This window comes from Labeo rohita, chromosome 21, assembly GCF_022985175.1.
Source record: "Labeo rohita strain BAU-BD-2019 chromosome 21, IGBB_LRoh.1.0, whole genome shotgun sequence".
Lineage (NCBI taxonomy): Eukaryota > Metazoa > Chordata > Actinopteri > Cypriniformes > Cyprinidae > Labeo > Labeo rohita.
The window spans coordinates 511,484-655,662 of record NC_066889.1 but is presented as its reverse complement, the minus strand read 5'-3'; the positions used below and the strand labels follow the sequence as shown (position 1 = coordinate 655,662).

The 144,179-nt window shown below is 37.1% G+C and overlaps 4 protein-coding genes across 9 annotated transcripts in view; all 4 read left to right on the top strand.

The window, feature by feature from the left end:
- The first annotated feature begins 5,357 nt into the window (after positions 1-5,357).
- On the top strand, positions 5,358-34,234 carry gabra1 (gamma-aminobutyric acid type A receptor subunit alpha1). Its single transcript, XM_051093124.1, is given in 11 exon segments — positions 5,358-5,790; positions 6,535-6,635; positions 9,156-9,262; positions 11,281-11,348; positions 12,869-13,089; positions 14,930-15,012; positions 15,450-15,593; positions 17,363-17,515; positions 28,312-28,514; positions 30,938-30,964; positions 30,966-34,234. Coding segments are annotated over 11 exon segments (1,428 nt in total). The 5' UTR covers positions 5,358-5,760; the 3' UTR covers positions 31,257-34,234.
- Positions 34,235-62,103: 27,869 nt separating this feature from the next.
- gabrg2 (gamma-aminobutyric acid type A receptor subunit gamma2) lies at positions 62,104-114,463 on the top strand. 4 transcript variants are annotated; one of them, XM_051092993.1, is made up of 10 exons: positions 62,106-62,881; positions 70,723-70,865; positions 74,625-74,692; positions 76,117-76,337; positions 80,325-80,407; positions 91,027-91,164; positions 103,837-103,989; positions 106,944-107,149; positions 109,300-109,323; positions 113,881-114,463. In XM_051092993.1, exons 1-10 carry the CDS (start codon positions 62,766-62,768, stop codon positions 114,157-114,159), a joined length of 1,431 nt encoding a protein of 476 aa, XP_050948950.1. In that variant the 5' UTR covers positions 62,106-62,765; the 3' UTR covers positions 114,160-114,463. The 4 variants fall into 4 exon arrangements, with proteins under 4 accessions (XP_050948951.1, XP_050948950.1, XP_050948952.1 ...); XM_051092992.1 differs by having other exon boundaries at positions 62,118-62,881; positions 113,878-114,463; XM_051092994.1 differs by lacking the exon at positions 109,300-109,323 and having other exon boundaries at positions 62,104-62,881; positions 113,878-114,463.
- A 14,064-nt stretch (positions 114,464-128,527) lies between these two features.
- Positions 128,528-134,190, top strand: endou2 (endonuclease, polyU-specific 2). The gene is made up of 7 exons (XM_051093761.1): positions 128,528-128,593; positions 128,922-129,053; positions 129,628-129,733; positions 130,174-130,295; positions 130,517-130,629; positions 131,766-131,919; positions 133,769-134,190. The coding sequence occupies exons 2-7, from the start codon at positions 128,952-128,954 to the stop codon at positions 134,018-134,020; spliced, it is 849 nt and encodes a 282-aa protein (XP_050949718.1). The 5' UTR covers positions 128,528-128,593; positions 128,922-128,951; the 3' UTR covers positions 134,021-134,190.
- A 4,058-nt stretch (positions 134,191-138,248) lies between these two features.
- rnf14 (ring finger protein 14) overlaps positions 138,249-144,179 on the top strand; it is a 15,104-nt gene continuing 9,173 nt past the window's right edge. Inside the window, exons 1-2 of one of the 3 annotated variants that reach the window (XM_051093769.1) lie at positions 138,324-138,388; positions 138,935-139,018. The gene's annotated coding sequence lies outside the window, so the exon portion shown is untranslated. Of the gene's footprint in view, positions 138,389-138,934; positions 139,019-139,470; positions 139,663-144,179 lie in introns of those variants that run through there. The other 2 variants (XM_051093768.1, XM_051093770.1) reach the window with 2 other exon arrangements.

The window sequence follows — 144,179 nt, the reverse complement described above, 5'->3', positions numbered from 1 at the left end:
TCATCATATGTGGGGGTCTGTGGCATCGAGAAGACCTCCGCTGTTCGTAACCCTCCAGTGCACGTGTTTGCTGTAGGAAAGCGCAGCTCGTGAGCTTTCTTAAAAGCCGTCTGCAGTCTCGTGGCTGTCCGTGGTGCTGAAGCGAAACGGGCAAAGTCATACGAATGATGCGTTGGAATTAATGTCACTCTATAAATGTGAATCATTTACGAGTTACTGATTAGATGAAGGGTACGTCGTGCAAATAAAAACTTTCCTGATGCACATGACGCCGTCTGCACAGTCACGTGCGAAACGTGCAGTGCTACGCGAGATCCGACTTCTTTGCTCAGGTAGTTCCAGGATGGGAACACGGTGAATTTAAGATACGAGACATCGCCGTTTAAAACTTAAGAACTGAAAGTATTTGTGTTGCAGCTGTTGCTCGCATTGCATCAGGTTAAAGTGGAAGTGTACTAATAACGGCTGCTAGGCTACTCGTCGTCATCTCTTGTTAAACATGCACACGGACACATAAACGTCAAGACGCCGTGGAGTTTGTATGAAAGCGGTCCTAATGTTTCAGCTCGTCCCAGCATCGCTCTCTAACACCCAGCAGGCTGAGATCGATGTTCGCGACGTGGCCTCTAATAAGCTGCGCTATTTTCCTCGTTAATGTCACGTTTAAAACACCCTCCGGCTTTTAGTTTGTGTCCTCACTACGCAAATGATCAGAAAAGCTCCTCTGCAGATGCGCTGTAAGGACTGCGGATCTTCCTTAAGCATTTGGTTTTAAAAAAGGAAAAAAGAAAACATATCTGTGCGATATTCCAGGCGGTGGGTGAGTCGGTGAGACGAGGGTTTGTAGAGACTGCTTCAAGGTGATTTTGGGAAAGATTCGAGCCATCGGGATTTTTCGGTGAGACATGCATGCATTCCACTTTATTTGGGTTGTACGCGTGTGCATGCACTGCGGATTGGCATGCATATTGTTGCATGCATGCCTGGCATGCCTTTAACGTGGCAGCGCTCAACAATGTTGCTGTAATAATTAATAGCATGTTAATTGCGATGGAGACGATGCGCTGTGTAGCCTATTATTGTTCCAACGCAATGCAACAGAGCACGAAAGAGGCGAGATCCGGGTAAAAAAAAAATGTAAGAGGATTTGATTTCCCAGCCACTGAAAGAGATTAAGTCGACAGCAGCGCAAGTGAAATTGTGCTGCATATAAAAATGGGACGGATTGGTCTTTCGATGACCGCAGTAAAGATAGTTTGCGGTTTGATATTCGGATTTCTTTTGGCTATAAATACACAACGCGCTGTCATAAACATGCAAATAATCCCGAATGTGGTTCTCCATGATTTGTGAATTCTGGTGATGATGTGCCTTTTGGCCGAAATTTTATTTTATTTTTTCGACTCTTAATTTTATAATGCTTATAGCCCCGAAAGTTGGAAACTTAGCAGACTGAAACCAGTGTCATGTGAACCAGCTTGATCTGTGAATTTTTTCACAGCAAAGCTCTTGTCCGTAACCCCCTTGGTAAGTCCGCTATAGTAAGGAATGTGAAAAATATGCGCTCTTCATGTTTAACGTATTTTGCCATTAAACACGCAGACTGCTCAAATACAAAAACATTGTTTTTAAGTCAAACTCGATTTGTGAAAACTTTCACAATCGCTATTTATTGCGTAACAGTGTTCCTAATGCTCTGCTCTCTTTTTCTTCTATCAGTACTGGTCAGCTGACCCTTCCCTGAGTCATATTATTCACTATTCTGATCTGTGAAAACTTTCACAGTTCAGTATTGGTCAGCTGACCCTTCCCTGAGTCATATTATTCACTATTCTGATCTGTGAAAACTTTCACAGTTCAGTACTGGTCAGCTGACCCTTCCCTGAGTCATATTATTCACTATTCTGATCTGTGAAAACTTTCACAGTTCAGTATTGGTCAGCTGACCCTTCCCTGAGTCATATAAATCACTATTCTGATCTGTGAAAACTTTCACAGTTCAGTACTGGTCAGCTGACCCTTCCCTGAGTCATATTATTCACTATTCTGATCTGTGAAAACTTTCACAGTTCAGTACTGGTCAGCTGACCCTTCCCTGAGTCATATTAATCACTATTCATTATTCTGATTGTGAAAACTTTCACAGTTCAGTACTGGTCAGCTGACCATTTCCTGATTCATGTACATCACTATTCTGACCCAAATTGAACTGTGAATTTTTTCACAGATTAAAATAGTGATGTTACTGACTCAGGGAATGTTCAGCTGACCAGTACTGACCTGTGAAAATGTTCACAGATCAGAACAGTGATGTTAGTGACCCAGGAAAGAGTCAGCTGACCAATACTGACCTGTGAAAGTTTTCACAGATCAGAATAGTGATTTATATGACTCAAGGAAGGGTCAGCTGACCAGTACTGAACTGTGAAAGTTTTCACAGATCAGAATAGTGATGTTAGTGACTCAGGGAAGGGTCAGCTGACCAGTACTGAACTGTGAAAGTTTTCACAGATCAGAATAGTGAATAATATGACTCAGGGAAGGGTCAGCTGACCAATACTGAACTGTGAAAGTTTTCACAGATCAGAATAGTGATTAATATGACTCAGGAAAGGGCCAGCTGACCAGACTGACTGACCTGTGAATATTTTCACAGATCAGAATAGTGATGTTAGTGACTCAGGGAAGGGTCAGCTGACCAGTACTGAACTGTGAAAGTTTTCACAGATCAGAATAGTGAATAATATGACTCAGGGAAGGGTCAGCTGACCAGTACTGAACTGTGAAAGTTTTCACAGATCAGAATAGTGATGTTAGTGACTCAGGAAGGGTCAGCTGACCAGTACTGAACTGTGAAAGTTTTCACAGATCAGAATAGTGATTAATATGACTACAGGAAGGGTCAGCTGACCAGTACTAACCTGTGAAAGTTTTCACAGATCAAAATAGTGATTTACATGACCCACAGAAGGGTCAGCTGACCAGTACTAACCTGTGAAAGTTTTCACAGATCAAAATAGTGATTTACATGACCCACAGAAGGGTCAGCTGACCAGTACTGATCTGTGAAAGTTTTCACAGATCAGAATAGTGAATAATATGACTCAGGGAAGGGTCAGCTGACCAATACTGAACTGTGAAAGTTTTCACAGATCAGAATAGTGATTTATATGACTCGGGGAAGGGTCAGCTGACCAGTACTGAACTGTGAAAGTTTTCACAGATCAGAATAGTGATTTATATGACTCTGGGAAGGGTCAGCTGACCAGTACTGAACTGTGAAAGTTTTCACAGATCAGAATAGTGAATAATATGACTCGGGGAAGGGTCAGCTGACCAGTACTGAACTGTGAAAGTTTTCACAGATCAGAATAGTGAATAATATGACTCAGGGAAGGGTCAGCTGACCAGTACTGAACTGTGAAAGTTTTCACAGATCAGAATAGTGAATAATATGACTCAGGGAAGGGTCAGCTGACCAGTACTGAACTGTGAAAGTTTTCACAGATCAGAATAGTGATGTTAGTGACTCACAGAAGGGTCAGCTGACCAGTACTGAATAGTGAAAGTTTTCACAGATCAGAATAGTGATTAATATGACTACGGGAAGGGTCAGCTGACCAGTACTAACCTGTGAAAGTTTTCACAGATCAAAATAGTGATTTACATGACCCACAGAAGGGTCAGCTGACCAGTACTAACCTGTGAAAGTTTTCACAGATCAGAACAGTGATGTTAGTGACCCAGGAAAGAGTCAGCTGACCAATACTGACCTGTGAAAGTTTTCACAGATCAGAATAGTGATTTATATGACTCAGGGAAGGGTCAGCTGACCAGTACTGAACTGTGAAAGTTTTCACAGATCAGAATAGTGAATAATATGACTCGGGGAAGGGTCAGCTGACCAATACTGAACTGTGAAAGTTTTCACAGATCAGAATAGTGAATAATATGACTCAGGGAAGGGTCAGCTGACCAGTACTGAACTGTGAAAGTTTTCACAGATCAGAATAGTGAATAATATGACTCAAGGAAGGGTCAGCTGGCCAGTACTGATCTGTGAAAGTTTTCACAGATCAGAATAGTGATTTATATGACTCGGGGAAGGGTCAGCTGACCAGTACTGAACTGTGAAAGTTTTCACAGATCAGAATAGTGAATAATATGACTCAGGGAAGGGTCAGCTGACCAGTACTGAACTGTGAAAGTTTTCACAGATCAGAATAGTGATTTATATGACTCAGGGAAGGGTCAGCTGACCAGTACTGAACTGTGAAAGTTTTCACAGATCAGAATAGTGAATAATATGACTCAGGGAAGGGTCAGCTGACCAGTACTGAACTGTGAAAGTTTTCACAGATCAGAATAGTGAATAATATGACTCAGGGAAGGGTCAGCTGACCAGTACTGATAGAAGAAAAAGAGAGCAGAGCATTAGGAACACTGTTACGCAATAAATAGCGATTGTGAAAGTTTTCACAAATCGAGTTTGACTTAAAAACAATGTTTTTGTATTTGAGCAGTCTGCGTGTTTAATGGCAAAATACGTTAAACATGAAGAGCGCATATTTTTCACATTCCTTACTATAGCGGACTTACCAAGGGGGTTACGGACAAGAGCTTTGCTGTGAAAAAATTCACAGATCAAGCTGGTTCACATGACACTGGTTTCAGTCTGCTAAGTTTCCAACTTTCGGGGCTATAAGCATTATAAAATTAAGAGTCGAAAAAATAAAATAAAATTTCGGCCAAAAGGCACATCATCACCAGAATTCACAAATCATGGAGAACCACATTCGGGATTATTTGCATGTTTATGACAGCGCGTTGTGTATTTATAGCCAAAAGAAATCCGAATATCAAACCGCAAACTATCTTTACTGCGGTCTTTCGATGTGAGATTGGTACCACCTTCCATTCTGTAACACAATCGCCATGTACTCAAGCGATCTCATTTCGGGGACGTAGCAGCGTTGTTTCGCTGTAGTAACGCTTTATTCTAGTGGATTTGGGGCTGCTAGATGACTAATTTGCTGTAAACTGGGAAGAGTTTCGATGAAGAGTGCGCGAGAGCTGCGCGCGCTCGGCAGCATCATCATCAGCAGCAGCAGCAGCCTCGAGCTCAAATTCAGCACAGCTCACATCTCAGAGCATCATCTCCTCGCATCCAGACAGAAAAGACGTGTGCAAAAGTTTGGCGATAAGGTGCAATCGATTTAACGTAAGTGCATGGAAGACTTGATGCTTGTGTCTTGGATGTTGTAAAACCGGGGGTTGAGGGATCACAACTGCATAAAGGTACTGCCATATTCCTGGAAATCTAACATGGATTATGAGCTACTTTTATCTCTGCATGGTGTTTGTGGCGTGCACGATGGCTGTGAACTTGACGACGATGTGCACTGTTTGCTTAATTACTCCAATTGAATTACTACACATGTTTAGGAGCAACCCCGAGGCGCACGCCCAATACTAATTCAGAGATACCTTAAGACGTGCTTTTGATGATGCACTCTCGCGACACAACTCAAAAAGTGTGGACGTTAGGGATTGTGTAAGCATTATAATCCCCGGGAAGTCAGGGAGATTTGCCCAAATATATCTCGTGCGATCTGAATGTGGGCATCACGGAGAGTGCCTTCGCGAGTGATCAAGGTTTTTACATAGAGCTGTAAATCATCTCGTATGATGTTAATGGAGGATTAACGCGCCGATTGTGTGTGTAATGATTTGCGTTAATGCGTAGTGCCAACCGGCGGAATGAAAGCACACCGAAAGCTGTGTATTTCTGTACGTATAGAACTCTGATGCACATTCCTGTATGCATATGAGAGCACATATTAATATTCTAAAATGGCTAAGTGCGCTTTAACGTTGAGTATTTGCATAGTGGGTCTTGTGGCATACGTAATGATTGTCGTATCGTGTCACGCAAAACTGTGATGTTTGTTTACTCTTGATTCTGGTCGTGTATATAATCGCTGTAGCGTTAATATACCCTATATGTAAGCTCCGAAGGGGTCAGGAGCTCATCAGCGCACAGTGTTCATGATTGCTCCTCTAGTAAATATGCTCAGGCTTTGAATTATATCTCAAAGGTTAAAAAGGGGAGCTATGAACATTTTGTTCAGCACTTGTTAAACTGGCATAGGGTGCTGTGCTTTCATAGATAGCATTTGTATTTAGATGATTAAATGCATCTGTGCAGTATCTCACATTACTCTATTGCGACTCAACAAATCACATAGCAAATATAAAATTACAGGGATCCCATAGACAGACATTGATTGGGAAGTGTGGGAGTAGTTGCATGTGAGCTGACTCTGAAGACCTACTTCTTTTGAGCCTGTCTGCCTAAAAACAGTTTTAATTATATTACAAATAAAAGTTGAGGTATATTACTATGTATAATCTCAGTGCTCTGGTATGGGTTTTGACAACCGCATACCGGAATTCTTCCTGCAATTCCTCCACCCCAGGTAGAGGAATACTCAGAGTTTCTTTGAGTGAATGTCTTGAATTTTTCTTTTGTAGTGGGGATTCATCCTTCGGAGAATGATGTGGGGTGGAAGAGGAGCAGCCCGGCTTTGGATTTGGGCCTGTTTACTGGTGACCAGTGTTCTGGCTGGAAAAAGGTACGTAACTACATGTTTCACTCCTATCTTGGAATGATTAACACATTCGCCACACTCTATGCTGTAGTTACAGTAAAGTTCGGTTTAATATGTAAGGACTTTGATCTAAATGTAGGTCTTTGATCTAAACCTACAATGTTAACTTAGACCAAGATCAGAAACTCAGACTTCAAAGAGGATGTCATGCTAATGAAGCTTTCATTAAGTTTTTCATTCTGCTGTAACTTTCCCTTAGTGTTATACTGCATGCTTCGTGGAGTGTTATTCCTTTACAGGTGAATTGTGCTGACATGCTTTGTGAAATAAGGGGGAAAAAACTGCGTATGTCTGTCATCCATAAGCTGAATTAGTTTCCTTACACAACAACATGTAGTAAGATATTTCTAAAAAAAATACAGCCAAGCGCTGTTTTAAATGTAAGGATAAAAGCGAAGATTTGTAACCAAACATAAATATTTATTTGGGAGGATTTGGCTTGAAAGAGGTCTCAAGTTTTCATTTTAATATTAACTAATGAGTTTTTCATGAATGCAGCTTGGATTTATGTGTGGTGTTATGCTGCAGATTTACTTTTAAATGATTAGTTATTGCATATTATTTTACAAAAACCATGGTTGTAAAATAATGCAACGTTTTGCTCGCTCTAGAAGCATTTTATACGTTTAGACAGGTGACCGTCACAGTGATGTTGACTTTCCCATGAATATTTTATAAGAATACTTTAAAAATGCCATAGGCATACAGGGTCTCATTTGTAAGCTGTGCTGTGAGAGCTCACATCCCACAGCACCGGGCTCTGGACAGCATGCATTCGACACTGTTGCTGTTCAGATGACCTGTAGATGGGGTTGCTGTACAATGTTTAATGGGGATCTGTATGCTGCACATAAGCACATGGATTTTGCAGTGTGTTATTCATGTTCGTACAGTTCCTCATTCACCTCTAAATCTGCCAAAATATATATTTGAGTTAATTATTGCTATATAAAAATGCCCTGAGCTCTGACTTTTAGTGCATTTTTCTCAGAGGCGATGTAATTTTGGGTCAGGCTGACATTACCGGCATGCTGTGAGTGTTGTACTGGCATGCATGCGTAATATATGAGACTACATTTTCCTCTCATGACCCCTTTTCCGTGACGCTCATGGGGTCTGCGTGCATGTGCATGTACGTCTCTCTGCGCAGATGGGGGAGGGTGGAAGTATTCTCGTTTTATTTTTATTCTCATCATATTTGAGCCAGTCTGTTGTTGAATCCAGTGAGGTCCAAAGCTGTGCGAGACCACTTGTGAAAATGACTCTATTTTGCATTATTGTAATAGAACAAAAATCTGAATTTGATAGATAAAAAAAATGAGTTTGCAAGTTCGTAAAATGTGTGTTTTAACTAAAGCAAGGAAAGAAAGGAGTTAAAATGGTCAATGTTGAAATTTGCTTACATTTGATTATGACCAAGAAATAGTACAGAGATTTCTTTGAAAACACAGTGAAAAGTGGTCTCAGACTTTCGGGCTCCATTGTATGTTCTCGCTAGAGGAAATTCTGCTGGGAGACATTAAGACTGATTGAAACGAGCGCATGAAATGAGAGAAAAAAACCTGCACTGTTCAGCGACGGCGAGCATATATCATCGGACAATTGCGCTTAAATTTTATTTAACTGCTTTGAATCAATAGTTGTCCATGTTGGTTTAGTGGAAGATTTATAGTGGAATTACGCGCAATAATACATGCCAGATATGAAACCACGGGATACAGGGCTAACTTGCATTTGTGTGCGTGTGATGTCTCTCTCTCTCTCGTTTGGGGGCTGTCGCGACTCTCCCTTTCTTTTTTCCCTGTTTGAAAACAGCCCCATCCGCGGTCCGTGCTAACTAATCGCGATGACCTCATCCTCTCCTTGAAATCTGCTTCCATGCCAAGCTTATTTTTGAAACGCCAAACAGTGTTTATTGAGTCTGCCGTCGCACTTGCAGTCCGGTACCTGCCAGCGGGAAAAGAATGCCAATGATTACCAAAAAAGCAAGCAATTATGTATGAACGGCCAGCCGGTGATTGTTTTTAGAGGAGCACAAATTGGCCACCGTCCTCACAGACTCGTATTCATAAAGTAGCATTTTGCACTATATGATTAAACTGCATTTTGCTCCTAATCATCAGTCTGAAATATTTATGAGCGACAGAGTTCGTTGTGTTTGCAGCCTTGGGTTTGTCTTTTAGGATTTGGCTTCATGTTGCCAGAACTCAGAAGATCCACATGCTTATTTGCATCTAAAAGAGTGTTTTAGCTAATTAATAATGCATTGTTCCTGTGTATATCCCCCTTTGCTCCTAAGACGGAAGGAGATTTGTTGTTTATCTTCAGGCTATTACATTGCAAATTCTCTTTAAACAGGCTGGATGTTTCAGAGTTACCCCGAGGAGGGTGTTGCATTGATTTTACACATCGGGGTGTGTTATAGCCACCCTTTGCTGTCCATTATAAGCTTAGAATGAAACATCTGCTGTTTTGCGTTGTCAGCTCCAATCAGAACGCAGATGAGCAGAAAGACAACACCACAGTCTTCACCAGGATTCTGGACAGCCTCCTCGATGGCTACGACAACCGTCTCAGGCCCGGCCTCGGAGGTAGGCAGAGGTTTCTCTAATGATTCGCCTCATACATTTGTGTCCCATTTTTCAGCTTTGTGGGAGATTTCTAAACTTACATCTTCAAACAGATGTAATGGCACTTTTTCATGTCAGGAAAATAAATCAGCAACCAATAATGTTTCAGTCGCTCTTTCCTTTGAAGTAGGTGTTTAAATTTGTATGTAATTGTATTGCTAATATTTTAATTTTGGGGGTAGGATGCAACATAGACTTCTGTGGTTATAATAATAAAAATAATGAAAAATGCATTCAAGAAATGCATGCAGAGGAAAGAGTTTCCGTTCACCTTTTATATATGGAAAAGTTGTATCAAGATATGAATTGCAACACCAAAGAATTACACTAGCGCCATTTATTTACTTACCAAAAGCACTTTTTCCTCACAGTTAAATCATGGTGATAAGAGACTTTTAAGGTTCCTTTGGATGATCACTTTCTAATTGCTTTGCGGTTTTCACAAATAAATGGTACATTTCACAACTCCAGCACTAACCTTACATCATCAAAAATGTCCTTTTTTTCAAGCATTTCAACATATTTTCAGTTATATTAGTATGATACACAAAATCACACTGTATCTTTTTTGCTACACGTAATAAGTGTTTACTCTATGCAAACTTTTCATTCACAGTAATTGCACTTCATACTGCTATATTACTAACGTTACATTTGCATCTTTCTGGTACATTTGAACACATTTGGGTATCATTTAATTCAACAGTTTTTTGGTTAATCTAATATTTGGTATATCATTACATTTCTAAAAAAAATATTGATTCTGTAAAACTGGTTTGAGGTTTTTGAACCAGAAAACCAAAATATAAGGAGTTTTTGTTACAGTATAACCAGTTTATGACATGATAACCACAGTGTTCAAAGTGTGTGTGTGTGTGTGTGTGTGTGTGTGTGTGTGTGATACTATTACACACTATTACAATATGGATGTCAGTTACATAAGTTTGATGATGTATTTTCTAATGTGACAGTGTAACATGTTTAATTTACAAGCAGGGTGATTTAAAACATGCATATTGCATTGCATCTGATTGTAAAGGAACTAAATAGAAAGAAGATCATACTGCTGCATTAAACCAAATGTTCTAATTACACATAATAATCTTGTGTTTTGAAACAATGATTATGTGGACTGATCATATGCATAACTGTAATGAACAGATGTGATCAGGTTTGGAAAGAATGACTAGTTGTGTTACAAGTGTGATCAGTTTAGTATCAGTACAGGATCAGTACATCTTAGAAACAGTCATGCAGTGTAGAAAGACAAGATGTATAACTGTAATGAAAGCAAGAGATCAGTTGTTGAAAGAACTTTTGAAAATACGTTCATCGAAAGACATTAAATGCAAAAGTGTGCCTCATCAAATAATGTCACAAAGGCGACGGTGGAGAGCAGTTTTGTTCTGAACAAGCCTGTCAGGCAAAAGCACATCAAGTGAACATTGTTTTCCACATAAATGCAGATCATTTAGCACCTGACATAAATTAGCTTTGAATGGAACTGAATGATTCATTAAGTTGGCGAGGAACTCCTCACACATGCGGCATATCATTTTTAATTTTCAGTGCGTCTGTTTGACCTTAGTCGCATTACCTTAGCACCCACAAAGTGACAACATGTCATAAATAGCAAGTGATGGTCACTAACAACTTCTGACACTTGACACTTTGACACTTTTACGTTGAGGCAAGAAAGTAAGGTGCGTTTCCGCATAAACGACACAGAAGTATTTATATGTTGTAGTGAGGTTTGCTTGACGTGATTTGAAATTGTAATGCTTTGTGAAAAGAAAAAACGTGTCCCAGGAATTATTGCAAACGAGTTGCAGGAGAGAGACAGAACCCATGTGAGTGGAGAGTTTGCTGAACCTCGATTAGATCAAAGTCAGGCAGGTTGAACCTCTGGATTAAAGCGTTGTTAAAACTAATGACCAACACTGATTGACACTCAAACTCCTAATTTCTTGCTTCAACAGAGCGTGTAACCGAAGTCAAGACTGACATTTTCGTGACGAGTATTGGGCCGGTCTCGGACCATGACATGGTAAAACTTTTTTACTTTCTATAAATGTCACACGTTTTCTGTGTAGCCAGTCTTCAGAAGAGTCATTTACATGGGTAAATGTTATTTACCACACTGAAAAGCTTGAAATTTGATCATTTAATCAATGTGAAAGCCTGATTCAGTATTCAATAATAGTGGAAGTAAACTTGTAAATGTGATCGATTGATTATACATCATTAAATGCACTTTACTATATATTTAAGCACTGAGTAATATTAATTAACTACATGCACTTACTATATGATTAGGGTAGGATGAGGGTTTGATTTAGGGTCAGCTGCATGTAGTTATGCATCATTTTTTGTTATTACAATAGTAAGTACAGGTAACGTCTAACAAGGACACCGTAAAATAAAGTGTTGCCAAAAAAAAGTTTAGGACACTCTAATCACATGTAAAAAATAGATGAATGTCTTGGCATACATAAAATATCAAACCAAATTATATTTAAAAAAAAAAAAAAAAAAAAAAAAAAAAAAAACACTACATGCTTGTCAAGCAGAACATTTGACAAAATATTTGAAATCATAAATGAGAAAAACATAATATGACACTTGTTTGTTCAGGTTTATAGTGATAAACGTGATTACTGTACGTCAGAAACATCAACTAAAAATTACCTTGACAATGTAGAATGACAGAAAAAGTAAAGTGAGTTCTGAGTAGATGCCATTTAGTGTGATATACTGTATAGTGTTGTCATCAGTGAAATGACAGACATTTTGAAGTATATCTAGTGATTTTTCAGAGCCACTGTATATACTTGATTATGGAAATGTGCTCTGCTTTGTTTATTGCTTTATTCTACATAATATTTTTTTCATAACATATTCTGCAAAATATCAGATACTGATTGGATTGCATTACATTTCTCCGTCAAAGTGTGCTTTATAAATATCCTTTATGAAGCAAATCTACATGTTATCCATGCGTGTCTGTAAATCAGGTCTTCTAATTTCATAAAACAGTAAAACGCTGCCGTTGTGTTAGATTTCTTTTCTGTTTTACATTTCATTCACCCAGTTATGCGACTCTACCTAGAACATCCGGCAGTATCTGTGTCATAATGGATGATCATGCGAAAATGAAAAAAATGCTCGCAGCTATGACGATCAGTAGTTGTTAGAATGATTCATGCCGCTAATTATGGCCACCAATGCTTCAGAAAGCTCATGGCTCCTCTTGACGACTGCAGTTTTACTGAAACTACTGCACAAAAGCTACTCTATAATTACAAGTCTCAATTAAAATCCTCAAAGCATTTGAAGATAAATGAAAAAGGAGCTTGTTTTGTCCTATTTGGAGCTTGACAGCACCTGGTCACTATAAACTATAATTGTATCACACAAGTATACTGTTACTAACACATTTTTTAATAAAACAAACTAAAACTACACCTCAATTTAAACTAAATTTGAAAATATATTTTTTAAATGAAACTAAAAATGCAAAACTCCATACATGGATGAGAAAACAATGTGTTATTGGTGCTCTTGCAGGAGTACACCATAGATGTGTTCTTCAGGCAGAGCTGGAAGGACGAGAGGCTGAAGTTCAAAGGTCCCATGGCGGTGCTCCGTCTCAACAATCTCATGGCTAGCAAAATCTGGACGCCCGATACATTTTTCCACAACGGAAAGAAGTCAGTCGCCCATAACATGACAATGCCTAACAAACTTCTGCGGATCACGGAGGAAGGAACTCTGCTTTACACCATGAGGTGAAGCTGCTGCTTATTTTCATCTGCTTAGCCAGAACAGATGGTTCATCTGATCACCTTTTCATGTCGTTTCCTTTTAATGTTGGTGTTTGATCTGAAGTGATCTGGGTCTTCATCTCGCTCAGTACAGAAATATATTCAAATATATTAAAAAACAAAAAAAATGAGTATAGGTGGATAAGAGTCTTGAAATATATATTATACATTTCTAGTTTTTATTGGCTGTATCTTAAATAACATGGACCATGGATCTCATAAAGCATCCTTTTGTCTGCTTAATCAGTAGATTAGGGTGAAGATGGAAGATCATATTTGTGTTAACAAAATGAAAAATGGGAGGAATAGACTGCAGGGGGTGACATTTACTGTTCCTTCGTGCTGTCAAGCTGGAGTGAGATTGCTTATGTGTGTGACTATGTACCGTAAATGTGGGAAGAAATGAGCAGTAGTAATTGCTGTCTAAAATGGGTGGTCTGACCAGTGCCTGGTTGCATAGGGCCCCGTGGCCACCAGGGGGCCCGATTCCAGGGGTTCAGACAGCAATACATGGTAATAGTAGCTTTGATTAAATTTGCTTGTGTCAGTCGTGTGCATCAGTGTTTAAAAATGCAGAGTAAGTGATGAATTTCGAAAAGATGTGGAAATGGCAGTTGCTGCATCGTGTCTTATCGGTTTAATTCAGCATTCGCACTGTTGCCGCAGGCATTTTTGGAACGTGCATTAGCTGCATTTCCATTGACCAGTTAAATTTTACAGCTCTGCATGTTTGCTGCATGAAAATTCGACCTGATTTTCACATTGATCTGAACAAAATCAGCAGAATTGGAATAAAAAGAATAAAAATGCAAAACCACTCTCTGACAGTAGGTGGCACTTATGGGACAGCAGAAATACTGCTTTCTATTGTTATATAATGTATATAATATATAAAAAAATAAAAATATTTTGTACATAACATGTACATGTTAAATATATACATTAGTTTGTGTGTATTTATAAATACATAATAATAATACACAGTACGCACACATGTATTAGGCAAACTCAAACTTTTATTTAGTATGCGAATAATCGCGATTAATCGTTTGACAGCCCTAATACATACATGTTTGCATTTTAATCTGGACTAAAACATACCAGCTCATAATATATTATTTTTTGTTGTAATTTTTATAACGAATTGGCAGGTGTTTTTTGCTTATTTAGAGCATTAATCTCTGAAAGTAATGGTTAAACGTTTCAATTTGTTCAAGTTTGTTTAAAAAGGAAAAAATTTCCATGATTTTAGTTTGAAGGATGATTAAACTGTGTAAGACCACCTGGTAAAACTTTACGATAAGGTGTCAGTGTTGGATGTATGGTATGCATTGGGGACGAGGCACCCGAATCCATCTGTAATTAGCACAGATTTGCAGAAGATAACCATTGTTTGGCAAATAAATAATTTACAGACCGTTACATATGCATCATCTGAAGCCTTATGTTACACCTCAAATTACAAGGGAATGTTAATATGTAGCCAGTCTCCAAACTCAGCAAAGCAGAGCATTCACAGCTTATATGTACTTCGCACTGCTGACATTGTAATGTCTATATTTAAATAATCTAGTAAATGAAATACTATATTAAACACAATTGGTAAAATATATGGTCACATCTTAAAATTCAGAATGGGTGAACAGTGAATGCACATCTGTTCCACATTAATACATTGCTTTATACCGCTTAATAACAATTATACATAAATAATGCATAAATGTATTTCTATCAGGGAGGGAAAAATTTTAATTAACTGTCAAGATTCTATAATTGTATCCCGCTTTCTCTCTCTGTGTCTCAGGCTTACAGTCAGAGCTGAATGTCCGATGCATTTGGAGGACTTCCCAATGGACGCCCATGCTTGCCCCCTCAAATTCGGCAGTTGTAAGTACTGTGTCGTTTTACGCATTTACACAGAAAGTTCTCATATCACTTAGAGTCTCCGAACTGAGTAGTGTGAGCAGATGGGGACTCTCCTAGGTCCGCAGAGCGTAGAGATCATCTCTGACATAACACGTCACAAACCCGAGTTCACACAGCCAGCCGAACGGATTTAGTTAGCTCTACCCCTACCCAACTAATCCTCGCAAAGAAAGAACAGATGCGTCCGCGCTGGAGGAAGAATGAGGGGGGGGGAAGACGCATGAATAAAAAACAAGCTTGTGACTCAAAGCCATGAGGCTCTAAATATTTCAGTATCTGCTGCGTCTCCGCTGTGCTTGAGAATCCACTGCAGTATATGGCTCCGGGAAGCTCTGACAGCTGACAAGCGACTTCTTGACTTCAGACAGTTGATTCTGTGTTTTGTTTGTTTGCATCAGATGCCTACACGAGGGCTGAAGTGGTGTACGTTTGGACGCGAGGGGCGGCGCAGTCTGTGGTCGTGGCTGACGACGGCTCCCGTCTCAACCAGTATGACTTGATGGGACAGACCGTGGACTCGGGTGTGGTGCAGTCCAGCACTGGTGCGTGTTTCAGCCCTGAGATGTTTAGAAATGAAGCCTATCCAGACGATATTATGTTTTAGCGAGTTTAGCCAAAGTAGCATGCTCCAGATTTTATAATTTCCCTTGTGGATATGCAAATTATTATTCTGTTCCCTCCTTTATTGGCCAACTGATACAGGTAGTGTAACAAATAGCTCCAAAGTGGGTGACTTTGTTCAGTAGACTTATATGATGGGGGTTCATTTGTCAGACAGTGAGTACCTTGTCAATATTAATCAACCAGTCAGGAAACTCTTTTAATTACAGTATTTTGACTGATTGATGGTTTACCCTTCATTGTGTCAAGAAATGCATTTTGGCACTGTACTGTTAGGATGTTAATATAATTTGTGATCAGTGTTAGGGAGTAACTAGTTACCCATGTAATAGTGTTACGTAATTTAATTACAAAATGAATGTAACTGTAATCCATTACAGTTAATGAGAAAAACGTGTAATTAAATTACAGTTGCTTTTCATTTAACCTTTATTTATTTTGCTTTTATTTAACCAGGCAAGTCAATTAAGAACAAGTTCTTATTTTCAATAACAGCCTGGCACTTTGTGAACTTGTGAACATGTTAACAATTACAAAGGGGATTAAATCTAAATACTGTCTGCAAAAAGCTAGCATATATTGAATGATTTAAATTTGTTGCTTTGCCTGTTGTTGGCTTTTTTGTTGTTGTTAAAAATTTAGAAAAGTAATTAAAAAGTAATCGGTTACTTTACTACTTATTACATTTTGAATAGGGTAACTTGTAATCTGTGATCTATTACATTTACAAAGTAACCTTCCCAACACTGTTTGTGATGAAATCTTTTTTTAATCTCAATTTCACTTGTGGTCTCACTGTGCATCTGTTAGATTCTTCAGTCGTTTTAGAAAAAACGGCAGTTTACCGAAAGCTAATTTAGGCTACAATGCAAATTCTACTTTGCTTGTCAATAAGCACAACAGCAAAATGTGAAAACGAGCATCATCTAGAAAGAGGGTGTTCTATTTTAAGCACCATATTTGCATATAAACCATGTGATTCATATACATTCTGAATCATGAACATCTCCTGAATTGTTCCAATATCAACTAGGAGTGATTTTGTAGCATTTTGCATGTGCTCTAAATATCACATCTTCCAGATGAAAACACAATTTCACTGCAACATATGAGCACTATATGGTTATTTGTTTCCACGTGGGAAATTAAGTTGCAAAATAGCAGCATTAAACATAAAGTGCATTAGCTAAATTGTTTTCTATACATGTGGATATGGACAATCCATAAGCAAATGTGCAGTGCAGTGATTAATGAATAATGCATGATTTGGCATCATAAGTGCATACTGTATAAGCATTATTATATGCGTTAGGGTAAAGAAATAGTAAATAAAATATCTACATGATATCCATACAGATTCATTATAATTAATCTTGCATATCAGTATTTTTCTGAGAAAAAAACTCAAAATGAAGATACTTCAAAGATATTTTGTAGACGATGAGTCAATCATTGAACTGACAGAAAGTAGCTTTAGAAGTCAGGTCTGTCAGTCTGAAGTAGACATACTCATTCTGTGCTGCCGTTGTCATACGTACGGGTTAGGGGTGTGATTAATTTCATTAATTTTGTGTTAATTTCTTTTTAATCGACCATGGTGAATTAACATGTTTAATTGACTGTCCTAATACACACATTAATTAGTGTGTATACGGCTTCCTTCAAAAATCTCTTTCTCTTTCGCTTCCAGGAGAGTATGTTGTCATGACAACACATTTCCACCTCAAAAGGAAGATCGGTTACTTCGTCATCCAGACGTATTTGCCGTGTATCATGACCGTGATCCTGTCCCAGGTGTCCTTTTGGCTAAACAGGGAATCTGTCCCTGCCAGAACTGTGTTTGGTGAGTGTCCTAATTGATCTTTAAGTTAAGCAATCAATGAGCTGTTAGCATCTCCAGCTCTACAACATCTTCAGGTCTAGTGAGCTGTTGTACTATCTAGGTATCTGCTTTCTAAAGCAGCATCCGAACTGAAATGCAGTCTCATAAATGATTGATCTGGAATAATCTACCTAGGCAGCAACTGCTAGCACCACACAAACAGGGTTCCTCATGAGACAAACAGTACAGCACACAAAAGACTCGACTCACAAAGACACAGTACTCTAGTAAGCACAAAAATATATGTAAATATACATAAAATTGAAAAATATGGTAAATAGTCCAGCATTTCTCTGAGCTAATCCATTATTATTATTATTGTTGCTCATTATTATGTACACCTTACTGAATGAGCTTCTCTTACATATCTCTATGCTTCTAACCCACCTTTTCAGCACAGCTCTTGTATTAAATCAGTGTGAAATGCATCTGGTTGCCATGACAAATTCACACACTTGCTGCTGCTGCTGCACATCAAAAACTGCATCATGTTTTTTTGCCCATTTTCACTCATAGAGTTTACACTCGTTCGCTTCGCACGTTCATTATTGTAGTTTTAAAATTTCTAAAATATTGTGCTGTCTCTTGGTTCAAGCGCAAGAAGGGACTTCATATACTGCATATTTTTCATATTATTTGTTAGAATTTGTTATTTGTTTAGAAGTCATTATCCATGCTTTTCCGATTAGAGGATTCATCTTCAGGCACATCCTGAAAATCCTTTATACGCTATCTGGGTCGGCAGCTCACTAGGTAGGCAGGTTTTGGAACGGAACAGGATTTGGGGATCTTGCTTAAATTTAGCAAAAATCAACATTTTCCTGTTTCTTATTTGGTCTTAGAAACGTATCTATTTTCAGTTACAGCTTAGTTAAATCCTTACGTTTTCTTCAATACTTTATTAGAAGGCTGCATGCATTGATTGTTAGTGCTTTTAGGAGAAGCATGCAAACTGCAAAATCATAAATCCTTAATTTGACAGTGAGCACAACAGTATTCAAAGTTTTAAACTGTGCCGGGAGGATTCTGTGTGTCTGTGTGATGTATTATGTAACACATATCAGAGAAAAAAGATTTTGTTTTCTGTCAGCTTGTCAGGTTACCCTTGAATTAAGTCTCCTGACTGGGCACTTTGGATTCCCAGGCGTTTACATCCCAGACAAACATTAAAAGTTGCATCTGAGAGCTGCCTGTGCCTTAGTTCTTGCTGGGTAGCTTGAAAAACTATATTTACATTCTCTATTTTGTGAATTTGTATTCTACAAATGCACTTTGATTGAAACATGACTAAGGGGCCAAGGATATGACACACTGTAAAAAATGACCGTGAATTTAATGGTACAAGACTGTAAAAAAATTGTGCAGTAAAATCCCCTACTATATACGGTGAAAAACTGTATTGGACATTGGATGTCATTTTACAGTAGTATACCGTTTTTCGAAGTGAAAAAGTGAATAACCGTAAATTGACATTCCCAGAATTCCCTGCGTTACATTTCTTTTTAAATAACTGTTTCTTTTTAGTTTTTTCTTATCAGTTTTGCACATTAGAGTTGTATGTTACAGCTAATGTTGTTAAATTAATGTTTATTGCATTATTTCAGTTCCATGTGTGTTTAGTGTTTGTGTGAAAGACATCTTCTATATATATGTTAGTATTTAAAAGCTGCTTGTGATGGGCTTTGGTTCATCATGTGATTTTCTCATCACCACCTGCTTTTGGTGGCTATTGGTGTATTACAAAGGTACAAAACAGATTTCAGTACTTCAATATGTTGGTTAACATTACATTAGCTAATAAAATTATGGTGTTTAAATGTAAATTTAAGTTAAAACCGTAAAGCCGTGCTTTTTTTTACTATAAATTTCACACATTTTTTTACAGTGCACTTTTTGTAAAAAAAAAAAAAAAAAAGAGTGCCTTGTTGGCAAAGGCTATTTACAATAAGTTTGCCCATCATTGTCTCATTGGCTGAGTTTGTATCTGCCCTTTTTCAATCTTTTTTTTTTTCTCTTTCGCCAGCTTGGAGAGGCATTTTTGGAAAGAAAGAAAGAAATGTTTAAAAATAAAAGTGGAAAATTGCCTAATGTGTGTTTAATAGTGGGAACTAAGTTTTTAATCTGTATTTAGTAACTGTAATTGAAATAGGATGTGGTACCGTCTTGTTGATCAGTTTAGTGTCTGTTATTTTCATTATTCCATTTAGAATATAAATAACTTCCAACTGATTCTGCACTACTGATAGAAATTAAGAAATGATTGTCATTGTCACCAGGTTTTATCACCATCGATCTATTTATGGGATTCAAATATTCTCAAGATCAAACAAGATAATTAACCCACAAATCAGACCCTGGATATAGCAATTGTCATTTTGAAATGTGCTGTATATCATATTTTCTGCTACTCCTCCTTCAAATTTTGTCTAAATGGTTAGATAATCACTGGACCAAGCCACACAGCAATGAGTGAACATAACTTTCATATTCATCTCTCATGTTGTGCCAGAATTGGATGAGAGACTCTATCTCAGCAACTCTTCAATCTATCAAAGCACAATGTCTCCATTACATGCAACCCTGGTTCCCTAAGTAAAGAACAAGACGCTGTTTCAGTAGCTGACACCATTGAAACCCTCTAGATTAAGGTCAATGCCAAGAACCAAACCTACTTGAAAGTCAAAATTCTTTCCAAACCTGACTCCAACAGTTCAAATGGAGGCCTTGTTAAACCTTCCAGTCCTGGGATGGAAAACAAGCATATTGGAAATGTCTCAGTCATATCCTCCATTCTCCAGGCCTCAACTTGTTCCCCGACTTGGGAAATCCATATTGCCTTTGTGACAGAAACTTATTCTGCACCCAGAGAAGAACAGGCCACAGTAACCTCCACATTGGGCGTGAATGCATTTTCCCTTGACGGTTTATGTGCGAGACTACTGACATGGTGTCCTTCCTGACGACAACATGCCAGTCTTGCGTGTCTGGTAGTAAATACCTCCAAGCTTGAAAGTCTAACATCTTGAAGCAGTTTTTGTGACACGTGAGATCATTGCTCTTCCAGAGTCCGTAAGCTAGACGACCTTTGTAAACATCCTCCCAACCTACTGACTAGGCATCTGTTGTAATCATCTTGCTGTGACGGATAATGCTCAAAGGAACACCCAGAGTCAAAAACTGGAGTTGTTTCTGAGGTAGCAGTGTCCGATATCGTGTTTGTGCATTGAGAATGCCAACAGAGACCAACAACTCAACTTTCGACCCACCACTGAAACAGTCTCACATTAAAGAAGTCCACTTCCAGAACAACAATTTACAGATAATGTACTCACCCCCTTGTCATCCAAGATGTTCATGTGTTTCTGTCTTCAGTCGTAAAGAAATTATGTTTTTTGAGGAAAACATTTCAGCATTTTTCTCCATATAATGGACTGATATGGTGCCCCGAGTTTGAACTTCCAAAATGCAGTTTAAATGCAGCTTCAAACGATCCCAGCCAAGGAAGAAGGGTCTTATCTAGCGAAACGATTGGTTATTTTAACAAAAATAATACAATTTAAATAGTTTTTAATCTCTAACGCTCATCTTGTTTCGCTCAAACACTCTTCCCGACCTCTGTTTTTGTTCCAGTTCATGACAGTTAGTGTATGTTGAAAAACTCCCATCTCATGTCCTCAACTTCAAAATCGTCCTGCATCGCTGTTTTACCTTTTTTGTTAAGGGTGTTTGATCTTTTTTGCATGTTCACTTTGCAAAGACTGTGTCTGTACTTCTGCAGTGATGTAGGATGATTTTGAAATGATTTTTGAAGTTGAGGGAGAAAGTACGATTGGAGTTTTTCAACATACCCTAACTGTCTTGAGCCAGAATACACAGAGTTCAGGGAGAGAAAGACAAGACGAGCGTTTGAGATTAAAAAGTATTTAAATTGTATTTTTTTAATGAAAATAAGTGATTGTTTCGCTAGATAAGACCCTTCTTTCTCGGCTGGGATCATTTACAACCGCATTTGGGATCGTTTGAAGCCGCATTTAAACTACATTTTGGAAGTTCAAACTCAGGGCACCATATCAGAACATTATATGGAGAAAAATCCTGAAATGTTTTCCTAAAAAACACAATTTCTTTACGACTGAAGAAAGAAAGACATGAACATCTTGGATGACAAGGGGGTGAGTACATTATCTGTAAATTGTTGTTCTGGAAGTGGACTTCTTCTTTAAGCAGACCCAACAGTATCACCAGTGAAGCCGCTGCTATGAGATCCATAAGCCTGCATACAGACCTACAGGAATGTCTCACTTTGCTCTGAATCAATTCAAGCTGGACTCAGGCAGTAGACAATCACTCCTGCATCGTTAATGAGTTCAGTTCCACCCCCAGGAACACAAAACACTCTCTCTAGCCTCTGTAGGTGATCGAGAACAATATGTCAATGCTGAGATTCCAAATTCTCAGACTGTGCTAAAATCAGCCAGTCCTCGAGGTAATTAAAAACACATATGCCCTTGAGCCTGAGCAGAGCCAGAGCAGTGTGCATGCACAAGGTGATGAGGCCAAGCCTAAGGGAAAAACTGGAACCGGTGAACTTTGTCCCCAAATACAAATCCCAGTATCACGTACAAACCACCACAGAGCAGACAAAGCAGAATCAGCGGTGGAGCAATTGACTGCACAAGCCAGTTTTTGATAGCCTGAAGCGACAAATCGGTCCGCGCCTCCTGAACACTCAATGGGGAAGAGCGTTGCCTGCCCACTGCCAAACTCCTCAGATTCCAAATCGGAAGTAGACAGAACTAGGATGACAGGGCCAACCTTTCTCCTTTTCTCGAAAAGAAAAGGCATTGTGTTCCACTTTAAAGGAGAAGTCCACTTCCAAAACAAAGATACACATATAATGTAGTCACCCCCTTGTGATCCAAGCTGTTCATGTCTTTCTTTCTTCAGTCGTAAAGAAATTATGTTTTTGGAGGAAGACATTTCTGCATTTTTCTCCATATAATGGACTGATATGGTGATACAATGCAGCTTCAAACAATCCCAAATGTGGTTGTAAACAATCCCAGCCAAGGAAGAAGGGTCTTATCTAGCGTAACGATCAGTTATTTTTATAAACATAATATGATTTATATACTTTTTAATGTCAAACGCTCGTCTTGTCTTACTCTGCCTGAACTGTTTTTCTTCCGGTTCATGACAGTTAGTGTATGTCGAAAAACTCCCATCTCATGTTCTCAACTTCAAAATCGTCCTATATCGCTGTTTTACCTTTTTTGTTAAGGGTGTTTGAACTTCTTTGCATGTTCACTTTGCAAAGATTGTGTCGGTACTTCTGCAGCGATGTAGGATGAGTTGAGGGAGAAAATACGATTGGAAATACAAGTTTTTGGAATACCCTAACTGTCATGAGCTAGAATACAAAGAGTTCAGGGAGAGCCGGACAAGATGAGCATCTGAGATTTAAAAAGTATTTAAATTGTATTATTTTTATTAAAATAACTGATAATAACTGATAACCTTTCTTCCTCGGCTGGGATCATCTACAACTGAATTTGTGATCGTTTGAAGCTGCATTTAAACTACATTTTGGAAGGTTAAAATCGGGGGACCATATCAGTCCATTATATGGAGAAAAATCCTAAAAATGTTTTCCTCAAAAAAAATTTTTTCTTTACGACTGAAGAAAGAAAGACAGGGAACATGCAGTGAGTTGAAACAGTGAGCTGAAACACAATAAAACTCTGAAGACAGCATGGGCAGATAAACCGTTTTCCTGAAGAAAAGAAATCTTAGTGGCCTAATGAATTGGAATAAGAATCTCACTGAGCTTCAGACAATCGTCACACCTGAAGGGTATTCCCAACTATATGTCAGCTTTATAGTTCATCATCTTGAGGAATGTTATCCGTCATTTGTCTCTTTTTGCCACTTTTTGTGAAGAGGCAACATCTTGATTCGTGACACTGAACTACATTATACACCTATCTTGTATGAGCATCCTTAACAAGTGTCAAAACACAAGCACTTAAGACCTAAATAAATACAGGGAGTATAAATAGTATGTTTCTGCAGTTATGGAATTTAAATTAAATTATACCTTTAAATGAAATGTATATGTAGCAGAATGTGCAAGCTCTTTTCCTTATAATAAGAGTAAATGATGACCATGGCTGTCCTATCAGTGTTGCCAAGTCTGAGGAATTGGGCTACTTTAACACTTTTGCACCGGGTTGTTTTTCATGCCCGCGGGTGAATCGACCCCAATAACAATATATTTAGCCCCTGGAGTGCTAACTTTACCAAGGGAACCCTTGGGGGACACTCCTCAAAACGCAACTGGGCTACTTTTAGGCTTTTGAGTAGCAGTTGGGTGGGTTTTGTTGTGAAAACCTGGCAACCCTGTGTCCTGTCCACTTCCAGTACTCTGGAACATTCTGCTAAATTATTATTGTTGTGTTCTATGGAAAGTCATACGGTTTTGGAACTGCATAAGGATGATGAGCATGAATAGATAACGATTAACCATAAGTACATAAGCATGAGTAGATAATGAGTACATATGACTTTTTATGGTGAGATTTCCTTTTAAGTGTCAATGGTGTAAATCTCCAAGATAGCATAACACACTGACGAACAGCCCTGCAGTTCCAGAACTTGATATATAACAAGGCATAATGCCGATAGTGTGGTTTATGTTGGTGAGAGGAAGTCAGTAATGTCAGAAGAATATGATGTTAAAGAGAAATGATGACTAGTATTATGGGTCCATAGGAGGAACTACCTGTATATCATAGAAGCAGCAGCACAAAGCTGAACATATTGTGCTGAAGATATTACTCCAGAGACCTGGGTTTTTTGAAGCAAATTAAACCAGAGAGAAGGTTTATATTGCTGCTGGAAAGGTCTCAAGACCAGGATAACATTGTTGAGACATAGAACTGTGAGCTTAATATTATCAGTGCAGAGAGAAAGAGAAATAGCTAAATAACTCAAGACAGCTGGAACTCAAATTACACCAAACACAACTGCTGAAAAGGCCCTTTTAAGAAGTAGTCTCCAACACCACAGATAAACTAAATTTCAACATGCAGTTCTGAGAGTAATATGGAAATTAAGCCATGCCTAGAATGTGAAAGTGTTGAATAGTATATAAGAAAGTCATTAATTGAATTATTTTGTTGAAATTCCATTAAAAGAAAGTTTTGGGGGGGGTTCTCTCCATTAGCATAACCAAACAGAAATGCAAAAATAATTATTTCAAACATGTTTCTCGAACACTCCCCCTGTCTGCCACTGGTTAGTTAGACAGATAGACTGTCATCAAAGACTCACACCATTGTTTGAGCTTTGTTGTGTCCATTTGGTTGGGATGCCGAAACAAAACTGAGAAATGTTTTGATTGCACCATATAGCTTATAACACTGTAATGCACATAACGGAAAAAAAATATGTATATATTTTTTATACTGTTTCATACTGGGCAGCTACTAAGCAAACAAACACACTTAAGAAATGCCTCATAACATGCATCCATTTCAGGCAAGACATAGTGTGAAAAAAATAATAATAATAATTTTATAGACATTTTATTGCTTTGTTACATGCTTGCCAAAAAGAAAATTAGCTCTTCTTTTTTCTCCATCATAGTCTCCACAGGCTTTCTTTCCCTAACAACATTACTAAACACCTTCGAGAGTTCATTTCATTTTTGTTGCAATATCATTAGTCATTGTTCCTTAATTTGTCTCCTGTCCTGTTGTGTGCGTCAAGGAAAATATTAAAAGATATGTTCAATGTTTGGACAAGATGAGTGGAAATTTTTAATAGCCATGCTAACTAACCATAATTAGAGCTTTACGGGTGTATGTTTATTGAATGTGAAATACCTGTGACTATCAGCCTGTCGTTTCACATAGACACTTTAGGCAAAAGCTGCTCTAAATATTTAGTTATTTTATTGTAAAAAGTACTCAAGTACCAAAGATACCTTATTGGCATGTTTGTCACGTGAAAGCAAACAGCAATTTGGTGTTACTTTTCACCGGTGTTACTTTTGTAGCTTAAGAACAGATGACAAACATTTTTAATGATGCTGTGAGAATCAGTGTTTGCCGAGAGGATCAGTCTGACTTCAGGATGAAGGTTCGGGCATGTGTTGGACAGAAAAGATAGTGGTAATAAAATATGCAGTTTAATTTCATTCAACAGGACACATAATTCATACTAACGAATGTTTGCCAGCTGTCACTGTTCACATTGAAAATGTGTTCTAAAATTTATAGAAATACTGTCTAGAGCACTGAATGCATTGTCTGCCGCAGATCTTGCCTCATTACAGAAGCTCTCTGTGAGGAAACATGGTCACAAAACAGAAAAAGCTCTCAGAAGTTCTTTGTACTTCAAGTAGGTCGGTATAAATTATCTCTAATTTGAACTGGTGACAGAGTATGCTAATGAATGATTAGAACATCGATGGAGCAGCTGAAATGAGCACTGAGGGTAGAAATCATGTGGCTATGGAGGCCATTGATCTGATAGAACAAGTGACTATTTCATTTCAGTTATTCTTTTGGAAGGCTCATATTAATGATTAACTAAAATCAACATTTTAATATAGGCTAGCATTCATCTGAAAGAAGTCCTGTGCAAAGAAGTCATTGTTCAGTTAATGTAGCATTCTAATATAACTTGTAATTTTAGCTCTGCATTAGTCTAAAATGCAGATATGATCTGTGAGCTACATAAATTATAACATTATTTGGGTGATTCTATAATTGTGGGTACATCTCATGTCCGTGAAGTACATTTTTAATATATTTTCATTAATATTAAGCCCGATGCTTAATTTTCTAGTACATAATTATATTTTTCCTAAACACACTACTGTATGTTGAAAAAGCCATATCTTTTGTTAAAAAATGATGTTCCTATCACATACAACCCTGGTATTCAGCTGACAGATTTTGTAAAGTTGCTCATTCTACTCTGCATTTAAGCATGAAAATTATCTTAAATATCAGTTAATTTCATAGTTTTGCCTTCAGTTAGATTAGGTTATCAAGACATTTGGGTGTGCTCTTCAAAAATAATAAGTGTTTATTGTGATATAACTTGTTTTATTTGTTTCTGAAAAAAATATTGTCAACTGAGTTACCCGCTAGAAACCCCCCTTAAAAAGGAATGGTGTGTCCTATTCTTGCATATCTTGCACGGTATGATGATATTTCCTCTAGAAGCCCATGGATAAAACATTGGAAGTTGTTAGAAGTTCTTTCTCTTTCCCCTTATATTGGTTAAACTAGCAAAGCTGTGTCAGGACTGGATTAATTGACTGTCAACAGTGTTACCCAAGTATTATTGCTGCAAATTTGAACAAGACGGTTTAACTAAAACTTATGTTTTGTTTATGAAAATATTTTTCTAAACACACCATATGCTCAGTAGTTCTAGGCTTCCGTGTTGAATATAGACCCAAAACATTAAAATGTCAACTAAATTACCTGTCAGCTGTGTTGCAACATCGCTCTTTACTAATATCTGTTTCAGATGCACACCTTAAATATTCTTAATTATTAGATGATGTTTTTATTTTTCATAATGTATACTATCGCATACTCTCATCAGCCACTTTATTTGGTCCACCTGTTCAACTGTTTGTTAATGCAAAAATATCTAATTAGCCAATCACATGGCAGCAGTGCATTTAGGCATGTAGACATGGTCAAGATGTTCTGGGGGAGAAAGTTGATTTAACAGACTGTGAATGTGGCATGATTGTTGATTTCAGTCGGGCTGGTCTGAGTATTTCACTCACAACCATCTCTAACATTCACAGAGAATGGTCAGAAAATAAGAAAACATCCAGCAAATGGCAGTTCTGTGGGCGAAAATGCCTTGTTGATGCCAGAGGTCAGAGGAGAATGGCCTGACTGGTTTGTGCTGATAGAGAGACAACAGTATCTCAAATAAACACTTGATACAACTGAGGTTTGCAGTAGAGCATCTCTGAACCTTAAAGCTGATGAGCTCCAGCAGCAGAAGACACACCGAGTGTCACTCCTGTCAGCTAAGAACAGGAAACTGAGGCTACGATTCACACGGGCTCACCAAAATCAGACAAGAGAAGATTGGAAAAAGGTTGCTTGGTCTAATGAGTCTTGATTTCTGCTGCATCGTTTGGATGGTTGGGTCAGAATTTGGAATTAACAACATGAAAGCATGGATCCATCCTCGGTACAATGGTTCAGGCTGCTGATGGTGGTGTAATGGAGATTTTCTTGGCACACTTCGGGTCCCTCAGCACCAGTTAATCACCACAGCCTACCTGAGTATTATTGCTGACCACATCCGTCCCGTTATGGCCACAGTGTACTCATCTTGAGATTGCCCTTCCAGCAGGATAACATACCATGTCACAAAGCTCAAATCATCTCAAACTGGTTTCTTGAACGTGACAGTGAGTTCACTTTACTCAGATGGACTTCACAGTCAGCAGACCTCAGTCCATTAGAGCAACTTCGGGATGTGGCGATTCACATCATGGATGTGCAAATCTGTAGCATCTGCATGATGCTGTCATATAAATATGAACCAAAATCTCTGATAAATGTTTCCAGCACATCGTTGAATCAGTCATGAAGAATTAAGGCAGTTTTGAAGGCAAAAGCAGCGTAACACCATTAGACTAAAACACTATTTTGTTTTCTGGCATATAGTTGTTTAATGTAGACACTTTTCATATGTTTTGTGCATTGCAGGAGTGACCACTGTCCTTACCATGACCACCCTGAGTATCAGCGCCAGAAACTCTCTCCCTAAGGTGGCCTATGCCACAGCCATGGACTGGTTCATTGCCGTTTGTTACGCCTTTGTCTTCTCGGCTCTCATTGAGTTTGCCACTGTAAACTACTTCACCAAGAGGGGTTACGCCTGGGACGGGAAAAGTGTGGTGCCCGAAAAGGTAAAGCCATTTCAGTGTTCAATTTAAAGAAAATGATCTTATAATTCTAAAAATCTCAAAACATTAATTTAAAATGAAAAATGATTTTTGTATTATTATCATGACTTTAAATTGTAATGACTTACTAATAATGAGAAAATTTCCTATAAGTTTGATTTAGTATCTCATAGAAGTTTTTCGTAATAATTTGAAATGTTATTTTAATAATTACTTAATGTAATCATGTGCAAAGCAACAAACTGGGTGACCTTAGGTTACGCTATCAACATCCACTGGTCAGAGCTATATAAATGCGAGAACACGGCATGTACAGTAGTTGTTCATAAAAATCTAATCTGTCATATTATTGTTGCATTAAAGATAGTTAATCTGTATATAGTCGTTTAGTAATTTCTACTACTTATTTCTTGTACCAACAAGTCTGTAGCACAGGGAGTGATGATCCGTGAATAAAACAGTACACGTATGTCTCTAAGATGTCTGACGCTTCATCCGTAAATCATCTGTTATGTACAAAGATCTGTTACTCATCTCTTCAAGGCAGTTTTAGGTACATTCTAAATTCATAAACCTCTTAAAGACATTTTCTATGTCTATTTGACAGGAGTCATTTTAGAGATATATTGCAGATCAGCAGTACAGCAGATCAGATGTCTCCACGAGGTACCTGTGTTATCAGGGAGACGAATATACCTAAACATAAGCCCACACGTACAGCTAACTGTATTTTCTTATTTCTGATAAACTGTACAGTATGTTACAGTAACCTTGAAAGTTTACACTTGTAAAACTACTTCTTACTTTCTGGTCAGCCTTTCTCAAGCAATGTTTGTTTTAAACGTTTTTATGTAGTTATGAGCAGTGTTGAATTAGTTACTCTAAAAAGGGCAAATAATAAATAGTTACTAATTACATCTTCAACAGTGTAATTATATTACTGTACTAATTATTCTCTTTAATAAGTATTGCATTACTTATTACTAATTACTTTCTAGATGCCATATCAACCTCGACCAGTTGAGCAATACAAGGATAGACATGAAACTGCCCTTTTAATTCTTTGATTAATAATATGTGACCTTTGACCACAAAACCAGTCATAAGGGTCAATTTTCTGAATTAATAAGCTTTCCATTGATTTCCTATGGTTTGTTAGGATAGAACAATATTTGGCCGAGATACATCTATTTCAATATGTAGAATCTGAGGGTGCAAAAACATCAAAATAGTGAGAAAATCGCCTTTACAAGTTGTCCAATTAAATTTCTTAAAAATGCATTTTACTAATCAAAAATTAAGTTTTGATACATTTAATAATGATATTTGGCATAAAAGAAAAATCAATCATTTTGACCCATACAGTGTATTTTTGGCTATTGCTACAAATATACCCCAGTGACTTAAGACTGGTTTTGTGGTCCTGGGTCACATATAAAACTACATAAATAATTCTTGAACTGACCAAAGTATTTTAAGGGAGAATGTAACATTAAAAGCATATATAAAAAAACACAAAAAAACATTAGATGATAAATTTTGCTGTCAAATCCACTATTGTTTTATAAAAAATTGTCCTATAGTCTAATGCAATTACAGCAGTAATTTTAAAAAACTGTAATTAAATTACAGAAAAATTAAGAAGTAATCCCTTCCTTTACCTATTCAAGGGAAACTTAATTACGTAGTAAATGCATTACACCCAATACCGGTTACAAGATGTTAAGTCATTATACCAAGAAAGATTCTCATTTTTTTTTTATGTGAAAGTTGTTCATTACATGAAAGTTTCTTATGCATCTCAGGACTAAGTGCAACATAACATGTTTAAACATTATAAATCCTTATTGAAAAGCATATAAATGCAAAGAATGGACAGTTTCCAGCAAATACTGACAGAAATGTCGCCTGTTCTTCACATAAAATCACTGTTTGACTTCAGAATACCTGGAATATAGTGTACAGTAATAGAGAGCTTCGACTGTGACGTCAAAACCTGGAAAACTAATTTGCCATGGGTTCCCTTGAGATTTTCCTATAGGTTTTTATAATGGGCTTTTTCAATTTATGAGTAAAACAAGGTCCGTGGTAAACATCAATTGACGATACTTGGACATTTTGCTCTACACTGTAAATTACACACACCTATACTGAAAGTGCAAATTGTGAACCAGTTTATTTTTGAAAACATATGTTTGTAATAAGTAACTAGATAGGACCAAAACATCCAATTATTGTCAGGTTATGTTTACCACAGACCTTATTTTACACCTAAATTGAAAAACCTCGTAAGAGGATCTTGAGGGAACCCATGGCCAATTGGCGGAAAAAAAATAAATGAAGCAGAATCTCAATGATTCTATAGTTAGGTATCAACAATAGTAACTAACAACTGATGATATGTTTCCTGTTGACCTCCTTTGCAGCAAAAGAAGAAGAAGGAGTCATTACTAAAAAAAGAACAACACCTACACGGCTGCGACGGCAACAGCGTTTGCTCCGAACATTGCCAGAGACCCTGGTTTGGCAACTATTGCTAAAAGTGCCCCCCCTCCACCAACCGAGCCCAAGGAAGAGCCAAAACCCAAACCTCCCGAGGCCAAGAAGACCTTCAACAGCGTGAGCAAGATCGACAGGATTGCCAGAATAGCCTTCCCGCTGCTCTTCGGAACCTTTAACTTGGTGTATTGGGCCACTTACTTGAATAAAAAACCCAAAATACAGGGCGCCCTGCAGCCACACTAATTCTATCTCCTCGGTTTTTCATGTTTCTTTTGTTTTTTTTCTTATGTTTCTAAACGATAACAAAAAAAAGTGAAACGAAACTATTTGTTTCAATGATAGTCAAGCTCCCACTTTCAAGTTTGTGTCAACATATGTAACATACTGTATCTTCCTATATGATGAAGAGAGGAACTGTATTATGTACAAACCACTGAACCGGAAGGGAATTCATACCTACTATATATACAAACCGACAGAGTATATCAGACCTGAGAAAACGCTATTCTGCAAATGCACTTAGAATTATAGTTTAAAACTCCCTTCCTTAAGGAATAGTTAACCCAAAAAAAAAGATTCAGTCATTAAATACTTTTCCTCATGTTGTTTCAATCCTGTATGCTCTTGTAGAACACAAAAGAGGACACTTTTTGTCATTAAAATGGTAGTTTGTCCCGAAAAGGACAAATAGTCCAACAACAAGCACCGTAAAAGTAAAAGTAGTCCATGCAAATCACGCACTTTATTCCGAGTCTTCTGAAATCCTGTTTCTCACATGAAGCTACCACATAGAATTACAGATGTGTATGCAGTATTTTTATGGCGCTTGTCCTTTTTGGACATATGTGCTTACTATGTTGTTGTATGTGTAAACATTTTAAAGTATCTTCAACTTTTGTGTCGCAGACAAAAAAACAGACGACAGGGTTAAAACAACATGAGGGTGACATAAAAAAAACAAAAACAAAAAAAAAAAGCAGGGTGAACTATTCTTTCAAGATTCTTTTAACATAAAATCTGTTTTTGCATTACATTAGCAATGTACATGGAATAAGTTTGCATGGGTGAAGCTTTCTATACCCAGTTAAAACAGCTTGATTTAAACAGTCACGTGTTCCTCTGTTTTCTTTAGCCTGTGTTCTGGATCTTACGTTATTTGACCTTATATTCTACTAGGGTTCCATTAACAGCAATAAAACATGTCTCAGTGGGGAAAAAAAAAACAATCATTTACTCATGGATATAAAAAGTGTAGAGAAAAGATTAATGTGTATATCATAAAGCATACTATTTATTTTGTTTTCATGTAAATATTATGAAATCTTAGAGATGTCAATATTAATTTTGAGCTTTGCTAAATGTAACTACAAGGTACAAACTCAGTGCTTGACGGAGAGAGCGAGTGCGTTGTGTTTCGATTTGCGCAGATCATTGAGGACATTCGGGTATATGAGTATTTCGTTTATTTTTATGTTTTTTTTCCTAGATCCACTAGTTTCGATTTACCTTTTGATGATTAAGCGTGTGCCGACGCATTTAAATGAAAACTAGTGTAAAGAGTTTTTGAAAAGGGACTTAAGTAGATACTTAGAAAGAATGTAAACGTCTGTCTTGGTGTCGGAATGCGATTTTTGTATTTAGCAGTAAAATACTCTTTGTTTATTTTGGTAGATGTTTTTTGAAAGAGAAATTGCGGGATATAAAAACGATGGCACTGGGGTTTATCACTTCAGCGCTGCTACTCACTAGCGTCGCTTTAAAGTGAACGAGTCGGAGCGGATCAAGAGTAGTGCCTTGTATATATTTGCAAGTTAAGGAAGTACTTTCTTAGAAGGTGCTCTCTTTGTTTCTTTGAATTAGATATGGGCAACCTTTCAAAAACATCACTGAAGAAGAAAGTATCAGCCACACTGCCTTTTGTCTCACATGCCATATATTCCATTACAGACATGTTTATCACTGCTTGTTAATGAAAACTAAAAGAAGACATGTCTAGCTATTAGCCATGTATGTGAATACACTGTTCTACATATGAATATGTCTTGTAGTGCTATAACAATGCCAAATTTTTTATGTTCGTGGCATGTCAGTTGCTCCTCAAGCACCTATTGAAAAGAAACCAAACTTATAAAGAGTATCCTCTCTATTTTTGGACTGAGAGAAAAAAAGAAGTTCTCTTAAATGAGGAACTTTGACATTATCATACTTTACTTTGATGTAGCAATATAGATTAGTAAGGGCTTTTTTGTGATGGAAGTGATAAAAGGCACACCGTTCTGATCAGTCTGAGTTGCTATTCTCGATATGTTGATGTATGCCTGAAATACAAGAAGCTCTTATAAGTTGGCAGTACTCCTCTGTTTTTTGTCAATTTGTTACTTTCTGTGTTTAAATTGCACTTCTTTCTTTTTCAAAATGATGAATACATGCACACACATTTTTAAATAATGGATGTTTTTGGGGTATGCCACTGGATCAGGATATTTCTGTCGCATTATCTGGACTCCGTGATGCAGATAAATGTCATGTTACCCCTCTTTCTTTTATCCTTTGATCTTCACAAAGACCCTTTTGACAGTATCTAGGAGTTTGCTGAGTTTGTGCCAGATCGAGCAAAGACCGAAAGTTTACTCTGGGATATGTGTGAAAACAGTATGCAAATGCACGGTCCTGGGTTCCTTTGGAGCCAGACTTTTGTGAATGCGGTAAAATTATGAGTTCATTGATACTGATGTTTAATATCATGTTGAAATATATATATATATATATATATATATATATATATATATATGCAGACACACATTTTCCATGATGATACTTGTTCTAAGGATGCAACATTTCATTTGTACCAACCTCTTGTTATGCATTTTGCACATTATAGGCATATTTGATATTTATGTAGTTAGCTTTGTGCTATGCAAGGATAGCTTTGAACCATATTATTTAGCTTCTCACCCCTCCTCACTGTCGTTTCCAGTATATATTGTAAAAAGTCAGTTATGAACTGTTCACCCTATTTAGCTGTGGGACTGTTTGTCATTCTGAAAGCATGTAAAGACGGGTGGTTCAGATCCGGAATAATCTATTTTAAAGACAGGGTAATGTGGCAATAAAAAAAGATGGATTGAAAAGAATATTTCAGTTAGTGTATTATACTATTTACACAACAGATAGTAGATATATTTAGATTGTTTTGTTGCATCTAATAATATATTTTTGATGACCTGTGTTATGGATTAAGAGTTTGTAATTTTATTTTAATTGTTTTATGGGAGATTATAGCATTTCATATGCATACCAGATTGTGAAAGTGGTTTAATTTTTGATTTTGCAATGTACTGAAGAAATCCAACACACACTGTAATTAAGAAAAAAAAAACTACATTTGTGCTTGGCAAAAGTTGAAGTAACTACTAACTCAAAGGATGAACATGTGCATAAATGGTCATCGACACAAACAGCAGTGTGCACAAGTCCAGAGGCAAAGTATGATTTATTCTGTACTGTACACTGGGAAATCGTCTTTGTAAAGGTTTGCTTTCTTAAATGTTATGGCCCTGTAGAATTTGATTATCTTCATTAGTCATACAATAAAAGAAAAAAAATCTGTCCATTTTTGTTGTTTTAATTGCATGATGCATATTTTTTGCCTTGTTTTCCTTGAGTAGGGAACGAGATGCTGCATTCTGCCACTGCCTTTCATTAGACGTTCCCTTTAGTGGGTTTACGCAACGCTGTGTCAGTAGCTAATGTAATGGGAACACTACACCACAGCACCATACTGCAGGTACATAGAGGAATATGTACTGACATCAGTTCAAACAGATAACCGGGAGGGAACAAATCCATGTCCATATTATAAAATCTGACAAAAGTGAATAAAATAAGATGAATGTCCTTCAGAGACGCACCGTTAAATAAGAAGCAACACCCTGAGTAGTGAGCTGAAATACTAGGAGTGGATGTGACTCCACACGGCTGCTAAGCGATAGAAATTATATTCTCTCCCCCACTGCAACAGCCTTTGCTTCATAGAAGCAACACGAGTGAATGAAAACTGATGGATGGAAAATTGACTGGTCTTTGCTGCAGTATCGTGGATATTTTGCCCTCCAGGTCTCCGTTCCAGTCACGTGACTGACAACTACAGCTGCATCCACCACGAGACGCACGCTGGTTAGAAATGTGTCTGAATGTGGGCAAACTTTTCAAGATGTCTCACAAATCATTAAATCATCTCACAACCTGGGAACTGTAAGTCGTTCCCCTGACCTTTTGTCCCTATTTTATTTCTTTTGAAACTGTTCCAACAATGTTCTTTTTAGTTTTTAAATATTTAGTTGTACATTTTATTTAGCTGTGTATAATCCATAATAGGGTGAGGTTAAAGGAAAAGTAACATGTCTAAAAGGAAACTACTGTCTTGTTTTATTCTTAACATGGTCATAAAATGCCTTTTTCAGAAGCTTGCACCTCAAATGGGCTCTTTGCGGAGACTTATTTATGAATATTATATGCCCATTACAGATTGGCTACAGATTGAGATTGTGACTACTATACTCTTACCAAAAAGTAGTTTATTTCAAACTTAAACACAGAATAATAATAATAATGATAATAATTAATTTAAATGTATAATAACTATGAAGAGATGCTGATAAGCCCATGACTGGATTAGTTGACTATTATGAGCTGTATTCAGTGTCAGTTCAATATGCATCTGACTCCAAAACACCCAGATAGTGACAGTATCCTGGGAAAGACTTGTCTTTAGGATATGAATATAAACAATGATGGTCTCTTGTCAAAAACAGTTTGCATCCTTAATACAGTTTGCATACTTAATACGGCCTCAGAAATGTATGGCTGTACAGTATATGTCAGACATAAAATATATTAAATTATTTAATAAATTACATGTGAAATCAATGTCAACCCCTCACAAATTACTAAAGCATTACCTTGTCAGCCCACAGGAACCACTAGTGATCTGGACTATTATTTTAAAGTGAAAAACACATTAACAAGTTAAACAACTTAACATGCCACCAATACTCAAGTGGACTGACAAGTTAACACTCGAGTAGTTAGTGAGGGGTTAATGTGTTTTTCACTTTAAAATAATGGTCCAGATCACTAGTAGTTCCTGGGGGCTGAAAAGGTAACACTTGAGCATTAATGAGCAGTTAAGTTGTTTAACTTGTTCATTTAAAAAAAAAAAAAAAAAAATGATCCAGACCACTAGTAGTTCTTGAGGGCTGACAAGGTAACGTCTGAGTAATTACTGAAGGGTTAACTTGTTTTTCACTTTACAATAATGGTCCAGATAGGTAACTCTTGAGTAATTAGTGAGGGATCAACATCAATTTCTCAAGTAATTTATTATGTTTTAGATGTTACTGTTGCGATTGCTATAATTAGTTGGTTATTCTGTATTAATTGATCATAGTTAGCAAGAAGTTCTTAATCAGGATATATTTATTTGGTAATTACTGAATACCTAATAAGGAACTACCTTTGTCCTGAATGTTCTATTAATGTTGTGTACTGCTTAGTTAATATTTCTTCCATATTAGTTAACAATATTAAGCTCAGTGTTAATGTAGTACTACCTATTACTTCAGAATAATGGACCATTATTCTTAAGTCTAGACTTTAAATGTGCGGTCTATTTGAACATTTGCTTCGATGTTTTTGAAGATGTGAGCTCCAGGGCATCAGCAGCCATTTAGCACTCATGAACCCGCCAAGAGCAGCCTATCCTCAGCCAGGTCTTCTGGAATTTGCCATTGGCTCCGATGTCTCTATATAGTGGCTAAACATGAGATATAATTTGTTTTAGGTAAATCTAATGGCCAGTCTTTGGTCTCATTTATCTATTATTAGTTCCAGAGCAAATAGTTTTTAGTCTCATAACATTATATTTTATAAAACATTAATGCTGTATATCAGAGCGCTGCCGAATTACCTAGCAGCTTTTATGGTGGTGGTTGTTGTTGTTTACTAAATATTATTATTATTCAATAAATAATATTTTAAATAAATAATAGTAGCAGTGGCATAGCAAGTCAGCCCCGGGCCAATATGAAAAAAACATTTGTAACCCCTTCCCACAAGCCTTCAAGTCTTATTATTTGTAGCGCACCAGCCATCCAGCAATTTGGAGGAAAAATTTTTAAATAGCTGTGGCTTAAGGACATTTTAAAAGATTTTTGGTAAATCACATTCAAATAATAAATACAGAAATTGTTTATTTTGTCAATTGCTTAGATCATAATTTTAAAAATTCTATAATTAATTGAAAGTTTGAAGAGTAAAGAGTAGAAGAATAAAAACTACAGTTTGCACAAATTGCAATTAAAAAACAAAACAAATGTGGTAAAAGATTATTAATTAAAAGATTATTTTTAAAAGATTATATTTAAAAATGCGGGAAAACTATTATTATCTATTTTAATGTGACTTTCACAAAAAAAAGGGAATTTATTACTTTATTAATAAAAATAAACCACTGAGAACCGACTATATATAGTATATCCTTATAGCTAAATATGATTCCCCATAACACCATGTGTGCAAGTGTTCTTGGTATTTATGTTTGTATTTATGGCCTAATATGTCAGCTGTGATGGTGAGTCCTTTAAACTTGAGACATTATGTATTTATTTTTATATTTCAAAAAACTGGCATTCCGAGATGATATAATATGACGTCATAAAGAGTCTTTAAAGTGATTTGGAATGAAGCGTTCTAAATGACTCTTGGTGAGTTCAGAGTTGAGGTTCAGCAGCTGATACCTGGTACCTGTTCTCCTCACAGGATTGCTGACACGTTTCTCTGTAGTAATTCTGTGGTACTTTGCTGACCGGCACAAATTTGCATCCAATTGCAGACAACCTGTAGTATGTAAAGGCAGGTGTCGGTATATCCGTATAGTTGCGACGTGGCATGAAGGTAGCATTATTTTTACTTTTAACAACAGCTTGTAGGACACAGCCAATTAATGCACTGAGCAGCACTGTCATCGTAAATCACCCTTAACACAAAGGATAGTAAGACAAAGATGTCCTCAGCAGACATTCAAACTAACGTTCTATTGTGGATATGAGACTGAGCTGAAGAATGAATGCTGTATCAGATGCGGCTCAGTCCATCTCTCTCTTATAATACTCTACATAATACAGTGAGCTTTTAATACAGTAATTCAATGTTCCTTCATACTAGTTTTAAAGTAACATTTTTGAATTAGTAACGGAGGCTTAACGGTGTGATTAATGCATTAACTACCACACATATACTAAAGTATTTATGACTGATGTTATTCATGCACAAATCCATATGATTCCAGAAGAATAGCTTTTCATTGATTCATGATTAGTTCCTGCCTTCGCTAATAAATATTTCTTGTTAAAGTATGTTAATTCAGGTATTAGTGCAGGATTATTCCTGTTGTTTTTTATGGAAAAACAAGACAAAATTAAAGATTAAAAGAAAATAATTTTTGCAGTTCACCTAGTAATAAGCAGAGTTGTCAATCCCACCAAACACTGACTGTGTGAAGATCCTTTATTTTCAGTACTTACAGTTCTCTTGCTCTTTCAGGGCACAGGCAATTGTAATGCACTCTCTGACTAAGTTCATTTCAGCAAACCTTTTTATGGCGATGAAGTGTTAATTGGTTGAGACCCACAGACGAGGCCTGTGGATGTGCTGTGCTCTCTCTGCAAACCCCCACCTCAGGTAAGGCACAGCTTGTACTTCCTCCAAAGCAGCTGAGGCATGCTTGACGATGGTTATGTAACCATGGTGCTCCTTCAGTCATGCATTCCTGTGCTCACCTCATCTTCTCTAACCCTCCCAGACTTCCTTGCTCATGATGCAAGAGGAAGCGGAGGAGGACTGGGAGTCTAAGGGACCGTTATTACCCAGACTTCACTATTACACAAATTACAAACGGTGTAATAATTTCAATATGCTAGTTAGTTAATGATAAGAACCTAATAAGAAGAAAACGGTGGTATTTAGGGTGCTTATCAGAGGAGGTAATGTTCTTTTTAAATGCTGATCTGAGGTCAGGTGTGTGGTTTCTCATAAAATGATTGTGTCTAATGGTGTTATACATTTTTTAATCATTTTAATTTTCCCTGAGGTCTGCTTATAATGCTTTTTTTTCTGCACTACAAGCAGCAATAATTTAGTTTTTCAATCAAGAACATTTTCCAATGTGGGCCTGTGACTGAATCAAACAGGATATTTTAAGAAATGTCCCCTTCATGTGGAATGAGTGCACATTGTAGCATGGGATCGTTTGCAGACACGTAAAATACAGATACAGAGCAATATGTCATATACTAAATTTTATGACTGCTGGAGCTGGACCGAAGCCTTTTCCTGGTCTGTATACCCTTCATAACATATCAAAACATATTTGTCTTATCTTAGGACTGAAATTGTTTATTTGAAATTCAGTGCCTTATTTGTTTGTTGTTGCTGAATCTGTCTCAGAATATAGGCTAGTGATTTATGTTTGTTTTTTGTCATGTTCTAAAGAGATATCGTTTACTGCAGAAGTAAACCTTTCCTTCACAGCAGAGGCTGTTGTCGCATGTGTCTCCCCTCGGGACGATATGACAGGAGGAGGTGTGTCAAGACAGCGGAAATAATCTCACCATCATTGTGTCTGTTTTTTTCCCCCTCTCGACGTGTCATTCCTTTATTAACACGATCCAATATAAATTTCTCGTGTTTAGTTTGTCAATACCTATGTTTGTGAGGCAGGCTTACATAACTCAACTTATGTAATGCAATTAAAAAAAGGCTCTCTGTTTTTTCCAAACCTTCTATTCACACTGTTGTGTGCAAGCTCTTTTTCCCAAAGGAAGTGCCAAAAAATTCAAGGTAGGATACTGATTCTGCTGGTTTGCCCAGCAACTACATTCTTGTTACAGAATTTCATAGCATATAAATAGGCATACAGTCCTGACATTTATTCTTTCTTATGAGCTTTGTATTATGACGATATATATCATGTGGTGGTAGAAATGTGTCAACCTAAATTCTGCCTATTCTGTGCTGCGCTGGACTACTAGTTTGCCATGTTTCCCTATGTTTCTCCCTAAGTGTTTGCACGTGTGTCTTGTTATTCAGTGTTCTACCCTATGTATATAGTTCTAGCGTTTCCTGTATTGTTGTCTGTCGTCCTTTCATGGATGTTGCGTTGGTGTGCTCAGTTTGGTCTCTGTTTTTGATATTGCTTTACCAAAATTCTGCATTTGTTTTCCCCTGTCTCTGAGTTCACTAAATGTTAGAGTAGAGATGTGCTCAGACTCTAATGACATATTTCTGTGCTCCATGGTTCTTCACACCAGACTTTACAATAATAATTCACAACAGGGGTTGTTGGACTGAGGCATAGTTGGAGGCCAAACGACATTCAAAAAACAAAGATACTTATAAGAGCTGCCATCCTGCATAAATATCTGCTTCATGCTGGCGAGATGACGTGTGAGAAGAGCCAAAGCAAACAAGCCATTTAAAGAGAAACAAACACAATGGGAGCTGACCCACTCCAGACTGATTATGCATTCCTCTCATCGTTATTTCTGAAAAAATAAAGTTACATACTGTTCAGTATCTTACACTACGTTAATGAAATCACCATCAACAAAATCCATTTACACTGCAATTATAATTGCATAAGTAATATTATGAGATTAATGTTAAAACAGGAAACTAAAACTGCTAGTAAGTGGTGGCAAGTACAGTTGTGCTGATATTTGGGAAAATAGCCCTCTCATTTGTGTACTGTTGCTCAACTATATGTTTCAAACACAAAAACTCATGCACAGGCAATTAATCTATTGAATTTTAAGGGGATTTTAGTCATCTTGGCTGCATTTTCAACCTAGCACAACACTATTTTGCATCAACGCCAGATTAGCTTGCTTGTTGTTAAGCTTAATAGGGGCTTTTGTCTAAGTTATTGGGGTGTTTTATTAACAGTGGTTTAATTTCACAGCAGTGGTATCACAGAATTAGAGCTTAAATGCAAAAAAAAACAAAAAAAACAAAAAACTCTTGCAAAAAGGCCAAAATAGCAGGTGCTTGGGCATCAATTTTGATCTATATGTGCATGTTCCTGGTTTGCGTTAACACTTTTAATTAATCAAGATTATGTATTATCTTGATATCTTGTTTTATCTATTTGAAGGCGTGATGTGGTGACAATGTTAATATAGTAAAGTGATATAGGTAGGTGAATATATCTGAGAAAACAATATTGTTAGAGATAAACTGTGTCTCACAGGACATATGTGTGAATGGTTTGAAGTCCATCAAACATATAGGTTACTTATGTTTAGGTGTAATACTTGAAAAGTATTTCATATAGTTCAGTTAAAATGTTACACAAGTGCACGCAATAAGAATATTAATGCGGAAAAAAATAGATTTATTGATGGTAAGGATAGTTAAGTAATGGGTTTTTGTAATGTCATACCTTGTTATTATACATGTTTTTTAATTGTTTATTTCATTATATTTTATTATTTATATATGACATTTATTGTTATTATTATTTACAGTACATAATTAGTAGGGAAACAGGACAGTGTGCATATGTGTATAATTTCCCTTTCTGGATAAACAGCATTTACTGCAGTGATTCAACAACTAGACCAACAAAGTTTATGCTGGTTTCTGTGTCGATCTAAGCAGGTCTTTTTAGGGCTGTTGGGCACATCTCCTTTCCTAACCTTGAGGTCAAAACCTTAGTAAGTCAGTGTGTGTCTCTTCGCAGGCTTTTATTTCAGTCACTTCACATCTTCTGCAACTAGACACTGAACAAACAGTGAATGAGTATAGGCAGCGAATGAGAGGAAACCAATTGGAATCTTTATCACGTTAGCAAAATTGAATTTCATTCCATTTGTACCTTTGACTTTGCTTTGGAAGTGCGTGCTACAGTCGCCAGGGCTGCAGGAAGAATGCAGATGACTGACTGAGAGGAGCAGAGAACGAAAGAGAGGGAAAGAAGGGGAGAGAGAGGAAGACAGATTTTTGGTTCCCTCACACATCTCTGAAGCAGTCTGTAATCATAAATATGCAAATTCTGCATTTACCCATTCTTTCTGAGTGCCCTTTGTACAAAAAGAAAAAAAAGGCAGCTCTGACAAACAACAGCCCAGCATTCTGATTGCATTAGATACTGTGCTGTCCGAAAAGCAATATCTCTGTTTGCACAAGCACAGCGTATCAAAGCGGTGTGTGAGAACATCCTGTATGAGAAGTCAAAAAGAGAGAGAGAGAGAAATAGAGAGCTACAGAGAATGACACTTGCTTGGCTCCGTTTGTTCATAAGCACGTCGATGCAGATCCTCCAGCAGGGGGAGGTGTTGCTACAGCTGATCGGTGTCCAGTAATGCCACAGAGACTGCCAGTCAGGAGACAAAGACACACGAACAGAGCGAGAAGGACAATCCTCTCAATCAGCCCTGCTCATCTGTCCATGCTCTCCAGGGAAAGACCATTTTAACCAAGTCCTTAATGCCAGCACTCTGAAAATAATGGAACACAGCCATTGTGAGAACAGCGTAGGCTGAGCCTGAATATTAGCATTTCTCATATTGTGTCATTTAACTGGAACATCTCAAGTAGCAGAATAAACCTGCTCAAAAAGGAACAGTGTGTTCTGAATTTAGACAATTATTCTGGAATTGTGTTTTAGCTCTTAGCACTTGAGTTCCTGTCAGCCGTCTCGTGTAGACAGTCTTTTGAAAAGGTCTGGTGCACAATGCAGCATGTTCTGTCCAAGAACTTCAAGTCCACTTAGGCTGCATCCACAATGGCAGTGTTTGGAATTGGCAACTGCATTTATTTACAGGTGCGAGTCTCCAAATGTCCTGTTCACACATTAGCTGACAAGAGCTGCCCGAGTACTATCTGTATAAATGTGCAATGAAAGTCGAGCCCGTATTCTATTTGATTTATGACTCAGAAAAAAGGTTACAGTTCTGTTGCTGGGGCGGTACCCTAAGGTACAAAGTGAAAAGGTACAAATATGTACTTTTAAAGTAATAATATGTACCTTTTAGGTACCAATATGTACTTTCAAAGTACTAAAATGTACCTTTAAGGTACTAATATGATCCGTTTAGGGGTAGGTGAAGTACAAAGATGTACCTTTTCACTTTTGTCCCTTAGGGTACCGCCCCAGCGACAGAACTGTACCTTTTTGTCTGAGAATGCAGTAACCAGAGCAACTCTCAATAGAGTACTGGATCGTTCTAGTTATTAGAATAAGCTGACATGTACTTTCAAGGTTACTTACAGTATAATCAATAGAATGTGTTGTTGGGAGACCATTAAAATAAAGTGTTAGCAGGTATTAAGCAGACAGTCTAATACTCTGATGACTGGGCTTTGCTGAAAATGCGGTTGTGAATCCTAAAAATTACAGGTGTGTGTTTTATTTCAGAATGCAGTTGTTGCTTCCAAAAATAGCTGAACTGTATGTGAATGTAACTGCTACTTTCTCAATCATGCATGTTTCTTTTTTGCTTAAATGTGTTGAAAATTTTAAGCATTCCTGCACTGTGTAGATGTATGAAGAGTTCAGATGAAAAAAAGCCTCTAAGTGCCGTTTGACATTTTTTCCTAAAATGAGCATTTTTATCAGGCTCCTATGTGTAGGTTAACTAAACATAAACATATGAGCCTGAGAAAAATGCTAATTTAAGAAGAAAATTTCAAATGGCACTTAGAGGCTTTTGCATCTGAACTCTTCAGATTCACATATGTGACCCTGGACCACAAAACCAGCCATAAGGGTCAATTTTAAGAAATTTAGACTTATATATCATCTCAAAGCTGAATTAATAAGCTTTTTATCGATGTATGGTTTGTTATGACAGGACAATATTTGGCTGAGATATAACTGTTACAGGTTACATATATACACTACATGCAATATTGCAAAATCTTTATTCAGTGCATCATCTCACATATTTGAATATCCGGAATCTGAGGGTGCAAAAAAATACTGAGACAATCACCTTTAAAGTTGTCTAAATGAAGCTCAACAAAAAACTAAACAAAAATTAAGATTTGATACATTTACTGTAGGAAATTTACAAAATATCTTCATGAAACATGATCTTCACTAAATATCCTAATGATTTTTGGTGTAAAAGAAAAATGATTGCTGCAGATATACCTGTGCTACTTATGACTGGTTTTGTGGTCCAGGTGGTGTTTGTGGTGTTGTGATAAACTATTTTATTGCAATTGGTTACCTTTTTATAATTAAAGTGTATAGTGGTTTTTGAGTTTGGTTAAACCGGAGACTGTTATAGGTTACATATATACACTACATGCAATATTGCAAAATCTTTATTCAGTGCATCATCTCACATATGGACACCATATTGTCTTATTGCCTACGTGCAATCAGTTTACATTGCTATCATTCTCTAGATAAGAACCTGGATGTTAAGTTTGATATCATCCCGTCTTTTGATAGTCACATTGCCAGTGATTGTAGAACAAACTCCTTTCAGTCCAGAAACATTGCTATACACGTGCTTTCTGTTTCTGATGCCAACTAATTTATGCCTTCATGACCTCCAGACTACATTACTGTCAGCGAGTGCACAGATAGACCCTAAGTGGCGTCTGACTAAATAAATGCCCTTTTTGCTAGACATCTTTTTTCCTTTTAGTTTTATTTAATTTTGACCCACATGGCCATTTTATTTAATTTTGGCCCACAAGTCTTAATTAACCATCTTCCCGACAACTGCATTGAAGTTGTAATTATTTGGAACTGCATCTAAGTTCTGATTATTTTGCCTGTGCTTGATGTGAACAAACACACTAGTTTAGATTCTACTAAAAATTTGTTATACAACATAACCATTCTCTCTATTGCTTTTCAAACCTTTCCCATCAAGAATGTTAAGGAAGCACTGGGGCTTATGGCTGCAGCTTTGCCTGTTATCCCACTGGGATTGCTTCATATGTGCCACTTCAGCATACAGGACTCACTGGAGTTAAAGTAATGTTCAGCTGTCTCAGTACCTTAGCCACTTGGGACATGAGCATGATTTGTAAGTGACTGAATGTGATGAAAAGGTCAGGTTACATACTGCACAGATTACCATGTCTCTTTGAATTTTAAATAAAGATTTAAATATAAACATCATCCCATAAAAACTTTTGGTAACGCTTTAGATTACAACCCGCAAAGAACTACGTAAGTAAACTGAATTTACGGTGTATGTTTCTGTAATTATAGTGTACCTATAAAGAACGTACATGTAGGTATAAGGGACCAATATGTTATATTTGGGTAATAAGGGGATAACAAACCAGATATTCAACCTGCAAAGAACTACATAAGTATACTGAATTTACGGTGTACGCAGGGCTCTCAAGTTTTAGAAAAAGTTTGGAGTGAGATTATATCTGTTAGTAGAGGAGTCACTCAAATATTTGCAGCAGCGGCCCCTCGGCCCCACGCAATTCTCTCCAGTTTTTGCTAGAAGTTAAATTTTTATCTATGGTTCATAATTGACCAGCACAAAATAGAAACTATAACAACTGGTAAGTTTGATTGAAGTCAAATTCATAAAAAAATAAAAAATGTTTTGTATATTTCAAAAATACAAATGTATGAAAAATCAAAAGAAATTTGGCCCCAAATGAGCAAATGAACAGCAGTGCTCAGTGTACATACTGTAGGCCTACAGATACAGTAGGATTGCAGAACTTGCCCTGAGCATGTCAAGCTGTGTGTGTGAGAGAGAGTACATATTTCAGCTTATGAATGACATTTTGTATTGCAAGTGTTTATTGCACATATTGATGCTTTGATGACAGTGGTAGGGGCTCAAACTTATAGAGTAACTAGTTACATGTAATGGGATTACATCATTTAATTACAAAATGATTGTAACTAATCTGTTACAGTTATTGAGAGAAACAATGTATAGCTACAGTTACTTGTGAAAATTACAAAGGGGGTTACATCTGAATATTGTCACACAGATTTGATTAATTTCTTTCTCCATTTGCATTGACTGCTCTAAAATAGGAGACAAAAATGTTTCAGAAGTTTCGGACACAAAACAGGACACATGCTTATTTAATAACTTATTTATTTCCAATTTGGGTTTATGTATATGCTTTATTTTTTAAGATGAACTGTTTTTTTCCAAGGCATTGTTAGATGCCAGTGTTTCCAGTCATAGCTTAGGATTTGATTATAAAAATGGTATCATAGCTATTAAACTGTATCTTCTGATTTTAAATCTGTATTTAACCTAACCTAACCTAGGTGCTAAAGTTTGATTTTGTGGTGGCTGTGCTTTAAAATTAAATTATAATCTTAATTTAAATGATGAAGGATTTTGTAAGTCTGACAGTAATTAGTGTTGAGTGCTATATACTCTACGGTTAACCCTGTCTGCTTTAAAAGTTTCAAAAGGATTAACAGTTGAAAACTTTAGTTAGAAATTTAGAAAAGTAATCAAATGTAATCAGTTACATTACTTTTAAAGCAGCTGAAATACACTACTTATTACATTTTAATATAGGGTAACTTGTAATCTGTAACCTATTACATTTTCAAAATAACCTTCCCAACAATGTTGATACATTTAATGTATTTTTGAAATATATATAAAAATTATTTGGATGAATTTGTGTCTTTTATCAGATGTACCAATTTTCAATTATCCTTAGTTTCCAGTAGCCAAAACTTAGTTAAAGCTCCTGGAGAGCTAATAATTTTGCATGAATTTGGCTGTATTCCCCAACATCAGCTCTCACTATCTTTGACTAGAGGCAAGTGATTTTGTCCAGGAATCGTAAAATTAAGGGAAAAAAAAAAAAATTAGTAGGGGTTACCTACTGCATTTATTTTGTTAGTTTTTAGTAAATACAAAGGGCAATGTCCGCTGCACAAAATGCTTACACTGCGAGAGAAAGTGGCAGCCCCGCGACCGACGATTCCACCGCCTCGTCCCGTGTGTGCGCGTCCATGTTGCCTAGTGACGAATTTGACTGTAGCGGCCTCACGTAATTTACCCGAAAACAAAAAATTCTAATTAATGATATTTGCTGGTAGGTGGAATTTAACTGTCAAGACAGCTATGAACTCCCACTGCAAACCTGCGCCTCGTCTATTAACATTATATAGCGGGACAAGTTATACCTTACTCAGCGTGAGAAATACAAGGTGTGGCGTGAGAGCGTGTGAACTGGTTGAAATGCGTGTGTCTCACGGTGAATGCGTGAGACTTGAGAGCCCTGGGTGTACGTTTCTGTAATTATAGTGTACCTATTAAAGAACGTACATGTAGGTATAAGGAACCAATATGTTATATTTGGGTAATAAGGGGATAACAAACCAGATATTCAACCTGCAAAGAACTACATAAGTATACTGAATTTACGGTGTACGTTTCTGTAATTATAGTGTACCTATTAGTAGGTATGTGTAGGTATAAGAGAACAATAGGCTATGTTACGTTTTGGTAATAGAGAGTAACAACCAGATATGCAACCTGCAAAGAACTGCGCAAGTAAACTAAAGTTACGGTGAATGTTTCGTATTTATATTGTACCTACGTGTAAGTATTTGGGTAATAACGGGGTAGCAAACAGATATACAAATAATTTATAATGGATTAATTAAAAAAAAACTTAACAGGTACCTGTTCTATTAAATCGTAAGTTTGGTGTATCTATACGTAAGCTTTTTAAAATTACTGGGAAAATATACTCTTGTTCCATGTAGTTACAGGGTAAGTGTGCCCTCTGCGGGCTGTAAATTAAAGTGGCGATTGTTCCCCCCTTGCTCAAGGAAGTTACAGGGTAGGTTCAATACATAAACACACAATCTGAAAATATATCTAAAAATATTTTTTTATAGTCGCTAATCCCACTTCTACCTCTAAACCTAACGTTAACTATGACTGAACAGTAATAAAAATATAAAAAACAGGAAAGTGCAATCACAATAATTTATTTATTGCAAAAATGTCAACAGCCATACAAACAAGTAATCCAAATAACGATGCGTTTGCAGCCGCAGTCCTCTCTGGCGGAATACAGACGGTTTGAGGTGCAGTAGGATGAGAGCAGAATTTAAATTGTTAATCGCTGACTCCTCGAAGGCGCCCGCGCGTCATTCCAACACATCTCACCAGAAACACGGCATGTCGTAATCTGTGACGAATGCAGGCGAGAGCCAATGAACGTCCGATTTTCCTGTCGCAAAATGCACTTTAGCACGGGTTTATGGCTGTTGCTGCTGGACTCGATGCTAGGGATGGAGATGAAGATCGCCGGACAAAACCTTGAATTTGGTTCTAGTGATGGGAAGTTCGGATCATTTTACCGACTCGGTCCTTTGAGTCTCGTTCAGCAAAATGAACGAATCTTTTTTCGAGTCATTTCGTTCATTTTGTTCATTTTAGCAAAATATAATTAAAATGTTACGTTTTACTTCCCTAACACATCTACTGCTTACACAAACATTGATCACACTACAAACAAGACAAAACTATAATGCTATAAGAAACAGAAAATATTAATTCATTGTTTACCTGGGTCTTTAGTCTATGATTCGCTCACCTCACCTCTTATCTGACAAGTTTTCGGGTTTGAGTTGTTCGTTCATCACCTGACAGCCCAATTAGCTTAACCAACGCAATCTGAGCCGGAAAGAGAATTGATTAGTTCGTCTCTCGAGTCTTCGGGTTCGAGTCGTTCGTTCATCACGTGACAGCCCCATAAGGTGAACGAACGATCTAAAACAGTTGAACTAATTCCAGTGCAGGACCTAATAGGATGTTGCGCATGCGCGACTGAACGAATCACTCCCCGAGACGACTCGTTCGTCCCGAGTCACATTAAAGATTCGTTCAAAATGAACGAATCGTTCAAGAACGACCCATCACTATTTGGTTCTGGTCCTCGCAAATCGTATGGATTCTGAAGATCTGGGTTACTGCACACAAATAAAATTGTTTAATTTGTAATTATGATGCGTGTTCGGTGTATTTTATGGCTCTATTGTTAGTCACAGCATGTTAGAGAAAACGCCTTTGTGTTCCACCACGGCAAACGAAGTTAATATTACATGAATAATTAAACGATTGCAGAAATATTATTTATTTTAAGGGTTTAACGTGTTATGATAACATTATGTAGACCTATTCTTGGAAACGAGCTGGCAACAGAAATCACACAGAACAGAATGAAGTGTTATAATTTCATATTAAGTAAACGTTAAATGTTTAGATGATGTAAATATGTCAGTATTGTACATTTAATGTTTGTAATAATGTAAATAAATGTACATTTTGTAGAACCACATTTTACGTCGCGTTGTTATATGTACCAACCCTGTAACTTCGTTGAACAAGAGGGGAACAATCGCCACTTTAATTTACAGCCCGCAGAGGGCACACTTACCCTGTAACTACATGGAACAAGAGTATATTTTCCCAGTAATTTTAAAAAGCTTACGTATAGATACACCAAACTTACGATTTAACAGAACAGGTACCTGTTAAGTTTTTTTTAATTAATCCATTATAAATTATTTGCATATCTGTTTGCTACCCCCTTATTACCCAAACGTAACCTATTGTTCCCTTATACTTACACATAGGTACAATATAAATACGAAAAATTCACCGTAACTTTAGTTTACTTACGCAGTTCTTTGCAGGTTGTATATCTGGTTGTTACTCTCTATTACCAAAACGTAACATATTGTTCTCTTATACCTACATGTACGTTCTTTATAGGTACACTATAATCACAGAAACATACACCGTAAATTCAGTTTACTTACGTAGTTCTTTGCGGGTTGTAATCTAAAGCGTTAAAACTTTTTAATCGCAATAATGTGCATTCTCCAACCTGCTAAGTAGATTAAACTAAGCAGATTTGCATTCACAAATCTAGTCAGCAATTAAAGGAGAAGTCCACTTCCAGAACAACAATTTACAGATAATGTAAATAAACTCACCCCCTTGTCATCCAACATGTTCATGTCTTTCTTTCTTCAGTTGCAAAGAAATTGTGTTTTTTGAGGAAAACATTTCAGCATTTTTCTCCATATAATGGACTGATATGGTGCCCCGAGTTTGAACTTCCAAAATGTAGTTTAAATGCGGCTTCAAACGATCACAAATGCAGTTGTAAATGATCCCAGCCGAGGAAGAAGGGTCTTATCTAGCGAAACAATCGGTTATTTTCATAAAAAATTATATTTATAATATATAAATTTTTAATTTATTATATATATTTATATTTATAATTTATATACTTTTTAATGTCAAACACTCGTCTTGTCTTCCTCTTCCCGACCTCTGTTTTTCTCCGGTTCATGACAGTTAGTGTATGTCGAAAAACTCCCATCTCATGTTTTTTCCTCAACTTCAAAATCGCTGTTTTACCTTTTTTGTTAAGGGTGTTTGATCTTCTTTGCATGTTCATTTTGCAAAAACTGGGTCGGTACTTCTGCAGCGATGTAGGATGATTTTGAAGTTGAGGGAGAAAATACGATTGGAGTTTTTCGACATACCCTAACTGTCTTGAGTCAGAATACACAGAGTTCAGGGAGAGTAAGACAAGACGAGCGTTTGAGACTAAAAAGTATTTAAATTGTATTTTTTTTAATGAAAATAACTGATAATTTCGTTAGACAAGAGCTTTCTTCCTCGGCTGAGATTGTTTACAATGGCATCTGTGATCGTTTGAAGCCGCATTTAAACTGCATTTTGGAAGTTAAAAATCGGGGCACCATATCAGTCCATTATATGGAGAAAAATGCTGAAATGTTTTCCTCAAAAACACAATTTCTTTACGACTGAAGAAAGAAAGACATGAACATCGGATGACAGTGGGGTGAGTACATTATCTGTAAATTGTTGTTCTGGAAGTGGACTTCTCCTTTAAAGTTAAGTTGGTCCAACAAACTTTATTTATTTTCAGTAGTTAAGTTAGCTTTTCAAGTTCTGTTATCCAGTTAGAAAAACAAACAGTCATTATTCAACTTTTTTGCAAGATGACTAGACTCATCTTTTTAGCTAAGCAATCCGCATCAGTGTGTACTCTGCAAAATGAAACATCAAGGGTGGATAGTGAAATTGCAAGTTACACATGTGCATATCAAAACCAGTGCTGGGGGCAATGCATTACAAGTAACATGAGTAAGTAATCAGATTACTTTTTTCAAGTAACTAGTAAAGTAATGCATTACTTTTATATTTTACAAGAAAATATCTGAGTTACTTTTTCATATTAGTTACACCATTTACTTCCCATGTATTGACTGACAGCTCCTCTGACCACAGGTTGAGAGAAATCGGGAGTGAGTGCAGAGGCATTGTGTGTGCTGTGTGAACATGATGTTACTTCTAGACTAAATGTCAACATGCATTTACTCATCTCACTCACAGAAAAACAGATTCAGTATTCCTCAAAATGAATAAAAATGGTGAAATGCGAACTCAGAATATGACGCAAAGCTGCAATAACTAAATACATTTTGACACTGTCACACAAGAGACATGCTCTATTTATTGCAATGATTTTATGTATAATAGATTTTTAACTGTCTACAGTTTTCTTAAGTCCACTGTATTCCCCTTAACATTTTAGTGTGTATGTCTTTAAGAAATGTATGGATGGCTTGTGACCAATCACATGACAGGAAGCAGGAACTGTATAAAAAGAACAGCATGGCCAAGGTTGTGGCTAGAAGGGATGCAGCTCCGACCGGAGGCTAACAAGGAAATGAATTGTTCTACCTATTGGATTGTGTTTTGTTATCGTCCACACCTACCACAACCCTAACCTTAGCCCTTACTATAATACAAAAACAGTTTTATTGTTGTACAGTGTGTACAGAGACAAAAATGACGTTAGATTGATGTGCGCATGCCCAGTAGCTGAGCTGTGTCCCTTCTAGCCTTAACCCATGGCCAACAAACACAAACAGTTACAATACACAACTGGATTGTGGAGTTTCCTTTTTGTGGACTTACTTTTCCGGATTCACTTGCAGCAAACTGGATTATCACTCATCTTGGATTGCATATACACTGACTTTTTCAGCACACTAGGATTCTTAGACTGTTTTTAGGGTATGGTGCGATGGACTGTAAATACACACTTCTTAAACTAATTTCTGTTTTATGTCATTCTTTTAACACCTCAAATCTCTCACACAGTAGAATCTGACCCCATTTTAAACCTTGTAACCCAACTTGTTAGGCTGATCATTACAACATTAAATAGAAAAAATAACCTGTATGCATTTAATCGTGTTTTATTAACCAGTGTCTTTGCTGCTGACCTTCAATGATCCAGTTCAACCATATGAATAAGCAAAAATTGCTTTACATAAGCTAACATTTGTGCTGAACTCTGTTCTACTGTATAAACATGAATTTACTTTTCCTTCAGCCTGAGGCTTTTTCATTTCACTTTTGGTGTGAGGGTTTTGACGTTTGCCAAAAATAGAAGTTTTTATATATAAAAACAAAAAACCAACCCTGCCCAGATTTAAAAAGTAACACAAAAGTAATGTAACGCATTACTTTTCATAACAAGTAACCTAATTAGTCACTTTTTGGGGAGTAACGCAGTATTATAATGCATTACTTTTAAAAGTAACTTTCCCCAACACTGATCAAAACTCCCTTTTGGGACATTTGATCTAACAGCAATGCTTCTGCAGCAACTCTGTTGTGGTTTCATACAAAAGCTAAAATAAATAAACTAATCCTCACCAAATGACTGGAATAAATTTACATAAATATCACTCAAGAACATGTTAGACGATGATTTAGAAAAATATGCTTCCAAACTGGGGGCAGAATTACTCAACATGATTCAAATGTAAATATTAATGTTGATTTGTATCTTGGTTAATGTATTTATAGAAACATATTCATTTAAAATTTATTTTTACATATAACTTATTTAGTAGATGCTAAAACAGGAAATGGTTTAATAAATAAAAAAACAAATATATTCATTATATTGAAGCTGTAAAGCTAGAGCTACATGAATTCTCAGGCACTGTTCTGCTGGTTTGCTGGTAAGCTGAGTAGTTGTTTACCATATTTAAACAGATGGAAAAACATGTTGATGTGTACAACCTGGCTTTGATAAAACTAGACAGGCCTTTGTCTTTCCGCATTAAATGCTTTCAGTCTAATTGATCCAAAACTCAAATAGCTGGAACACTCTCCACAACGTCCAGGAAAGAGAAGGGTCGGTTTTCTTAAAGCCAGAGGCCAATTACTCGGTCCTGTGATCCAATTTAGACAGAGGCAACTGCCTCACTGAAGCATAATGGATTTAGTTAAGAACTTTTTAATGTTTTCTCTGGAACGTGTTCAAACCTAAGATGGATTATTTAACTATTCAGGTTCATGGATCCTCTCACCTCTTGTTCAGCCTTCTCAGGAGCTGGAAAGCCGAGCTTCCACACAGCACTTTAGAGCGGAAGCTCTCTGGGCTTTGCAGAGATATTGATGGCCTTGGTTTCCCTGTTAGTGGGATATCTGATTCTCTGTCAGTCAGCCACCTGCAGAGTAATACGAGGCCTTGAGGTGGTGGTTGGGCCGGTGCCCACAAATCAGCAATCATGGTCTGCATTCTGTCATAGGAGTCAATGAGACTGTCATTTCAACTGACTTCATTCATTCACAAAAAAGCACCAGCTGGTAATTGAATAAATGGCTCTATCAAACCAACACGTTCTCACTCCCAACTCGTCACATTCTGACGCTTGGTCAAGACCCTTAGGCATCATTTTTTGACATGTAGGGTCCTTTATTGCTTTAAATGAGAAACCCTTGCTGAGGCAAAAGGCACTGGGAATTTTATCATCATGATTAAATTATACATTGGGTAATAATATTGCCATTTTTGCATATATGTTGGGGTGTGATTTTTCAATGTAAACAGTCACAAGGTTTTTTTTACATGTCACTATTTGCACATTTATGAGCACGCAACCCAACCCCTGCCCCTAAACCTACCATTTGTCAATAAAACACAAGATATAACCGGCAGATACAGCTACAGTCATCATTTATTCAAAAAGTAGTAATATTCCAAGTCTTCAGAGGTAAAACGATTGATTTGTGAGAGGAATAGACGCGATCCGTTTCTGTCCGCCGTAAAACTCAGTCTGTTTGTGTGTAAATAAATTTAAAAAAAGGCCGCCTGCCAGCGGAAACACTACGTCAACTTTGGTTGTGAAATGCCATTGGCTCTTGTGTGTCTCGTGACCGACTGTGTCACACTAATGTTCTGGAGTATCTTTTTGAATGAGATGTGAGCGCGTTAATGGTGTTCCATTAATAATTTTCAGCAATTAAATCCTTATGTTTTACTTTCTTGTACGCATAAGAATATCGTATGGCTTCAGAAGACTCGGAATGCAACACGACTTGTTTGTAATTTTTTTTACTCCTTGTTTATGGTCTATGTCTGCAATAAACACTTACGTGTTTTATATAGTTCAGAAGTGGGTAAGTTTAGTGTAAGGGTGGGTTTAAGTGCTCCAATTAAAGTATAAATTTATATAAAATTATTAATATTTTTTACAAATGCATGCAAACCATTAAATTAAGGCAAACTACTGAAATTAATGGACATCCAAAAGTGACGCTAAAGGGTCCTGACCACGCCTCAATATTATTTCATGACATGACAAAACAACTACACTATAGTTTTGTTAAAGTTGCAATCTGTAACTTTGTTTTGTGTTCATAATTAAATTTATGTAATAAGTGAGTACATCAAAAATCTATTTTCCATACCGTGTTTTTGATCCTGAATCTCTATGGTACACCTGTAATATTTTATGCGTTATAATGCGTGACTTGTCATAGACATAAACAGAGAGAAGAAGCTCTGACTACAATGTTTTTCCACAAGACGCATGCAGTTTATTAACTGCTAGCGCCAAAACTTACAGACCTCAGCTTTAATTTCATACTTTGCTTCAAAAATGTACAGAAAAATGCTTTTGCAATCACATTTGATACTGTTAAGGTGATTTTATTTAGAAGACTGGTCTGATATGTTATCACAAGGGATGTAACAATATCAAATTCTCACGATACGATCATGATATGAAGTCCAAGATACGATATTATTGCAATATTTAAAAAAAAAAAAAGACAAATGAAGACTTGAAAAAAATGTTTTCAAATTTTGTACATTTTAAAGTTAAATTATTCTCTCTAATGCACTTTAAGTGTTCAAAGTTAAGAGCTCCTATGACAGTAATAGCCATATTATAAAACAAGTGCACTGTAAAATAAATGAAAATGAATATTTCATAAGTATATTATTTTTGCTTTACACTACAGTAGGGAAATTGCAATACTTCTTTCTTAATTTCTACATTTGAAAGAGATAATTTGAATTTGTACTGTAGTAACGTTACCCATTTACCCTAGCGGTCAGCAAATCATACTATACTTTTAAGCTTTTATTTTGACGAAAACAGCTTCAGTGAAAACAGGCTTACAAAAACACATCTCAATACAAATCTAGTGTTCACGAATACACGCTAAACTTTAAATGAGTTCACTGCATTCACTGTAAATGTTATCGCAATACCACGATATTGACAATACTGTTACATAATTATCACACGTGAATAGTATTTGTATTTCTGAATTTGCCTGTTTTCAGTTGTATAAGTTCTCACATAATACAAACCTATTTTGTGATTGTTAGAGGGTCCAGACCTTTATCAGCATAACTGGGGAAATTTTTATTGTATTTTTACACCATGTATATAAATTTGTAATCTGACAAGTAAATTGGACTCCAGTCCTGGGGACCCACTGCTCTGCACATTATGTATGTCTGTCTTAAGCCTGATTTGGACGGTAATTGTTTCTCCAGGGGGGCGTAAGCTATTTTCAACATTTACAGGGGTTAGTCTGTGAATTTATTGCTGTCTGAATCCAAAATGCCAGTGTTTTTCTCTCACCACCCGTGTAAAAATCCCCGGCCGAATTACCTGCTGTTTTTTGACAAACACTAAGGTCATGTGGTCATCTTAATTGCCATGTGAATCCAAATCTCAAGGAGGGATCAATTAATATCTCACTGTTTAAATCCTTAAAACCTTTAAACCTAAATGTTGCACTTCACTGTAATTTGCATGCACACTTTACTTTATTTTCACTCAGGCTGTGCAATGTTTTTACTTCCCCTACTGTTTTCATGTTAATGAATGTTTGTTTATGTGGCATTTAAAGTATCAACAATTCTTCCTTACTGTCATGTACATCTAAGTGAAAATGTAGGGAGGAACCTCAGTGTGAGCTTGCGAGCCCTGGCACTCTTCAGGAGGAGAATCTGACCAGAAACAGCAGTCATCTGGGTAGGTTTTGCTTACTCTATTATGAGTACAGTGACATGCATGTGTCTTCTGTCACATACTCTTTTTTTGCCTACTGTATAGTGAGAGAGTATGTGATTTTGGATGGAGTCGTAGTCTGACGGATGGTGGAGGTGGAATTGTATCACAGCTGGCAGTGGATGACTGGCGTGTCTATGGCATCTGGCGCTAGTCATTCAGGTTGTTTTGTTCATTGTTCTCACCTGTTTATCTTGCTATTTATTGTGCTTTCATTTCTTTCGTTTTTGCCAGATTGTTTCATGCTGTATGCTGCTGGCTTTTCACTTCTGCTCTTCAGCCATGTCTGGTATTGCCTTGTCCTGTAATGTTTCTCTCATTTTGGTCCATTTTGCCCAGCTCGAGCTCCTTACCGCTGGTGCCTCTTCCACTGCACACCGCCCAACATGATACTAAATATGGCCTACATGTCTTTCCTGAAAGCTCAGTGCCTTTTAGACAACACTCAGTGACAGTCTGCATGAGTTTGCACATCTTTAATACGTCAAGAATGTTGAGGACATGAGAATGCACTCATCTTTAGAGACATCCGTTCAGAGTGAGAGAAGCACCGTTCTCTCACAAGGCTGTCTGAAAAAAGCATGCATATGTGCGTGACGCTTATTTAAATTTTAAATTTGTAGCGTAGATTCTGCCATGGCTCAAACTTTTCAGACAAGCTCTAGACTGACCAAAGGGGAAAATATATTATATTATTATTATATATTTGTTGATATTTGAATAATTGATACTTGAATACTTTGAATAAAGATGACATTAATTAGGCTCTGTGATCATTTAAAGCACACACAGCACCTTTGTTTCTTACATTTTGGCACTTTGGCTGCAATTTTCTCAAGAAGTTTTAATTTAGGATAAGGTGGCAAGCTTTGCACTTCAAGATTGGGGGATTTTCTGCTATTCTCCTCTGCAGATCCAGTCAGCAGGAATGGGGATTTGGTGGACATTTTTTTAGAGAGGTCCAGTTTGGTTAAAGTTTGGGCTCTGCTAGTGCTGTGGACCTGGTTTTTATTCAGAATATCTCTGTATTTTGCTCCTTTCAGCTTTCATTCTACCCTGATGCTGAAAATCACCCCACAGCATGATGTTACCACCAATGAAGCTTTCATGTGTCTTCACTGAGGAGAGGCTTCCTGCCATAAAGCCCAGGCTGGTGGAGTCCTGCAGGGATGGTTGCCCTCAAGCAAGTTTCTCCAATCTTCACACATGATTTCTGTGATGAGGAAGACACAGGAGGCTCACGAGGATCCATGTGCAAAGGTTAAAAGCAACAGAGGATTAAAAACTAGAGGGAACAATCCAATCAAGTAGCCAAAGTAAAAATCACAAAGTGAGGTGTAAACAGAAGAAGCGGCAGGGTCGCACATGGGATAATAAACTAGTAAATAAACATTCAGAATTGCACAATGAGAACAAGACTTTGCAAAGATAGTGAGGTAGTGTGGATCTTTTTATATGGTTAGATGAGGTTCAGGTGTGCCAAAGTTCAGTAATCTGGAGATGGCTCCCTCATGTGTTAAGTGATGGGTATGAGCGGGGCAGGTGCGGATATTACAGTCTCTAGAGCTCCACCATGGTGACCATCCAATTCTAGGTCAACTCACTAACCAAGTCCCTTTTCCCAAAATGCTCAGTTTGGCCAAAGTATGGAGGCCAGTGTGCTCTTGGGAACCTTGAGTGCAGCACGTTTTTTTTTTTTTTTTTTTTTTTTTTTTGGGTTTTTTTTTTTTTTTTGTTTTGTTTTTTAGCCCCAGCCCAGATCTGCGCTTTGACAATATTTTAGAGCTTTGTAGTTCTTTTGCCTCATGATATGTTTTTTGTTTGTTTGTTTGTTTTGTTTTGTTTTTTCTCTCTGATACGCATTTTCTTCCATTAGAATTTACATCGGTGAAGATTGCCTTGTGGGCAGCGCACTGACATACAGTGTAGCACCATTGCGCTTTGGCTGTCCCAAGTCCAGTTTGTGTCCAGATTGTCTGTTTTTTGATGTGAAAATACTTAATTGTGAAAAAAATAAATGGATCTGAACACTCCCTCAGTGTATTGTGTTTATCAAATTTAATTTACTTGGATGTCAAATAATAAGTGCCTTATTTTTTAACATGATCTTACATACGATTTTACCAAAATTCAAAGAAGCTTGTGCCCAAGTATGAATCATCTTATTCCCATCCCCATGATATTAAAGCTTTATAATTTCTTTCTTTCTTTCTTTCTCTCTCTCGCTTTCAGATAATCTTTCATAAATATTTAACATGTTTCCCTGCAGAGATGATGATATGAATGATTTACGAGCTGAGTTTTAGAGTTGCTCTACTCTTCACAAGTTTAGAGTGGAGCATAGCGCAAGCACAAACTCTGATGTTCATCAACAAGGATTTACTTGTTTGTATATAATTTTGCTTAGTTAGCATCCCTAATTCCTGTGCCCGGTTGCAACAAACCCTTCAGGGAAAAAAAAAAAAAAAAAAAAAAAAAAAAAAAACAGATCATGACTTGCATGATTTTTTGAAGATATTTGAATCATCTGATAAATCTTGTTTTTCTATAGGCATCACCAATATTTGTACATTTGTATTGCCAATGTTGCAAAAGTTGATCATAAATATAACCGTGCAAATGAAATGATTGATCCTCTGAAGCATGGTGTATTTGTTCAGTAGTTCCAGCCCAGTGAGATGCGCCCTCACAGCCCACACTTCAGTACTCTTGTGCTATAGCTGATCTTTACAGGCAGAAGAAGACAGCCTAAGAAGCCAATGACTCCAAAAAAGCACACTTCTGCTGAGCCTGACTTCTAGCCAAGACTCAAAGTAGCATTGCATCACAAAAGCATGGACTCAGAGGAAGACAGTGAGGGTTTAGGGTGCCATTAGGTCCCTAATTGTAAAAACTATACATGTGACCATATATGAATTATTGAAACTTTCCTGAAGAGTTTCCTTGAAGAGGATCTTAACTGTGACTTCATCAGTTGTCTATGCAGAACTTTACTCCAAAGTAATCTCTAAATCTATCTGGTGGATTACCACAAAATTAATAAGCAGCTTCATGCTCCTCAGTAGATGAACTTATCAGTTTTTTTTGAAGACTTTTCCTCAAGCACCACCCTCTGGCCAAAATGTACAGCCCTCACTCTGTGACTACTTGCAGAAGAGCAACAGTATATTCTGTGAAACTGTTGGCCACTTTTAAAGGGTTTTAAACTTTAAACAGTTTACAATGAACAATTTCACCTAATGCAAGAGCCCCAAGTGGTCAAGTACGATCACTTAAATAAACTGGTTGTACCAGTAAGCACTGCTATAGTGTCTAACTTGCAGATTGTTTTATTCCTTTTCAGCAAGCACATTTGAAAGACTGGGAGGTGTAGATGATGTGGATGTGGACATGGTAAAAAAAAATCTATGACTACATAAGTATCTCTCTTTTACCACACATTGTTGTATTATTTATTAGATATATATTCAGCCACATGACAGCATATCCATCCATCTCATTGATCTGTCTCTCAATGTGTTTTCATTGTAATTTATTTTCTAATTAATCATTTTACCCATTTAAATCTAGAATAAATTAGGGTTATGAATTTATTTAGAAAATGTAATTGTGTTAAGTACACAGTCAAAAAAAAAAAAAAAAAAACAGGAGGCTATAAATACTTGGAAATAAAGGTATTGTCCTCTGAATAAGCTGAGGAAAACAACATCAGCTGTGACTGCAGGACAGTGCAAAATCTGTGGCATTTTACAGCATGACTGTTTGCATATGAATTATGTGTTATTTGTATATTTTATTGCATTAAATGTTAATTTAAACATCATTTAACTCATTAACTGATTTGAAATACACAATGCTAATTAAAACTGTTGAATCAAATGCAGTTCTGTACAAATAAAAGCAATGTTTCAGCAGCTGCATTGTTGACGCATTCAAGCAGACGAATAAATGTAGGCCGGCAATGCAAGAGTTGTAGAAGCTGTAAAATAACTAGGGCCAGGACGATGAGCTGGGTAGCGTTGCATGAATCTTTGTTGAGGAAAGTCCTTATTGTCCTGAAAACAATTTATATTGCATTAAATCGGAATTGCAGAATTTAGAATTAGAACTTTATTAATTCTGAAAAAAAGGTAACTGCTAGTTACAAATGCATTACAAATACATTATTTTGCATCTTTGTTCGACATCTTGTGAAGAGCTGATGGAAACAAACAGCCATGCATGCTAATTTAATAATTTAAGGGGACGAAGGCGTTATCATTACACTTTTCTTTAACTAGGATGTGTATGTCATAGTTCAGCATGTTTTAGTAAGCTTCTCTTTAAGGTTGTATGACATATATATATCATATTTTATTTAATGTTTAATATTAATGTTGTATTAGCATTTTATTTAAACATTTTTGTGCAAACATTCTCTTTTACCTCTTCTATGAAATTCTGAGAACTCAGAACTCAGTTAAATGATTATATGAAAGCACAGAAAGGTTTAACTTTTTAATATGCAACCAACAGCATAGTGCATTTGGGCAAGAGTTTCCGACATGTGTTTGAGTTAAATGCTTTTTGATAACCTAACAGATTAAGGGAAAATGAATGCATGTGCTGTGTGTTCTCAGAGATGAGCCAGCAAACCAAGCATGACCACGGGCACGAAATGTCCCGTGGCTAACTTTTGTGCTGAGCACTAATACTGAGCGTTCATGGCATAAGCTGACATCAGTGGAAAGTAGAACAGGCCAGGAGCTTGAATTATAATCTGTTTTCTATTTTATTCCTTCCCGGTGGCTAAAAGAAGTGGATGAACCATTCAGCCACAATGTCTCGCTTAAAAACATTAGCTAATTCATTAGACACATTATGTTATATAAGGGCTATTCTAATGTTTTCTGCATTGCTAGAGGATAAATTATCTTAAATTTAATAATTTGATCTATTTACATCTTTATTTTAGGAGGTGAATTAATACGACACACATGCATAGATAGATAGATATACAGATCAATTTTGTGCCAGTGTAAATATGGTGACAACTGTTTTTCCCCCTATAGTTTCACCAGAGATTTCACAGTGGAGGACGGTTAAGGAGCTGTCCGCGGTACTGAAATACAATCCCCTCCACTTGATGCATACTACATTTGTACATAGTGCTGAAAGTGAGTTTCTACTCATAAATATCTGTTGTCACTAAAATGCTGTCACTTTACCTCAGTTAGACATTATGTGACATCTGTAAAGTGTACGCGGCGATTGGTCGCCTCTATCACGTGGAATTACCATGCTCTTCTTTTTCCTCATGCTGTGAGAAATGACAGCTTCCTGTGCTCACATCATGACAGTCTCTCTCTCTCTCTCCAAACACACATAAAAGCTATTTACACTCCAAATCAAACACGATCGTTTATTTTGTCATTTATGGACATGTTAAATAATTCTTACGTAAATCTCAAACATCCAAAAAAAACTTACAAGCTCAAAAAAAAAAAAAAAAAAATACAGTAAATAAAATAATGCAAATACGGAAACAAACGTTACAAATGCAGAGCCTCGTTTGACTCATGAACAGCGTATTTAAATTGTAATATTAAGAAATGCCTCTAATACCTTAACATTATTAACCTTTATCAAACAGTATCTAAATTCTGATTGGATAAATCGCGTTCGACGACATTCGATTTCGATTTCGCGATAAACGCGCATATTCTGTATTAAGTTGCTCGTCAACAGTCTGCATTTAATATTTGTTTATTCCCTTAGTAACTATCGTTGTATTTAAAAGTAGCTACTAATCACATATTACTAACAATAACAACAACAACAACAAAATTCAGACGCCATAATATGTACGAGCGGATGTTTTGTATAAGACGTTTGCGTGGTAGTTATAATATTGTCTGGATATAGAGGATAGATTTTATTAATAGAAGCGTGTGAGCTTTGATTCCATCTCTACCACGCATGTGTTGTATTGCTGCAGCGACGTGCATCAGATCCGCTTTCACACACTTCATCTGCATTCACACATTTACCAGTTATACCGGACCCGGATAGATCGCCTTCATCTCTTGCATTTGATTCCAGAGATCTGCCTTTATTTCGCTAGAGCAGGAAGCTCGCCTTCGTTAGGTGTGCGCGTTTTGTTGTTTTTGTGACGGCTTGTATCGCATCGTAGCAGCGGCTCTGAGACGCGAAAGCCAACGCGATCTGCTATGTGTCATAGCGAAGAAAGGCAGTAAATAAAGGGGACGCGTCCGTCTGCGTGAAGAGAGAGCAAGATGGTGATCATGGCTTCTTTTCATTTTTCCTCTAAATGCTTGAACGCGATGGCCATCCCCGCGATCACGCTCAAGCTCTTTCTGTGGGCTTTTCTAATCGCTCATCTGCCTTTGAGGTAAGAATATCACACCGAGTGGACGAATTTAACATGTTAATGTGTTCTGGTGCGCGAACGTTATTCGGGCTGAGAGTGTCTGCGGTGATTGGTGCTGCTCTATTTCCCACGGATTCCTCTAATCTGTTTTCCTCCGTGCTCGGAGTCTAGGAATGGATGTGTGTTTTCAGATCGCCGAATGTGACAGTACGAAGACGAAATCTGACGAATATCTGTCGACATTGGGCTTTGCCGTTGTTTTTACACTGCTGGTGGCAAAAGCCTTCAAATAAGCTCCAGAAAATCCCTAAGCGAGGCAGCGATGCGCCTGTGTGTGCAGCTATCGAACAGCCCTCCTAATAATAATGATAAGCATTATAATAATAGTAATAATTATATAACTAATACTAGTTATATAATGACCGTGTTCAGTCAGGAGGTGTGTCATGATTCAAACAGCCGTTAAACCAAAATCAGGACAGAATCGGCACAGATGAGCCTTTCTCCTCAGTGAACTATGCATGTCGTTTCTCCTTGTGTTTAGTCAAAGGCTAAAGTTCAAGGCTTTGCCATGTATATGACGCCATTTCAGTCAAGACGTTTGTTTAAGAAGATTTAAGTCAGGGATCGACTCCTCCTCTCCACCTGCTGATGAAGAATCAGGCGTAATTCTGGCCTGTATCTACACAGTCTTGAACATGAAACAAAACGAATAATACAAGAATTAAAATGAATTTCAGGGGGGTTTAGCTGTCATGTTGGCTTTACTTTATGTTTGGTACCCTGAGATCCCAGTGCTGCACATGCAAAACTAAAACTAATAGTAATTTTGAAATGAAACTGTTGTTTTAGTACTGTACGTGACATTAGCACATATTATTGAGCCTTCTGATCATGATTTTGACCGAGGGGTAATGCTAAGCATACAAATTTAAATTAAAACACCCGCATTTCATCAAATTTTAAAGTCTGGAGCATATATCTGCATCGGTCACATAGGTTTTCTATGTTTGAGGAGATTACTGACAAAAGCATCTATTATTATAGTAAAAGCCTGCTTGTGTTCCTATATTTAACCAGCACTTTGTAATATAATGCTTGCTTTCCATTATCAGGATAATGCAATAAATGTTTTTGCTGATGATCATACATCCCAGCCAATTTCACATCCAGAAAGGCACCTGTCCGCGACCGGGCCTTATTTGGGGTAGGCTAGTGATAATTGATTGGGAGAGGACGGTTAGACCTTGTGTACAATTATTGAGGGATCCAAACTGTCAGTGCAGGAGCTGTGCGATCCTAGCAGAAGTTCAAATCGTTCTTAACAGTGCTGAAATCACTGATTGACAATGGCTTACTTGAAGGAATAGTATTGGCAATGCTGCTAATGCTGTCATTCAGGGTTATCTCGGTAATCTACTTAAGACTGTAGTTATTCTGTTATTTTACAGCTAAATGACTCTTTTCATTTGGTTGTTTGAACGATATGAGGGTTTTTTTATTGTGACCCATAAGGAACAGGCCTAGCAAGTGTCAGATTCACAGGGATCAAAAGCTGATCAGATGACTGTCAGTGTGGCACCGGTGGCACGTGGCAGCTGCACCCCAAGACTATATGACATTTTCATCTGGAGTCGCACCACAGGGATTAATACACTGACTAGTGCTATGATGAAAAGATTGCTGCTGCCTTTGATAGCACTCAGCATGCTGGTTTAAGAGCAAGGCCTGTAGTAACACCTCAGCCTTATTATGTAAGATGTTCTGAACCAAAGCTCAGATGTATGAAGTTGAGCCGAGACTCCCAAATGTATGCGGTGTGTTGCAGATGCACATTATGATATTCAGAAGTTACTCTGTCATCTTCCCAAATGTGCAGAACACAGTAAAAGCATGTTACTGAAATACAAATATCTGCTATGCCTTTGATTTTCTTGCTTACAACAATTTGAAAATGACAGTAGTAAACAACTGTCTGTACTTGAGTCCTGAAACATTTTGATAGTTTTTTTTTTTCATGATTCCATTACTTTGTTTACAAAAAAAAAAAAGAAAGAAAATCAATGTTCCAGTTTCATAAATCTGTTGTTCTCAGTTGGTGAGTTGCAGACCAAAAATATAATCATGCATTGTTAGGACAGCAAAATAAGCAGGCGTGAAGTGAAACCAGTTAAAAAAAAGCTGCAATAAAGTATCAGGTTTTTTTTATTATTACTATTATTCAAACTATTCTTTTTAAATATAAAAACTGATATATTTACACTTTAAACCAATCTTATGATAATACTTTATTTTAATGACCAATTTTCACTATTAACTACCATGCACATTACTAACACATTGGCTGTTTATTAGCACTTACAGTATAAAACACTTAAAGCACAAATATTTTAGATCTCTTAACTACCTTACTAACTATTAATAAGCAGCAAATTAGGAGTTTACTAAGGCAAAAGTCATAGCTGATTGCTAGTAATAGTGACAGTTGAACCTTAAAATTAAGTATGACCAGTCTTATTTAGTTAGGTTTAAGATGATCTGTGAATAGCCAGACGGTTTAAAGGTCATCTAATTAGGGAACTGAAGGCCATTACAGGTCAGCTGATGTATTGTTAATAGCACCACAGTGTACAGTGTACAGTGGGGACATTTGGTCTCTTCTGCTCATTTTGAACTAGTGATGGACAAGTAGATACACCAGATGGTGTAATTCAGAGGAAGAGTTGGGCCTAATAAACAAAAATGGCATCAGCATCCCATCAAGGGAAATATCGTCTTCTTTTCATTATGAGCCGTATTATACTGCGAATCATCACAAAAGGGTTACGGTGAGCGTTTTGCGGCATTGCTGCTTGGGTTGATTACTGAATTGCAATAAGCATTGTTATTTCATTACACTCAATAAAGATAAAATGAAAATCTGATGTAATGGCTTTCACCACCACACAGAAGACATTTGGGCCACATAGTCAAATTCAAGTTATTTACTCACATATAAGATAGGTCATTGTGAAATTGAAGCATTTCCATAGTATATTATTGTATACCATTATGTTGTATCATTATATTTTGCATGAAGAAAACCTTTTTAAGACCTTTGGCTGCAAAAAAAAAAAAAAAACAGAGAAAATGCACATTGTGGTAGCTAACATTGGACTTGGCAGTTAATGGTCCATTAGTTCCCTTCAAAAAAACATTAAACCAGGTTAAAGATAGACATGGTAATGTGTTTTTAAGAAAGACTACGTTCTAAAACATTGCATGCTGAAAAGTGTTGGGGATAATGCATTAACAAGTAATGTGAATTATGTAATCAGATTACTTTTCCAAGTAACTAGTAAAGTGATGCATTACTTTTTAATTTACAAAAAAATATCTGAGTTACTTTTTCAAATAAGTAATGCCAGTTACTTCATTTCCCCATGTACTGACCGACAGCTCTCGTGTTGAGACAAATCAGGAGTAAGTGCAGAGGCGTTGTGTGCGCCGTGTGAACATGATGTTACTATAGTTCTAGACTAAATGTGATCATGCATTTACTCATCTCACCTGCACAAAATCAGATTCAGTATTCCTTAAAATGAATAAAAACAGTGAAATGCGAATTCAGAATGATGATGCAAACTGGCAATAATTAAATGTTTTCTGTTGTCTCATGTTATTAACAAATGTCTTTGGTGCTGACGTTTGATGATCTAATTCAACCATACGAATGAGCAAAAACAGCTTTAGAAAAACGTAACATTTGTCAAAAATAGGAATATTAATATTAAAAAAGAACAAGCAAGCCTATCCCAGATGAGATAAAGTAACGCAGAAGTAACACAACACAATTAGTTACTTTTTTAAGAAGTAACACAATACTCTAGTACATTACTTTTAAAAGTATCTTTCCCCAACACTGATTCTGAATATACTCTACTCTGTTCTATACATTTGTTTTACTGTCATTGGTTATGTGCATAAACTGGATGATTCTTAGAGGGTTGATGAAGGCCTGAATCTCAAGCACACTGCAATGAATTTTTAATTTAAAACAAATGAAAAACCTTCCTTTCCTACCCAGCCAAGAGTGTTTATTATTGGTCCAAGCACAGCATGTAGTTGTTTTGGTTTTCTTTTCTTATTCTTCTAGCTATTATGATTCTTTTTCTTCCCTAAAAGCATCTGCACATCAGAAACTGTTGTAGAGTAATGGAGATTGGTGGGATGGTCAGAAATCTACCCACTATTCAGGCCCATGCACACACATCCATCTGACAGTAGGTGGCACTAGAATAAGGTCATTGTTGTTTTGGTTCATGTCTCTGGAACCATAAGGGCTAGAAACTTTTTCAAATTCCTCTTAGACTGTTAATATGGTCTTTACCAAATTTTGCACAAAACAGCTCTATACCATGCTAGCAAAAAAAATATATATATCAAAAGAGATTCTATACAATCAAGGGTTGTAAAGATCTTGGCGAATTAATTGGTCTTAACAAAAGTTGATACATACAGACACTCTGGACACATTCTGAGGACACATAGGACACTCATAACGCCCTAGCTGTATATTCAGTGAAGTTGAAAATTTTTATGCCCTATTATTTGGGGCAGATACTATATTCTTGAAATTTCATTCAGACAAACAAACAAACATGGCCTGCAGCAGTCAATGAAATTTCAGCAGCTTATAACAACAGCAATTTTTCTCTAGAGCAGTAATGGTTGAATCCAAAATGTCAAAATCAAAGCCTTTTCTTTGAATCCTTCACAGCCTCCAAATCAGCTGATCGTATTCAATCCATTTCTGTTATTTGAAAAACTTCACAAAACTTGATACGCCTGCACAACAGGTCATTCTGAGGAAATATGCTGAATTTCACTAATTTTCCTGATGCTCATGAGGATAACGTAAGATTTAGGCCATAATACTCATGATGACAATCTCCATAAATAGTTCAGTATATTGACTATATATATATATATATATACATATATATATATATATATATGTATACAGTGTAATAAAATAAAGGCTTATCAAATTCATTGTAGCTTATAGAGTTTAATATAATCAGTTTACAATAAAATATGTGATATCTAAAATGCTCACAAATCATTAAATATTGATTTTTTTTTTTCTAATGATACTGAAAACATATTTGTTTAAAGCTTAATGCATTGCTGTCCAACTGAATCAAAACAAATACAGTACAGTATTATTTGTAATCTCCTATTACAAAATATAATACTCCTATAAAGAGATATGTAAAGATTCCTTTTTTTTTTTTTAAGAGACATTGCCAGTGTATCGCATCTACATGAGTCATTGCCCTTGGCCTCTCAGTAATCAGCACTTGATTTTTGCCTTTTATTTCTAATATATCACTAATGAAAAAAAAAACATATATGGGGATCTATTTTGTATTCAGGAGTACATTGTATTCTGAACTCTCCATTTCTAGTGTTCTCAATAGAAGAGCAGCAGTGCACTCCAGCTCTGTATGATATCGCTACTTATTAAAGTTTCACATCACAAATGCAGCAGTTGAACTGCTGGAAATATGTGTGAAATATATTCACTTCACTGATATTAGGGCTGTCACTATTATGACATTAATTGCAGGTGATTAGTTGTTATCATATGATAATTGTTGTGATCAATGATCGTCTTAAACTATTTCCTTTGAATTAAACGGCAGCAGGTGGTTCAATTAAACACACAAGCTTTCATTTGACATGAGTTTATATTACATTATTGCATATACAGTATTAAATAACGTAACTGTAATAATAATGTAATTAGATACATACACATTATTGTATATGTTATATTTTATATCACTCTGTTTTAAGGATAAATCTCTTTTTTTGTTGTTGCATGTTTTGCTGTATTATGTTTGTACAGTAACATATGTCAGCTCAAAATGTTTTAGAATTATACAGCTGGGACGGTAAAATAAACCTGAAGTGCTTTGTGTTTAAAATAACTCAGGCTTGTGTTCACTTACAAAATCATTTAGTTGAAATGCAGTGTCCATCCATTTACCAAAGTGCTTTTCCTCTGTAGGGTCTCGGGTTTGCTGGAGTCTATCCTAGCATCTCGGGCCCGAGGCGAGGGACGCCCCAGACAGATGGCCGGTCCATCACATGCAGAGCAATGTGTAATTGAAATGTAAAGTGCACAATGATCGTGGTTATTTGTAATAATCCACTATAATCTTGTTACGACAGTTATGCAACGATTGTGACAGGTCTAATTGATGTTCAGTTTGTCTAAATTGTTCTGGGATGCTTAAAGATTTCCTTTTTGCTACCTGCTTAATAGAAATATGCAAAGAGTTCAGCAGGAAGGTTTCAAATGGGCTTCAGAAGCTGTTCAGACCGTTTTCATGTGTTGTTGAAAAGACTTTGATGATGCGGTGCTGCCTCCCCGTATTAATGTACGGTGAAATGCCTTGAAAGCGTTATAGTCTCGCCTTTCTGAAATGTTTCTGAAGTCGCCGGAGCAGCACAGCTCTCAGTCACATGCTTCTCTCAAGGATATGCTTTTCTATCTTCTACTGACTCCATGGTTACTGCCTCACACCATCCATTGTTGTCTGATTGCTTTGCCAAGGTCCTCAGCATTCATTTGAGAATGATTGCTTCACTCTGCCTCTGGTATACTTCAAGATTTTAGTCAATTACATAGGTTAGACAGACAGATATACAGATAGACTAAGACAGTTATAGATAGATAGATAGATAGATAGATAGATAGATAGTTCAAGATATCAAATATATAGCAGCTGTGCAAACATAAACTCTACTATTAACTCAAGCAGGTAGTTTATGAAACATATTAGCATGTGATTAAAATGATTTATAGCTTATTCTCACAGAACACATGAGATAATAATGCTGTTGATGCAAAACAGAGGCTTGCGTTTGTCGCACCTTCTCCTCACAATCTGATTCTGGGAGTGCTGCCAGCGAGAAAGACGGAGCGAGAGAGCGAAAGCACATTTCCACCTCTAATGCAACATTATTAGTGTATGTCTGTCTGTCTCCAACCTCCAGCATCACACCCACACTCTGCAATGACTGAACATTATCCTTGTCCTCCTCTAGATGGCGCCCTTTTTTATGGTTCTAGTTAAATGACCTTTTAAAAAACTTTATTTGTTGCATTTCATGGTCACATGTCCAATTATGGAAATCACAGCAGCCATTTTCAGTTCAGAAGAGTAAAGAACAGGTGCATCCTGAATCTGCTTCCATCTGTTGTGCAAAGCCCAGGACAAGCTTTGCTTTTAGGGTTTTTTTTTTTAATTATTATTATTTTTTCTATTTTAGATACCTTGCATTTTGTATCTAATTGATTTCTCTGTTCTGATAAACATTGTTTATCATTCAGAAATCAGTCAGGTCTTTTTAAAATAATTACTGTAGTTTTAGATAACTCTTTCATTGCCAACTTTTAAAAACAAGCAAAAAAAAGTTGCCAGCCATTTTTTTTATCTTTTTCAAAGAAATATTTTGTTGTATGAGTATTTGAATATGTCAAAAGAAAGAACAGCTTCTGTTTTTAAACATAACAAACTTTTTTATTATAGCTTCATGTATTTATTTTGAATGTAAGTTTCATTTAAAAAAAAAAACTGAGAAAATTGCATGTCAAAGACTAGGTCTATAAAAGTATAGATCATATTTAATAGCAGAACCAGATTAAATGGACATTTATGTTATCAAAACAAAATGAACATGATCTTAGCTTACATTCTAGAGACGATAGAATTAAAAGTGCTTTTATAAAAATGTAAAAATGATCATTATGACAGGGCCATTAGGAACTTTGATTCGACTTTTTTTGTTTTGTTTTGTTTTCCCATCAGCTCTGTCCAGCTGGAAAGTGATGATGATGAAGTGACAAACAAAACGTGGGTTCTGACCCCCAAAGTGTATGAGAGCGACGTCACGCATATTTTGAACAGCTTACTAGACGGCTACGATAACAAGCTGCGGCCAGACATCGGAGGTAGGTTCTGTTTCTTTTTTTATATTCAGATCTGAGCTGCTGAAGGTGGTTCATAACGTCTGTTATTTTGTTTAGCAACTGCCTCAAATACATTTTTAATCTCAGAGAATTCTGAACCTCATTACATTCTGATTTAATAGCTTTAATAACATACTAAACTCCCTCTGAATTACAAACTGTGATTGAGTGTTTGTTATACTGTTTATTTGACTGTCTATAAATCCAGCAGATGATGTGAAAATATCTGATTTACTCACTAACTTGTTGGTCCTAGAGATGCCAGAATTAGTCAAATTGCTATTGAGGAACATCCCAATAAGTGTGCCAAATGTCAATATTTTCCTTCATATGGTTAATAGTGCTGCCATAGACAGCATTTGGGGAGGAAAAATAATTACAACAGGGGCTACAGGCCTTTCAGTGCTTGGCCCTTAATAAAAACAAGAACTGCAAGCAGTTATACTGGGGCCAGCAGCAAACATGCTGACATACAGTATGTTAACAATGGCATGTAAAAACTTGTTAGCGACATGCCTAGGAGCATGCTAAAAATGGTGGAAACATGCTAACGTGTAATCAGTGCAATGTTAACAATGAAAACATGCACCATGCTAACAGATAATGATGTCTAACAAGAATGTCCTAGTCACATGCATCAATTGGACTAACGTGTACTTGCTAACCAAGCCTACCAGCACTTAAGTTCATGAGAGTACAAGCTAACTACTAGAAACATGCAAGTAATGGCTAGAAACATGTTGTCTGTTGAGGTTTCTTAGTGCTTTTATAAGGTCTAATGAGTTTGAAGAGGTTTATTGGGGTCTGAACTGGTTTAATGTGGTTTCTGAGAGGTCATTTGAAGTTTAATTGGCTCTGAAGTGTATTGGTGTTCATAGTGTTTATTTATTTTCCTGTTTTTATTTGATTAACTTTATGTCTGTCTGACAAAAAGACCTTCAAAATTAAAACTTTTAGGCAAAGTTTTATGTCTTTTGGCAAACCGACATCAAACTTTACTGACTTTAAGACTGATGCAATTTTTGAGGTAAAAGCACACATAGAAGAAAGAGTAAAAAGTAACAAAGTTATAGTTCCTGGACCACTTGAGATGAGATTTGAGTGCACAGCTGTCTGCGGTTTACATTTTCAGTACGAAGAGAATGTGAGCACTTTATGTATTGAACTCAGCATGCACTGCACTCAGAATAATAGACAGGCAAAATAAAGATATACTATTACAGCAACCCTAGATGAGATGTGATTACTACTGATCTCCAGATCTTTGCACTACATCATTTAACACAGCAGCATGTGACCCCACGGACTTTTGAGCTAAATGGACTTTGAATGTAGTGTCCAACATTTAAAAATATATATATATATTATTTTTACATTTGATAATGATGTTATTTGATCAATGGAAAAAGAAAATGAATAGTGCCAGAAGTTGTTGCCTTTTATTGAATTTCACAGTTTTTGCGTACATACAGTGGGTACGGAAAGTATTCAGACCCCCTTAAATTTTTCACACTTTGTTATATTGCAGCCATTTGCTAAAATCATTTAAGTTCATTTTTTTCCTCATTAATGCACATACAGCACCGCATATTGACAGAAAAACACAGAATTGTTGACATTTTTGCAGATTTATTAAAAAAGAAAAACTGAAATATCACATGGTCCTAAGTATTCAGACCCTTTGCTCAGTATTTAGTAGAAGCACCCTTTTGATCTAATACAGAGTCTTTTTGGGAAAGATGCAACAAGTTTTTCACACCTGAATTTGGGGATCCTCTGCCATTCCTCCTTGCAGATCCTCTCCAGTTCTGTCAGGTTGGATGGTAAACGTTGGTGGACAGCCATTTTTAGGTCTCTCCAGAGATGCTCAATTGGGTTTAAGTCAGGGCTCTGGCTGGGCCATTCAAGAACAGTCACGGAGTTGTTGTGAAGCCACTCCTTCGTTATTTTAGCTGTGTGCTTAGGGTCATTGTCTTGTTGGAAAGTAAACCTTCGGCCCAGTCTGAGGTCCTGAGCGCTCTGGAGAAGGTTTTCGTCCAGGATATCCCTGTACATGGCCGCATTCATCTTTCCCTCGATTGCAACCGGTCGTCCTGTCCCTGCAGCTGAAAAACACCCCCACAGCATGATGCTGCCACCACCATGCTTCACTGTTGGGACTGTATTGGACAGGTGATGAGCAGTGCCTGGTTTTCTCCACACATACCGCTTAGAATTAAGGTCAAAAAGTTCTATCTTGGTCTCATCAGACCAGAGAATCTTATTTCTCACCATCTTGGAGTCCTTCAGGTGGGCTTTCATGTGTCTTGCTCTGAGGAGAGGCTTCCGTCGGGCCACTCTGCCATAAAGCCCTGACTGGTGGAGGGCTGCAGTGATGGTTGACTTTCTACAACTTTCTCCCATCTCCCGACTGCATCTCTGGAGCTCAGCCACAGTGATCTTTGGGTTCTTCTTTACCTCTCTCACCAAGGCTCTTCTCCCCCGATAGCTCAGTTTGGCCGGACGGCCAGCTCTAGGAAGGGTTCTGGTCGTCCCAAACGTCTTCCATTTAAGGATTATGGAGGCCACTGTGCTCTTAGGAACCTTAAGTGCAGCAGAATTTTTTTTGTAACCTTGGCCAGATCTGTGCCTTGCCACAATTCTGTCTCTGAGCTCTTCAGGCAGTTCCTTTGACCTCATGATTCTCATTTGCTCTGACATGCACTGTGAGCTGTAAGGTCTTATATAGACAGGTGTGTGGCTTTCCTAATCAAGTCCAATCAGTATAATCAAACACAGCTGGACTCAAATGAAGGCGTAGAACCATCTCAAGGATGATCAGAAGAAATGGACAGCACCTGAGTTAAATATATGAGTGTCACAGCAAACAAATCCATCAAGACATTTTTAACTAAAATACGAGTCTGTAATCCATAATAACACTTCCTCCAGTGAAAAAGAGGTCTGGTTCGAATCAGGAGAGAAATCTGCACAGATCAAGAACCGTTTACAAGACAAAACAGCTCTAAACAAATATGTGGCTGGATTTTGATGTGAGAAACAACAGGAGATGTACTTTTTTTAACTGGAGGAAGTGGAATTATGGATTGTGGACTACAAACACACAGCTTGTTGCTTTTGCTTCACAAGACATGAATTGATGGATTATTGTGATCAGCTGTTTGGACTCTGATTCTGATGGCACCCATTCACTGCAGCGGATCTCTATTTCTCCAAATGTTTACATTTTCATCAAATTTACACTGTAATTATGTACTATTAATGCTCCATGTAAATATGTATATTTGGATTCCTCTGACATATGAATTCCATTGCATTAGATAAAATATCAAGCAAAACATTTCATAAGCAAATACAAGTTTATTAACAATAAAAGTTTATTTTCAATTCTAAAACAACAGATTTAGTCTTTTATAGACACTTTCTGTTTGTCAAATGTTCGTGGAACATGTGCACAGATCACCAAAAAATCTCATTAAATTTAAATTTGTCATATTTGACTCATTATGTTGTCTTTATAACTTACTTTTTTCTGCAGAACACAAATAGAGATACTCTATTTTGCCATTACTTTTAATGGCAGTTGTCATTTACTTTAACATGAGTGTCAGATTAAATGTTCCTGTGGCTTTTATCAAGTGCTCTGTTTGCTTTTTCACTTTAATAAACCTCATTAAGTTTACTCTGAGCTCACTGAACTAATTTTACATTCTTCTTGTTTTTGTCCACTGCTGTCTACAGTCAAACCAACCGTGATCCATACAGACATGTTTGTCAACAGTATTGGTCCAGTAAATGCCATCAACATGGTAAGAGAGATCCTCTAACACATTTTTACTTCTATATACACAAGTGTTAATAGCATTAGAAACTGAAATCTGTGAAGATAATATTCTTAAATATATGTCAGAGTGATATTACAAAATGCAACATCACGTTTTACTCTGACAGGTGCCTTCAGTGTGCAGTTTGGATTTACTGAGCAGTCTTTGCACAATACATTTTATTTTGTTTATGATTGTCTATATATTTTGAGATGTCTATTTTTCTATGTTCTATTTTAGTAACAGAGCATGTTAAGATAGGCTGATTAGTAAGTTTAGAGAGCTAAACCAAATTATTTACTGGTTACCTGAACTATCATCTAGGGGTTTTTTATGTTTTTTTAAAACCATAGTGATTTGTATGGAAGCCTGTTTCTGCCACTGAATAAAAAATAAAAAAGGTAATTGCAACATTTTGACTTTTATCTCATAATTGTGAGTTTTCATATAGCAGTTCTTACTTTTTTTCTCAGAATTGCATGATATAAATTCACAGTTGCAAGTTAGAAAGTCATAATTGCAAGATAAAAACTTGCAATTCAGACTTTTTTTTTCTCATAATGGCCAGTTTATATCTCATTATTCAGACTTTTCTCAGAATTTTGAGATATTAGCTCGCAATTGTGAGTAATAAAGACTTACAAATGCCAGTTTATATCGTATAAATCTGACTTTATTTCTCACAATTGTGAGGTTAAATCACTCAATTTTGACCGTCAGAACTGTGAGGAAAAAGGTCACAATTAGCGATTTCATTTTATTTTATATTCATTGGTGGAAACTGGCTTTTATAAATTCTCATTTAGAATATCTAAAATAACTGAACATTAATTTCTATATGTCCAAACAACAGTGATTCTGGGAGATATTCGATTAAAACAGTACATATATGGTAACATTTCTGTGGGCATGAAATTGTTTGTCATTTTGAAACAGACCCCAGGTACTTATAGAATGTAATGAAACTTGTTAATGAATAATTCCTACTTCAGTTCATGTCCCCATTTCCTTTTACATGGAAAAGAAATGCGTCTTGGCCTGTTGCCATGAAATGCACTGGAGATGTGGGCTGTTCTCCAAATAAACACAAGTGTTGCTGGTTACTTTAATCTCGGTATGGTACAGTATGCATCTAACTTGTAAGAAAAGGAGTTTGGGCTGTGACAGTCCCTTATGAATATATATACCATTATCCTACATTTGTCGCTCACATATTTTTGTCACCAGTGTTTGTATGAATTTGCATTAGGATTAACCTTGAACACGTGTTAAATCAGTATTTATGCATTAATAAAATGGCCAAAAATGGCAAAACAAAGTGGAATACTTCTAGTATTGTAATTGGGATAAGGGGGTATGCACTCAGTCATCGGTTTTGTCTGAAAAGCCTGCCCTTTTCGATTCCTTAGGAGTATACGATTGACATCTTCTTCGCCCAGACGTGGTATGACAGGCGGTTGAAGTTCAACAGCACCATGAAGGTTCTGCGTCTCAACAGCAACATGGTAGGAAAAATCTGGATCCCTGACACGTTTTTCCGCAACTCTAAGAAGGCAGATGCGCACTGGATCACCACACCTAATCGGATGCTTCGGATATGGAACGACGGGCGTATACTCTACACTTTGAGGTAATGTGCTTTTTAATTGTTAATTACTCAACTCATACATAAACTGAGCGTACCCAGATAGCAAGCCACCAATAAAACAATCCTAAGTCAATGTTTAATGCTAATTGCATTGAATTAAAGTTACAGAGTGATATTGTTTGAACATGTTGAAATAATGTTAAAATCAAATTCTTGTTGAATAGATATTGAAATAAGCAAAAAGAATCAACTGCAATGTTAACAAAAAATTGATAGTAGTGTCTCTGAATCAACATTATATTGTGATCGTAAATCTCTGTTGTTTCAACCACACTGAAAGCAGCTGAAATGAAATGTTAGCAATGAAATCAATGTTTAATATTTCAGTAGTCTGTCATTGAAGTCTTGACCAATTAAAGACAAAAAGCAGGCTATAAAATAAAGATAAATTAAAGATCTTGTTTACGTTAGACTACTGCCACGTTTTTATTTATTTGTTTGTTTGTTTTATGAAATTTCACCTGAGAGCAAGTTAATTTAATTGTCATACATCCGGTCACACTCATGAATGACAGAATGTTAGTATGTTAAGCTATTGGTATAGGTTTGTAAAAAAATAAAATAAAACAAATAAATAACTAATTTTCTTTGGTATTGCTTACCTTATACAACAATTACAAAATTTGTGTAGTCATTACAATATATTAACTTCATAATGTATATAAATGTAGTGTCGTTTGACTGTGCACCAGATTCAATCTCTCACTCACACACACACTCCCATCGACCGTTGCCTTCGTAGGGCATTTTGAAGGGTTTATATAGCCTAATCATTACCAGTGATGGGAATAACGGCGTTATAAATAAACGGCGTTACTAAAGGCATTATTTCTTCAGTAACGAGTAATCAAACGAATTACTGTTTCCCACGTTACAACGCCGTTACCATTACTGCCAATAAAATATGGCGTTACTATCATTTATTATAATATTATTATAATTTTATTTTTCAGTTCATCTGAGTGGATGCGCAGCGTACCTGTATTTGACGAGCTGTAAACTCTAGTGTGAAGGCACACGACTAGCCGTCACTTTGTCTCACACACACGCAAAGAAAGATACAGAGCGACAGAGTCTTATACCATGCAGAATTGACGCGCTACGTGTAAACGATATTCTTTGTTGTATTTTCCTCTGAAAACAACGGAGCTCCTTTGGAATACTTCAGCTTTTAAGAACTGCCGGTTTCTCCGCTAGTAGGCGGAGCTAATGTGCAAACAGCAATCTCATTGGCTGGCGTTCACCTATTATCGTCCCTGTTTTGATTACGGCAGATCAGTTAGAGCGAACGCAGACAACGTGATTAATATTCATGAACCCAGCAGCTCATTAAACCTTAGTGTGTTTAATATTGTTATTAATAGTAGAATTCATGGTAGTAACAAGACGTTCATAGAAACACTAAATTACAAACAATATCACCACCAGTCCTAAGTTCAGTCAACATGACCAACATGCATTCATACATGCTTATTCTAATTACTAAAGTTGAATGCTAATTATAATTATAATATTATATCAGATATTTAATATTAGTCTGGTGAGTAAACTAAAAATGTAATTAATTTCATTCAAATTTCATTCATTTAACATATTTAATATTGGGGTCATCCAAGTTATTTAATATATTTATTTATTTTATTTTTTTTTTAGAAAGCAACACAGTAGTTACTTTCCCTGGTAATTAGTTACTTTTATAATGATGTAACTCTGTTACTAACTCAGTTACTATTTGTGAAAAGTAACTAGTAACTGTAACTAATTACTTTTCAAAGTAACATTCCCAGCACTGCCCACAACAACATTAAAATAGTGTAAATTAGTGTCAATGTTTTATGTTTATTTTATAGTTATATTAAATTAGATTTTTTTTAAGTAACGCAATAGCTACTTTGCCTGGTAATTAGTTACTTTTATAATGATGTAACTCAGTTACTAACTCAGTTACTATTTGTGAGAAGTAACTAGTAACTATAACTAATTACTTTTTTAAAGGTATGTGCCCAACACTGATCATTACTGCCATTCTCTAAAGTCAATCCTAACACATTTTGTAATAAAAAAACATAGCTGGTAGATGGTTCCACACTTCCTGATACCCAAAAGCTTTCACAGTGGATGGTAAAGACTTTGATGAGAGAAAGTGATGAGTGATTCTGAATGGAACACATTCTCTCTCTCTCTCTTTCTCTCTCTTTCTCTTTGTTGTCGTTTGGATTGTTATCTCTCAATCCCTCACATGTACAGGGAGCATCGTTTCTGTTTAAATAACTTAATAAAAACAGCAGATTTTCAGCTGAAGTGCTGTTTCAAGCTGTTAATGGAGCCTTGAGTGCAGATGCTGAGCTATTAACTGCAGGGTGGTTTCTGTGCACATTACTTAAACAGTGACACAAGAAAATAGCTCAACATTTTATGGACTAAAACCTAACTTGTGTAAATAAACACATTAAGATAACATTGGTAATACTGGTGACTGCACGGATTTTCAGTAACCAAATTCAACTTTAACAACAATCCCTCATTGAATGTACTAGATGTCAGTTGGTCTTTCTAATGTAACTTCAGCCAAAAGTCCTTAAACACTGTCAACTTATCTTCTGTTTTCTTCTTTTTAAAGAACGTAAACAGATGTCCTTGCACTGCCCTTTTGGCATTCACAAATGAGCATACATGGAGTATTTAGATTGTTCATTTGCATGATACATTTTACATAATGCTTTTGTCATTTTTTTTTTTCAGCATGCCACCCCCATGCATTCCCCACAAATCAAGCACTGTGTTAAACTCAGTATGAGCACAAACAAAATAACAAATTTAATTTGCTAAATGGAACTGGAACTTTAAGACATTCCAAATAAATCTTACTGAAATAAGATGCACTTTAAGTATGTAGAAAAATACATGATTTAATGATAACACTTTAGATTAGGAAACACTATTCACTAGTTGCTTGTTAGCTGTTTATTTGTGTTTATAAAGCACATACAGTATTAATGCATGAGCATTTTCTTGATTCCTGAACCCTACCCCATACCTAAAACTAACTTCGACAACAACTACCTTACTTACTATCCACAAGCAGCAAATTAGGAATTTATTGAGAGAATAACGCTTAATACTGAAAATGCGTTCCCTAATCTAAAGTGTTACAGATTTATTTAAACACTTTTAAAATTAGCGTATTTGATTTACTGTTACAGCCAGTAACAACACAAAGAAGGAGAGAAATAATGAGGAGATGCACAATTGTTTGAAGTTGTGCCAGAGAAGTTCAACAAACAAGATTTATTTATAGGAAAGATCTACTGAGATGTACACCTGCAGAAACAATTTTCAACCCATTTTTACTTGCTAAAATCACAAAGGCCAATCCCTAAGCCACTGTAGCCCCCAGTGCTTTAGAGCAAACCGGGTAAAGCGCATGCCCTTCATGGTTGGAAGATGATTGTGAACGCCCTCCTGCGTTCTCCAGAGATACTGTACATACTTGCATGTTCTTGCAGACATCAGCTACAAATCAATGCTAGTTCCAAATCACTGTTTCCACCCATGTGTGCTCTTTCATCAGAATTTCAATGCCAATCCAACGTGCTTTAAACATTGAAATGTCAGTCTCAGACAAAATGATGGTTTGGACGAGATCTCAACATTGCCTTGCTATCTGGGTAGCTTTTGCTGGGTACCACTGATAAAACACTTCACAGCTGATCACGGTTGGATGTTCATTCTGACTTGTTTAATTGATTTTTTTTATGCAACTCCAGTCTGATTACTTGCTTTCAGGAAGAATTCATCCAATTATAACAATTATGAAGCACGCCTGCCATTAATAGCTTTTGATTTGTCAGTCATTTTTTTACTGTGCTATGTGCATCACCATAGTCTAGCGCCGTCGATTATAAATGCGGAGTGTGCTAATGAAATGGCTTATTAAAAGAATTTAATTAAGGAAATTTCTGTCTGTAGGTTGACCATTGATGCAGAGTGCCAGCTTAAACTGAATAACTTTCCAATGGATGAGCATTCATGTCCCCTGGAGTTCTCAAGCTGTAAGTCTGTCCATATGCTTAACATGCAAATCCATCCATATCTTTTCCATTCTTTATTGCTTTTTCTCTCCAGTTTTCTACATATCATGTCTGCTTCCACGCTCAGATGCAGCCGAGAGCATAGAAACCATTTTTAGGATGCTAATATAGACATTTCACTTCTATTTCCGACTTGAAATAAGAAGGACAGATAATGAGGAAAGTGACAATTTGGAGAGACACGTCCTTACATGCTCACAGGAGAAAGCTGTGCCAGGAAGAAACCGCTGCCATAGAATTCTTCATGTCCTTTGACTTCGGAGAGGATGTAGGGGAAATGGTTTATTATGGTAATAATGAAGCAGCAGATGCGCCATGGGACAGTCTAATAGGATAGCATCATCTGTTGTTTCAGAAGAAATGAAAAAAAAAAACATAGAGTGGTTTCCCAACAAAGGAAAATGTGTTCTTTTATAAGAGTTGCAAATTGTTCTTGTAGATGGTTATCAGTGGGAAGAAGCCAGTGAGCTTTGTGTCTCCTTGTGCTTTGAAAACCACACTTCTTTCTCAACTCACATTGACTGACAGTAAGTGAGTTTGTGGAAAACAACTTAAGCTCTCAGTCCTTTGATGTCTTAAGTCTGCAGCTGTTTAAAGTAGTATATACAGTATATGCATTCATTGCTATAATTCAGTGTACATTCCTTTTTTTTTTTTTTTTAATTGTTTAATTGTGTGTGTGTTTGTGTGGTTCAGGTGTTCAGGTATATGGGATATTGCCCACAAAGATGGCAATATCCTAAATCATTGTCCTTATGGGGACATTTTTTGGTCTCTATGAGGAAAACGGCTTATAAATCATACAGAATGAAGTGTTTTGAGAATCTGAAAATGCCTGTAGTTTTGAGTGAGGGGTAGGTTTAGGTGTAGGGTTAGGCTAAGGGGATAGAAAATATAGTTTATACAGTAGAAAAGCCATTAAGCCTATGGAATGAAGCCATAAAAGATGGAAAACCAAAGTGGGTGTACAGTGCTGTGAAAAAGTGTTAGTCCTTCTGATCCACTCCTCTATACTAAATTGTTTCAGTAACGTCTAACATAAAACAAAGGCAACTTAAGTAAACCCAAAATATATTTATTGAAGCCCAAAAAGTTATCTAAGACCAGCTGGACCGGTGTGAAAATGTTTTTTTTCCCTCCTTTACTAATTCTCAAATACATGAAACTGTATTCATAATGGGTTCAACTGGACTAGACATAACCAGGCCTGATTACTGCGAGCCCTTTTCGATTAAATCAACACTTAATTCAACTTTTTTCAACAGTGTTAAGTTGCCTAAAGTGTCTTACCTGCTAACATACTATGCTGGTTGCAACAAATTCCAAAAATAAGGTGATGTCAGGGAACGGTTGCAGAGTTATTTCTAAGGCTCTTGTACTGCAGAGAACAACAGTGAGAGCCATTATCTCCAAACAGAAAAAACTCAGCATTGTAGAAACCTTACCAGAAGTGTTCGACCCTCCAAAATTCCTCTGAGAGCATACAGAGGGCTCATCCAGGAAGTCAAAAAAGAAAATGACAATATGGAAGATTGCGCATTCGGTCAAGTGCATCTGGGTTATGCAGAAAGATGGAAGTAAATCCTCCTCTGAATGGCTAAACAAAGGCAAAATTAGTCCTGACTTGAACCCAATTAAGATGTAGTGGCAGAACCTTAAATTGGCAGTTCATTCTCGAAACCCCCCAGTTTGGCTGAACTAAAGCAGTTCTGCAAAAAGAGTGGGCCAAATAGCACAGTGAAAAAACTTCATCGGGAGCATGTGCTGGCAGTTATTACTGCTAAAGTTGGCACAACCAGATTTTAAGTTTATGGGGGCAATTTGTTTAATTTGCTTAAAAAATGTACATTTTTAATCATGTTGCCTTTGTGTTATGTTGTATTTCGTTTGATAATTTAAAATATTTAGTATGGTTAGATATGTAGATATATTTCTAGATAGATTCACACACCTAGCTTTTGCTACACTGTTCACTGAACATGGAGCACTGTTGCCCCTGGGTAACGGGTTGCATAGTCTACCAACACTAGTGCAAAGTGATGTTCCTGTGCTGTCCCTGTTCTAGTGGCTTGATGGAGTCCACACAAATGCACTTGAATGGGGCCTCGTTCAAAAGGAGAGGACACAATGGCGCTTTTGAACTAATGGTGCTTTTTTGTGTTCTCGGCACATTACACACCATCTGTGAACGTTACTGCAAATGCCTGGCCAATAAAATCACTCCAGTGTCCCGTCATAGGATAATGTTGAGCTGCCATGAATGACACTTCCTGAAGGCTTTGTGGTACTAACAACTGGGTTGTATTGTCTTTTGTATTCATGCCTTGAGTCACATGAGGTCGTTAATATTTGCAAAATAGGGATACGTGAGCAGTGTCCCAGGCTGAAGAGGTTGCCCATTTATTACTTGGACATTTTATCAGGTGGTTTCTCCAAGGGACGTCCAGCAGCACAGGAATGATTAGCCCCACCCCCATTTCTGAGGCCACATCCCTTGGAATAATCCCTGGCCCTTGCTCACCTCTCCTCATGCCTCTGTTTTCTGTCCCCTGAGAAGCATTCACACACGTTTCCTAATCATTTTGAAAATGCCAGCCAGGTCATCCACCAAATTAGCAGGTGCCTGAAGTGAGGATTTGACCCCAGAGTTGAATCATGGTGGTCGTTTCAGGTTAGTACATCACATCCCTGTGTACGCCCTCACCTCGTGGCTATTACCCAGTGCCCCCCGCTGCACTCACCGGTATTTAGTCCTGCCTGGCAGTTTCAACTTTTATAATGGGGCATTGGTCATTGCTTCACAATCACCCTGTAACATTGGGAAGGTCACTGTGATGGTGGAGAGAGAGAGAGAGAGAGAGAGAGAGAGGGAAAGAGGCCTGATTCAGTTTCTCCATGCTGTTTCCTCTAAGCTACATGCATGCGTGGCTGTGCACCTCTTATACAGTCACACAGAAAAAATAAAAAGCATGTGCACAGGTCAGATGCAACAAAAGATCTAAATATTATATTGATCATTATATTACATTGATCATCGTATTATATATCAAGTCACTGTCTTAATGATTCTGTGTTGTAATTTGGGTTTCATGTAGCTCAATTGGTAGAACATTGGTTAAGAAATGCATTCATGCGATCATGGGTTTGATCCCAGGGAATACACATGCTCATAAAATGTTTGTGCGCTCTGAATCACTTTCCAACACATCTGCCAAATGCATAATTGTAAATGTGTTTTGTGAAATGGAAATCAGACAAATGTTGGACGAGGTTAAAAATGAACTCATATTTTGTCTGGTCATGACGGTCATATGTCATTTCATGATGACAGACGCAGCACGATACTGTCATTATTTTTATGCCAGCTAGAGGACACTTGTAATGTAATGTAAATATAGGTTGTAATAAGGAAGATGCACAAACATCTTATAGGGTCATTTGTTTGGGAGAGGACAGTCTGGAATCATTGGCTCATTTGATTAGTTCAAAAAATCTGATTCAGTCAGTAACAAAACACTGCTGCATGTTGCTCTGAAAGGCACATGGTTCTGCTGTGGCTTTGTTTGATAGTGTTTTCACTGGCGAAATTAAGAAAAAAAACAGAATACTGACAAAATTGTGTCTGAAATGTAACACAGTAACTTCTTCTCTTCTTCTAAAATGTAACACAATACAACAAAACGCATATTTTAAATGACATGTAGATAGAATAACACAAGTTACTTTAAAGAGAGTAAACTTTTTTTAATCAGTTCTTAAGATCTATTTTTCATGCATTAATCTTTAGCATTTAAATAGGCAGAGTTTAACTAGTGGTCTCTCCGTTATGCCTATTTTAGTCTTAATAATGGCATTTCTTTCTTGACATCCAGAGACCTGCAAAGGCTGAATGACTCTGCCAGCCGGCCGTATCATCTGTTATTAGGACAATGTCATAATGGCTTCTTTTAAGATCATTTCTGATGTTCTTGCAATAAGGGGAGGTGTTCTTTAACCCACTTTTTTTAATTGTTCTTTTGATTGTCAGTTAATTGTACATGTTCATGAAACAGTTCATTTAAATTAAGGCCCATTTACACCAAAAACAGTAACTATTAAGAAAACAGTACAAATAATTACATTAGCATCCGATGCCGTTTTGTCGTATGCTGCTTTACATTCTCAAGCCCTTTAAAGTTGGGTGGATTCTGTTTTCTGCAACAGTATCTTGACTCGTCTCACATAAAAATATTCCTCAAAATGAATAAAAACAGCCAGGTATATACAAACGGTACAGAATTTTATGGAAAACAAGTCATTATTCTTTTCTGTACATAGAAAGGTCGTTTAACCAAAAAAATATAAGGAGAAGAATTTCCAATGATGATTTCCAATAAAGCAGTATCTTCTGCTAATAAAGCAAGAGTGATAACATCAGCTTGGTTCTTATTGTATCTAGGAGATACTCCGAAGACTGCAATAAATGGGCAGCGTTTCAGAGTAATATTAACGACCTCTGATAAGAAACTGTGTAGAATGCATGTGTATGGTCTGTGAGGGAGAGAAAGCATCTAACGCATCAGTCAACCTCTGTTATGTTTCTTTGATTTTGCTGTAGTGAATTCTGTGAACCACCTCAAATTGGAGAAGATCCATATGAGCATAAAAACAGGTAGAGTTAATATTAGCACCGACCCGCAGATCTCCATCAAGTTCTAATCTGAGCTCCTTCTGTGAGGAGCAGAGCAGGTGTATGTTGGCTACATGATTTTGGAAATGATATACTCATTATAGTGATATACTCATTATATGATTGACGAGAAAAGGATGCAGAGTGTGTTCTGGCAAAGTCACATAATTAAACATTTCAGAACAGGTTAGATTTAAACCTACTTAAGTCTTTAAATGTCACAAATATGTGATTAGAAAACAGATCATAAAACGACACTAAGCTTTTCATCCTCAACCGTGCAAAAGTTTAATCTAAAGTGGGTGGCACAAATAAATAGTTACCACAAATAGGGATAAAAGTAGACAGTGTATCTAATCCGAAATGCTGACAAAACTGTTTATAAATTTTTAGCAAACAAAGTATTTTCTGGATTATATTTGACAGCGTTAGACACCCATCTTGTTTGGTTCTTTGAAGCGTTCTTTTCTGTACACATGGTGGTTTACCAGCCCAGATATACAAAGATGTAAATGTTATCAAATAACTTTTGATGTAGGATGTGTGGTAGGACTTTTTGCTTGCTAACAGTAGTGAAAGATTATTGCAGCACTGAAGATTTGTTTTATTTTGCTATATTGATTTAGTAATTCCTTGTGTTGAGATCTGAATGAGTTTGAGATGTGAACCCCTAAATAATGAAAACCTAGTGGGAGGATAAGTCCAGCATACCGTTTTGGGAAGTTGTTTATGGGGAAGCACTTTCTGCAGTGACCCTTTGACAGCCATTCATGCCATTGTTTGGTATTTTTGCACTTACTTCAGTTGATACTTGTGACAACATTTAAAACTTCAGATATCAAACTTTCAGAAACTTTCAAATCTGCTTTTGATACAGCAATTTTAGTTTGGATTCATGTCTTGGATTTCTAAGTCATGCTTTTCTCATTGTGAAAGCAATGTCGCTTCACTGGTCTCTGCATTTATACTTGAAGGGGTTGTTAATGCCATTTTATAAACTCTTAGAGATGTCTTCAAACTTTGTGTACTGGAAAATCCCAAATAAAATCACAATGCACCATCTCTGTGTATGGAAGTAAAGTTTCCAATACAAAAAAATTATGAAAATAAATGTTTTTCTCTAATTCATGTTGGCCACAAATATTGGCACCCAATTTTCCCAAGATAACAGCTCCGAGTCTCTCCTATAATGCCTGATGAGTTTGGAAAACACCTGACAAGAGATCAGAGACCATTATTTCATACAGAACAACTCCAGATCCTTCAGATTCCCAGCTCCATATTGGTGCTTCTTTGAAAGTGAAAGGTCAGAATTTTGTGAATTTTTTGAATGAAAGATCAAAAGGATAAACAGTGCAGATTTATTTCCACAGCTGTTTTTGCTCATATTTACCAAGGGTGCCAATATTTGTGGAGGGCACTGTAGCTCTTACATTTGATTTAAGAAAAAAAAAAAAAGAATAATTACAGTAAAGTAACCAGCTAAAAATGAAAATTAAAACCTTTTAGATTGTTTAAAGATTTGGAGACAGTTGTTCATGCTCATGCATTGCCTGGATTACTGTAGCCTTTATTATGGAATCTTAGTGATATTTACCTAATTTCCAGCTGACTAGCTCCAAGAAATGATGGGCGTAAAACATTACTCCAGTCCTGTCCTCCCTTCACTGGTTGCCAGTTCAGTTTAGAATTAATTTTAAGATTTTATTCATAGTTTTTAAAGTGTTAGATAACAGGTCATCTCATTATATTTATAAATATAGACGACTCTAACACTAATTTGGATCAGGTGACAGATAACCTGTAGGATGCAAGTTTGATTCTCAGTACTGGCAGGAAATAGCTGAGGGAAGTGAATGAACAGCGCTGTCTTGCAACCTCGATACCCATGACTGAGTCGCCCTTGAGGAAGACGTCTTACCCCCAATTGCTCCCCGGGTGCCGCAGCAAAAAATGCCTGCCCAACGCTCCATGTGTGTGTTCACACCTACACGTCATGTCACTTTTTTTTAAATGGATTGTTGAAACGGGAAAGAGGAGGCAGGAACTCAAGGCCTTTGAGGTCTTGAACCATGAGTCAAGTCAACATCCAGATAATAAAATCAGATAAAGAGTGCCCAACCTGCCACCACACAAATATCCTCCAAAGATGCACCTTTAGATAATGCCTGGGAAAAAGCAGCACCTCTGTGAGAGTGAGAAGTGAAGATAACCCACGTGTCTCATAAGCCAATTGCATCTGTCACCCAGTCCAACATCCTTTGTTTATCATGAGCAACGCCCTTGCTATGGCAACCAAAACAAAACAAACAGCTGTCTTAAGAGATGTCAAGGCCAACAACAAAACTCCCTTACTGTAGAAGTGTCGTTCACTCTGCTGTGCATAATATTAAATTCATATACAAAACAAAATACATTGACCAGTATTGTGTTGTCTCCTGTTGCGGAGGGTGCCAGAACAATCGCACTCTGGTTTGGACCACAGCAAATGTGCCCACTTTAAAAGCCCCTACAGACTACCAACCTGCTGTCCATCCTGATGCCCACATGACAGTTTTGAATGTCAGGAAATTCATTTCCTTCTTGAGAAAAAGCTCCTTTCTCCAACAGGGAATAAATTTCCACCATGAGCTGAGAGACTCCTGTGCTCAGAGGGCATCATTAAAACAGGCAGATGTGCTTCACAGGTCTGACACAGTTCTTCAAATTAGCCTGTCACAAAATGGGAAATGTACAGCCGGACTCAACATGAGGGACCCAGAATGCACCATGAGGGCACATCTTGTTGGAACGTTTTGGTTGTGTAAACTGAAGCACAACTCCTGCACTTCAACTCCAGTTGAGTTGTGGTCATGCAAAACACGCCAGAATCAGTAAAAGAGCGATCAAATGCATGAACCGATTTTGTAGCATAAAGTGAGTGATGGTCATGCCTCCTGGTCTAAAGCAGAAGTACACCAAAATATATACAAGCCAAAAAAAATTACATTACAAGCTTCCAGTTCAGCTCCACACTTTTGAGTGTGAAAGAGAAAAAGAGAAATCCGTCTGCTCGTTCTCTATAGCCTGAAGCTTAACATCAGAGTCCCAGGACCCTGGATCATACAGCGCTTTTGCAGAAGCAGGGTGACAGGCATTGGCTATCCTTTTTTCGAAAAGAAGACAAGTCTTGAGCGGAGCACTTTCAAAATGATCACAGTGTGAGCAGTTGGACAAGCCATTGAGCGTGGCTTCCGCATGGTCGAAGTCAAACTACTTAATGTGAGTGTCCTCAAAATAAGCAACAACACAGAAGCGAAGCACAAGGGAAGATAGGGTTCACTTTAAGTGAGTCGCTCAAACACAATAAAACTCTGAAGATAGCATGGGAAGATAAACTGTCTTCCAGGAGAAGCCACTTTTGAGGCAATGGTGGCACGGCACCTTGGAGGGCAGCACAATGAAATCTGGCATGATTTTATATGGGCTTCAGACAGTCAACACACCTGGAGGGTGTTTCCATAGCGTCAGCTGATGGAGTCAAGTGAACCTAATAAAGGGAATGAAGGGAAAATGAAAATCTCCTGTTAATTTACCCTCAGGCCATCCAAGATCTAGGCAATTATATATATATATATATATATATATATATATATATATATATATTTTTTTTTTTTTTTTTTTTTTTAAGTTATATTTTTGGGCCTTTAATGGACAGGACAGTAGAAAGATGACAGGAAAGTACTGGGCAGAGAGAGGGGAACAGGATCAGCAAAGGACCTCAAGACAGGATTCAAACTCAGGTCGCCACGAGCACAGCTGTGCTATATGTTGGCACACTAACCACAAGGCTATTGGCACCAACAGATCTAGGTGATATTTTTCTCACTACAGTAAAGAAGAGTTTTAGCTGAAACTGTGGTCCTTGGTGATTCATAAAATGCAAGTCAACAATTACTGTCATTTTGAGAGTCAAAAAAGCATATCAGGCAGGACTCGTGTTAATTCATGGCCCCCTGACGATAGATTGAGGTCTATAGGCCTTTCCACGCTGAGCGCGATGTGAAAACATAAGGCGAATCGTAGACGAATGGTGCTTTCACACTGAGTCCTATATATATATATAAGAAAGGAAGAAAGGAAGAAAATGGACAGTGCTCTCCTCCAGATCACATAATTCAGTGGAGAATTAATATAAAATTATATTAAGAACATGTGAGAATAACCATCTGTTCTCAGATACAATGATAACAGGAATACATCCTCTTCTTTCTCAGAATACTCTTCTTCTGTGTTTGTTTACACTGGTTTTTGAAACAGCGCCGCCACCACCATTCTTTTTGTGCAACAGCAGTTGCTGTGGCCATGTGATGTAATGCTCAAATCTTATTGGACTGCCTTTGTTTTCCATTTGTGAAACTGAAAAGATTCGTCGGACTGGTTGGAAAAAAACATTTGCATTTTCGGTGCGAGAATGTTCACAGTCTATGTGGAAGCATCCATAGGAATCTGTTGTTTTATTCCATCGCGTCCGATATTTGTTTTGCTTTTTTCGCACTCAGTGTGGAAAGGCCTTTACGAAGCAAAATGATCGGTCTGTGCAAGAAACTGAACATTATAACCTGTGATCCATAGGAAATCCATCAAGAGTAATATCCAGTTTGTAAATGAATCATTGTTTTACACCGTCTTTTTAGTGAATTGGATGAACTAGATGAAACAGTTCACCAAATTGGACTAAAATGTCTGAAACAGTTCACAGCTCGAGCATCACAGATCTACAAGTTACTCGATCAAAACTCACAGATGCCTGACAGTGACTCCGACTGAAAATGAGCCAAAATAGTGTCATATCTGATCCTGTGCTGAATGAATTGTGTCCTGCAACAGTCACTGAACAGAAAAAACAGTCTGACTCTGACCTTAAACTGATGAGCCACTGATATGAGCATGTGTGAACAGAGCACTTGAATGAAGGGGCAACACTTTTTTTATGGTTTCTCATTGTCTATGTAAACAGGTAAGTTGATGAAAACTTTTTTTTTTTCACTTTCTATGCTTTAGACATGTAAAACATCCACATTTCATTACCGGGTGCTTTAATACTTTAATTGCGTATCAGTTACATCATTATGTGATAATGTTAACAAACTGGTGAACTGGTTATTTGAGCCTCTAGTTGAAACAAATTGTCCAAAAGAACAGTTCACAGAAAATAATCATATTTCCCCATTTGCCTGATGCTTTGGATTACAGGTAATAATGTTGTAAATAATGTTCAGTTTCTTGCACAGACTGATCATTTCACTTCATAAGACCTCAATCAGGAGCCTCGGGTATTAATTTTCTGTTGCCTGATATGCTTTTTTATACTCTCAAAGTGACTATAGCCATTGACATTTTATAAAACACCAAGGATCACAGTTTTAGCTAAAAATCTTCTTGCAACCAAAAAAAAACTGTATATCTTGGATGTAAGTACATTAATAGCAAATTTTAATTTTTGGGAGAACTTGATGTAAAACTGAAAACATAAAGCTATTTTTAGTGTATAGTGATAAGTTTATTCAAACCAATTAACTACTTAAACTATAAGCTTATTTTTTTTAACACAGAAATAAACAAATAGAGGTATGTCATTTTAGAGTATAACTATTACCTATTTATTCAACTTTCAGATGATGTATAAACCTCCACTTCAAAAAATTGACCCTTATGATTGGTTTTGTGGTCCAGGGTCACATATACATTTATGCATTTAGGCACTTCTATCCAAAGCGACTAACCGAAGACAACAAAAATATACAATGTCAGGTCTATTAGACATAGATGTAGAGAAGTTGTTTTTTTCTCTTTTTTTTCGGCTTTCCAATAACCACTGTGTAGCGATTTGTTGTTTTTTTGGACCAACTCCAACTGTTTGTTTCTGCAGATGGCTACCCCAAGGAGGAGATCGTATACAAGTGGAAGCGCAGCTCAGTGGAGGTTGGAGACATCCGCTCCTGGCGTCTTTACCAGTTCTCCTTTGTTGGCCTGAGAAATACCTCAGAGGTTGTCAGGACTGTGTCAGGTACAGTTTCAGCTTTACTTTACATCTTAAATACTGGCATGAGGTTTTTTTTTATTCTTAAATTTCTGAAAATGTTTTGCAAACTTGTTTTTATTTGATGCCATTTGTCCTTGAAGCAATAGTAATCTGTAGTTTACAAATCTTGAGGCTTGATGTATGTATATCTGGGCTAGCAATACCCAGATTTTTTAAATAAGTGGCTGGGCAATTGGTTCCTGGGGCCAGCATTTCTTCCAGCGAGCAGCAATGACGCAATGAAAAAGAAGAAAACCCACAATCATTTTTTAAATACTACTGTTGTTGCACAAAATGTTGTTTTAAGAGCTTTAAATGTATTTGTTTAAACTTGAAATATGTGGTTTATTTATAAATACAGAGCCTATCTGAAAATTTGCTCCAAGGTTTTCAGAGTTGTAAGGTCTGGGCGATCACCGGGCTGTCGGCGCTCACATACTCCACCGAGAACAGCCTTTTCTCGGCAAGTCCTTCTGACATTTGCCGTGGGCTCTGATGTCTCTGTAGTGGTTAAACATGAGATATAATTAATTTGGAGTATATCTAATGCTTGACTTCAAAGAGATCAATGCATTGGCCAGGGGCCTGGGACCTGGGGCAGAATCACAGCTGTGGTGATACAGAGCCATATCTCTCGACAGCAAGTGTGATCCCATTTACCAGCGTGTAGCTTAAGATGTTCCGAAAACATTGCAGGGTGGAGCGAGATAATGTACAGCGAAAAGAAGGAGTGAGAAAGAGACTATGACAAAAATAACAGGAGAGATCTCAGAGAGAGAGGTGATTGGCTTGTGGAGGCAGTCAGCAGTTTGCAGCCATCCTGATGCATCATGGGAATCGCTTTAAAAAGACTGTGAAACGTGTTAGTGTAGATACACGCTTCCTTTTTCGGAGTAGAGCTATTCTTAGAGTGACCTGATGCTGTGGCACGCAGTCGCGCTGTTGTCTGTGTGCATCGTTCTGTGTGATTTGGCTTGAGTCGTGAATGCCCTGGGACACATCAACGTCCTTCTCCGTTTACAGACACCCACGGTTTGCAGATGAGACTCTGGCGGTGCTAATCTGGAGGCAGCGGTGGTGAATGAACATGCCTGTTTTTTGAGGGCAAGAGCACTGGAGTCTAAAAACATTTTTAGGCTCCCAGCCCTCTTGATTGGTCCAGATTTACAGAAGATATGAAATATGCATTAACCACCATAATATTTTTCTACTTAGTTCCCTTTTGTCAAGCTACACAATAAAGATAAAAATACAGGTAAGCTGGTATTTGAAAGTGGCAATAGTTTTAAAGGAGAACTTCACTTCCACAACAAAAATGTAGAGATAATTTACTCACCCCCTGGTCATCCAAGATGTCCGTGTCTTTCTTTCTTTAGTCTTAAAGAAGTTATGTTTCTTGAGGAAAACTTTCCAAAATTTTTCTCCATATAGTGGACTTCTATGATCCCTGTGAATTTGAACTTCCAAAGTTTCAATGCAGCTTCAAAGGGCTCTAAACGATCCCAGCTCGTCTTGTCTATTCTCTGCGATGCGCATGCAAACTCTATGTAATCCGGGTCAATACAGTTAGGGTATGTCGAAAACCTCCCATCTCATTTTTTCCTCCAACTTCAAAATCATCCTACATTGCTGCAGAAGTACCGACCCAGTGTTTACAAAGTGAGCATGGAAAGAAAATCAAATGCCCTTTACAAAATAAAAGGTAAAACAGTGATGTAGGACGATTTTGAAGTTGGAGGAGAAAATTAGACGGGAGTTCTTCGACATACACTAACTGTATTATTAATACAGTTCTATTACACAGAGTTGGCATGCGCATCACAGAGAATAGACAAGATGGGTGTTTGAGGTTTAAAAAGTACAGTGCTGTGCAAAAGTTTTAGGCCACTAGTATTTTCACCAGCTAAAAAATGGTTTAAAGTAAGTTATCTTTTGCTGTAGTGTGTCAGTGAAAAATATCGGTTTACATTTCCAAACATTCTGTTTGTCATTAATTGTAATAATCTAGTGAGATTTTTTTGTTTGCACAAGGAGTCTGACAACAGCCAGTGCTCCACACAGAGATCTGATCTCACCATCATCCAGTCTTCCTGGAATGACATGAAGACACAGAACAAACTGAAACAGACTAAATCCAGAGTGCACCTAGGGCAAAAGCTGCTGTAAACGCAAAGAATGGTCGCACCAAATGTTGATTTCATTTAGTTAATTGAAGGTAATTGATAAAGAAAATCCATTTATGACAGCATCCTCATTTTACAGCATTTTTACACAAGTGCCTAAAACTTTTAACAGTGCTGCAGCTTTGCAGGTAGGTTTCTTGAAGCATCCTGGAGACTTTGTCACAGTTCTTCTGGATTTAGTCTGTCTGAGTTCTGTGTCTTCATGTCATTCCAGACAGACTGGATGATGATGAGATCAGATCTCTGTGCAGAGCACTGGCTGTTGTCAGACTCCTTGTGCAAACAAAAATCTCACTGGATTATTACAATTAATGGCAAAATTAATGTTTGGAAATGTAATCTGATATTTCCTACTGACACACCTCAGCAACAGACCGACTTTAACTGACTTTAAACCATTTTTTAGCTGATGAGAATACTAGTGGCCTGAGACTTTTGCACAGCACTGTATATTGTACATTTTTTGGGAAAATAACCAATTGTTTAGCTAGATAAGACCCATCTTCCCCTTTGAAGCTGCATTGAAACTGTAAGTTCAAACTCACAGGCACCATAAAAGTCCACCATATCAGGAAAAATTCTGAAATGTTTCCCTCAAGAAACATAATTTTTTTACGACTGAAGAAAGAAAGACACAAACATCTTGGATAGCAAGGGGGTGAGTACACTATTTGTAAATTTCTTCTGGGGGTGGACTTCTTGAAAAAAAATGACTTGAGACTTGACATGGACACTAAACTGCAATCAACAGCTAGTTGAGGCCTCAATCTACTAGCCTGACCAGCTAAAAAGTGACCAAAACCCCTATAAAACCAGGCTGAAACAACAACATTGTATAAGTATTCTGACTGTAACTCAGTTCTGGCAGTGATTAGAGCCTCAAGACTTTTTGGATTTGGTTTAGCAAGCTTTGAATATCTGGGGATTTTCTGCCATTTTTCTCTGCATGTCCTTTCAAGCTCTGCCAGGTTGGATGGGGACGCCAGTGGACAGACATGTTCAGGTCTCTCCAGAGTTTCTCAGATCTTGACTCTGGCTGGGCCACTCAGTATTCACTCTTGCATTGTCTCGACTTGCTTAGGTCCCATTGGAAGGTGAACCTCCAGGCCAACCTGATGTCCTGAGTGCTTTGTACCAGGTTTTCATTGAGAATTTGTCTGTGTTTTAATTTGCTCATCTTTTCTTCTACCATGACCAGTCCTGATGTAAAAAAAAAACAAAAAAACCCAAAGCACTACTACCATGCTTACTGTAGAGATGCACGGGTGATGAGTGCTCGCAGGTTTTCTGACAGCAATTAAACCCGCTACGTCTTAATCTAATTTTATTCCAGTAAGCCTTTTCAACTCAGGATCTCTTTATCCACCATAAACAAGCCTGTTGAAGGGACCATCCCTGTATACTGTAAGTACATGACTGTTAGACCCATGTTCAAAAAGTCCCGTCTAATTTTAGGCCAATAATTTGCCTTAATGTTCAAGGGTTAGAGAAAGTGATCTCTGTCCAAAAGTTTTTTTGAGTCCAGTAGTATGTTTGAAATCTTTCGGTCTGGGTTTAGGAAGTGCCGCAGTACCATAAGAGAGTCTGCTATTACCTTATATACTGGTATCTGTTGATTTAGGGGACTGTACCCTTAAATGATTTAAATCCTTCCTGAATTAGCAAACTTTTTCAGTCCACTAAATCAGTTTTGACCTTTGCATGGGGTCCCTCAAAGCTCTATTCTTGCCCCCATTTTATTCACTTCTACACTGATTTTTAACAAACACAGAGTATTGTTTCATTGCTTTGCTGACTACACTCAAATTTATGTCTTTCAGACAAAGCAACATCAATTATGTCAGCTCTTTAACCGCTTCTCTGTAGGATATGAGAGCTGGGATGCCCTTAAACGTTTGATTTCAATTTTAATGAGAGTAAGACTAAGGCTGTTGTGTTTTGACCTGTAGCTACAGCAGGTAGAATAAATCAAATGATGGGTAGCTTGGCCATGTTAAACCCTCAGTTAAAAATAGTATTTGATTCTGCTTTGAAATATGATCAGCAGATAAATGCAGTGGTAAACTCTAGTTTCTCGCAGTTAAAACACTTACCGAAGGTTAAGAGCTTTTTAGCCTTTTCAGAGTTTGAAAGAGTTCTACATGCTTTTATCTCATCTTGTTTAGATCTGCCGTCGCTGCAGATCACTGTCTTAAGAACGCGAAGAAGAGAATTATAATTTCTGACGTGATGATAAAGATGATGTTTAACAGACCTTTAAGCTTCACCAGGCTGCAGTCTTTTCATTTATCAAAGATCTTCTGCATCAAACCAGTTCTCTCTCTCTCTTCAAACAACTTGCATCAACTGCAGACTTAACAAATTGACGCAGGACAGTCTCTTTCAGATGGGCAAGACGTGCAAGTATCAAACCTAGTCTTATGATTCGATGCATTAAGAATTACTCACCCCTTTTCACAAGATGCGTTAAAATTAGGACAGTGATGATTCATTCAGGCTGTTGATCTGCTGAATTGCAAATATTGCCAGAAGGCTTTGATTCTTTACCCTGCTTAACTTTATTCCGCTTAAACGTACCTAATCGTGCTGATAGTTTCTGCATCCTCTTAAATAGTGTTGGTCAGTATCAGAATGTTATTGTCTATGGCCAAGAGAGAAATATATCCTACAATAATACAGACATTATTGCTAAACATTTGTTGGACAAGTATTGGCTGAATCTCTGAGACTGATTCTGTCAGTTTCCCAAAACAGCTACTTGATCCAAATACCTAAAATTGATCAGAATTAAATTTACACTATGTAACATTTGGCTGTCTAGCAGGATCATCGTCAGTTTCTGATTGGCTGAAGTAAGTCGCTCACAGGTATGCCAGAAGTATGGCAAGGGACGCAGCGTCTCATTCCCTTCTCAGGGAACTAAACTGTACCTACAGGTAATTAGGCCACCCCTGAGCATTCACTTAAAATAACTACAACCTACACTTGAATAACACTGGGTAAATAATTGTTTTAGTGAGAAATTGATGGGTAGTACTATACTATACAAAGACAGATAAATGAAAGAATAAAAAGAAAGCCGTAAAACCATTCTCTCCTCTTATGTAATCAGCCTACTTGGTGCAACAGTGAGTCAATGTCTGTCACTGCAGATCCATATACAATTACTATGAACAGTACACATCCATCCCTATTACTCTAAATGGACTTATGATTTTCGTCTGGGGGAACAGGTGAAAAGTGTTATACCCTTTTACTCAGCACAGAATATTATAGTGAGTTGGAGGTGCTTTTTCCACACTACACTAAAAAGGCACCTTTATCCAAACTGACATGCAGTGCATTCAAAGTATACATATTTTATCAGCACGTGCGTTCCCTTGGAATCGAACCTTTGATGACCCACAGCAAGTAGTCTAAATACAGAATGTCACAGTGACATTTCAGGATTTTTCATCATAATACATTTTAAAGTTTTTTACTTTGTTGTTATTTGGTTTGGAGTGTTGAAAAAAAATTAATTGTATGCATTAAGCATAAGGGGTAATGCATCTATTATGCTCCCATTACCTACCTTTATCACTTCTGCTCTCAGAGATGGAGTACATTGTTTACATTCATTGACCTGGCGGATGCTTTTTTCTGAAGTGCTTTTGAACAGTGCATCAATATCATTATTTATCAGCTCAAAACATAATGCATAATAAATTATTCATGATGTTATTTGAAACATGTAGGCTATGTATGCAAGATGTGGCTTTGTGAGCATGACATTATTAAACAACTACATATAGCACTGAATATAATATATATTAACGTGAATATTTTGCTAGTCCTCATATTTTACTGGATATGAATTTTAAATATTTTGAATTAATAACAATTCTATTTTTAAACTGCAAAAACAATACTAGAGCCATAAACAATAATATAATTAAACTGAAATAATAGTTAGAAAGATTTAAAATGTATATGGAAGCATCTGTCTAACACAATTATAAATATTTCTATGCTGGTGTCACCACAGCCTTGTGGATGCAGGGACTAGGACCACAATTGCTTTTAGTGATTATGCAAAATGCAATAGAAGAACATGCCTTCAGCTTCATTTCAGAGGGTTTAACAAAAAATGTTGCATGAAGCATATAAGTGTTACAACCATTTCATTGTAGCATCCCCCATTTTAGAAGCACAAAAAACATTTGCAGTAAATGTCCAAATTCTGGATTTTCTCCCTTGTGATGCTTTGCCAAAGCTGTCTTAAGCCTTGTCTTCAGGAAAACAAAATGCATGTTCAGTTTGCTTTAGGTAAGCTGATTGACTTTGAATAATATTCCACTTCTTTGCCTTGAAAAGCTGTTTGGTTGCTTTTTCAGTGTGTTTTGTGTCATTGTCCAGTTGTACTGTAAAGCACTGTCCTATCAGTTTTGCAGAATTTGACTGATGTGGTATTCTACAGATCATGATCCTTCTCAATATGTGACCCTGGACCACAAAACCAGTCTTAAGTCGCTGGGATATATTTGTAGCAGTAGCCAAAAATACATTGTATGGGTCAAAATTATAGATTTTTGTTTTATGCCAAAAATCATTAGGAAATTAAGTAAAGATCATGTTCCATGAAGATATTTTGTAAATTTTCTACTGTAAATATATCAAAACTTAATTTTTGGTTAGTAATATACATTGCAAAGAACTTGATTTGGACAACTTTAAAGGCGATTTTCCCAATATTTAGATTTTTTTGCACCATCAGATTCCATATACTGAAATAGTTGTATCTCGGCCAAATATTGTTCTATCCTAACGAACCATACATTGATGGAAAGCTTATTTATTCAGCTTTCAGATGATGTATAAAGCTCAATTTCGGAAAATTGACACTTACGACTGGTTTTGTGGTCCAGGGTCACATATTCTTCCAAAATATTCCAAAGAATATTGCTCAAAATATTGGGCAGGCTTTTTTGCATGTTTTTGGGTGAATTCTAATCTGGCCTTCCTGTTCTTGAGGCTTACCACTGGTTTGCATCTTGTAAACCCTCATCATTTCTTCGTGTATATACTTTCATGAAGTCATGAAAGTCTCTGTGTTTTGATAATGAGACAGCTGTCTTCTGTAGTCACCCTGGCCAGTCAGTGTTTCTGAGCTCATCAGTCCAGTCATTCTTTATTAGGAATTTTCCAAATTGTTGATTTGTTCATTCATATGGAATATTTAAATGTATACATATACAAGTAAAACTTGTGACATTTACAACCAGCGTCTAGTTCGCAGATGTTCTATTCGGAATATTTTTCCCCCCTGTGAATTGGTTGATTCAGACTTTCATTTTTTAAAACCAGCTTTTTATTTGATGGAGTGAGAATCTAATGCTTTTGAGTCTAAACCTCTTTCTTATGCAATCAGATAATCACCGCGACAACGGCAACAATGCCTGCATCTCCGCTTCTTTCAGTTCAATCAGCAGTGAATCTCAGCTGACGTCATCAACACCTTTTTTAACTGTGGGATCTTTTTCTTCTGTAATAAAATACTGAAGAAGCACTGCAGACTGCTCCTCGATCCATCTGCGTTGACTATCGACTTTGTGCCAGATATATTTATACTTCATGAGCAACAGCATACAGGTTTGGAACGACATAAAAGTGCATCAAATACTTTTTTTCGTTTTCTTTTAAACTGTATATAAGATTCACAGAGCATATCGCAGTATCCAGCTTCTGTAATATATTCTGTGAATAAGACCAGAGTCTGCAGTTTACCACTGACTAAAAAGCTGCAGCTCTTTTGCTTTTTGCTAATTAGATCACGTCTGTTTGAAATGCGCATTATTATTATTTTTCTCTCCCCAGCACATCCAGGATTAGTTTGTTCATCAGCGTCCTGATTGTTCTGTGAAGATAAGCCTCTTTTAAACCAGTTAAAAAGGGGAGAATAAAAAGGATCTCTGGTGTCTGGATGGGTTGCAACACAGCTTGACAAAGCTAGTTATGTAACTGTCACAGAGCTTAGATGTAATACCGAGGAAAAATAAGGTTTTTCCACATTTGAAGGTCAACCAAATTTCTATAAGAAAGGCCCTGAAAATGCCCTTGACTGAGTACTGTGTACTGATGAAATCAGATTTTTTTTTTTTCTGTTAATAGAAGCATAGCTTTTACAGCAATGCCTAATCAATATAATGTTCTTTTGTAAATGTTAGGGACATGGATCAAAACAATTCAGTGGGTTGGGTTTCACTACTTTACAAGACTGCAAATGCTATTTGTACTATTGCATTGCTAAATCATTCAGTTTGGCATTTTAGAATATCTAAATGCAAAATTACGTACATTTCAATGCCCAATTTGTGCATAGGTAACATTTGTACATAGAGGTCTCTGGCTTGTGCTGAAGCTATTTTAACCACAGCAAGCTTTCTTTCTGCTCATGGTTGCTTGTGATTTGCATATAGTTTTCAACAATGCATGAAAGAGACTGAAGGAAAAGAGAGCTATAAAAACGCTGCCCTCAAAGAGAAGTCTGGGAATGCTCCCACTGCGCAGAGATAAAAGGCAAACAGACATCTCATATCATCTTTTTTTTTATACGTGCACCATTTGTTCCATTACAGGCAAGCAGACTGTCAGATGAGATCTCCTGGCAGATTCAGCCTTTGAGGTGTTGCGCTGTGCTCTCATTAGGGACAATCTAAGCACTGGGCTCCTTTGAAGTCCTTGAGCTGAGAATGAAATAAATGCAATGGAAATGACGCAGCTACTGCAGCATCTGAGCGGAGGACTGATACGCTGCCCCTGCACCATCATCCCCATTTCATTTGGAAAAAGGCAATATGACAAAAACAGAGAGAGGAAGAAATCATTTTTAGTTCAAAAATATATTCTGCCTCTGCAGCTTTGAAGATGGGTGATCAGTTATGCGTAAGGGCTAAAAAATTAATCAGACTTCAAAATGATCTCCTCCTTAATTGAAATATTACCCCCCTTGATTACTTTGAATTTTACTGCAGTATAGATGATTCAGAACATACTTGTGCTCATGGTTGTGATTATTATGATTTTATGTAACATTATGATTTTATGTAATATTGATGCTACTCACGCTAGTAGGTCACATGACAATGACAAAATGATGATTGTTGTATGTCTGGATCACCTTCATGCTACACGCATTCACAATATATAGAATGTAATATTTAAAGGTCTCTAAGTAACTCTAATTCAGACTAAGACCTACTCAGGGAGTTTGTGAAATCGGACACACGGACAGTTGCCAGGTGTGCGACAGTCAGGTCAAGTTTGCCTACCCTTCATGAAACATTAAAGGGGTTCTATTATGCTCTTTTACAAAGTCTTGATTTTATTTTGGGGGTGTATTAGAACATGCTTTCATGCTTAGTGGTTGAAAAAACTCATTGTTTTCTACATAATTGACATTATTACAAAACCTGGCAGAAATGGCTTGATTATTTCTGGGTTTCCTTCCAAAAAAACGAAATGTGTTGTGATTGGTTAGCTGTCCCACTGCGTTGTGATTTGCAAACAGCTTAGACAGTGCTTCAGTACAGCCACGCCCCTTGCCAAAGCAGCAAGTTCCGTCTGCTCCATTATAGTTAAGGATATATTAAGGTATATTTGACACTACAGTAGTGTTGGGTCCTATGGTCAGCCTGTGAGATCACCGATACATGATATTATCATGCTAGTTTATTTATTTACATACTTAGTTTCATTCCCCGAAACCAGCTCCAGCATAAGACTAAAAGCAGCCTAATGTTTTTAATATGACTTAATTTGTAATTAACTTGACAACAATTGAGTAAAAACATTGTAAGTTTCTAATTATAATGCTTACATTTCCTTAGTTATTTGAAAAGCAGCTACAGAAAACGAGCAAAGAACATTTAACATTATCAAAGAACATCATCACTGATTAGCCTAGCCTAGTCTATTGCAAGTTTACACATCTTAAAAAACACTTGCGTTGTAAGTGAAGCTGTCTACACTGTATGATGAATAAATCTCTTACCACACGCTGCACACGTCTGCGGCGCGTTGTGGCTCTGACGTGGCCACCGGAGCAGATCGCGGCCACTCTAGTTAATGCTTGTGTTTATACCAGCCACGCCACGGCTCATTGAAAGCATTTTAAAAAACACTCACGTTATAAGTGAAGCTATCTACACTGTACACCATAAGTGGCTCTCTGTGCTGCACCGCTAAAGTTAGACTAATCCCCTACCCACCCCTCAACCGATTGAATTTCTGTAGGTGGGATTTATTTTAATGATATTCTAATGAGCTTTGTGACATCACAACAATGCTGTAGTCCAAACGAGCCGTTCGTCTTGAAAAGGGATTTTTTAAAAACTAAAAATCTGCCTTTGGAGTGAACTTTGAGATCTGTAACTTTGTAGATCTTTTTTATGTCCAAACATACAAACCACCCACTGACTAAAATTCAAAAAGTGAAAAAGCATAATAGGACCCCTTTAAGATTAGTTGGATTAAATTATAGACAAATATATTAAAGTGAATTATAAGAGATGCAAATGAAAAGTTTGATAGTAGCAGTATTATGAAGGGCAATTACAGTGAATGAAGCGTATATAAAATATAGCATAGTTTGGCTATCGAAAGACCATTCGAAAACTATCTTGCTATCTTTTTTTCATCACCAATACTTTGTTTAGTCATGGGTTCATGGGATTGAGTGTTATCAATATGTCATCCTCAAGATGAATGTTTGTTCTAATGAGTCTTGCAAAACCCATCAAACACTTTGAGCTGGTGTCGTCTGACAGCAAGTCATGTGAGCCTCTATTGTTAATGGTCCTTGACTTTGACGTTGCTGAGTATGCTAAATTAGGGTGTTTTTACTGCAATTTGCCAGCAGAAAAAAGACAGACTGTTGCTTAGGGGCTGCATCTAATGCAGGTCGTAATGAATACAAATCGAAATGCGTGGTCCATGGTAAGCATAATTTGGGAGTAGTCCATCAGAAAAGTGCCCTGTCAGTAGAAAGAATTCGCTCAGTATTTATGAAACACTGCAGGTGTAGATACCTCTAATGATACCATCACTAAGTGAGAAATAAGGAAGGAAGTGTTGGTAGAAAAGTGCAAGTAGGTTACCTTACTCGTATGTCTAACTTTTTAAAAAGGGAGGTGGTGCACTACATCAGATCATTGTCAAAACTGCAGACATTCTGCAATCAAAAAGGAAAAGCAACTGTTGCATTAGCTAGACAGATATGCTGTGCACGGGATAACCTTTTACTACAGAACACATAAAGCACCACCGGTGTTACACTGAATTAGGGCAGTCCGGTAACATGCAAGATACTCCTGATACGCTTCACAGAACACCTCCCCCTTTTGAGTAAGAATACATCTTCTTTCGTTCAGCTGTTCGGATGTGTGCAGTCCTGACCAGTCTTTCAGCAGCGTGTATGATGTAAGAACTGGGTGTTTTTGCTTGTCAAATGACTGCCCCTTGTGATTCCTCTCACAGCAGCAACATGCTTTGCCCAGACTGCAATGTTGGTAAGGGACGTGCAGATTGTACTCCTTTGCTCACTTTTCTGACTCCTGAATCCTTTGATGTTTGGAAGGGAGAAAGATTTTGTTTTCTTCCCTCCCCCTTTCCAGAGTCGTTCGCTGTAGCCGCAGCACACTCCACCTCACCATTTGCTTACGGGTATGTCAGACTGCTGGCAATGTGTGTGAACCTGTATTTTTAAAAGAGCACAACTGTACTGTGGCCTGTTATCAGACATAACAGTCTCTGGAATTCTGTGGCTGTGTTGGCGACATTGAGACACACAGTGAAAAATAATCCTCGACAAGAAGATATGAATTGAAACAAGTCTGTGCCCACTTGTAGCCATTGTCTTTCTGGCAATGGAGTGGTCAACAAGGCCTCTCTGTGCTCTGTCCTACACTGTCAACATGTGCTGCAGTTTTCCACAAGCTGACTGATGTGCAAGGATAGTCATGTCCACCAGACAAACTCACAGTCCCAATCTCTGGGCTTGACAATACTTTGGTGTCCTTTGTGTATACTATGGATGATTTCTTGCCTCATGCAGTGGGAAATCATGATTCTTTGGCCTCTGAGGGGTAGGTCTCCAGCCACAGAAAGGTCTTCTGTTTCAGGTCAGTATAGGTCTGGATCATATTCAGCCTTGCTTCTGTAGCTGGAAAGCTTTGAATTACAGCACAAACATCAAACATTTGGGCACACTTGACTTTGTTTGGTACATGGTGACTCAGTACTGTTGTTCAGCATCAGGATACACCTTCAGTAATAGAATTAAGTTGCATAATAGAGTTCCCAGACTGTGCTGGGCTGTAAAATAGATGGCACAGATGGTTATTAAAGAAAGTTTTGAAGGATGTTTTTTATGAAAACTGAAATAATAAGTAGGTGTGTGCATTTGTTCATAATATGAAATTTGTTTTGTCCCCAGGAGATTATGTGGTTCTCACCGTCTTCTTTGACTTAAGCAGAAGAATGGGTTATTTCACCATCCAGACGTATATCCCCTGTACCTTGATTGTTGTTCTGTCCTGGGTTTCATTCTGGATCAACAAGGATGCAGTGCCAGCCAGAACTTCTTTGGGTAAGACTTTCTGTTTACATTCCACTGAAAAACCAACTTTGTGTTGTGACACTATCCCTTTTTTCTTAAACCTTTTTGTCTTTTTTATATACAGTAAATCTAAACGTTCTCAAAACAAATTTACTTGAGAATAAAAATGATGAAAAAAAAAAAGTGAATTTATTTTCTCACTCCAATGGCAAATTGTTTACCTTGTCTTACCTGTAAACACCACTAGTCTTATTAAGCAGTTGATCTTTCAATTCAAATTCAGTTCAATTCAAATTTATTTGTATAGCGCTTTTCATGATACATATCGTTCCAAAGCAACTTTACAGCAAATTAATTTTTTTACAATATATTTAGTAGTAGCTTACTAGTGGTGACAATGTCAAGATCTTTCCTGCAGTGAATCCTGGCCTCAGTGTTTTACTATTGAGAATCCCAAAATATCTGTTATGTTGAAACAAAAAGATAAATATCAGAGCCAAACTCCTAATTTTCATTTAATGAATATGTAATTTGAGACTTCCAGAAGTGCAAAATGATGGGCAGTTACACACCAATTCATCGGCAGATGGCACAAGCTCTGCCCACCTAGTTGTTGCATCACTGATGCCTCATGAGGGAGCACTCAGAGTTCAGATTGCTTGCTCTCCTGTTGCCAGCCTCACTAAACCATATCCTTTTTGCCACATACCCACCTCCCTACTCAGGCAAGTAAGCCTGGAGAGGTAGTCTGCTACAGCCATCTGTGCCCCTATCTTGTGGACCACCTTGAACTGAAAGGGCTGTAGTGCCAGATACCAACAGGTGATCCACTCGCATATGCAGCGTGTAGCCGAAGAATTCTGTCCTTGAGATGCTAAGATGGTGGGTATTGGTGCCCTGAAGATCCCGAAAGGAAGCATCACAAATGGGTGCAATCAAAAAGGTGTGGTGAAGGCTGTCTTGTGTTTGGACAATAGGGCAATAAGGAGTCGCACCACCACTCCAGGGTGCATTTTAAATTGCTTCTCTATGAGATTAATACAACTGGGTAGTATTAATCTCCTCTGTACAGACTACATCTGTAAATTCATCTTGCAGTTTATATCTCAGTGAGCTTGGGAAGTGAGAGGTGATCTCTAGAGGGGACAAGAAGAAGGAAGAATTGCACTCTGAATTCGCCTTTGCCCAGAAGTCATCCTCTGCCATCATCAGTGCCATCAGAACCTCCTCCTTGCATTGTTTATGGAAGTTGAGGTGGTACACTTGACATGACTTGCTCCTACCTGTTCGTCTAACCTTTAGTCGAGATCGCCATGTGACCTCAAAGGTCCTTGCCAGATGGCAAAATTGGAACTCAAGGTGGGGGCAACACAAGCAGTTATTATAAAGCCAGTTTTGTCATTCTTATGTGTGGAGGAAAGTCTCTGTTGAGAGCTACCCCCGGTGTGACAGGTAGATGATGTACCGAACATCCAAGCCACCACCTACTGTGGTGTCCGCACATAGACTCCCCAAATCATTGTGGCTAATCTATCCCCAAAATTAGCATTTGCTGGAGGCACTAACCACCAAGTTTACTCTATGCTTTTGTCCCTGGACAAACAAACAGACACCATGGGGTAGTGCACCACATCCCTGTGTTCACATCATTCTCTACCTTCAAGGATTACAATCTTGGAAATGACGTGGGTCCACACATTGCTGGCAGGTCTGCCCACTGCCATAGTGGCAGCAAGGTGGAAATAGTCTGACAGGGAGCAGGGTAGCTGGAAAAGAAGAGGTGGAAAGGTGGAGGCTGCTGTTCCAGCCAGTGCACCTCCCCAGGGAGGGCACTAGGGAAGGCTTGAAAGTTGTTAGGCCCTAGCCCCCATTGCAACAGTCAAGGAGACATGCTGCTGCACAACCTGGGTACAGAGAGAGGTTGAAAAGAGAGAGGGAGTGAGGGAATGGCTGGAGAGCAAAAGAGAGAGAGAAGAAGGTGAAAAGGGACATGTCAAGCAGTGGCACTGGATCCACTTGGCTACATCTTTTGGAAGCAATGAGCTGTTCTAGGACCACCAGGTGTCCGGACCAGAAGCACTGCTTTAGGGTGAAAGACTGATTACCAGAAGCACTGTTGCTGTAGGGTGTGGACCAAATAGGATGACCTGCTTCAGGTTTATAATCCAGGAAGTTCTGCATGGGTAGCTGTTGAGATGCTGCTTGGTCTTCTCTGGACATCAGTGGGTGAGGCACACCAGTCAGTGACCATGTGGCCACCCACATGCCTCTGCTGTCTTCTCGAACAAGTCCACAAATGTCTCCAGTTTATCCTGTGGACCCATTTTGGTGAGTGATATGTGGGGAACAATGGACTCTTTGTCCACAGCCCTGCCTCTGTGGCTCATCTTCCAATCCTCCCACTAGGCACCAAGGAGTTGAAGAGGGATGTTGGGTTTGATAGAGTCTGGCTAGTGAATTGTCCATCTCAGTGAGGGGTGAGGACTCCATGGCAAAGAACATTTCCTCCTGGGTGTCAACAGCTCTGTAGCAAGTTATCCTCAGATTGTGAGCCTGAAATTCTACATTAGCGGAAATTTGGCAGTGCAGACATGGATCTGTTTGGATGACTCAGTGTCCCGGTATTATTGTCCAGCGCTGCTGGGCTCAGAGGCACTAGCATAGGAGTCACCCAAGGCCAAGTTGTATGCCTTTTCACTGGTGCGCCTCCACCCAGAAGCCTTTCGAAGAATCCAGCAGGACAATGTGTGCCTCCTGCTAGTGGCTTCGTTTTTTGCCATCTCTGGTTCTCGGCTCTTGTGTCAGTTCTAGAGGAACCTGCTTGGGAACTCAGCTGAAGATATGGAGGATTTGGGCTTTGCCCTATTCTGACTTTTGGCCTTGTCGTTGATGTTGTTGTCCAAGATGTAACCTCATTAATCCATATGCAACAGACACTGAAATCTCCATGTTCTTAATTGAGTATTATTTATTTTGTTCCCCAGGAATCACAACTGTGCTTACCATGACCACTTTGAGTACCATTGCTAGGAAGTCCTTACCCAAAGTGTCATACGTCACGGCTATGGACCTCTTCGTATCGGTGTGCTTCATCTTTGTTTTCGCCGCTCTGATTGAGTACGGAACGCTCCACTACTTTGTGAGCAACCGCAAGCCCAGCAAAAACAAAGACAAGAAGAAGAAAAATCCTGTGAGTACACTTTCTAAAATCATTATGATCTACCAATACAACAGTGTTATAAAGTGCATTAAGTAATGTACTACTAGTATTTCTAATTCTAAGATTAGCCTATTTGAGAACTGCAACTTTGAGTCAGGGATTATTTGCTAACATTTAAGTCTATCCAAGGTTGAGAACTCCAGAGTACTTCAAATAATTGCACTCTTCCACAAGGTAATAAGCTTCCTAGGCAGCATTGCTAGGCTGAGTGTGCTCCCAATGTGAAGATCATACCTCGCTTTGCTGAAATTCTAAGGCAGCATCACTTCTGGATAAGACGATCCCAGAAACTATTACTTTGAGTTCAGTTAAAGAAAAAAAGGTAGTGTATATATTTTTGTGCTGTCAAATGATTAAACACATTTAATCACATCTAAAATAGTTTCAAAAATGTTTTTGTTTACAATATACATATGTGTGTACTGTGTATATTTTTATGAATATATAAATATACACACATACAGTATATATTTTGAAATGTACATGTTTATATTCATACAGTCATGGCCAAAATATCGGCACCTTTGCAATTCTGTCAGTAAATGTAACACTTCTCTCAGAAAATTGTTTCAGTTGCAAATGTTTTGATATTTTTGGCCATGACTGTATAATTGATATGATATATAAATATTTATAATCTATAAACATAACATGTTTTTCTTAAATATATACATGTATGTGTGTGTATTTATACATGTATAATAAATATACACAGCACACACACACATATACAGTAGTCAACATTTGAAGTGGATCAAAACCTTTCATCAAAGTTGTCTTATAACCAAAGCATTACACATTTGTGTCTTAGGACAACTTTGATGAACTTTCTTTGATTCACTTCAAATGTTGACTACTGTATTATTTAAACAAAAACTTTTAATTAATCGTTTGACAGCACTAAATTTATAAATGTACCTCTCAAAAGTAAGACTAAAAACTAAAATGTTTCTGTAAAAGTTTGTTTAAAAAAAAAATTGGTAGTGGAATAAACCTGTCAAAAAAGCCAGCATGTGTCCATGAGATGTGAATTACGTGTTCTTACTACAGTTTTGTGTTGTTAGCTTAGCAATTAAGTCTTTAACTCTGTAGGAATCCACTTTGAGTGCTAGATGAGTCTTGTGTGCTTCATGTGAAGAAAGCTATTTGTGATGCACCTAAGTGATCGTTAGTTGTTGCCTATGAAGAGCATTTCTAATCAGTCACTAATGAGTTTCCATTACGCCTGTGTAGGCGGTACCCAGTGAGACAGCCCACTACGGTACTGGAAGATACTGTGCATGCTGGAACCTTTTTTCAGAACTTCCTCCACATGTGGTCAGATTTGCCAACGTGGACCACAGTGTCACTGAGCAGTGATGTCCTTAATCTGAGTCATTTCAGTAGCAGGTTTGAAGTGCAGCCTTAGATTTTCATCTCAGCATGGTGCTCATATCCGCAGCTTGAGGAGGGCTGATCTCAGCAAATGGGGTCGTTCCACTTTCAGATGATTAAAGGGGTGCCAGAAATGTCTTATTTGATTTTGGGGTTTAAAATGTCAGGCAGATTAATGAGTAATGATTTTCAAACCACATTCGACAGTTCGGTTCCCCAGTCAAAGACACGCTCTGAAGTAAAACTCTTCAAATAAAACGCCAAGAAGCTTTTGCTGAAGAAGCGTTTTGATCTCCGCAGGGTTGAAGAGAACCAGTCTCCTCCTTAGATGATTATGCTCTTCTTTTGTTCTTTGGTAATGATTGTTTGCTACACGCACGCCCTGATGTGATTAGAAAGCTGATTTGTTTTTCAGGTGTATAAGAAGTACCCGTTTCCAAGCTCTAAATTCTGACAGGATAGATGTTTTTGATAGATGTGTTCTCCTTAGGAATGAGCAGTCATTCTATTCCGTATCTGATGACATGCCGTGAACCTGTTAATATATGCTGCCTTACACCCCCTTCCTCTGTGTCTATGTATATGTGTGAGGTTGCAGTAATTTGTTCTCTTTCCACTTTCAGAGTCTTTTTTTGCATTATACCGTATGTCTGTTTTATGTTTTATGTTGTTGTTGGTTTGTTTGTGTTTGTTTGTTTTCTTCTTTTCAATTTCTAATATTTTTTTGTTTCCTGTGTGGACAAAAGCTCCTGCGGCTCTTTTCCTCCAAGGTATATTGCTCATGTAAAGTTCACTAATCATGCATGTTTCTGCATTCTGCGCAACCACACTGCTCTTGTGTCTGGTCTTTAGATTCACTGCACTAACATCTAGAACGTTTAGCACTGATCCTCCTGTGCTGTGAAAGGCAGTGGGGCCAGCACACAGACTCTTATTTTACTTTAACGCAATAAAACAACAGCAATGGCTGAAATATTTGCATCATTCTTTCAATGAAAAAGTGGCCGCCTTTCTCCTTCTCTGCGTGTTTGTATATGAGGCTTTAAACCTGACAGAAATAGTCAGCAGAGCCTTAACAGCTTGAAATAGACAACCGCACTGATTAGCTTAATCCCAATTAAAGAGCATGAGCCTGATGGCTTCGGCAGATTTAGCCGTAGTTATCTTTCAAAAGTCAATGTGCGTGAGGGCGCAGGCCTACATTTAGCTTCCATTAAGGATTAAAAGATAGTTCACAAGAATTCGGAAAAGAGGGAATTAGATCAGTGTGTAATATAGCATACCACACTACACCAGTGGTTCTCAGCTAGTTTTGCTTCGGGACCTCAATTTCGCAATGGGTCTGATTCGCTAAGAACTTGACCAGTTTTTCATATTTTTACACAAATTTGGTCAAATTCACGCACATGAATTTGTTCCCAGCCTTGTTCTGTTAATGAGTTTGTACTAGGCTATTCTAAATGAGGTTATTATTTTGCATAAACCCCCGAAAAATGGATTTCAACCAAATGAAAAATTGTATATGATTACATCCCTATTAAAAAAAAGTAATATATATATTTAAAATACATTTATTTCATACTAAGTAGAGTTCAAATCTATTATCAAACCATATAATATATTTACTGACATGTTGCTCGAGACTTACTGATATAAAAATTATAATTAAACTTTATTTGGAGTGCAATTAAAATGAATTAAGCACAAAATTAATTGTTCCAATTTAGTAGTATATACAGGGTATTTTTATTAAGTTCATAAATATGTAAATGTATTTGTAGCATAAATCCAAGGCACTCATGTAGTGTGAAAAAATATAAAAAGCCTTTATTCACATGGCTTTAACGTTTTAAAAACAACACATTTGTGCACAAAACCATGTGAATAAAGGCTTTTTATATTTTTGTATCTTTTACTTGAGTGCCTTGAGTGCTTTCACGAGTATTTTGATGTAATAAAAAAAAGATTCATGGATTTTTACACCCCAGCAGCAGTTTTTTTGCATTTTTTGATTGTATTTGTAGCACACTTAGCATGAAATAAATGTAGTTCAAATACATTTTAGTATATTGATTTTTCACTAAGCGTACACAATCTTATCAGACACACAACCTATTTTGGGGTCACAGCCCACCAGTTGAGAACCACAGTTTAAATGTAGAATATAAGGCAGGAGAGGTACTTTCTCTTTGAAGGTTGTCGTATTTCATTCAGTTAAAGCTGCGAACTCCACTGTATTTGTTTCTTTCCACATGGCAGGCTATTTGTGCTCTTGTGCTTTCCAAACGCTTCTGTGAAACCCTTTGAGAAGCGAGTCACATGACCCGTTTCCGCACAGCCTCAGGTGGCTCTGTCCTAAATGCTACATAATGTGCACCCGGAGAAGCCAGCGTGAACAGCTGGTCGTGCTTCGTTTTTCAAAGGGATTTGAAGCCCCCTTCCAGTGCTGGGCAAAATGATTGTGAATCCAGAAATGTGGATATGTCCCAATGATCCTATTTCTTTTGGTTTTGATGGGAGATATTTACATGCAGGTTTCGTAACATCTGTGTATTTCAAGTGTATGTTTAAACTTAGATTTCAGTACTGTAACTGGCCAAGATACAAGACTGAAAGTATATTAATAGCTAATTATTTAGCTTTTCTATGTTGACACATAGTGCCATGCTAGGAAGAGCCATGTGGTCTCACATGGAAAACATTGCTGTAAATGATGCAGTTATGCTTTATTATTTTTCCATGATACAGGGTACAACAGGGCTAAAGCCACACCCTAAGAAAAAAAAAGTGCTTTCACTGCGTCTAAAGTGTATGATTGCAGAAAAATATATACTGTACCTTTGCATTGAACATTTATGAAGTAACAGATTTTGTGTGAAAATAAATCATACAAGTCGTTTATTTTGTTTAAAGTAACATGCCACTATTTTTGAAAATAGGCTCATTTTCCAACTCTCCTGGAGAAAAAGAAAAGTCGAGTTTTACCGTTTTGGAATCCATTCAGCCGATCTCCGGGTCTGCCGGTAGCACTTTTAGCATAGTTTAGCATAGATCACTGAATCTGATTAGACCGTTAGCATCTCGCTCAAAAATGACCAAAGAGTTTCGATATTTTTCCTTTTTAAAACTTGACTCTTCTGTAGTTACATTGTGTACAAAGACAGACGGAAAATGAAAAGTTGCGATTTTTCTTAATGGATTCGAAAACGGTAAAACAACTGTTTAACTCTAGGGGAGTTGGAAAATTAGCCTATTTTCAAAAATAGTGGCGTGTTCCTTTAAAAATCTCATAAATGTATGAGGAGGGGAAAAGCACGGGACAAAAGGCACACAGTATTGATACAAATACTTTAGCTAAAATAATGTTTGTTTTTTTAATAATGTCTAAGTTAATACTTGTTCAAAACAATTACTTTAGCAAAGTTTGTACTATTTTCTGCCTATTTTGATAAATAGAAGAATGAATTGCTTTTTTTAAAAAATATACTGGCATTAAAATATGTTAATATAAAACATTATTTTAAAATATAGAAACAAAATCATTTTAAAATGTAAAGATTCTAAAATGTAGATTTTCAGTAGTAACAACAAATGATATTTTTTTATATGATATGATTAATAGCGTGTTTTTAAATATGATGGTTTCATTCTAAACATGGTGATGATCTCTAAGATGGACACTCAACATAATATTTACCATCTGAATCTAACAATGTCATGTCAACATATAGAAAAGTCAGCCTTCTATTAATTATCATGTTAATTATTGTGCCTTTTAGCCCCAACAGCAGGGGCACTTTTTACCCCAAATACCATACTTTTACATATTCTGTCATTATTAAAAAACGGTTACTTTAATTATCTTAAACATAACTGAAAATCATTAAGAAGACTTTTGTCTCAAGATATATTCAAGAAATTTAGCGATCCTCATTTGCTACTTAAAGGAGAAGTCCACTTCCAAAACAAAGATTGACAGATAATGTACTCACCCCCTTGTCATCCAAGATGTTCAGGTCTTTCTTTCTTCAGTCGTAAAGAAATCATGTTTTTTGAGGAAAACATTTCAGCATTTTTCTCCATATAATGGACTGATATGGTGCCCCAAGTTTGAACTTCCAAAATGTAGTTTAAATGAGGCTTCAAACGATCACAAATGCGGTTGTAAACGATCCCAGCCGAGGAGGAAGGGTCTTATCTAGCGAAACGATCGGTTATTTTCATAAAAATAGTACAATTTATATACTTTTTATTCTCAAACACTCATCTTGTCTTTCTCTCCCTGAACTCTGTGTATTCTGGCTCAAGACAGTTAGGGTATGTCGAAAAACTCAACTTCAAAAATAATTTCAAAATCATCCTACATCGCTGCAGAAGTACCGACACAGTCTTTGCAAAGTGAACATGCAAAGAAGATCAAAAAAGGTAAAACACTGATATAGGACGATTTTGAAGTTGAGGGGGAACATGAGATGGGAGTTTTTCGACACACACTGTCTTGAGCCAGAATACACAGAGTTCAGGGAGGGAAAGACAAGACGAGCGTTTGAGAATAAAAAAATAAATTGTATTAGTTTTATGAAAATAACCGATTGTTTTGCTAGATAAGACCCTTTTTCCTCGGCTGGGATCGTTTACAATCGCATTTGTGATCGCTTGAAGCCACATTTAAACTACATTTTGGAAGTTCAAAATCAGGGCACCATATCAGTCCATTATATGGAGAAAAATCCTGAAATGTTTTCCTCAAAAAAACATAATTTGTTCACAACTGAAGACAGAAAGACATGAGCATCTTGGATGACAAGGGGTGAGTACATTATATGTGAATCTTTGTCTTGGAAGTGGACTTCTTTAAATCTACAACATTTTTTAAAACATTAAATATTAGGTCAAGTAAGTACAGAATTGACTTTGCGCTGCTGCAAGGATCAGACAAATTTGCACGTGTATGTTGAAAAGCGGATGCTTTGAAAAGTGTTATGCCACATTTTTCTGCCATCTAGTGGTTTAGAGGAAAATAATATCAAAGGCGCCTTTAGCCCCGTTGTACCCTACTAGTGTAATATATTCATTGCACAACAATATAAAAAACAGACAGATAAATGTGCAATGAACAGCCATAATACGTATGTAATGTAATTTAGTATTTAAGTATTAAATACTAGCAAGAATTGCAGTTGCACAACATTTAATGCATTTCACATACAATATTAGGTGCAGAGTACCCACTGACAGACGTTTGAGCGCAGCCCCTGACAGCTGGTCGAGATGTCCCGTGTATGTGATGGGACCCTAGCTGATTACGTGTTCTCTTCTAAAAGCAGGCCCCCACTGTGGACATTCGCCCGCGCTCAGCCACCGCCATCCAGATGAACAACGCCACCCACATGCAGGAGCGGGACGAGGAGTACGGGTACGAGTGTCTGGACGGGAAGGACTGCACCAGCTTCTTCTGCTGCTTTGAGGACTGTCGCTCAGGAGCGTGGCGGCACGGCCGTTTGCACATCCGTATCGCTAAGATAGACTCTTACGCCCGCATTTTCTTTCCTACCGCATTTGGTCTATTCAACGTAGTTTATTGGTTTTCCTATCTTTATCTTTAAAATATTTCAAACTAAAAAAATAATAGGCTGGCCTTATTTTATGTTACAGATTCCAGCAAGACCCTTTCTTGGAAACGTGAACCCACTGAAAACATTTAAGTTGCAACGTGTTGTTGTTGTTTTTCCGGTCTCTGTTATTTTTATTTATTTATTTATTTATTTATTTATTTGTGCATTTACGTATTATGTGAATTGTTGGTTTGTCTATGTTTACATCTTTTTCTAGAAAGTATATCTTGTGCATAAAGCAAACGTTGTAGCAAAAAAAGAAAAAAAAAAAAGCAGAAGGGGCAGTCAGTGAAAACCTGCATCTGTAAGATTATTCCTGAGATTTCCAGAAGCGTGTAGAGCAAAAAGCAGAAGATCTGAGTACTGCATGCCCCTACATGTCGTTTTAGCCCCTGAACAAGTAAGCACTAAAGAGATTTTGGGAACCTTCTTCAAATGCATGGCTGTCAGGCCTATATGAGGTAAAAGCAATCAATCAAATATTAACAAATGTGTCAGAGGATTTATTTGTATATGCTCTTATTTGCTCCTATTATTTGTTATTCTAAAGCGCAAACGTACAAATTTAAGTGTTTGAAATTTCTATGCCATTTGTAACCCTGCGGTTTTTCATGTGCGGTCACGGCTGGTAAAACGTACGGTCACCTGTACAAATGTTGTAAATAGATGAATACTGTATAATGTAGTGATATACATCATACTGCATGCACCTTTTAGGCCAAAAATGAGCAAAAGTCTTCTACTGTCATCAATTAATAAAAGGGTCAGGAGAGCTGAACTGGAACAGTTCAGGATACATTTTACATCATTTCTTGCCACTACTGGATGTCAGTCATTTATACAGTAAATGCACAACGATATTGTTACATGTAAAAAATAAGTACTGTATTCAATTTTTCGTCATTTTGGGTATCAGTATGAGCCTCCTTTCCATTCTTGGATATGTGTGGTATATATCCACAGAATTACTAGTAACCAGACGTTAGTCCTGCTCATCTTTCAGTTTTAACAAGTTGCTGGGGTGAGTGTTCTGATACTACATACTCAAGTTATATTTTACCCTATTTTATTATTATTTTTATTTTGGTGGTATAAAACCATTAAAGGTTTTCGTTTACCAGCACCGTCTTGGGCTTTCCAGAAACTTGTAACAGAATGTTGTCAAACAAAATGTCTATATGCACTTTTATGTTTTTGTTCATGTAGTATTTTATGTTGTAATAATAAATTGGGCTCAAACGTAGGAGGAGGGTCACCTACATTTCAGTTGACAAAAACTTCTTTCAGTGAATTTAGTAACTAATCTATAGATGAATATGTTAATGTGTGTGTTAATCAGCTTCAGTTTTGTTGCATTTAGCAAATGACATGCATGCATGTAGTACCTATTATCTTTAGAACATTGACATGCATACATGGGAAACAAATTACAAACTATCATGAATAAAATGTAACATATGCAAGCACAACCAACTTTCTATTTTAATGAACCATCCAGAAATCTCACCCCAGGTTAAATAACTGTGCTCGTTACGTTTGGTGTTGATTACGGCTGCCTGAGCGCAATCGCCGAAAAAGTATAAGTAAAATACAGCAAAACAAATGCAACTAAAACACTGTGGACAAAAATCTGAGGCGTGCCAAAGCGTAAGGGTTTAATCAGGCGTTTAGATCGTTTTGTTCTCCAACTGCTGCAGTTAAAATCAATATTTTAGTTTTTTCTTCCAAAACAAGTGAACAAGTGCAACTACTTAGTAGCAAAAATGACAGATAAGCAAAACATCTCTGGTTACATCAGTAACACATGATCTAGACCTGTATACAGTTTGAGTTCCGATCCCTATGCATTAACTTTCCAGCCAGACAAACCAGCATACAGTACGGTTTTGCATTTTGTGGCTATGTATGCATCTTGATATTTTTGCATCATACACGTGAGCATGGTTAATTTTTGATTCGTTTATACTCGTATTAAAATGAGATGTCATGATAGATGATATCGACTCTACTATCAGCCCTTTGTAGAATCAGTTTGCTGTTTGTGTGCCACCTACGCTATAATAATCACATTTGTGGAGCTCAGTTTGTTTCTTTCTTGAGTAGTTATTCTGGATGTCGGTCCTGAAAATCAACAGCCACACCCCAGAGATATCACCTAGCCATGAGTAATGTACTGTTTATTATTTACTGTAGGATGACATGGATGTGGTAGCAATAGAAACTGTGCGAATGTAGATCATTTTAGTGCCAAACTACGAACCGTTTTGCATTCTGTCATCTAAATAGTTTATTTCAGCAAGCTTCCCGTTTTTACACCCAACGGAAATGCTTTATCCATTTAATTTTTTTAAACGAAATACTTACAGAAAGTGGATACAGTTAGAGAAAATAGAGAAAATACCGCTAATGTAATGTACAATTACCACTTTCAAGTGCAACCTAAAGTGAAGTTAAAAGCCCTGTCATCTGCACTGTATTGAAATACTGTTCATCAGTCAAGATAAATAGGCTTGTTAAACCTTTGTTTTAATACATGTAATCAAAAGGCTATAGTATAACTCCAGAAATAAAGTCTCACTATAAACTGCCATCATCCCACAACAGGACGTGTCGCTAACCAGTACTTTTGTTCTGTTCTCACTATTGCTTTGTTATGAGGATTTTTTATGCAGGATTATTATTATTTTCTAACATAAAGAAAAAAAAACTTGTGTCAAGGGGAGCTTGTTTAGGAAATTGATTGAACGAATAATTATTTACCACAAACCTTATTATGAAAATGTTGACAAATGAGATTTTAGTTCAAATAGCCTGAGGCTAAAATCAGATTAAAATAAACTTTTGTTGAAGGTTGTGATACTGTAGTAATATTGCATCAGGACAGAACATCTCAAATCATGTTTAAGACATTTTCTGCACTTACTGGCAATTGGGTTTTGTGTGAGTGTGTGTTCATGGAAATTTTTCTCCGTTCGGTTGCTTATTGACATTACTGACATGCCTCCTACACTTAATCTTTATCGTAATCAGAATTGTAGTGTTCTTTTCAGGTAAAAAGACATTTATTTGAGAAGCAAAATGTTCTCTTTTTTTTCAGTGTTAAATCTGATCTAATGTGGTATCGTTTTCTTTTATCTTGTTTGTTTAGTACAATAACTGTGACATATGTGAGCTTTATTGCTAATTGTATCTTCCAAACATCATCTAAATTGTTCAAAGGTTTCATATTGTATAATTTCACTTAAGCGGCAGATGATTGTTTGGGTTTGCACAAAAGCATATTCGTATGGATAAAGCGTTGTTCAAGTCTAAACCTGTTAAACCCTGCAGGGTGATATCCCATCCTCGATGATAGTTTGATTTTTTTTTTTCTTACTCGATTGCACAAATATAATCACATGTATAAATGGATGAATCTCACAAACTGAACGTGTTTTAGTAACAAATACAGCATTTGTGAAGAGCACATGTAAATAATAAATATTGTTACATACTTTATTGCCTGTGGGAAACACTAAATCATTTACCATGCTTCTATAGCAGTAAAGACAAGCTGCAAAAAGATTGAAAATAAGCTCTCAGCTGTTCAGCATATCTATATATTTATTGAGTAGTGTACTTAAAGGACACTGATGATTTCATGTAAGGGTTTGCATTCTATAATTATATGTACTGAAATCCTTTTCATAAAGGAAAAGCACAGAGCTGTGGAATTTTTCAATAAAATGTTGCATTTATAAGGTGTATGGATATATTTCTTAAATGAGAAGAAGTATTAGAGACTATGCCACTACAAAATAACAGTGGGGCAAAAGTATTTGGCATGTGATATTTCAAAGCAAATCCTGGTGTTTTATTCACATACCACACATACTGGGTCCAGTCTATGCTTTTTTTTTAAGGTACATTATAGAATGCACAAGATTGACAGATGTCAGCTTTATTTTTTTCTGACACAGTTAACATGCATTTATTACTTCCCATGGGAAGCAGGCAGTAAAATGTAATTAAATTAAAGAGAGACGTTGGTGTGCTTGAAGTGATCATGGCGGCAGTGACTGTAGTCAGATCAATAGTGTGTAAATAAAGTGCTGGGTAAATTACTTATGAATCGCTTGCTGTTACTGAAAAAACTATAGGAAAAAAAAACAGATCCTTAAAAGGATAGTTCAGCCAGAAGTCATTTACTCACCCTCATGTCGTTCCAAACTTGAACGAGTTCCTGTTGAACACAAAAGAAGATATTTTGAAGACTGCTGATAACCAAGTTGTTGGTAGGCATTAACTTGCATAGTATGGGGGGGGGAATACAAACCAGAACACACTTCAATCACCGAGCAATTAAATGGCAAAACCCTACCATGCTTCCCTTACCAAAAAAGTAGTATACTTCAAGTTTATTTTATTAAGTATCCTTAAGTAAAGTTCAAGTATATTTTAAGTATACTTTATGTAGTAAGTATACAAATATCAGTGTACTGGTAGATACTTGTGAGTGTACTATTTCAATACTCCTTGGGACTAAATTGGCCCACTTTCTAGTATATAAAAGCATACTTTTAAGTACACTTCAAGTATAAGAGTAGTAAACTTTGAGTACACAACTAGTTTACATCTAAGTTTTTAGTTTTTACTGCAACTATACTAAAAGCGATCTTATAGGTATACTGATAGTTTACAAATTAAATACTTGTAGCATTTTTAGTACACTTTGAAGTATAGTCTCAGTAAACTACTAGCTTAGTAGTTTTACACTGCAAGTATACTCGCAAGTTTTCTTTACAACATACTTTAAATATACTACTATGTCCCTATTTAGGTATTTTGTTATATCTGAACATACAAAACATCAAAAGTAAGATCAGGGCATCTGCTTGCAAACAAAAACATTTTATTCTAGCTTCATGCATTGTTTTTATGAACACTTGAATGTGGGCAAGTTTCATGAATAAAAAATAAAGAAATAAACAACATTTTGATCAAAACGCTGAAAAAAACACTGAATTGGATTTAGAATGATAATCAAAGTGTTAATTGAGCTTGACAGTCATTATTACCTCTTTTAATTACCTCTTCATGGGTCACATTTTATTCCATAATGTTACACAGTTTTGATGATTTTTTTTATGTCTGGTGATCATGTTAGATTACATGTGGAAGCATCTGTTGTTTCGGTTGCAAGTTCCATTGTTACTGATAGAGTTCATTGGAACTTGCAATCATATTTGGCTAACACTGCTTTTGGGAAACGTACCCCTGAATAATATCGACTACATAGCAATTCATCTGTCTGTCTGAGAGAAAACCTTCAAATGTTGAGCTTTTAAAATTACTTCAAACATAAAACTCAAAGTCAAATCACTAAGAACTTGCTTGAGATGACTGTCCTTCACAAATCACGCACTACACCAGCACCCTATGGGAGAAGGTTTAGCAAATGATTCAGTAGGACTCTCGAGAACATGCAATATGATGTGAGGTGTAAAGACATTCAGTTGTGACCTTCAGGTACAATTTCACCGTAAATGGAACGACTGGATTCGCCCCTAATGTTCGAGCGTATCCCGAGGCTGCCAATAGACATCATGTTTCAGCATGTCTTCTGAGATGATTGAGTGCTCAGAAACCATGACTTCTGAGCACAACTGCAGAAATTGTCCACAAACTCAGTCTCAAAGAACAGACACATCATGCCAAACTCTATAACCGGAGGGTCAGAGGTTCACCTTTAACAACCTTCAGTGGGAAACAGAGTTTTAATGGCCAACCATGAAGAGAAAGCAATGAAGGAAGCTGCAGCAAATGCTCATTTTCAGGTGAACTATACCTTTGAGAGTGTTCTGACCGGCAGAGAGAAAGATGTGCACAAGCACCTGCCATTTCTAGGGAATTTCTTTTAGAATTTCATGTCAGTCCACTTTGGTTGTGTTTGTCCCAGATCCTAACAACGAAAATTGAGCAACTATCCACCTGATCTCAAGTGAATCTTTACACACAGTCAGTGGGTTTCAGTATTCGTTTAAAAGTCTTCTTTTGTACATACAGGTTTGCATCAAATGAGTAAATGATGACAGTTTTTTGTTTCTTTGCTTGCTTTCTTGCTTTTTTATGTGTGGACTATCCCTTTAATAATTAAAGGAGAAGTCCATTTCCAGAACAACAATTCACAAATAATGTACTCACCCCCTTGTCGTCCAAGATGTTCATGTGTTTCTGTCTTCAGTTGTGAAGAAATTATGTTTTTTGAGGAAAACATTTCAGGATTTTTCTCCATATAATGGACTTCATTGGTGCCCCAAAGTTGGACTTCCAAAATGCAGTAGAAATAAGGCTTCAAAGGCTCTAAATGATCCCAGCTGAGGAAGAAGGGTCTTATCTAGCAAAATGATCTGTCATTTTTAAAAAACAAATTTGCATACTTTTTAAGCACAAAAGCTGGTATAGCACAGGTTCTGGGATGTGTGTCCACGATGCCACATACTGTTGAATCACGTCGAAAGGTCACGTGGAACTACAGACCCAGTGTTTACAAAGCGCATGTGCAAAGACTAAGAAAGTGCAAGTAAGTCAAACGCTGTTTACAAACAAAAAGGAACAATGATGTTGGACGATTCTGAAGTTGTAGAAGAAAATAAGATGGAGTTTTTCACAATACTCTACCTTTTTTAGCCTGAGTACACAGACTATGAACTTAGGTGTGATTCGTAGCGTCATGAACGCACATCCCAGAGCCTGTGCTACACCAGCTTTTGTGCTTAAAAAGTATAAAAAATTTTATTTTTCGAAAAAAATGACAGATTGTTTCGCTAGATAAGACCCTTCTTCCTCGTCTGGGATCATTTAGAGCCTTTGAAGCTGCATTTAAACTACATTTTGGAAGTTCAAACTCGGGGCACCAATTAAGTCCATTATATGGAGAAAAATCCTGAAATTTTTCCTCAAAAAAAACATAATTTCTTCACGACTGAAGACAGAAAGACATGAACATCTTGGATGACAAGGGGGTGACTACATTATTTGTAAATTGTTGTTCTGGAAGTGGACTTCTCCTTTAATTGTATACATGACATGCAAACTACTTCCCTCCCATTTACAAGCAATTTTCCATTAATACTATTATTATGAAAAACTGTGGTGGTTTATACCGCAATTATTCACTTGATGCACAACAACAACAAAAATAAATAAATAAATAAATTAATAAATGTAGTTAAACCTAAACTTCAAATGCAAAACACAGTCTTAAGGAGTATTCTAATGACCACGACCAATCCTATATATCAATATAAATCATGTTAACACAGCAGTATCTGATTTGATAATATCCACAAGAGATTCCAGCTCTAACCCCTCTAATCTAAATGCAGTGTTCCCCATCCATGTTAAACAGTTTCCCACAACCATTTTTTTACAGCCTGTTCTATAATTCATCCAAAACGCCTGTGACCTTGAGTGATTATCACTCGGCTTGCAACATTTTTTGGCCCACTGGCTGTTGACTTGAGAAGAATTTTAAAACGCCTCTTCCATATTCTGCGGATTTGACTGTCAGGGCCTGTCAGCAGCAGGTAACGGGCAGGATCAGATGACACGGCGAAGGCACAACCGCCTTGCTCTTACTGCTCTCTACAGGAACATGACTAAACACGCTTGCTGCGAGGCAAATCTGAGAGTATATAAAAACAGTGCCCTTCACCTGCTTCAGCTTTTGAGAAAGAAAAAAAATGAGAAAGAAACTGCAATAATTTGATTAAATGTTGTCTTGGCTTTTATTTAATTCAATCAGAAAATGATGATTTATGATAACACGACAGCATAAATTCTCCTGAAGTTTGACCATAATTTTATCACATTGATCAATGTCAGTTTTTAGACAGCTCTCATCTATTGCTGCAGGACATGCTCCGTCATTCAACAGTATTGGAAACAACAGCTGAAAAACCAACAGCATTTCTCAAGCAAATAATAAGTCACCAAGGTCATTCCGGCGATGCACAGCAGATTTGCTCCACCAAGTGGAAAAACGCAGTAGTGCTGCTAACTTACCATAAGAACATTTTTCAGTAAAATGACAGTAACACTGAAACGCTGGTCAGTAATAAATTACTTTTACCAACAAACAGTGGTGTAGTGTGACAAAGCGCTACATGAGGGAATAATCAAACACACTCCACAACAATTTTTCATCGGTTCATTTGAACAGTTCAACTAAATTTATCAAAATGTCTAACATAAACACAGCTGTTTATGACTGTTTTCTACTCCTATTTATTCAACCAAAAATATTTTTCATTGTTTAATGTATTGCATTTCAAGAAATGAAATTCTACACATTCTGGCTTTAGAAACAACTCTCTTTGGCGGTGGTGGCATCTGATTAACAATCGACCTGTCATTCTGCAGGCCTTTCCCCCTTTGTCATTTGATTTAACTGAGCAGGAAAGACCGCACAAGGTACATCCAGACACAGCCCTTAAGATTTACATTCATCACTCAGACTAGTGGCATAAATCTGATGTACTTGCTTTTGGTGGACACAACACAGGTTCCACTGCCACCAAGCAGAAGTTATCGCATTAGGTTTCTGGTGCAGTTTCTATCATATTCAGTGTTAGAGTAACTAGTTACATGTAAGGGAATTACGTAATTTAATTACAAAATAAATATAACTGTAATCATTGTTGGAGAAAGTTACTTTTAAAAATAGTGCATTACAATATTGAGTTACTCCCTAAAAAAAGTAATTAATTACATTAGTTACTTTTTATGGGAAGTGATGCATTACTTTACTTTTGCGTTACTTTTTAAATCTGGGCAGGGCTTCCTTGTTTGTTTTTAATATAAAAAGTTCTATTTTTGGCAAATGTAAAAGCCTTTTCACACCAAAAGACTCAGGCTTTGAGAAAAGTAAATTCACATCTGTACAGTAGAATGCAGAAGAAAAAAATGTCAACTTTTCAGCAATAAAAAAAAAGAAAAGAAAACAAATGTTAGATTATCTTGAGTAATTTTTGTTTATTAGTATGGTTGAATTGGATGATCGAAGGTCGGCAGCAAAGACATACATAAAGGATATTTGTATTATTTAACATATTTAATTATTGCAGGTTTGCGTCATATTCTGAGTTGAATTTCACTGTTTTTATTCATTTTGAGGAATACTGAATCTGTTTTTTTATGAGTCAGTCTGAATTAATGCATGTTCACATTTATTCTAGAACTAACATCTTACTCCCGATTTCTCTCAGCATGGGGACAGGAGAACTTTTAATCAATAAATGGCGGGAAAAGTAACTGCCGTTACTTATTCAAAAAAAAAGCAACTCAGATATTTTCTTGTCCATTAAAAAGTAACGAGTTACTTTACTAGGTACTTGGAAAAAAGTAATAATATTACGTAACTCGTGTTACTTGTAATGCGTTACCAACAACACTGATTGTAATTAGTTACTGAGAAAAAATGTGTAATTAAATTACAGTTACTTTTGAAAATGTTAATGATTACAAAGGGGATTACGTCTGAATTTTTTCACACACACACACAGATTGAATGGACTTCTTTCATAAATTGCATTGACTGCTCTAAAATGAGACTGTTTTATCGATATCGGTTTTATTTCCTATTTGGGTTTATGCATAGTTCAGTTTTTAAGATTAATTGTTTTTTCCAAGGCATTGTTAGATGCCAGTGTTTCCTGTCATAACTATGCAACATTTCATTTCAAATCCAGTATCATAGCTATTAAACTATTTCCTGTTATGATTTTAAATCTGTATTTAACCTCAGAATGATCTCAAAGTAAATAAGTGTTAAGTCTGAATTTTTCCGGTGTCTGTGCTTTAAATTAAATGATTACACGGCTCTGTGGAATGATTGATTCTGATTGGTCAGTGGTGACATTCGTCAGTCATTCAGTCATGATATGTTATTCCCTGATAACAACTGGTAAAAGGTAATAACACAGACTCATCTGGGCAACTTAAGTCGCGCTATACGCTTGATAGTTTTTCTTGGTGGAAGCTTTGCTTTTGGTTAGCTAATAAGAAAATTTAAACTCTATATTATGTGTACAGTAATAAAATAACTAACAAACTAGTACTGTAAGTACTAGTACTTAATTATTTATGTGGTGAAATGTGTAATAAAAGTGGTATGAGTGCATCGTATCCCTTAAATGTGTCTAGTTTGAACTTGCCACTTGCTAGCAACTGATTTCTTCATGGAAGCTTTGTGTTCAAATATTTCAAATGAGATCAGTGTTTTGTGTCTAATTATTTACTTTTGTGGCAAGCAGCTGTGTAATAAGTGGGATAATGTACAGCCGGCTGTTATAATAAAGATGTAGATTATCCCTTACTTACTATAATCTTAATTCAAGTAATAAAGGATTTTAAGTCTGACAGTAATCAGTGTTGAGTGCTAATGTAAGGTTAACACTGCCCGGTTTAAAGGTTTCAAAATGATTAACAGTTGAAAATATTAGAAATTTAGAAAAGTAATCAAAACGTAATCAAATGTAATGTTACATTAATAAAGTAACTGAAAAGTTACACTACTTTTACATTTTAAATAGATTAATTTGTAATCTGTAACCTATTACATTTCCAAGTAACCTTCACAACACTGATCATATTGTATCACAAAGTATCACTTTGCCTCTAGATGTTTGAAAGGTGCATCTCTGCAAAATATTTCTGCCGGTACTCTCCACACACATTCATTAGGTTTTATAGTGTGGATGTGGACTCAACTCAAGGCTCACAAGTCCTTTCGGTGTGATACATTCCTGTAGCCCAGTGGACCTTTTCACAACCGTGTGTGACAGACATCCCTTCAGTACGGCAGCAGATTCCCTTGAGAGGGAACGGACACTGCTTCGCAGATTTATGGCTTGGGTGAAAAGAAGTTCCTCCAATCCAAAGAGAAGGAAAATGTCTAGCTGTGAAGATGGCAGAGAATCAACTAAAAGATGTGTTTTGTTTCTACTGTAAATGTTTTGTAGATTTACATACAACTATGTTTGGTTTTAAATGACTGATTAAAAGTGTGAATAGCACTGCATGAGGCTGCACAGCCTGTGAACAATCTTGAACTATTTAAGCTATGTGTGTCTATCTCTGTATTTTATTCTATTACACTTGTTACATAAATGATATTATTATGAGTAAAATCCTTTTGAACTTGATTGGTGCACTGCAGAATAAAACTACATCAGTGAAGCTTCTTCTATAACATGGCTGCTGTAATTCACAAATCACTAGATGGCACTGTAGTTTTCCAAATACACCTTATTTTTTAGTCAACAATAGAGTAAATAAGGTCATACAGGTTTGGAACTACTTGAGGGTTGAGTAAGTAATGACAGAATTTTCATTTTGGGGTGAACTGTCCTTTTAAGTAAATTTTTAAAATAATAATAGTCATTTTAATTTGGGTAGGGGGGTTTTGTCATGAGTTTTGGTGGGGTTTTTATAGTAGCCCATAGTTAAGAACAGTCTGTTTCACAGTGTCACATTTTGATTGGAACATTATACACATTAACCAACATTACACTGAATGGAGAATGCAGCTCTGCTTTTTATGCAAAAGGTATGATAATATATTTGTTCACGTTTAGAGAGCTAGATTGTTCGTAGTTATTTGATTATTTCACTGTATTGTTATTGTCATCGGCTGCAGGTCAAGCTATTCTAACCCAGATAGCACACGTATGTCTGCAAGATGTCTGTTAAAGATCTCTTGATCTGGAAAGCATCTGCTGTGTACAAACGTCTGGCAGACATCTGTAAGATGTTTTACAGTTTTCATAAACATCTTAAAGACATCTAATAGATGTCATTCTAAATCATAAACATCTTAAAGACATCTAATAGATGTCTATTTGATATCTGATAGGAAACAAGACTCCAATAGATTTGTTTTGCACCTGGGCTGGGCAGTTTAAACACAAAAGTGATATTTTTGGCAACTGTGAAGGCTTGCAGATGTATGGCTCAGGCTGAAGGAAGCGCCTCTGCACTCTCAGTGTCTCCGTCACAAACACACACACACTGAGATGGAGGAGACGAGAGGTGAGTGGCAATCCAATCCAATGTTTTATTAAAAGGTTGAAACGATGACAAGCAGGGTAAACAGCAGAAATAAGAGTTCTTAACTGAATGGTTTTGTAGATTTGAGATGAGACAGAGTCCAAATATTGAGCCACACCAATCTCCAAAGCACAATGTAGCAGTCCATGTGGAAACAGCATAGAGACAAGGAAGTAGCACGTGAACAGTAGACCAGACAATGAGTGAATGCGTGAGTGTCTCTTATATAGGGCGTGGCTCAATGAGGTCCAGGTGCAACGTATCAGAATGAACGAGTGGGCGGTGCTACCAGAGGTGTGGCAGGTGGAGGTGGCTGTGGTGAATGCCTGACAGTCTCTCAGTATGGGAACAGGAAAGGTGTCAGTGAATAAATGGGAAAACAAAGTATCTGGTGTTACTTATTTGAAAAAGTAACTCAGATATTTCTTTGAGAATTTAAAAGTAATGCATTACTTTACTAGTTACTTGTGAAAAGTAATCTGATTACATAACTAGTGTTACTTGCAGTGCATTACCCCAAAAACTCAAGGTAACTATTAAAGAGCTAGTTAATCTTCTGTCACTAACGTCACTTAAAGCATGTTTGTAGGATAAATGTCATATTTTGTCTGCTTTGTGGTAGGATTTTATGTCCTGTACTCGTTTTTGTAGTGATCTGGCTGCTTTCTGCATCAGGTGCTTGTACTGTTTAATGCTTTCTCCAGCGCATTACGTTTATAACGTTTTACAATGATGTGCATAATCCTATTTCGCAACAGTTTCTCATAACCGTAAGCGAGTCATTATTAAACTTTAAAAATTTCAAACAGATGAAGTGCAACAGATAAATTAGCATAATAATTTAGACTAAAATATGCAATTTTATGCACAGAAAATATATTTTTATAACAATAACTGTAATGAGGTCTTAATAAAGACTCTAAATTTACATTTAGGCCCCACTAGAAAAGTAAATGACAGTAACGTTACTTTGGGGTTTGCTCACAATAGGCGATCTGTACCGTAAGGGACCACAGTCAGTAGTAGCCTTGTTTAACTCCGAAAGTCCAGTTCGTTTGACTAGTGTGATCAATCTATACTGTGACCTGTGACCCTTGCCAGCTTGAAGACATGGATTGGGCCACAGTACACATGTGGTGTTATCTGTAACCGTGCTGGAGCATGGAACGGCACTTGTGTGTGCACCACTATCATCATTACAACAACAAACATTACATCGTGCTTGGACACAGTACAAGGCAATTGGTGTGATCACGCTCTAAATATGTGTTTCTACAGAACATTCTACCTCTCCAACCCTCTGTATTCACTCGCGTACGCAACTAAATATTGTGCTAGGCAACTAAATCATGTCTGTCAGTAGCAATTAGCTAATAAATTGTTAGATTTTCCTCATCAGTATTTAAGTTAGAGGCTAAGAATAAGTTTACGCTCTCCTACGCTTAGATGTGCGTTCCATCTTCACAGTGCGCTATTTTATTGATATCAATGGATGGAGCATAAACTCTGGCGAGAGAAAGTGACAGAGTCTTAGATACCACACAGAATCTACACGCTAGATGTAAATGATAATTTGTCTGGAATTATAATCAGAACAAGCAGAAGCCATCACCAGCTCTCCCTGCAGCGGACTAACCTCGTGGACTAGTGCTCACCTGTAACTATTCACCTTTTGATTTCAGCAAATCAAAGTCTGGGCCCTGAGTCTTTCATTCACCCCGTAATCATCCCATTGTACTGAAGACAAAAAGATAACCCATCCCTAGACCCACAACATTAGTAACAGTACTGTGTTGAACTAGTCAAGATACAACAAAAGACAAAGAGGGTGTTGTTTTGATAGCACCACACAGTCAGGGTGTTTAGACTGTTATATGAAGCTGCCGCTTAAGGGGAGGTTATGTCACGATTTGCCTGTTTTCATGCCCTTGTGCTGTGTATTTTTAGGTTGTGGTGTTAAATCTGAACCCTGTAAAACTGATAGACAAGCGCTTGCATGTGAAATGAAGTGAAGTGTGAGCGTCTGTTCAGTCTGAGTGTTTTGGGGGTTAGGTCAGGCTTTAGAAGAAGGTACACAGCATCAGGTAATGAGACAATACCTCACGAAAACAAACACAAAGCACTTGTCTGCACTGTAGAAGCATATTCAAAAGCACCACAACCTGCTCTAATCCCTTTGGCTAGAGTTGCTGACACGGGCTAACCCTTTAGAATAGGTCCTCTCTCATGCTGTGGGAAGGTCGCTGCATCTTACCCAACCAGTCCGTGTGCGGCAACACCATTGCGCTAAGCGATCCAAAATATACCGCTAACCCATATCGCTGAGAGGAGTCAGGTCAGTGGATACATCTATTTTTTACATGCTGAATAGTTTTAAGATTGAAGTTTTAGAAATGTGTTAGTCTAAAAACTGCACTGTGCATTCTGAAAAAAAAATTATGAACCTACAACAAATGTGGTCTTCTCTTTGATTTTGACATATTTATTTAATTTATTTTCCCTCTAATTATCATGATATATTTATTTAATGTACTCTCCCTCTGATAATTGGTCACTTAACAAATTTTGAGACTATTTTAAGCTTTCTTTGATGAAATATCCTCACTGTATTTTGATTGTAACAGTTCGTTTCAAATTTTAAAAGTATATTTTAACACCTCTAGTGAATCCTTAGGAATTAAAAAAGAAAAAAAATGATTGAAGGCGATCGAGAACTTTCAGCTATGATTCAGGAGCTCTGGGACAACGACATCAATCGGCTGAGACCTGGGATAGACTATCACATATCTCTACAGGTAACAGCTGACATTTTGCCTGTGTGAACTGAGGATCACTAGAAATAGATGAATAATAAATGGGTTACTCTGAAAAGTAGTCAACACCTGCTACATCCTTTACATTTTACTCTTATAAAATGACATTGATTTGTTATTTTATGTTTGTTGACCTGAGGTCATAAGGTCAGAGAGAGCCCATGCACCTTTTTAGCACACACAAACTGAGATGAGCTTTGTTCTTCACTGCTGGGTTTAGAAAACCATTCACAATCACATTTTAGGGCACGGCTGCCAAATACAAACTTAAATGCTTACTAGGACTGTTAATTATATGATTAATTATATGATTTTAATGATTAATTGGCTGCATTAAGAATGAAAGTTTATTAACTGTATTTGTACTTATTAATCATGTTAACATACACAGCATTTTCTGATTAAGGTTCATATTCTGGTTAAGCCTTTGTTCTGGTGTTTACACACTAACCAGCAATTGAAACAGTCCTGTTTTTACATATAATAATAATCATTCAAGTTTACTTATTTGTAGTAATTGTAATACAAATATAAACATTTTTGCTTTGTGTCACAGGGAAAAGCAGGTGATCGGACTGGTTTTGCCGATGACAATGACGGAGCAGGGCTGCCTTTGTTTACATTTGTTGACGAAAACATTTTTAAAAAGGAGACATTTTTGGGTAGGAAATCAGCTGATGTGTATTACTTTATTTATTTCAAGGTATACTGCAGAAGACTTTTCCTTTAAACTTGCCTAAAAAATACTAGTGCATAGAAAATATGGGTTTAAAACCATGTTCTTGCCTTCCTCTGCATGTCACTTAATTTTGTGTAGTGAGCACACAATTCTGTAGTGTAACTTTAAGAAACAGTAATAGAAGAGATGTAAGAACACTTGTTTGGTGGTTATTTCTTGTCTAACAAGTAAAGCAAACTTGACAAACAGAAACAGCAACTACAGATTTTGAAATCTTAATTAGACCATTTGGAAATCTGCACAGCTCAATGCGTCTAATATGTCATGACAAGATTGGAAATAATGAATCTAAACAAGTATGGGTACTAATTAAGAGATGAAGCGGAAATATTTGCACTGTATAATGATATTGTGTCATTTCAGCTTTCATCTCACTTCTGGACAACTATGAAAGTGATACTGGAGAACCGGAGATTGTCACACCAGAGGAAGAACTGGAAAATCACAAGTTCCTGGATTCAATCATAAAGACCCCCACTATGAAGGTAATTAAATGGGCCAAGAAAATGATTAATTACTGATCAGGAATGATTCAGCTGTTTCTGTTCTTCATAAAACCAGACACGCTTTTAGATATTTGTTTTATTTCTTGTCAAGTACTATGCATAGAAGTAAATCTAAAATGAGAAATCAATCTATTATCTAGTTTCTGTAAGATAGTGTACTGAATAGTAATTTGCAACTATTGTGTATTTCCTAATATTAGATCGCCCACAAATACCTAGTGGGGAAGAATCTTTCTCCAGAGGACACCACAGACTTTAAGAAGCAGCTCTATCACATTTGGTTTGAGCTTTATGCCAGGAGAGGATCCAGTAAGTAAGTACAGAGGATTCAAAGCACCTTGCAGGAGATTATTTAGGGACAGAAATTTATGAAGTTCGTGGAAGGGATTGTCTGTCCCAAAATGAACATTCATCATTCATTCATCAGGGATCATTCATTCCAGAATGAATATTCCATCATAATTGACTCACCCATAAAATGAAAAAAAGAAAGAAAAAGAAAGAAGGCACGATTTTCATTTTTGGGCGAACAATTCATTTTAGATCAATTCTAAAACGAATCTTACTATTACTTCAATTACAAGTGCAATTATGTAAAAAATCTCAAATAATTTTCTAAGAGCACCTTTAAGAAGAAAATAACATGCTGTGGTGTTCTCTGATTGTATGTATGACTCACTGACCAACTCAACTCTACAAAAAACACCTCACAACCTTTTTGTTCCGCAGATTACTGTAATTATATCATAGTAAGAGCACAGACTACTTTCATGACAACTGGCTTGATTGGAGTTCAGCATTCAGAGCCACTGTCTTTGCCACAGCCCCAAAACGTCTCTCAATCATGCATTTTTTGACTAACAAGGGTGTAAATTCCAAGAAAGGTTATTTCTGGTCAAGGTTGGCTATAAGAAATAAGAAGACATGAAGATCAGATTATACCGTTAGAAAAGAATTCTGCTTCTCTCTTATGAAAGTAGCTTGAGTAAAAAGTATGAAATGTCATTTGTCTCATTTATAGCCTGGCACAGCTAGCAAAACTACACTGAACATGTTAACATAAATAATTATCTTAAAAATGTTAAATAATGTTAATTAGATATGGTTGGCACATTGCTCCACCCCTTTCTTACAATCAGCTGCAAGCTCTCATTCAGATTTGCCTCCACCCAATTAACAACCACATAAAACCCACCCTACATGTTTTTCTTTTTCTATAATGCGTTTCACTACAGAAGAAAAGATCGGTCGCTATTTCTGTTAAATAGAAGAAAGTTTCATGAATCCAGACCCTGGTCACGAACACAAGTAGCTTTCACATACTCTTGAGTTCTACTAAAACAGTTTCCCCATTCTGAGCTTCATTAATAACACTGACTAAAGATAATCAAGTAATATCCAAGTCATTTTTAAAAGCTATGTGTTTGTCTGTTTCTGTCTCCACACAAGACCGGACTCATCTGGTTTCGAGCATGTGTTTGTAGGAGAGACGAGAGGCGGTCACACGGTCATCGGCTTTCATAACTGGATTCAGCTGTACTTACAGGAGAAACTAGGACACATTGACTACAAAGGATATAGTGTGAACGCCAACTCACCACAGGTATGTCTGTGACGTCGGCAGAATGTGCAGATAAGTACGATTCGTTAAGATAACTTAACCTTATTGTAATTGTTAGAATGGTCACAGATGAGCGATTTCCACATAAAACTGATCGGGCAGATCAAACCTAAGTCGTAGAGACTTGAAACTTGGAGGGATGGTAGTACTCACACCATCAACAATGTCACCAAGGCTCGCTGCAGCGATCGAAAGTACGAAATCACTCATAACTCCTAAACCGTCAGTTGCAGACTCGAGTGTCTTATGTTGTTGGAATCCTTGGCTCATGCCGGACAAAACGCACACCTCAGATTCTGGGCCTGGCAAAATATTCGAGTATTTTGCATTTTTTGTAAAACCTACTTTCACAAACTAATTCTAGTTTTTTCACCTGATCAGAACTAAACCAGTGCAGAAAGATCCTCTGGGGTCAGCGCCAATAGTCTTGTGGGCAGTGAGCCAACATATGGTGCAGATGCACCTCGGGTGTCCTGAGATCAAATCCTGCTGCATGGACTTTTCCCAATCCCTGTCCCCCGTTCTGTCTGCCACTCACTTCCTGTCATATCTCCACTTTCCTGTCTAAGAAAAATAGAAAAATTTCCCCCAAAAAGGAAAGAATCTCTGGAGAGTGAATATCAATCATTAAAAAAAAAAAGTTGAATTTTCATCTCACCGTGGCAACTTTTGAAGGCGGCAGGGCCACTTTTAGTAAAATGCCTATATCTCCTGAATGAAATTAGATATCTTTGACAAACTTGGCACACTTATGTAAGAGCTCAAGTTGAGGTCACAGGAAACAAACCGCAGAGACTGGCTACTTGGTGGTGCTATAATAGGGAAAAAAAACATGAAAATGGCTATGACTAGGCAACCATTTGTCCTATCAACATAAAAATTGCTGTGCATGATCTTGGTCCAAAGTGCCAAAAGTGTCTATGGGGACATTTGCGAAAAAAACATGGCCGCCATGTCAAAAAAGCATTGGCCGATGAAGTTTGAGCACCTATTAGACAAGGTTAATGGAGGCCGATCGTGACGAAACTTGGTGGGCCTGTTTGACTCAAAGCCCCAAAGGTCCGTGAGAAATTTACAAGAAATCGGCCGCTGGGGGTGGTATCGCATTTTTTGAAGATGTAAACAATTTACTGCCATTCTGATCAACTTTGCCCCTAGAACCACTGCTGTCCATCAGTTTTTTAAATGATTGAAAAGATGTGAAAAACCTAGTTTTACAAACTAGTCCTAGGTTTTTTGCTTAGTCTGGGGGTGGGGGGGTGGCAAAAAAAACACCACAGGGCAATTCTCTGGACTCTCTAGGTCAATAATTATCACAAACTTGTTGAATTTTAACTTTTGAGAGGATATAATGGGGTCATTTAGAAAAGGGGCCTGTCTAAATAAGCCTAAAGGAAAACTCAAAACTTCATGAAACCTGGTGAGCATAAGCGACATGTGATTCAAAACAAGTATGCAAAGTTTTAGGGAGATCGGACCACAGCTGGCGCTGTAACAGTCATAAATATTATAAAAACATCATATTTCTATGGTAAATCGCCTGGATTTGACAAAATGCTTTTTAAATAAAGCGCTTGAACCCTGGTAATCGCTGCTTGCAGCTCTATTTTTGATTTGTTTTTAGAGCAGTACATGATAAGACAAAACATAGGACCACGAAACCATAAATGCAAATCAAAATGATGAGGAATCAGAAAAATGAAGGGAAATTAAGGAGAAACAGAAGAAAAAATAAAAAATAAATAAGATCTGCCTTACATTAATCTTTTTTTTATACAAATTTATATTTATTTTTCTAATTTCATTACATTGCTTTCCATCTCGTTCCCAGCCAGATGAGAACAAGCACATTTTGGCTCTGCAGTTCAGCTGGAAGAATGGAATCAAACCCAAAGGAAGCATCTTCATCGGCGTGAGCCCGGAGTTTGAGTTTGCCCTGTACACACTGTGTTTCCTCACGTCTCCAAACGAGCGAGTCAAAGTCTCCTTTAACATCTATGAGGTGGAGATCGTCTGTCACCACTACAACCAGAAGCACATAGGCACTACTTATCCTGTCCTTGTGAAATACTTAGATGTATAACCATACACAGGCTCGAGGGATTCATAGTTAATTCATTCATAGTGGCTTATGGTTTATAAGTATTGATTTTATGTTTTAATCTCAAAAACAATAAACCAAAAGAGCATCAGTGCCATAACCTTGCTTGTAGTGTCTAAATGAATCTCGACTGCATGAATTCTGAAGGGCTTTTTATAATGTGCGTAATGCATCGTTCATGTTTTTTATGTCCTCAGGGTTATGATCCAAGGTCCTGGGGTCGTAGTTTGTGAACAAATTAGTGTTTATAAATTAATCTTTTAATTGAACAAATCATTCTTATTCATAGTTTTGTTCACTGAACTCCTTCCTCTCTGTTCTATTTTGAGGCTCTATTTTAAAGCTTGTGACGACTTTGGTTGTCTGTAAAGGCTGGTTATATCACAAACCAATAATACTCAAGTGTGGGCTGTGATAGTGCTTCTCATAGGGTTTGAACTAGTGAACTAGTAAAGCTTCAGTGAATCAATCATCATTTGCAAAGTTATCCTGCTGATCAACTTGGCAACGCTCAAATGCTTTGGCAGTACAAATGTAAAAATACTGGTCATGCCAATAAAGAAACTCAAGACTGAAAACTGAACGAGAGACGGCAAGTCATTTGTTCATTTAGCCTGTGAGTCGGTCTTGTTTAAAAAGCAGGAAAAGCGTAGATTTTCCTGCGTTTTCTGATAGGTCTGTCTTGCTGTCATTTCTGGGTAAAACATTTGTGGTGCTTCAAGTTCTGTCTTTATCTATAATGTGAGCCAATAGCGCTCATTTGTGAATGAAATAAATGAATCAGGAATCTTGTTTGCCTGCATGAAGTGGGGCCTGTCGATTGCTTAAATGCCAAGTTCTGTCATGAAACTTTAGATGACACAGACTGATGGGTTTTTAACACAAACTAATGATATATTTACAACATTAAAGGGAAAGTTCGCCCAAAAGTGCAAATTTTGTCATCAATTACTCACCGTCATGACATTTCAAACCCATAAGACCATCGTTTATCTTCAGAACACAAATTAAGATATTTTTAATGAAATCCGAGAGCTTTCTGAAACTCCATAGACAGCAAGGATCCTACCACGGTAAAGGCCAAGACAAATACCAAGAACATCAACAAAATAGTCCATGTGACATCAATAGTTCAACTGTAATTTTATGAAGCTCTGAGAATACTTATTCTCAGATACTTTGTTATTAAGTCTGAGAATAATAACAAGACTTAATAACAATAAAAATAACAAGATGAACAGGTTTGAAAAGTCATGAAGGTGAGTAATCAATGACAGAATTTCCATTTTTTGGTGAACTACCCCTTTAAACTACTTGGCACAAGCTGATTGGTTCATGTTGCAAACATGAGCATAGAGCATTAGAGCGTAGAGCATTTCACAGCGCGCTTTCTTGCCCTTACGAAAATTAACCATGGGTTTACTACAAATAAAACCAAAAAAACATGGTTACTACAAATTAACCATGGTTTGGTATTCTAACCATAGTTCAACCATGGTATTTGTAGTAAAACTGTGGTTTTACAAATGGTAATCAATATGGCAAAAAAAAACATGGTTACTACACTTTTACTATAATAAAACCATGGTTAATTTTCATAAGGGGGGTTCCTCTGAAACCCTCCACCTTCCCCAGCTCCACCTGCACAGATCTACTACGGGTTATTACATATCAGAATCAGAATTAGAATTAGCTTTATTCACCAGGTGTGTGCAAACACACGAGGAATTTGTTGTGTTTTTTTTAAGGTGCTCCTGGTACATGCATACATACATATCTGAAATAAAAAAAAAAAGAAAAACAGTTAAATAAAAACTTAAATAAATAAGAATGTGTATGAATCTGGAACAGAAGATTTATGTACAGATTTGTGCATTATTTACTCTATATACAGCTGTATAAATAAAGAGATGTGCATATGTATTTACATAATAATACTACAGAAAGAGGCAATAATTAGAGATGGAGAAAAATTACAGAAATGAATTGCAGAACACAGGTAATGATTCATGTTTTAGCTGTTTAAGCTTCTTATGCCTAGATGTTCTAGTGCTCAGAGATATTTGTGCAGCAGCAGTATGTCTTAAATACTCACAGCACCGTGTCAGAGTATGTACTGGCAGTAGCAAGTTCCTGTAATTGCTTTGCAGCAGCAGAAATAATCTACAACAGCAGCGTAGCAGATCTGTTCTGCCAAGACCAAATACTTTAACGCTGTCATATCCATGACCATGATAAAGACTTCACAGAGCTGTCATAATAGAACTAAAAATGAGGGGGTTTTTTCACAACAAGGACAGAGTGGAGAATCTGTGTGAGTGTGACGGCCCATGAGGGCCGGCTCCAGAGTCAAATCACTGAGGGTGCTCTAACCTTAATGCACTGGATAGTTTGCCAAATCTGCAATGAAATGCCATTATTACAGCTTTACCTGAGGGTGCTATTGATTTTGTTTGAGGGTGCCCCCCGTAGAACCGGGGCTGCTGGCAAAACATTATAATGATAAAGACTCTGAACTGCTGAAATGTACTTAAGACTATGATTGTCTTTTTTTATAGCTTGATCAAAGTCATGCTCAGCAGTTCACACTATAAAGGAAACACTCAGTATAGATTCATAGACATGCAGATTGTAATAAAAAATAATAAAGCTGGTTTCAATGACTCTGTCATAACACATAAAAACACTAATTTGTCAAAACCTCCTGCCATTAATATGCAACATCACTGAACAAAACAGTGAACAAAACTGAACGATTCTTTTTGGCGATTCAAATGACTCTACCACTATTTCCCAGGGTCCTTTTTAGATGATTGAGATGGTTATGATTTTCTGAGATGTTTGGCTTAAAACATAATGTGCATTACCATCACCAGCTGGTAAGGGGTGTGGATCATATTATATATGATGTATATACTGTATATACAATAATATATATTATTTTTAGGGCTGTCAAACGATTAATCGCGATTAATCACATACAAATTAAAAGTTTGAGTTTACCTAATATATGTGTGTGTCATGCGTGTAATTATTATGTATATATACATACACACAAATTATGTATATATTTAAGTGAAATATATTATTTATGTAGACAATATTTTTATTTATATATAATATAAATTATATAAAAATTATAATAAATACATATACTTGAGAATATTTCTTAAATATATACATATACGTGTTTGTATTTATATATACATAATAATTAATAATAAAACACAGTACACACACATTAGACAAACTCAAAGTTTTATTTTGTATTTATTTTGTTTTACAGCCCTAATTTATATATATAGTTATATATGTCATTTCTTTATTTGTTGTCATTGAACTAAACACTGATCTTTAAACTATATTCTCTTGGCTAACTGTTGCTTTCAGATGAATTCCTTTTCAAAATGTTTGTTGACTAAAACGCGTGACGCTTAGAAATCACTTCCTTCCTTTCATCTTAATATTCAGAACAAATTATCATCACATGTTCTCATTTCTCTTCCACATTCATCTTTCCCTGTGACATGTTTCCATATTCTGTGCTGTGTACTATTAGGAGCTGTATGTCAGAACAAATCTGACCATTATGTTTCTTCATATTATTCTACCCAACTCTTCCTTTTGATGAAACTGGCTACCTGTGTTATTCTCCATCTATCGCTTTTGCCATATGTTCCCCGTCCGTTGTTTAATTATACTCTTCATTTCAATCTTCTGATTATATCTTTGTATATCTTTTTCTTTGTACTCTCATCTGCTGTCTCATTTCCCTTTACTCCTACGTGATGAACTGATTCTCATGAAAATGTAACCCATAATCCCATCAACTCAATCATCATTTGTAATATTTCAGTCAAGATGTCTGCTCTACTTGTGTTCTCAGCCTAAACACAACAACTAACCCTAACTTAAACCCATGGGGTTTAAAAACATGGAACTGTTTGTCTTTTTTTTTATTATTTGGGAAACACAGGACCTCAGGATCATAATGTCAAATACTTACTGCTCTCGCAGGACTGAGAAGGTGGAAGAGGAAATGACTTCAGTGCCACAAACTAAGAGTAATATTATTATGTATTATCTAAGATGACCAAGCTTGTAAGTTTCTATTTTATAATTGTTATATTATTAACAGGATTTAGGTTTCTATTATAATTTTTTCCTCTCCTCTCGGCGCTTCACACTCCTATCCAGATGGTGGCAGTAATGCGTTTACGCTGTTCTGCCAACCGGCATCAAATCTTAGAAGAAGCAGCAGCGGCAGCCTGTCAAACACAAGCTCCTCCCAGCTGGCCTGTTATGAGATTGCAGTTGTCTACTGTAGAGCTGCTTTGGGAATAGAGCAAGGTACGTGTTTTATAAGTTAATATCTTAATAGGTCACAATTCAGACACTTCAGAAAGGAAAGAACTAGACTAAACAATCGTTTGGACCGTAGGCACAGGGTGACACAGCGCGGTAAAGTTATTAGTTTCACGTTCGCTGGATATTCTACTGTGCTCCTTAAGGGATCGTCTGAAAATTACACCCACAGTACAAAACGTAAGCCAGGTCCATCATTAATTCAGTACCTCGGAATTGGGACACAGCTTCTGTTAATCACTGCAGACATTACGTGTATTAAGTCACTGTTGTCAACCTACAAACTTTTGTAAATGCGTAAATAACATTTGCTTTTTCCATATTGTATTTGCATAAAGAAATTATTGTTGGACTACTGTATATTGGCGAAATGTCCTCTTTAAGAAAACTGTGTGGTTAGTTTTGGATAGTACAACAATTGTTACAACAACAAATTTAGGTGAATTCTAGTGTATGTGTTTTTTTTCTGAAATAGATATTATTTTATAATAAAAGTTCACTTTTTTAAATAGAGATCTATATTTTTATTAGGGAGGTGTTGGCAGGATTTCCCTGTAGGAAGATTGTGTGGTTGGCATGAGCCAAGTACAACTGAATTGTGAAAATAACATTTAGGTGAGTTATAGTGATTTTGTTTCTAAGATAATTATAATATTAATTATAATAGTAATATTTCACTTTTTTCTTATGCTTAATTTATGCATATAAAATAAGGAGTGAATATAACTATTGTAACAGTTTGTATAGCATCTCTTTAGGCTGTCAAAAAAAAAAAAAAGCCACATTATCCTAGAAGTGAAGCAAAAACCTGCGCTACAGGTCTTCTCCATAACGAATGAGATGTATATACTTCAAATACAGTTTTGGTTAGAGAATGAGGGATGAGGGTGTATTAGAAATATATGTTCTGAAGATGAACAACAGTCTTATGGATTTGGAATGTCATGAGGATGACTAAATGATACCAGAACTTGTTTGTGAACTCTCCCTTTGATAGCGCCGACGTTTTAACGTAGTGATTGGAATTTTGAGACGCTCCCTTCCGCTCCATGAGCTGTGATAGCATGTAAGAACATTCTTGAATGTCAATAAGCAGCTGTAAGAAGCGGTTTTGAGTATGTTCGTATACAATATTTGAATATTATTTAAACTTACTGCGATTCTGATATCGTTGCAAGACTGTCACCTCTCTAGAACAGAAGGGGAACCCAAACTGTGCTTTTTGACGGTGGTTGTCACGGCTGCTAACGTTAATTTAGGTAAGCACATCAATTCGCCAATGTGTTTTTCTTTAAATGGAGTCGGAGATATAGTACTTATGAGCTCCGAACACACATATGGCCGAGCAAAGTCGCATTTACAAGTGGAAAACTCAGAATTGTAGATGATAGATAAGTTGTGGAGTTGTGACGCTGTAAGGGGCGTGTCGCATTGAGACACTGCTGTCCTCTCTGTGTTATTCGTATCCTGTGCCCTAGAAAAGGCGTGGCTAACGTCGTTCCTGGAGAGTTCAGCTCAGCTCCAACACTAATCAAACACACCTGAACCAGCTAATCAAGCTGTAAGAGAGTTCTTGGAAAGCTCCTGCAGGCAAGTTTTAATTAATTTTAATTAAAGGTTGGAGCAAAGATTTGCAGGACTGACACTGGCCACCCTTGCCCTAGAAGTATACACTACGTTTGTGAAAAGCGTATATACGCTTCTGAACAAAATCTTAAGACCAGGGGAAACATTACAAGTATTCGCTTTTTGCGCTGGTGGATCGTAACCAGGTTGTAAGTACTGCTTCAAAATGGCAAAAGAAGAAACAGGAGCAGGTGCTAAAAAATAGAGAGCAGGCAATTTATAGAAAACTGAAGAAAACTGTTCATCAGCTGATCAAAAGTTTAAGACCATAGCCTTAAAAAGTTAAAATCTGCGCAAAATATGGCTTTCATGTCATTGTTCTTCAGGCAGACACACTGTCATGACCTCCTGATGACACAGGCAAGAAGGCTTTCTGTCTTTGAACGTGGCAGGATTGTTGAGCTGCACGCGCAAAGCCCTGCACAACGTGCCATTGTTGCCAAGATTGGACGCAGTAAGACAGACATTTCACATTTCTCAAAAGATCCTGAGAGTTATGGGACAAAAACGTCAGGTGGTAGACCCAAAGAAAATTTGCCTGTATTGAGGCGGAGGATCCGACGGGCTGTCCATGAAGACACAGACTGATCCTCGACCCAAATTGAGGCCCTTACTGATGCTGACTGCAGCCCAATAACCACAAGACAGCATCTGCAGGAGAAGGGCTTTAAGAACAAAAAACCTCTTCAAAGGCCACATCTCCTCCCACGCCACAAACTTGCCGGTTTGGAATTTGCAAGGGAGCACCAAACATGGGACATTGAAAGATGGAAGAAGGTTTTATTCTCTGACAAGAAAAAATTTAAGCTGGACGGTCCTGATGACTTCTAACGTTACTGGCATGACATGGAGATCCCACTAGAGATGTTTTCTATGCAGCACAGTGGTGGAGTCTCCATCATGATCTGGGTGCTTTATCCTTCAATGAGAAAATGGAGCTTGAGGTTGTGCAGGGGCGTCAAAGGGCCGCTGGCTTTGTAGACATGTTGCAGTGGGCATCCCTCTTGACCGAGGGCCCTCGTCTGTGCGGTAATGACTGGGTCTTTCAACAGGACAATGCTGCAGTTCACAACGTTCACCTGACGAAGGAGAATAACGTTGCTCTTTTGGACCTTCCTGTGTGTTCCCCTGATCTAAATTGCATTGAGAATGTTTGGGGATGGATGGCAAGGGAAGTTTACAAAAAATTACATCAGTTCCAGACTGTGGATGCCCTTCGTGAGGCCGTCTTCACCACATGGACACACATTCCCACCAGCCTCCTGGAAACAGTCGAATCAAGCATGCCAGAAGGAATGCTTTAAGTAATCAACAAGAGTGGTGGAGCTGCTCACTACTGAGTCCTTTTTTGACACTTTTAGCTCTGTTGTGGGTTTTTTTGGGCGATGGTCTTAAACTTTTGATCAGCTGATGAACAGCCTGTTTGAGCTTTCTTCAGTTTTCTATAAATTGCCTGCTCTCTATTTTTTGGCTCTTGCTCCTGTTTCTTCTTTTGCCATTTTGAAGCAGTACTTACACCCTGGTTACGATCCACCAGCGCAAAATGCTAATATTTGTAATGTTTCCCCTGGTCTTAAGATTTTGTTCAGGAGTGTATATTTTTACACAGTGGTGTATTCTGCCCGTCACTATAATCTGGCCTGTCAGTCATCGTGTAATAAAGGAATAGTTCACCCACAAATCACTGCTGTTAATTTACTCACCCTAAGGCAACTCCCTTTCTTCAGTAGGACACTAAAGATGTTTTTAGCCGAACTCTTGGTCATAGGTGATTCATAACATGCAAGTCAGCGGGTACAAGAAACCTTCAGTCTTTGTGCTGATATGAATGTCAGTGGACGTGTGGGGCTCTTCAGCTCTGGATTCAGAGCGTTGGTGACTTGTTGTTTTTACACACCATGTGCATCAGCACTCGTGATCTGCTCGGTGAGACCTTATGTGATCTTCAGCTTCATGACTGAGTTTCTGCTGTTGCTGAACGCTTCCACTTTACAGTAATACCACTCTATCTAGCAGGGATGAAGTTTAACACACTGACTTTTTGGTATTCAGAATGACCCTTATTTTTTCACAGTTGTTTGTAAATGCAGATTCCATTGACGTCTGTGGTCAACTGAAAGTGTTTTTCCCCCCAGAATGATGTAATCAGGTTGGCTTGAGAAAGATCAGATCTGCTACTTAAGCTTTTATTATTATTATTCTTAGCCAAATTTCTGAACATTTCTCCTCCCAGAGCTTTCAAGCTCTTCAAGATGTTGAGACTGTTCTGACTCGGGTCGCTGTCTCTTTTCTAACTGATCCAACTTATAGTTTTCATAAAATTAAAGATTAAAAATCCTAAAAATCCCATAGACTTACATTGACGGAATGTTCAAATGAGCAACACTATTCAAACACCAGCTGTTAAAGCTCAAACTTAAACTCCCAGAATCCTTTAAGACTAAATCAAGACTTCCCTTCTATGTACTATTTCTAATCAATTCAAACTTACATTCTATCTAATATTTCTAATCTATTTATCTATCTAGACAAGCCCAGCAACTAGAATCATGCTAGTAACATGCTAATCATGTTGGCAACATGCTATTAATCATGCCAGTAACTTGTCAATCATGTTAAAAAAATGTTAGCAACATGCTAATACCTTGCTAATCATGCTAGAAACATGCTAGTAACATGCTAATCATGCTAGAAACATGCTCGCGACCTGCTAATCATGCGAGGAATTTGCTAGCAACTTGATAATCATGTTAGGAACATGTTAGCAACTGGTCCGACTTTCTCAAGCCAGCTTAAAGTTTGTCTTGACAAACTTTTTAATCTAGTTGTAAATGAAATGTGAATGTATTCAAGCAAACTCTGAGCTGCATTAGACAGTTGGGGTTGGGTTAGGGGATAGACAATATCATTTGGTCAGTATAATGGTCAGAATCTATAGAAGTCTATGGAAAGTCCCCACAATTCACAAAAACAAATGTGTGTGTGTGTGTGTGTGTGTGTTTATACATCAAAACAGCACTTCAAATGTTGCTCCTGTGCCACTTCTGTACTGAAATCATTGCGTTTGTTGATACTAAGATACAAAGTTTTTTGCATTACATTTTTTTTTTTAATATTCGTAAAAAATTATTTTCCATCCTCATTTCAAACTCAAAATACTTCATTTCAAACAGTGTTAACTCATTGAGAAATGTAAGTAAATGAGCAATGCTGTGATTTCCATGTCCTCGTGTACAGCATAAGGAGGATTATTGTATAGGAGTGTGTGGATTATCATTGCTGACTGTATATTGTACATAATATATTTAATATCCTTAATGTGTTTGAAAGAGCATACTGATTTACTAAAAATGCTGCTGTGTGTCATACCATTTAGCTTGAACTATATTCACAGTATGGAATGGTCATGTAAATGTCATGTAAATACATTTGCAAAAATTTGGTGAGGGGAAAAAAAGCACCTCTCAAGCAGGTAGGCCATGTATGAAACAAATAATTGTGCAAGTTACTAAACACTGATGATGATCTTCAGTAGCTGTTGATTTTGGAAGTTTTGGACCATATTTCAGACCAGGAAGACTGTGGGTGTGTAATGTCTTTGTTCTTTTCATTTTTGTAAAGGTTTGTTCATATAATGCAAGGATTCCCAAACCCCTTTGACATTCAATATTCCAATAATTTAACAACATATTTGCATGTTTGCACTTTGATGTTGCTTTTTTTAATTTTTTTTTTTTTTAATTTTTTTTTTAACTTACTTATGATTGAATTAATTTTTAGCTTTTTATCTTCTTACAAATCCACTGCAGTTTTTATATTAGGCCCAGTTTGGGAACCCTGATGTAATGTAAAGTTTAAAGCAGGGGCCACCAAACTTGTTCCTGGAGGGCCGGTGTCCTGCAGAGTTTACCTCCAACATTCCTCAACACAAGTTTCAAGTATACCTAGTAAGACCTTGATTAGCTGGTTCAGGTGTGTTTGATTAGGGTTGGAGCTAAACTCTGCAGGGACACCGGCCCTCCTGGACCGGATCTGGTGACCCCTGGTTTAAAGCATTTTATGGCGTTGAAAAATAAATAAATAATAATAAAAAAGAAATAATAGTAAATAAATAAATAAAAATAAATAAATAAATATATAAATAATACTC

Bases quoted from the DNA above. Each gene is read 5' to 3' on its own strand.
- gabrg2 (XM_051092992.1), top strand. From the start codon at position 62,766: ATGGTGATCATGGCTTCTTTTCATTTTTCCTCTAAATGCTTGAACGCG. The intron at 91,165-103,836 runs GTACAGTTTCAG...TTTTGTCCCCAG, and splicing joins GGTTGTCAGGACTGTGTCAG to GAGATTATGTGGTTCTCACC. The intron at 109,324-113,877 runs GTATATTGCTCA...CTCTTCTAAAAG, and splicing joins TGCGGCTCTTTTCCTCCAAG to CAGGCCCCCACTGTGGACAT.
- endou2 (XM_051093761.1), top strand. From the start codon at position 128,952: ATGATTGAAGGCGATCGAGAACTTTCAGCTATGATTCAGGAGCTCTGG. The intron at 130,630-131,765 runs GTAAGTACAGAG...TCTCCACACAAG, and splicing joins GCCAGGAGAGGATCCAGTAA to ACCGGACTCATCTGGTTTCG. The intron at 131,920-133,768 runs GTATGTCTGTGA...TCTCGTTCCCAG, and splicing joins TGAACGCCAACTCACCACAG to CCAGATGAGAACAAGCACAT.